A 144,179-nucleotide genomic window follows, 5' to 3' on the forward strand; every position below is an offset into this window, starting at 1 on the left:
TTGGTTTCCATTGCTTCATCTACTCCCTCTGAAATTCCGGCATTTTTGTCTGACTATTGTGATGTTTTTGAGGAGCCTAAACTTAGTTCTCTCCCCCCTCACAGGGATTGTGATTGTGCTATAGACTTGATTCCTGGCAGCAAGTTTCCCAAGGGTCGTTTGTTCAATCTGTCTGTGCCTGAGCATGCTGCTATGCGAGAGTATATTAAGGAGTCCTTGGAAAAGGGACATATCCGTCCATCCTCATCCCCTTTAGGAGCAGGTTTTTTTTTCGTGGGTAAAAAAGATGGCTCCCTGAGGCCCTGTATTGATTATCGCCTGTTGAATAAGATTACAGTCAAATACCAGTATCCTTTGCCACTATTGACTGATTTATTTGCTCGTATTAAAGGGGCAAAGTGGTTCTCTAAGATTGATCTTCGGGGTGCGTATAATTTGGTGCGGATTAAGCAGGGAGATGAGTGGAAAACTGCATTTAATACGCCCGAGGGCCATTTTGAGTATTTGGTAATGCCTTTTGGTCTTTCTAATGCTCCTTCAGTCTTTCAGTCCTTCATGCACGATATTTTCCGTAAATACCTGGATAAATTTATGATTGTGTATTTGGATGATATTTTGATTTTTTCGGATGACTGGGAGTCGCGTATTCAACAGGTTAGGAGGGTTTTTCAGGTTTTGCGGGCCAATTCTTTGTTTGAAAAGGGTTCAAAGTGTATTTTTGGGGTTCAGAAGATCTCCTTTTTGGGGTATATTTTTTCCCCTTCTTCTGTTGAGATGGATCCTGTCAAGGTTCGGGCTATTTGTGATTGGACGCAGCCTACTTCTTTGAAGAGCCTTCAGAAGTTCTTGGGCTTTGCTAATTTCTATCGTCGATTTATAACTGGGTTTTCAAGTGTTGCTAAACCTCTGACTGATTTGACTAAGAAGGGTGCTGATGTTGCCAATTGGTCCTCTGCGGCTGTGGAGGCCTTTCGGGAGCTTAAGCGCCGCTTTTCTTCCGCCCCTGTGTTGCGCCAGCCTGATGTTTCGCTCCCTTTTCAGGTCGAGGTTGATGCTTCCGAGATTGGAGCGGGGGCGGTTTTGTCGCAGAGAAGTCCCGATTGCTCAGTGATGAGACCATGTGCATTCTTCGCTCGAAAGTTTTCGCCCGCTGAGCGAAATTATGATGTCGGTAATCGGGAGCTCTTGGCTATGAAGTGGGCATTTGAGGAGTGGCGTCATTGGCTTGAGGGTGCTAGACATCAGGTGGTGGTCTTGACTGATCACAAGAATCTGATTTACCTTGAGTCTGCCAGGCGTCTGAATCCTAGACAGGCGCGCTGGTCGTTGTTTTTCTCCCGGTTTAATTTTGTGGTTTCATACTTGCCGGGTTCAAAAAATGTGAAGGCAGATGCCCTTTCTAGGAGTTTTGAGCCTGACTCCTCTGGTGATTCTGAGCCTACGGGTATCCTTAAGGATGGGGTGATTTTGTCTGCTGTCTCCCCAGACTTGCGACGTGCTTTGCAGGAGTTTCAGACTGATAGGCCTGATCGTTGTCCGCCTGGGAGACTGTTTGTTCCAGATGAGTGGACCAGTAGAGTCATCTCGGAGGTTCATTCTTCTGTGTTGGCAGGTCACCCTGGAATTTTTGGTACCAGAGATTTGGTGGCCAGGTCCTTCTGGTGGCCTTCCCTGTCTCGGGATGTGCGTGCCTTTGTACAGTCTTGTGATGTTTGTGCTCGGGCCAAGCCTTGCTGTTCTCGGGCTAGTGGATTGTTGTTGTCCTTGCCTATTCCGAAGAGGCCGTGGACGCACATCTCTATGGACTTTATTTCGGACCTCCCGGTTTCTCAGAAAATGTCCGTCATTTGGGTGGTGTGTGACCGTTTTTCTAAGATGGTTCATTTGGTACCCTTGCCCAAATTGCCTTCTTCATCTGAGTTGGTTCCTTATTTTTTCAGAATGTGGTTCGTTTACATGGTATCCCGGAAAACATCGTTTCTGACAGGGGGTCTCAATTTGTGTCTAGGTTCTGGCGAGCGTTCTGTGCCAGGATGGGCATTGATTTGTCTTTTTCGTCTGCATTCCATCCTCAGACTAATGGCCAGACGGAGCGAACTAATCAGACCTTGGAGACTTATTTGAGGTGTTTTGTGTCGGCTGATCAGGATGATTGGGTCGCCTTTTTGCCGTTGGCAGAGTTTGCCCTCAATAATCGGGCCAGTTCTGCCACTCTGGTTTCTCCTTTCTTTTGCAATTCAGGGTTTCACCCTCGTTTTTCATCTGGCCAGGTGGAATCTTCGGATTGCCCTGGAGTGGACACGGTGGTGGATAGACTGCACCGGATTTGGAGTCATGTGGTGGACAATTTGAAGTTGTCTCAGGAGAAGACTCAGCAGTTTGCTAATCGGCATCGTCGTGTGGGTCATCATCTCCGCGTTGGGGACTTGGTGTGGTTATCTTCTCGTTTTGTCCCTATGAAGGTCTCTTCTCCTAAGTTTAAACCTCGGTTCATAGGTCCTTATAAGATTTTGGAGATTCTTAATCCTGTATCTTTTCGTTTGGACCTACCAGCATCTTTCACCATTCATAATGTCTTCCATCGGTCGTTGTTGCGGAGGTACGAGGTACCGGTTGTTCCTTCTGTTGAGCCTCCTGCTCCTGTGCTGGTGGAGGGTGAGTTGGAGTATGTTGTGGAGAAGATTTTGGACTCTCGCGTTTCCAGACGGAGACTTCAATATTTGGTTAAATGGAAGGGATACGGTCAGGAGGATAATTCTTGGGTGACTGCCTCCGATGTTCATGCCTCTGATTTGGTTCGCGCCTTTCATAGGGCGCATCCAGATCGCCCTGGTGGTTCTCATGAGGGTTCGGTGCCCCCTCCTTAAGGGGGGGGGTACTGTTGTGAATTCTGTTTTTGGGCTCCCTCTGGTGGTTACTGGTGGTACTGGCTGACTCTTGTCTTGCACCTGTTTCCATCAGGAAACTGGGAGTTTCCTATTTAGTCTGGCTTCTCAGTCATTCTAGTGCCGGCAATCAATGTTACCAGAGCACCTCTGTTGCTTGCTACCTGCTCCAAGTCTGCAATTCAGCTAAGTTGGATCTTTGGCATTTTTTGTGTTTGTTTGTCCAGCATGCATTTATATTTCTCTTGCTGCTGGAAGCTCTAGTTATCTGAAATTACTACTCCTGTGTCATGAGTTGATAACGGAGTTAAAGTAATTTCAGGATGGCTGTTTAGGGTTTTGAGGTGACCGCGAAGTCCTCTTTTGTATTTTCTGCTATCTAGTCAGAGGGCCTCTCTTTGCTGAATCTATATTCATACTGCGTACGTGTTTTCCTCTTACCTAACCGTTATTATATGTGGGGGGCTACTATCACTTTTGGGGTTTCCCTGGAGGCAAGCCAGGTCTGTGTATTCCTCTACTAGGGGCAGCTAGACCTCCGGCTGGTGCGAGGTGTCTAGGGATAAAACGTAGGCACACCCCCTGGCTACTATTAGTTGCGTGTTAGGTTCAGCGTCGCGGTCATCTGAGATTCCATCATTCCTAGAGCTAGTCCGTTTTTGCCTGAGTCCCTGCCATTGGGAACCATGACAAATAACCTGGGACAACATTTCACCTTCGAGGTTAATGCATATAGGTTGCTTTTTTGGACGTGCTGACAGAAAGAGGAGAAGGGGGCCATTTGGTAACCAATACATACAGAAAGCCACGGCATCTAACTCTCTTGAGGTGGGAATCAAATCATCCGGTCCCCCTCAAGAGGTATTCCCAAAGGCCAATATCTTTGTCTACAAAGAAATTGTTCAGACCAAATGATTTTTAAGTAACAAGCTGATGACCTAACCTGGAGCGTGGTTATCCAGATAACATCCTAAAAGAGGCCTACAAAACCTCACTTGCTAGAGAGAAAGGATCTACTAACTCCAATACAAAAAAAAGTGATGATGAGGATACCATTAGGTTTATCACAAAGTATTCGAATTGAGCAAAAGATCTGAGAGAGATTATGCAACGACATTGGTCCATTTTGCATATGGACAATGACCTGATAGATGTCATCCCTACCACTCCTCATATCACATATAGAAAAGACTGCTCAATCAAGGATAGAGTTGTCCGCAGCCATTTTACCCCTCATACCTCTTCGAATGTGACATGGTTGGATAACCGGACCAAAGGGTGCTATAAATGCGGGAGCTCTAAATACTTCCGGTCCATTCTTCAAGGAAAGGAATTCAAAAGTATAGTTACAGGAAAAACATACCTCATAAATTGATTTATTAAATGTAGGATTAGAGGGATTATTTATAAAATGACATGTGAATGTAGCCTAGAATACATAGGCAAGACCAGCAGAGAACTTGAAAACAGGGTGGGTGAACACCAAGGAGATACAATCAACAAGAGGGATACCCCAGTGGCCAATCACTTTAATACGGTGCATAACGGAAATTAGAAAGCCATTAATTTTATGAGGATTGACAGAATTTACCAGTCCCAAAGAGTAGGAGACTGGCACAAGCGTATACTTCAAAGAGAAACTATGTGGATATTCCGTTTACAAACCATGAACCTTAAGGGACTTAAACAATTGACTTTCTCTTCCTTCTTGTAGATTGAGCTACTTAAAAGGGGTTGGTGCAACAGGGATAGCTGCTGTTGAGTGGGGGCGCCACTGCTCAGGTTATAGGGTGCCAACCTCCGCGATGGGTTGGGTAATGATAGATTTTTAATAGGGATAGGTGGTAGTACACCCATTTTCTATCTTTTCCTACACCTGATCCAATTGGGAGATCTTTCTTGTCCCAATTTTTACCACCCCTTTATTCTATATTTTTCAAATTAATCCTTTTTCGGTCATCAGAAAGTCCCTCTTAATGAATGTCTCCAATATGACTATTTCTAATCAGTTCCCTGTAATAGATGACCATATTTAGTAGGTTTGGATGCTCTGATAATTCATTATTATAAGGTCTAAATCCTTTGAGTGTAAAAAAGAAATTAATTTGGGTTTCAGTAAATGTCTTGTAAGGGCACTTTAAAGTTTTGCCATAACTTTTTGAGTTTATGCTTTTGTTGGATGGATTATACTGAAGTATCTATCCAGCAATCTCCTGAGGAACAAATTAAATTATGTCTGCTCCGATTATGGAGGGAGAGCTGCTTTAATGCACGTCACCGATTAATATCCAACGACCGCACCGGACGTGACGCGAGCGGTCCAGGATAGACCGACTACTTGCCAGATACAGGAAGTGACGTGAGCATTCCATGGCATAACGCTTGCATTCCAATAGCCGGAAATGATACTCCCGGCGGCCAGAAAGACACGGTAAGTAAAGGCGCGCTAGTTTATTTAAGGCAAGCAATATGATAGTTAGCACGCGACTTGCATACAGCAGGATAGATGTCACGGTTCCCCTGATGATTCAATATACGATGAAGCGCATTGGGAGACACTATTCAATATAGAAGCCACTTGGCGAAGCAATGAGCCATATACTCCGCTGAGGTTTGGACCCTTTAACTCGAATGCAGGAATCTGCATCCATTCCCTATCTTCCAGATGAGTATAACTAAGAGTTGTACATGTATGGAACTCACTATGAGGACAAACTGAATGTATGCCTTAACTGAAAGACTTCGCATGCTTTTGTTTCAAGGCCTCTAAGGAGTGAGCGAATATATGGTATTTAAGAATGGGACAAATTAATTAATAGGTCCCAGGCTGTATGTTATCTGATAAGAAGTTTGCAATAATGATACCGCCTCTAACATATGAATAACAGCCTATACTGATCTATGATATATATGGTATAAAGGGATGAATACCCTTTGAGATTGTATATACCTATGCATTTTGGATCTTTAAAGGTATAGGGTCTCTGTTTAGTTGATATGCTGCAAAATATATATTTAAAGGGAACTTGTCACCCCCAAAATCGAAGATGAGATAAGCCCCCCGGCATCAGGGGCTTATCTACAGTATTCTGTAATGCTGTAGATAAGCCCCCGATGTAACCTGAAAGAGGAGAAAAAGAGGTTATATTATACTCACCCAGGGGCGGTCCCGCTGCTGTCCGGTCCGATCCGGGACCTCCCATCTTCTTATGATGACGTCCTCTTCTTGTCTTCACGCGGCGGCTCCGCGCAGGCGGACTTTGTCTGCCCTGTTGAGGGCAGAGCAAAGTACTGCAGTGCGCAGGCGCCGGGAAAGGTCAGAAAGGCCCGGGAGTTAGGAGTCTGGATTGGATTGTGGTTTCTATACTAAATAGGTTGCTTTTCCATGATTGGTCTGCCATTATGTAGGAGGTTGATGTCCTATCAATGCATTTCTTTTTTCCTTGATATTTTCTATTGATTATACAGTATAGGATATCTATATTACATGTGATGATTATGAATTTCATTGTATATTATGTAAAAATTACACATTTTTTTTGTATTTAATTTGAGTGGGCAGTACCTTGTTGGTGATTGGTGTTCATGTGCCACCACACTATATAAGGCTGCCATTTTATGTATTCTGTATGCTTGATAAATACCAGTATTGGTCGAAATGTCGCATCAAGGCGGAGTAAAGATTGTTCTATTTTCTTTATCACCTGGACTGGATGCTGTTCCTTTTTTTTTTCTTGAATAAAATTGAAGTCAGAGCTGTGCCACCTGGGACAGGAGCAGAGGAGCTGTAATCAGCATCCTGCTCTTCTGAGAACTCTAACAGAATGCAGGCAACTTTCGGCCTGCATTCTGCTGGAGACAGCGCACGCAGGGGCCGTTGGATGGCGCGATACTGCGACATCGTGCCTTCCAGCATCCACTGCAGTACAGGAAGCAAGAGAAGACAGCAGTCGCGGTGCACAGGGAACCAGGATTAGGTGAGTATAATTTTTTTTTCTGATATTTTGTCAATGGAGGCGATAAGAAGGGCTGCCTATGGGGGAGATAAGAGGAGATGGCTATGTGGAAGATCTGAGGGGCTGGCAATGGGGGAGATAAAAGGGGCTAGTTATGGTGGAGATAAGAGGGGATGGTTATATGGGGGACAAATGAGAGGCTGGCTATGGGAGAGATAAAAGGGGCTGGCTATGGGAGAGAAGAGAGGAGCTGGCTATGGGGGACAGAGGTGCTGGACATGTGGGGCATAAGATGGGCTGGCTGTGAGGGACCTAAGTTGAACTGGTTGCGCGAGCTATCAAAGGAGAGGCTGTTGGGAACATCAAATATTAGAGACTGTGGGGGATATTTTACCTGGACTGTTGGGACATCATACAATGATATGTGGGGGGTATCATTGTATTGGGGACTGTGGTGGAAATACTGTATATTGGGGGATGTTGTGGATATCACACGGTATGGACGCCTGTGATCACCATCATATCGTTTATGGGAACAGTGTGAGAGGGGATAAAGTTTGGAGAGGACAATATGGTGGGCAGTATGAGAGCACAGAATGGATGTGGAGAGGGGTCAGCATGAAATAGTGGCATAGTATGGAGAGAGATTAGCATGGCGTGGGACACTGTGGAGATATAAAAAGTGTAAGGAAAAACTAGAGAGGGAACAGTGATGGTATAAGCCGTGGTTCATAAGGACGGAAGGTGTGGCGGTTACAGCTGATAATGGCATCCAGTGAGGTGGTTATAGGTGATAATAGCAGACAGCATGGAGGCCATATACCATAGGAGGCTTATTTATGTCGTAATATGGACAGATATTTTCAAGTAGAGGATATTTTAATAACCCTGTTACTTTTAAAGGGCAACGTGTTGGGATATACTGCAGAAGACCAGAGAAGAGGGAATATGGAGATACTAGATGTAGTTGTGAAAAGTCATCATGGCGTCTGGATAAGATGGAGACGGAAAGAAAGAAAAGAGAAGAGGTCACCCATAAGGTACCTGGATGTAAGTGTTTATTTGTTGACATTGACTTCGTCTCATCAGTACTGTGGTTCCTGTTTGGTCCGCAGTCTCATAATGACTCATAACAATGGTAAGGAGATACTGGGAGTTGCAGTGTAATAACTATAGCGGTACGCACTGGAACCCCTTGGCTTGAGACAAATAAGGCAGCAGAGCCAAAGTTCAGTGTCAAGTCTGTATTATAACACACAAAACGTAGGTGCAGCGTGAGAACACAGTTCAAATAAACACCGCAAACTGTGAAGTCAGAAGAAGCTCATGAGCTGCACTGTTGCAGGCAATGCAAATAAACATGGATGCAGCATGAGAGCAACATTTCAAATCAACATAGCAAACTAGATGAAATCAGAAGAAGTTCATAGGCAGCACTGCTGCAAATAAGTTTCATGGGCAAGGCACTCACTGGGAAATGCAGATACAAAGACAGTTCAGATCAGGGCTAGCAGTCTTAGAATCAGGCTAAGTGCACACGCTGCGGATTACTCTGCAGATTTTTCCGGACTGATTTTGGTAAATCCGCAGGTAAACCGCACGGCGGATTTCCTGCAAAATTACCACGGATTTAGCACTTTTTTTTTGCGGTTTTTGTGTGGATTCCACCTGCGGTTTTACACCTGCAGATTCCTATTATAGAGCAGGTGTAAACCGCTGCGGAATCCGCACAAAGAATTGACATGCTACGGAATAAACAACACTACATTTCCGCAAAGTTTTTCCGCAGCATGTGCACTGCCGATTTTGTTTTCCATAGGTTTACATGGTACTGTAAACACATGGAAAACTGCTGCCAATCTGCAGCGGCCAATCCGCTGCAGATCCACAGCAAAATCTGCAGCGTGTGCACATACCCTCATGGTCTGGAAACTGCAGAGTCGAGAGTCCAGAACAGTCAAATATACCGGCACTGAATATCAACAAAGTTTAGCAGAAGCGAGCCAAGCTTACGTGTCCTAACAGGTAGGCTGAAGCAGATGCAGAGAAGCACAGACACACAGTTCGTAGCAGGAGCACCACTGCAAGCTGGGAAGGTACGCTGGAAAGGCCAAGCCGGATTCACTGGAGAGGATCAGTCTTTAGGAACAATAGAGCCAAGAATTCTTAGCAGAATACACAAGCAAGGACTAGGAGGGGAACCAGGGTTATAAAGACAGGGAAGGCGGATCACATGAGCAGAAGCGAGGCAGCAGACACCATCTTGGAAAAGGGCAAAAAGCACCACAGATGAAACAGGGAATCCAGAGTCCTGACATGCAGGTTCATGAGATACAAATGTATATGGGCCTGACGTAGAAGGATTTTGCTTGTCTGTTTTAAATCACGTGATGTCATAGATCTAAAGGAAAGAATTAGCTGTGAAGAAAAGAAAATGAGCAACTGTAAGGCACACACTGCTATAATATGTTGACTGCAGGGCCGGACTGGCCATCGGGCACTTATGGCAAATGCCAGAAGGGCCGGTGCCAGGAGTGGGCCGCTGCTGCTCTTAGCAGTGCCAGGGCCGACTCCTCCCACCAGCACCGACTCACCGCCCGCCCCACATTCAACTATACCAGCATCTATGACGCCGATACAGTTGAATGCAATGATGGAGAAGAGAACATCCGCTGTCGCTCCCTCTCCCATCATTCCCCGCTCTGCCTCGCGCTGACACTGCGGGTGCGCGATGACGTCATATCATTGCATACCTGCTGTGTGGCTGGGCAGACTGCAGCTGCTGAGACCGGAGCAGGAGCAGCACAGGGCACGAGAAGAGGAGGAGAGTGTTTTTTTTTTAATATATCAGTGAGTGATAACTTTATTGTGGGGCAATTGGGGGCTGTGCTGTATTACATTCTATGGGGGGCTTTATTACATTCTATGGGGGCTGGCTGCATTACATTACTGTATTACATTCTATGGGGTTGGCTGCATTACATTCTATGGGGCCTGGTGTTAGGGTTCAATTTCCCGCCTCTGCACAGGGGGAATCTTGAGCCATCTCCGCTGCGGTCTCCTATTCTTCTGCCGCAGTGGAGCCTGCTCAGCGGAGGCGTCGGTTCCAGCGTCTCACTCAGTCTGACACTGTGCAAAGGGTTACTCCTGCCTTTCCAGCTTCTGCCATTGTAGCCAGTACTAGTCAGCGGCGAGCAGACGTCTTTGGGACTAAGTCTTACTTTTCCCCTTCTGAGCATGCCCAGGGTAAGATCTCTCATTGGAGATCAAGGGTCACATGCTCCGGTACTGCAGCAACTCCCATTGGTCCTCTAGGAAGGTCCTGAAGTTGCTCAAGTTCTGTGGCAGCCTCCCATTGGTCCTTCTGGGAAGGTCCTGTAGTTGCTGCAGCTATAAAAGGTTCGCATGACCGCACGGCCATCTGCTAACATCAATCTATGTTATGTGCTTTGCGCCAGTGTGGTCTTGTGTGTGTATGTATTCAGGGTCCCGGCTTAAATAAGCCCTAGAATACCGGCACCTCTGGTGAAGAGTTTGTGTGTGCAAAAGCCGCACCAAAAACTGCACCAAAACCATGCAAAACCCACACCAAAATCACACAAAAAAACGCACCAAAAACTGCATCAAAAAACACATCAAAACCGTGCAAAAAACACGCAAAAATGCATTAAAAACGAAGTTGCGTTTTCTGCCAGGAGATGCAGATTTTGTGCAGAAAATTCCCCTTTCACACATCAGTTTTTTGTCAGTCACAATCCATTGGCTCGACGGATCCGTCGCAGATGGTGAAAAACTGTTGCAACGGATCCGTTTTTTTGTATGGATCCGACTAGCGGATCTGGCTAATTGGATCGGAGCATGCCAAGTTAAAAAAAAAAATGGAATCCGTCACCGGATTCCGTCATTTGACGGATCCGGCGCCATAGGCTTCCATTCTAGCAAACGACAGACGGCGAGCTGTCTGTTACTTCGTCCGTTATCACAATTTTCGATGGATTCGGTGAACGACTGATGAAACGTGAGGCCATCCGTCGCAATCCATCACTAATACAAGTCTATGACAAAAAAACGGATCCGGTTGCCGGATCCGTTTTTTTCAAGATTCGACGGATTGCAAAAAACTGATGTGTGAAAGGGGCCTTACCCAATACGGTCCCCCACTCTTGCTTCTGCTCAATGGGTCTCATACAACAGTAATGGCAGTAATGCTCTGATGGCAGCCCTGAGCGCAGCTCAAACTATAATTTGTCTTTTCCTTCAAGAGTAGAGAGACAAGGAAACAAAGAAAGTTGTGATATAATCTTATGTGATAATAGGCCTCATGGTGTTATGTGAAAGAACACACGAATATATAACAAAGGTGAGTAAAGTGCAATTTATTATTGCCGATTTCTATTGTGTACATGCTTGTGTGGGTATCTAATGTCTAGGACAAAGGTGAGAACAAGTGTTAACCCCTTTACAAGCTTGGACATATCCATACGTCCAGATCGGTCGGTTCTTTGGACTGTGCGCTCTCGTTCGCTGCCAGGTGTCAGTTGATTCTGACAAATTACACCGGGGACTCAATGCCAAGAGCGGTGCCTGAACCGCTGTCAGCACTTTAACCCCCTAGATGCTGTGATCGATTTTTGATCGCAGCATTTAGAAGGCAGACAGAGGGAGAGAGCCCCCTCTGCCCTACGATCGGCACCTCTGTGACGTCATCTAACTAAATTGTGTCTGCAGGGCAGACAGCTTATAAAGCACTGCAATGCTCGTGCATTGCAATGCTTTCTAACAACGATAACACTGCAAAAAGTCAAAGTCCCATAATGGGACTAAGAATTAAAAAAAAAAAAAAAAAAGTTGTAAAAATATTTTTGACAATATAATAATTAAAAAATATATGTTGTACCCATTTTTGACAATATAATAATTTAAAAATATATGTTGTACCCATAAATAAATATTTTAATGAAAAAAAAAAACAAACTTAAAAGTACACATTCTTGGCATCGCCACTTCCAGAACAACATGACCTATAAGGATATGTGCACACGTTGCAGATTTTGTTGCAGATCCCCAGCCTTTTTGTAAGCGCGGAATTGCACAGAATCCGCAAAGTAGTGCACAATGTTAATCAACGGGAATTACAGAATTGTTGGTCACAGTGTTTTATTTTCCGCAGCATGTCAATTCTTTTTGCGATTCTGCCGTGTTTCTGTACCCATTGAATACCATTGAGTCAGTCAAATCCACAGCAAAACGCAAACTTTTTTACACCTGCGTGCCAAAAACGCTGCAGATAGGGAGGAGGAAGAGAGTGTGGGCAGAGACCATGTGTGTGTGCGGAGATGTGTGTGTCTGTCTGCGGGTCTATGTGCACCTGCGGGTCTGTGTACGCAGGCATTGTCTGATGGAATTCAGTCAGTTTTCCATTACTTACTTATATACCATTTTTTCTGACTTGGACACCCCGCCCTTCACTATGCTGTGATTTTAATTACATCATATCACACTTTGTTCCGACCTACCTATAAATATAGGCTTTACCCAAGACATTAGCCAGAGGTAAGTGGAACAAAAAAAATTTTTGGAGCGCACTTACCCAGGTAGATGAATCACCACTTTATTAGGACATTGTACAAAAAACGAACAGCAGGGAGGGATGTGAACAATTACGGACAACGGCCATTTCATGCGTCAAAGCACTTCAACGGGTCCTGGAGCTGAATGAATGCTGGGAGGACTATGTAGACCCGAATGGGTCGCAAACTCCTCCCCCCATGCAGCATATGGGTGGGGGCAACCACCATTCATCAGAATATAAAAAATACTACGCATAAAAACAACAAGTGCAATTTAAAAACAAGCTCTGTGAACATAATATAAAGCAGAAACCAATATTGACAATCAATGATGAATTATAAAAAGACCAACATGTCGATCTTTTCATTTAGACCGAACGGCCCTGCTGCGTCTGTGCGCAGGATCCATCTAGCTTCCCTGCGCAGAAGGAGGCGGTGCAGATCACCGCCCCCCTCTGGCAGGGAAACCCGTTCCAAACCAGCGAAACGCAGCACCTGAGCATTACCTGCATGGTGAGTTCTAACGTGATCTATTAACCTCGAAGCACCTTTACCTGTCTTTACGGAATTAAAGTGCTCCCTGACACGGACAAAAAGAGGCCGGATTGTCTTGCCGATGTAGAAGTTTCTGCACGGGCAAAAAAGAACGTAGACAACGTAAGTGGTTCTGCAGGATATGAAATCCCGTACCGTATGCTGTATATGGCCAACTCTGACTCTATTGCCAGTGTGGTGATACACACAAAAGTTGCACCCCCCACATTTAAAATTACCACTAGGGATGCTATCAGTCAGCCAATTACTGCGATCTGACACAAAGCGGTTACGGACCACACTATCCCTAATATTTTTGCTACGGCGACTAGCAAATAAAGGGCCTCTATCAACTATTTCCTTCAAATCACTGTCTTGGCGCAGAATCTGCCAATTCTTACGGATAGCAGCTCTAATCTGATTATCAAGCGGACCGAATTTAAAGCAAAATACAAATTTTTTCTCCTGTTTTTTTTGGGTAGAAGCCAATAAATCTGTTGCAGCAGCCCTGTTAAAGGCACCGTTGAGAACAGCATGGGGATACCCTCGTTTTCTGAATCTATCAAATAACTCCGCTGACTGCTGTGTAAACCCCGTTGGATCACTATTAATTCTCTTAACCCTGAGAAACTGACTATAGGGTAAAGAACGTTTAGTATATGAGGGATGGGCACTATCGTAATGTAGTAATGAATTTGATGCCGAAGGTTTTCGGTACACTTCTGTGCAGATACTTCTCTCTTTTATTTGTAATTTTACATCCAGAAAGACAAGGCTGGCTCCCCCAAATTGCGAGGTAAACCCCATGTTCATGGTGTTGGACGTCCCCAGGTTCCTCACGAATTCCGTGAAAGCATCCTGGTGCCCATCCCACACCATGAACATGTCATCAACATATCTATCATAGAGCTTGATATGCTTGAGAAAGGGGTTATTTGAGGAATAAATATATTCCTCTTCAAACCTGGCAAGGAAGAGGTTAGCCAGGGTACATGCGACGGGGGTACCCATAGCGGTACCCACCGTCTGTAAGTACCACTGATTGTCAAATTGAAAGGCATTGTGCTCTAGAATAAAGGAGAGACCCTCACAGATAAACTGGATAGTATCAGTCCCAGTAGGTGTATTCTCCAAAATTCTTCTGATTGTGTCAACCCCCAATTTCTGTGGAATTCTCGTATATAGACTCTCAATGTCTATAGAAGTCAGGGCATAGGTGTCGTGCCACTCAAAGTCTCTAATTATCCTCCAAAAATCCCCCGTGTCTTTTATAACATGGACGATGGAATGTCGCGCAATATGGGACGTAGCAGCCAGTCAATATAGGAGGATAACGGCTCTGTCAAGGACCCCACCCCCGACACGATGGGACGACCTGGGGGGGCTACTGCAGACTTGTGTAACTTAGGTATATGATACCAGTGGGGCTTTCTAGGAAATTCTGGTAACAACTTTTCAGCCTGTTTAAAAGAAAACACCCTTTTTTCTACATATTGTCTCAAGAGAGAGCGCAAGAGATTCTTAAATTTTGTGGTGGGGTCCCCCTTTAATTTCATATACGTTTTCTCATCTGATAGCTGCCTCAGTTTTATAATATTCCCTTGACATTAACACCACATTTCCCCCTTTGTCAGCGCCACAGATGACCGTGTCAGACCAGCCCTGTATTTCTTTTAATGCCCATTTCTCTTTCGGCTGTAGATTTTCAATGGGCCGTTCATATATTATATATTTCTCATTTGTGGACTAGCCAGAGTTAAGTGTTCACACTAGGCAGTTAGGTCAGGGACCCATCCAATCCATGAGATTACCTTGATGCTGGTGGATGGGCTCACAACTTTTGGCCAAATTTTGTGCTAAGCATCTCATGTGTTTTCTCATAAAATTTCAAAAGCCATTATGCTATTCACACTTTTCATGGATTTCACAGTGACCTTTTTAGTACAATTTAGAGCAACCTTTTTCTTTAGCACACAGGTCCTGCCTGCACACGGTGGTGCCGCCTCTGCAGGTGGACATCTTCCCACCCACTCTATAGCTGTTCACATAAAACCAACCCATGTATGCAATTTGAACTTAACCCTCAGAACAAATAGTGTGCTGAACGAAAATATTCTGGTTTCACATCACTGATGCCATTACGCGCAGTGACACATATCTCCCCTCATATCCTGTGCCAGTGACCCGGTCACTACATATATATTTTGACAGGGTCACTGGCGCCGTATGTGAAAGGAGATGTCACAAAGGTTATTATCCTGTGTTATGTGAAAGCCATAAGTTTACCTCTAGCCTGATATGTGCTGCGTATAAATCAGACATTCCCAAGGTTTGGCTTTCATGGTGAGTAGTTTAGAGATGGGAGGGACGCCTATTCACCTTATCTCCACCTCAAGGGTGTGGTTGGAGGAAGTTAAATGTTCAGTCAGTGTTTTTTTCCTGCGGTCTGTGTTTTGGAGGAAGGAAGCCTCCAGGCTGAGCTTCAGAGAGAGCAGCGGTGCATGTTTGTCACAGAAAGCGGGAGCCATACTGGGAAGGACTTTTTATTTTCATTTGTGCCGGAAAGGCTGTGTTTTGTTACTATAATAAACCACCCAGAGACTCGAAACTAAAAGAGTTCCTGCGTCTACCTCGGGGAGCAGCTAAAAGTGAACCGACCTTCCATAATGGCGTTTCACATGCGGGCAACGTTCCAGGACAGCTGTGGACAAATCATATGTCCTGGGGGAAAGGCGGCTACAGGAATGGAAGAACAGTTGGACAACATGAAGGACCTAATCAAGCACCTGATCCTGAGTCAACAGCAGCAACACCAACTGCATCGAGAGCAGCAGCGCCAAGAGCAACAATTTCATGAGCAGCAGGTACAGCAGGAGACTAAAACTCCTAATGCAGCAGATTCAACAACAGCAGAGGCAGATGGAACTCCTGGTGGGAGATGTCAGCAGCAGAGAAGCCACCCATCCCCAACATCTGACTCTTACGTCTGGAAAGCGGTAAGAAGAGCCATTCAAAAGATGACCCCAGGGGATGATATAGAGGTGTTTTTGAACGGATTGCAGAGCGGGAGAGGCTGCCCACTATCTAACTGGAGAACCCCAGAAAGCCTATTATTACTTGGCCTTACAGGATGCCTGGGAATACGCCAAGTTAAAAAATGGAGAATAACTTTTTTTGGTTGCCGCAACATTGTATTACAATGCAATAACAAGTGATCAAAAGATCGTATCTTAAAAAAATGTATCTGTACGCAAAAAAAGCCCTCCCCCAACCTGATACCATGAAAAATGGAGATGCTACGGGTATTTTATTTATTTATTTATTTTTTTTAACACAAACTTAGGTTGTTTTTTTTTTCACTGCTTAGATAAAATAAACCTTGACATGTTTGATGTCTATGAACTCATAATGACCTGGATGATCATAATGGCAAGTCAGTGTTAGCATGTAGTGCACATAGTAAAAAAGCAAAAAAAAAAATTTTGGAATTGCACTTTTTTATAATTTCACCGCACTTGAAACCTTTTCCCGTTTTCCAGTACACTATATGTTAAAATCAATGATGTTGTTCAAAAGTAAAACTTTTCCCGCAAAAAACAAGCCCTCACATAGCCATATTGATAGGGGGGGGAAAAAAAAAAAAAAAAAAAAAGTTATGGCTCTGGGAGGAAGGGGAGCAAAAAACAAATCCGATCAGGAAGGGGTTAAATAAAGCTGCCTTGTTTTTGAAACTTTCTGGCATGTTTATTTCATGGCAGTTTATTGACATATGTAGGTGCGGATTAGAAAACTCGGCATATCTGCAAGGGAAATTAACATGCTGTGTTTTTGACAAACATTTTTTAAAAACCCATCACAAGTGAGTTTACGCAGCATAGAGAAGAAGCACAGTGTGCATGAGATTTCTAGAAATACCATCCACTTTGCTGGAACTGTAAGACGCTACGGTTTTGACACATGGATAACAATTAAAGCTTATAGTGGGAACAGGGCCATAATTCCTCTTAGTAATGAGAAACAACTATTAATGTGGGCATATTTAGTACTACAGGTGATGACTAGTGATGAGCGAATATACTCGTTACTCGAGATTTCCCGAGCACGCTCGGGTGACCTCCCAGAATTTTTTAGTGCTCGGAGATTTAGTTTTCCTCCCCTCAGCTGAATGATTTACATCTCTTAGCCAGCTTGATTACATGTGGGGATTCCCTAGCAACCAGGCAACCCTTAATGTACTTATGCTGGCTAGTAGCTGTAAATCATTCTGCTGAGGCGATGAAAACTTAATCTCCGAACACTAACAAATACTCGGAGATCACCCGAGCGTGCTCGGGAAATCTCGAGTAACGAGTATATTCGCTCATCACTATTGATGACCCATAGGTCATCAATGTTACATCCCAAAATGAAAAATTCTTAAACTACAGTTGCAGGTGCCCTAATTGGAAACCAAAACAGATTAGGTTGAGGTTTTATTTAACCCCTTAACGGCGGTAGTTAAGGGTACTTAAACCACAGCGCCGGTAATTAACTGCACTGTGAAAAAAAAAACCTGTATAGCGCCCCCCGGAGTCAGATTTCCCCCCCACCGATACTTACCAGTGTCTCCCGGTGTCCCTGGGTCCTCCTGCTTCCCCCACGGCCGCTGGCGTCTTCTTCCAGTAAGAAAATGGCGGGCGCATGCGAAGGGACCGCCGAGATCTGCCAGCTGCCACCCGGCAACAATAGGAAGCTTTTTCCTATTGGTTCATTTTCGTCACTGTGATAAACCCCATCACAGTGATCAAAATGAAAAAAATGAACCTCTCTCCTTTATCTCCCCCTTAGTTAGGGATAAATAAAATAAAGAAAATATATTTATTTCCATTTTCCCATTAGGGATACAGTTGTGCGTAAAGCGAGTTGGGATAAATTTAGGGTTGGGGCTAAAGTTAAGGTTAGAGTTGGGATTAGGGGTGTGTTGAGGTTAGGGTTATGGTTAGGATTAGGGTTGTGTTGGGGTTAGGGTTTGAGTTAGAATTGGGGGGTTTACACTGTTTAGGTACATAACGCGACATGGCGCCACCATTGATTCCTGCCAATTTTGCATTCAAAAAGTCAAATGGTGCTCCCTCCCCTCTGAGCGCTGCCGTGTGCCAAAACAGTGGTTTAACCATATGGGGTATCTGCGTATTCAGGAGAAATAGCACAACAAACTTTGTGGTTCATTTTCTCTTTTTACACTTGTGAAAATAAAAAAAATATAAAAGTTGGTTCTGAAGTAAAAGGTTTGTTAAAAAAAAAAAAAAAAAAAATAATTATTCCTTCCACATTGCTTCAGTTCCTGTGAAGCATGTAAAGGGTTAATAAACTTCTTGAATGTGGTGTTGAGCACCTTGAGGGGTGCAGTTTTTAGAGTGGTGTCACTTTTGGGTATTTTCTGTCATGTACATCCCTCAAAGTGACTTTAAATGGGAGATGGTCCCTAAAAAAAAAAAAAAAGTTTTATAAATGTTGTAAAAATGAGAAATAGCTGGTCAACTTTTAACCCTTAACTTCCTAACAAAAAAAGAAATTGTGCTGATGTAAAGTAGACATATGGAAAATGTTAATTAACTTGTGTGACTTTTCTGATTTAAAATTGCATAAAAATTCAGAGTTAGAATATTTTAAATTTAAAAAAAATTGCCATATTTGTTTTTTTCATAAATAAACGCAAGTAATATCAAAGAAATTTTACCACTAACACGAAGTACAGTATGTCACGAGAAAAAAAAAAACAATCTCAGAATTTGCAGGATCCGTTAAAGCGTTCCAGAGTTATAACGTCAAAGTGACAGTGGTCAGAATTGTAAAATTTGACCTGGTCATTAAGCTGCAAATTGGCTCTGTCACTAAGGGGTTAATTAAGCACAGTAAATCAAGGTGTTAACATTCCTACATTATGCAAATTGTCTCTTCAGAGAGGACTAATACTCTAGTGCCACATATTGGAAGTAGCAATCTTACAAGTCAATGTTAACCCTTTAATGAGCCTTGTCACATGACTTAGGATAATAGCCAAAAGAGAATCTCAATTTGCAGACACTGTTTCGGGGTGCTGCCCCTCGTCAGTGCAAAGTGGAGATCTGGTTTGGCTGTGTGAGAGGCGTCCGACTGATATCCAAGAAGTATCGTTTCTCCTTGCGGAGATTCACATGCTAAGCATGCCACGATGAGGAGACTTAAAGCCGCAATGCTCCTCTGGGAAATATGCTAATTACGCAAATTGTCTCTTCAGAGATTAAGAGAACTAGAACTCTATTGCCACCTATTGGAACTAGCAATCCTACATTTGTACAACACAGATAAGACTTTCCACATATACTCTTCTCACACTCATCCCCTTAACCCCTTCATGACCCAGCCTATTTTGACATTAATGACCTGGCCGTTTTTTGCAATTCTGACCAGTGTCCCTTTATGAGGTAATAACTCAAGAACGCTTCAATGGATCCTAGCGATTCTGAGATTGCTTTTTCGTGACATATTAACCCCTTCACCCCCGGAGCTTTTTCCGTTTTTCCATTTTCGTTTTTCGCTACCCTCCTTCCCAGAGCCATAACTTTTTTATTTTTCCGTCAATTTGGCCATGTGAGGGCTTATTTTTTGCGGGACGAGTTGTACTTTTGAACGACATCATTGGTTTTAGCATGTCGTGTACTAGAAAACGGGAAAAAAATTCCAAGTGCAGTGAAATTGCAAAAAAAGTGCAATCCCACACTTGTTTTTTGCTTGCCTATTTTGCTAGGTTCACTAAATGCTAAAACTGACCTGCCATTATGATTCTCCAGGTCACTACGAGTTTATAGACACCTAACATGACTAGGTTATTTTTCACCTAAGTGGTGAAAAAAAATTCCAAACTTTGCAAAAAACAAAACAAAACAAAATTGCGCCATTTTCCGATACTCGTAGCGTCTCCATTTTTCGTGATCTGGGGTCAGGTGAGGGCTTATTTTTTGCGTGCCGAGCTGGCGTTTTTAATGATAGCATTTTGGTGTAGATACGTTCTTTTGATCGCCCGTTATTGCATTTTAATGCAATGTCGTGGCGACCAAAAAAACGTAAATCTGGCGTTTCGAATTTTTTTCTCATTACGCCATTTAGCGATCAGGTTAATGCTTTTTTTTTATTGATAGATCGGGCGATTCTGAACGCGGCGATACCAAATATGTGTAGGTTGGGTTTTTTTTTTATTGATTTATTTTGATTGGGGCGAAAGGGGGGTGATTTAAACTTTTATATTTTTTTTATTTTTTTCACATTTTTAAAAACTTTTTTTTTTTACTTTTGCCATGCTTCTATAGCCTCCATGGGAGGCTAGAAGCAGGCACAGCCCGATCGGCTCTGCTATGCAGCAGTGATCATAAGATCGCTGCTACACAGCAGATTTGCAGGTGTGCTGTGAGCGCCGACCACAGGGGGGCGCTCACAGCCACCGGCAATCAGTAACCATAGAGGTCTCAAGGACCTCTATGGTTACCTTCCTGACACATCGCCGACCCCCGATCATGTGACGGGGGTCGGCGATGCGCTCATATCCGGCCGCACGGCCGGATGCGGTAGTTAAATGCCGCTGTCTGAGTTTGACAGCGGCATTTAACTAGTTAATAGCGGCGGGTGATCGCGATTTCACCCGCCGCTATTGCGCGCACATGTCAGCTGTAAAAAACAGCTGACATGTCGCGACTTTGATGTGCGCTCACCGCCGGAGCGCACATCAAAGCGGGGGTCCCGACATGTGACGTACTATACCGTCACATGTCGGGAAGGGGTTAAGCTTCATGTTAGTGATAAATTTAGGTCGATAAATTTTGCGTTTATTTGTGAAAAAAACGGAAATTTGGCGAAAATTTAGAAAATTTTGATTCTGTTAAACCAGAGAGTTATGTGACACAAAATAGTTAATAAATAACATTTCCCACATGTCTACTTTACATCAGCACAATTTTGGAAACACATTTTTTTTTTTTTGCTAGGAAGTTATAAGGGTTAAAATTTGACCAGCGATTTCTCATTTTTACAACAAAATTTACAAAACCATTTTTTTTAGGGACCACCTCACATTTGAAGTCACTTTGAGGGGTCTATATGGCTGAAAATACCCAAAAGTGACACCATTCTAAACTGCACCCCTCAAGGTGCACAAAACCACATTCAAGAAGGTTATTAACCATTCAGGTGCTTCACAGCAGCAGAAGCAACATGGAAGGAAAAAAATGAACATTTAACTTTTTAGTCACAAAAATGAACTTTTAGCAACAATTTATTTTCCCAAGGGTAAAAGGATAAACTGGACCTCGAAAGTTGTTGTACAATTTGTCCTGAGTACGCCGATACCCCATATGTGGGGTGGAAATCACTGTTCTAGATGCATAGTGAGCACTTTCAACCCCCAGGTGCTTCACAAATTCATCTGTAAAAATGAAAAAGTACTTATTATTCACAAAAAAATTCTTTTAGCCTAAATTTTTTTGTTTTCACATGGGTAACAGGATAATATGGATCCTAAAATTTGTTGGGCAATTTCTCCTGAGTACACCGATACCTCATATGTGGGGGTAAACCACTGTTTGGGCACATGGCAAGGCTCGGAAGGGAAGGAGCGCCATTTGACTTTTTGAATGAAAAATTAGCTCCAATAGTTAGCGGTCAGCATGTCGCATTTGGAGAGCCCCTGTGTGCCTAAACATTTGAACTCCCCCACAAGTGACCCCATTTTGGAAACTAGAGCCCCCAAGGAACTAATCTAGATGTGTGGTGAGCACTTTGAACCCCCAAGTGCTTCACAGAAGTTTATAACGCAGAGCCGTGAAAATAAAAAATCATTTTTCTTTCCTCAAAAATTATTTTTTAGCCCGCAATTTTTTATTTTTACAAGGGTAGCAGGAGAAATTGGACCCCAAAAGTTGTTGTCCAGTTTGTCCTGAGTATGCCGATACCCCATATGTGGGGGTAAACCACTGTTTGGGTGCATGGCAGAGCTCGGAAGGGAAGTAGTGACTTTTTGAAATGCAGACTTTGATGGAATGGTCTGCGGGTGTCATGTTACGTTAGCAGAGCCCCTGATGTGCCTAAACAGTAGAAACCCCACACGAGTGACCCCATTTTAGAAACTGGACCCCCCAAAGGAACTTATTTAGATTTGTGGTGAGCACTTTGAACCACCAAGTGCTTTGCAGAATTTTATAACGCAGAGCCGTGAAAATAAAAAATCTTTCTTTTTTTCCCCACAAAAATAAATTTTTAGCACCCATTTTTTATTTTTCCAAGGGTAACAGGAGAAATTTTCCTTGTGGATTTACTGCGGATTTCCAGTGTTTTTTGTGCAGATTTTACCTGCAGATTCCTATTGAGGAACAGGTGTAAAACGTTGCGGAATCCGCACAAAGAATTGACATGTTGCGGAAAATACAACGCAGCGTTTCCGCACGGTATTTTCCGCACCATGGGTACAGCGGATTTGGTTTTCCATAGGTGTACATGGTACTGTAAACGTGATGGAAAGCTGCCACGAATTTGCAGCGGCCAATCCGCAGCAGCCAATCCGCTGCGGATCTGGAGCCAAATCCGCACCGTGTGCACATAGCCTAATTCTAACCCTAATTGCAACCCTAACCCTAACTCTAACCATAGCCCTAATTCTAACCCTAACCCTAGTGGAAAAATAAAATTAAATATATTTTATTAATTCATTATTTTCCCTACCTATGGGGGTGATAAGGGGGGCTTTATTTACTATTTTTTTATTGTGATCACACAGATCAAAATGTACCTGTAACGAACCTGCTGGCCAAATCGGCGTGCGCACTGCGCATGCACCCGCCATTTTGGAAGATGGGGGCGCCCATCGAAGATGCCGGATGGAACTCTCGGGACTCCAGCGGTACGGGGGGTGGGATTGGACAGCGGGGGGGGCACTAGAGGGGAGAGAAAAGCAGCGCAGGGCAGCGGAGCACCGAATGGAGGGGAGGAAAGACTGACAGCGGCGGCAGATCGCCGCTGTCAGTCGGTGGAGGGGGGGGGGGTCAGATCGCGGTCTCCAGCCATGGCCGATGATATTGCAGCATCGGCCATGGCTGGATTGTAATATTTCACCAAATTTCATAGGTGAAATATTACAAATTCCTCTATTGGCTGTTGCACTTTCAACAGCCAATCAAAGCTATCGTAGCCACGTGGGGGCAAAGCCACCCTCCCCTGGGCTAAAGTACCACTCCCCCTGTCCCTGCAGATCGGGTGAAATTGGAGTTAACCCTTTCACCCGATCTGCAGGGACACGATCCCTCCATGACGCCACATAGGCGTCACAGGTCGGATTGGCACCGACTTTCATGACACCTACGTGGCGTCACAGGTCGGGAAGGGGTTAAAAAGTGAAGTTTGGCAAAGATCTTTTTCAATAGGCCTTTTCTCCATTTTTGCATATATTGGGAGTCTCATCATAATAATTTACACTATTGCCAACAACGTTTTTATTGCTCATGAGGTTTACACTACAGGTAAATATGAAAAATCAAACATTTTAGACTTTCAATGTGCATAATGAAACCAGCAGGCAGTAAAAAACACCAACAATTTTGCATCTTTTCTGGCGAAACTGCTTTGATGAATTGGGGCTTATTTGTTGGCCCATGAAGCAGTTATGGCGTTAATACGGTTTCTATTAAACAGAGGTGTTTTCATGTATGCAGCAATCGCCGGCAGAGCCTGAAAGAAAGGGAGAAAGAAAAAAAAAAAGTTATTTTACTCACTTTATATAGGGCGATTCACTTGCTACTTTACCCAGAAAAATTGCTGTAACTTCGAAAACACAATCATACTGAAATTTTAAATGTATACACACTTGGTTCATGAGAAATGTCCATCGTTTGCATTCAACAATATGGAGCAACAGCTGCTTACATGCAAAGTAAAAAAAATAAATAAATCCACCTCCAGTGACACAAACCAATGAAGTTGTTGTAAGCAAAAAACAGGATTTTTGGTTGTTTACCATAAAATCTGTTTCTCGGAGCCTTCATTGGGGGACACAGGAAACCATGGGGTGTATGCTGCTGCCACTAGGAGGCTGACAATATGCAAATATAAAAAGTTAGCTCCTCCTCTGCAGTATACACCCCACCGACTGGAAGTAGGATATTCAGTTAGTGAGAAAGCAGTAGGAGAAGCAACGTGTAAGAGAACGAAACTCAAACGTTAACAGTATAACACAATAAACAGAGCTGTTCAACTTGGGAGGGTGCTGTGCCCCCCAATGAAGGCTCCGAGAAACAGATTTTACGGTAAGCAACCAAAAATCCTGTTTTCTCTATCGCTTCATTGGGGGACACAGAAAACCATGGGACGTCCCAAAGCAGTCCCTGGACCGGGAATAGCAGTCAACTCCAATCTAGGTTGGAGGAACTCACCACCGTCGCCTGCAAGGTCTTCCTACCTAAGCCGGCATACGCCGAAGCTAGGCATGGAAGTTTCGCAAACATGTGGAGGACCTATCATCGGTCTGAAGGGGTGCAGGGCAGAGGCCCTATATGTGCACCGCCGGGAGGTGCCCACTGCCCGGGTAGAGTGCGCCTTAAACCTGGAAAGAGGAGCTCTGCTCTGACCTGGTAATTCTAAACATTGCTGACCGGATTTAGCGGGCATACATTGACTTGGAGGTCGGAGGGCCTCTACGCCAAGCCCGTATACTGAAAAGGGGGAGGGGCAGCCTTAGCTGGATAGATGCACGTCGCCCTTACTCGGTAGTGTGATGAGAGAACGCTACGAAGGACGAGTCCGAGCAGGAAGAAAGGAAGAGAATCAAGAATGATGGACAGAGCCATGGAGAACCTCGGCAAGGTAAGGGCAGAGCACTGAACCTGTGATCCACAGAATGTACAAAACTGCTGCCACAGACTCTGGAAGTGGTTGAGAGCCTGAAGTGAAGGTATAAAATGAAAATGGACCCGCCCCTCGCAAAAATGCAGGAATGTCCGATGTCTTGAAGAAAAGCAGAACCTGGATAAAAGCTTTCATAAAATAAAGGAAAGCACATGCGGTCCCAGGAGAACAACGAGGTTTAGTCTGAGGAAGAAGAGAACTTGTCCCTCCGATGACCTTCTTAATAATTGGTTCAAGTTGGAGCCAAACTGTTGGAAACCCTCGGAAGGCAAGCTGGTGAGGGACTTCCTAGAGGATAAGTTCGCCTGCCACGCCTTAAGCAAATTGGTCCTTCGGATAGGCACGATATTGTTGGATATCCAAGCAGCACCTGCAGCGGCATCCGCGCAGATCTCTCACCTTCCTCATGATCAAGGATACCCTACAAGGTGAGATTTTGCATGGTGCCCCAGATCGATGTCGATTGACAGCCATTTTGAATTTCTTCAATTTTCTTACTATTGCACCAACAGTTGTCTCCTTCTCACTCAGTGTCTTACTTATGGTTTTGTAGCCCATTCCAGTTTTGTGCAGGTCTATGACCTTGTCCCTGACATCCTTATAAAGCTCTTTGGTCTTGCCCATGTTGTAGAGGTTAGAGTCTGACTGATTGAGTCTGTGGACAGGAATCTTTTATAAAAAGGTGACTATTAGTGATGAGCGAATACACTCGTTACTCGAGATTTCCCGAGCACGCTCAGGTGACCGAGTATTTTTTAGTGCTTAGAGATTTAGTTTTTAGCGCCGCAGCTGAATGATTTACATCTGTTAGCCATCATAAGTACATGTGGGGGTTGCCTGGTTGCCAGAGAATCCACACATACACTTATGCTGGCTAACAGGTGTAAATCATTCAGCTGCGGCAATAAAAACTAAATCTCCGAGCACTAAAAAAAAATACCCGGAGGTCACCCGATCGTGCTCAGGAAATCTCGAGTAACGAGTATATTCGCTCATCACTAGTGACTATGTAAGGCTAAGTTCACACTAGCGTTCCCAGGGTTTGCGGAGGGCTGCGTATGTCTTCCGCTAAGCCCCGCCTACTTCCGCATACGTCCTGCGTACCCATCTTTAACATTGGGTACAGAGGACATGCGGATACGTCGTTTTGACGCGCCCGCCGACCGCACGGGAACGCAATAAGTTGCGTTTTATGTGGACGGTGGGCGCGTCAAAACGACGCATCCGCATATCCTGCGTACCCAATGTTAAAGATAGGTAAGCAGAATGCATGCAGACGTATGCGGAGAAGGATTCCACCCGCGGCTGATAGGGACACATGTTCAAAACAGCTGACATGTGCCAGGAAAAACATGGGCTCAATGCTGGAGCCCACATCAAAAGGGAGGAACACGACATGCGCAGTACATGTACGGCGTATGTCGTGAAGGGGTTAAAAGCGACAAAAGACTGAATATCCACAGCAAGTCATTTTTTTTTACATTGCTATGAATCATGTTCATCCCCTGTAGTGTTTTTTAGTGTTTTCCTGATTTGTTTTATGCTGAATTCAACTGAAAGACTGTGTGCAGAAACAGTTAGGAGGTTTGAGATGACGGATCAGAAATTATATTTTTAGTCAGTGTCACCACAAAACTACAGTACAATCGCAGTAGATACAGCCAGAAACTCAAGGGACATTTCCCTTATGTTATCACACTCCTGGCAAACACATTCCAGCATTCATCCTCCATAGGTGGATTCAAACCTCAAACAGTGGCATCAAGTCTGTCTTCAAATGGGAGAAGGAAAAAAAAAAAAAAGTGAACACATGACCATCTAAGTTTTTAGACTGAAAAATGTTGCTATTGTACCTTTACCTTCTGCGGTACAATTACAAGTTGTGTGAACAGTGGATTGGACAAGTAAAAAATAATTTAAGAATACTGTGTAAAGCGGCGTGCTGTTCCTACAAATTGTTCTATGATCTCCGACTGTCACATACTTTCAAAGGAAGAAAAAATAAATGTTCCTTGCACTAAAAAGACAGACATTTGTAAACTCCATGAAGCAAATAAGATTTTGTACTTGACAAAAGTGTAAGAATTGTCCCTAGCAGAAAAAAGGATCAATGTTTGGCTGCCCGCCAGTTCTGTAATTTAGAGGCATAAATATAAAATGTACCTCAAATCTTGCATGGAAGTCCTGCAGGTTCTTGAACTTTTGCAGGCAGGTAGGATCCAATACATTGTGCTGATCCAGGACATCATACATGAGAAAGTCAACAAAAGTAATCTTTGGGATAGATGCAAATGCAGTAAATGTAAATCGTGATGTATAAATTAATCAGCAAGACAGAAGTATACACCATATAGGCATGCAATCATTTATACTACCCAAGAAATGACCTAATAGATTTACCTTGTCCCCAAGAAACCAGTGTCTTTCCCCAAAAAACTTAGAATATCTTGCCAATACAGTCGGGAGCTTTTCAAGGTATGGTCCCTTCAGCTCTTCCTGAAATATTGAAAGTCAAAGGATTATTTATACATTTTAAAATCAGCAGCCAAGCCCGTAGTCTAGGCAAAGTGATGTGTACTAAGATGCATTACTGGTTCATATTTACACCATTCATACTATAAAAGTCAGGATTTAGGCCGGGCAGGGCCGGCGTTTAGCACAGGCAGACCAGGCAGCTGCCTGGGGCCCCCGCTCCTCCAAGGGCCCCCTGCTGGTTCCATGACCACAATGGAGCTTGCTTACAATTAAAATAGCACAAGGCAGTGCTTTGCTTTGCAGAAGAGGCAGACATAAGTGCATCTGTCTCTTATCTGTTCTGCAATTGTGAGTGTTTCCTGGCGGGCGGCGGCGCTGCACTGCCTTGTCTGTGTTATCTATGTCGGCTCAGTGGCTGCAATCCCTGAGGCAGGAGCAGTCAGGCGTGTTATACTGACCTGACCTGCGTTCTGCATGTTCTCCTGTTCTTCCGCTGTGGCCGTCCATCCTCACTGTGCAGCAGGCTTCAGGTTATACTTTATACTGTGTCCTGGGCTGGCACTGCAGCTGCTGTTCAGCGGCAGGACCTTCCTATGTGACACGGTAACCTGACCACTGACGTTGTCCTGAGGCTGCACAGCATTCAGCAGCCCCTGTCAGGGACACAAAAATGCAGGAGCTGTGCTGCCACCCAGAAGACAAGTGTTCCCATATCAGAAGACACTTCACTGCTTACTGGTGAGTTTTTTTCAACTGTCTGCACTACCACACCAGTCACACAGTCTGCGCAGTCAGCAACACAACCAAAACTACAATGTAATTAACGTAAAAAAGAAATGAAAAAAAAAAGTGATATAAAAAAAATGAATGATACCTACTGTCATTTGTCAGCATCCTGCACAGGCTGCTCTGCAGTGTGCGCTGGCACGCACCAGGAGTGATGATGTCACTGATCGCTAGCCACGGGACCACTTTGTTCTGTGAGGCTATATGTGCACACTTTGCGGATTCCATTGCGGATTTTTCCGCGTGGATTCTGAAGAATCAGCAGGTAAAACCCCTGCGTTTTATCTGCAGATTCACCGCGGATTATCTGCGGATTTTATGCAGATTTTGTTTGGATTCCACCTGCGTTTTTACACCTTTGTATTCCTATTATGGAATACATGTAAAACGCTGCAGAATCCGCACAAAGAATTGACATGCTGCGGAAAATAAACCGCAGCGTTTCCGTGTGGAATTTTCCACAGCATGAGCACAGCGGATTTGGTTTTCCATAGGTTTACATAGTACTGTACATCACATGGAAAACTGCTGCGAATCCGCAGGGCCAAGTCTGCTGCAGATCCGCAGCCAAATCCACAACGTGTGCACATATCCTTATAGGGGTCGCTCACACTAGTGTATATTCTCTCATGCAAGATAATTGCGATGATTATCCTAATGACACCATATTGGGCCCCATCTCTTCTGCTCCCGGCCCCAGTGGCAGCCTGTGCAGTAACTGAACTTGCCTCTGAGACGCAGGTTCAGTTACTCTATCGCTGTTCGGGCCCGCACCATGTTTTACTCCTTGGACAGAAATTTTGTCTTTGCTATTTAGTGGCTTCTTGGGGGTTAAAGATGTTGCTACTAGTTAAAAACTCACTTCAATGCACTGAATTGACTGTAGTGTGGTTAGTGCAATGTTTCAGAATTTGGGGCCCCACTTTGAATTTTGCCTAGGGCCCCACTTTGTCTAAAACCGGCCCTGAGGCCGGGGTCAGACTACTGTATAACACGGCAAAGTGCTATGTGATAAAACATCCTATAGCACTCTGCCCAGTGTTATACTATGGGGCAGCTCAAATCTGTGATTATGTTCTCATACCGATTCCATATGAGAAAACAAGCACAGCATGCTGCAATTGTCAGCGAGGCTCTGCTCACTCGCACCCATACAAGTCTATGGAAACTTGTGAATCATCCGACTGCAATCTGATGTCATCACCGTGCTGTCCGATATATGCAGAGTCAGACCATGGAGGATTGAGAAATTACTTTCTCCATCTCCTCAGCACCTGTGCTGTGATTCGCTCATGCTAATCAGAGCACAGTAGCATGACACTCAGTTCACGCTCTTGGAGCAGGAGCCGAGGGTCATTAGCAAATCACATCCAACGCTCTCACATCGGGTGCCATACACTAGTCTGATTCCAGCGATTGGACATTTTATTTAGAAAAAGGATTTTATTTAATTTTTTTTTTTAAAGAACAGCATTGGCTCTCAGTTTAGAAAATCAGAATTTAGGAGTTTCATATAAGTGCAAATGTTAATTCATTCAGCCTTTAAAGCGAACCTGTCAGCAGATTCGGCTACTGCCTTTCAGGGCTCATCTACAGCAGACCCCCGTCTAACCTAAAAGATAACAAAATTAAGCTTTATTATACTCACCCGGGGGGGGGCACTGCAGGTCCAGGTCTGGCGCCTCCCTTCTTCTTGCGATGCCGCCCTCCTGTTGCTTCATTGCTCCCTGGCATCGTGCTCCTGCTTCTCTGCCCTGCCAGTGTGCTTCCCTGCCCTGTTGAGGGCAGAGCGAAGTACTGAAGTGCGCAGGAGCTGGGCCTCTCTGACCTTTCCCAGCACCTGCGCACTGCAGTACATTGGTCTGCCCTCAACAGGGCAGAGAAGCACACTTGCGCAGGAGAGCGATGAAGCAACAGGAGGGCGGCATCGCAAGAAGATGGGAGGCACCGGACCCGCCACACCCATCAAGCTACCCCCCCGGGAGGTGGTAGTGATTATACCATCGATTCCATAGTGCTGTACATGAGAAGGGGTTACATACAAATTACAGATATCACTTACAGTAAGCAAACTAACAAGACTGATACAGAGGGGCGAGGACCCTGCCCTTGCGAGCTTACATTCTACAGGATGGTGGGAAGGAGACAATAGGTTGAGGGTTGCAGGAGCTCCGGTGTTGGTGAAGCGGTAGCGGGGAGGAGGCAGTGGGGTCAGTGCTGTAGGCTTTCCTGAAGAAGTAGATTTTCAGGTTCCGTCTGGAGGATCCGAATGTGGTCGATAGTCGGACGTGTTGGGGCAAAGAATTCCAGAGGATGGGGGATATTCTGAAGAAGTCTTGGAGGCGGTTGGGTGAGGAGCGAATAAGTGTGGAGGAGAGAAGGTCTTGGGAGGACCAGAGATAACAGGAGGGAAGATATCGGGAGATTAGTTCAGAGATATATGGAGGGGACAGGCTATGGATGGCTTTGTAGGTCAGTGTTAGTAATTTAAACTGGATACGCTGAAGGATGCAGAGGGGGGAAGTTTAGGAGTAGCGAGGAGAGAGATGAATTAGTCAGGCAGCAGAGTTAAGGATGAATGGAGAGGTGCAAGGGTGTTAGCAGGCAGGCCACAGTAAGGGATGTTGCAGTAGTCGAGGCGGGAGATTAGGGCATGCACAAGAATTTTAGTAGATTGACAGTTGAGGAAAGAACGGATTCTGGAGATATTTTGGAGCTGGAGGCAACAGTAGGTGGAAAGAGCTTGGATGTGCGGTTTGAAGGACACGGCAGGGTCAAAGGTTACTCCGAGGCAGCGGACTTCCGGTACGGGGGAAAAGCGTGATGCGATAGATAGGTCAGGTAAGGAAGATCTATGAGATGGAGGAAAGATTATGAGTTCAGATTGGTCCACATCAAGTTTGAGGAAGTGAGAGGAGAAGGAAGATATGGCTGATAGACACTCTGGCCCAGACATCACCTCTCTGCTGTCCTGAATGCCAGAGAGGTAGATCTGAGTGTCATCAGCATAAAGGTGGTACTGGAATCCATGGGACTTTATGAGTTGTCCCAGGCCAAGTGTATAGATTGAGAAGAGTACAAGGGTCCTAAAAGAAAGCCTAGGGACTCCCAACAGAGAGGGTGGGATGAGGAGGTAGTGTGGGAGTGGGAGACGCTGAATGTGCAGTTGAAAAGGTATGAGGAGATCAAGGATAGGGCGAGGTCTTTGATGCCAAAGGAGGAGAGGATCTCTAGTAGGAGGCAGTGGTCAACTGTGTCGAAACCAGAGGACAGGTCTAGAAGGAGGAGTATAGAGTATTGTCCGTTAGCTTTGGCTGCAAGTAGGTCGTTCGTAATTTTGGTCAGGGCTGTCTCAGTTGAGTGATGGGGTGGAAACCAGATTGTAGATTGTCAAAGAGCAAGTTAGATGAGAGGTGGGAGGAAAGTTCAGCGTGGACGTGCTGCTCCAGGAGTTTGGAAGCGAATGGGAGCAGAAATATTGGGCAATAGATGGATGTAGCAGTTGGATTGATTGTTGGCTTTTTAAGGATAGGCGTTATTGTGCCATGTTTGAAAGCAGAAGGGAAAGTACCAGAAGTTAGAGATAGGTTGAAGAGGTGGGTTAGGGATGGGATAAGAGGCGGTGAGGTTGGGGAGGAGGTGGGATGGGGGTCAAGCGCACAGCTATCTTTTAGGTCAGACCGGGGCCTTAGCTACAGCATTATAGAATGCTGTAGATAAGCCCTGAAAGGCAGTGGCCTTATCTTATATTGGCGAAAACTGCTAACAGGTCCCCTGTAATGCATTTTATAGGTCATACCTGCCTGAAACAGACATTGTGTAGCAATACCCCAAGTTTATTCATGCATTGCAGGTCCTGCAAATGAGCAAGTCACCTGAATTGGGTTGCATAAATCCATGAGCTAGCTGCCCAAACAATTTCACTAACATGTATAGTGAAGACTTTAAACAGTAATCAAATAAACAATTAGTAACACTGCGGCCAAGAGAGGAAAACAACCTCACTCCCTGAGTGAATTCACTAAAACAACTAGTGACCAGTGGAATACTCCCAAAGATATGAACACCAAAAGAATAGAGTACAAGAAAGCCAAAAGAATAAAATGAAGTTAATTTTATTAGACAAATATCACAAATATAATGTACAATGAACATTATAACAAAGGGAAAAAATTGAGGAGACATGCTGGTACAGCAGAAAGGGTGGGTGACAACCAGGGTGAGCAGGATCACATATATAAAAATACAAGCACTAACATTAGCGTGCGTAATAGAAAATGCTGGTGAACAATCAAGAGATGCAAATAAACAAAGCACCAAACACCTATACCCTTAAAGGGGTAATCCTGCTTACCCATTGTAAATAAATGGTGGCGTCCATACATCCCCCTGCTGGCCCCTTTGACGTGTTTTGCGTAACAGCTTTTTCAAAAAGGGGGCACATTACGCTGTGTCTCAGTGGTTTAACCCCTTAGTGAGCCAATTTGCTGCTTAAATGACCAAGCCAATTTTTTAAATTCTGACCATTGCCACTATGTGGTTTAAACTCTACAACGCTTCAATGGATACCACTGATTCAGAGATGGTTTTAGTGACATATTGTACTTCATGTTAGTGGTAAAAAAATTTCATTATGAGTTGCGTTTATTTATGAAAAAACAGAAATAAGGCAAAATTATCCAACTTTATTTATTTTTTATGCCCTTAAATCAGAGAGTGGTCTCACACAAAATACTTAAACATTTTCCACATGTCTACTTTACATCAGCACAATTTTTGAACCCTTTTCTTTTTGTTTGGACGTTATAAGGCTGGGTTCACATAGCGTTGCAGGCGTCCGTTAGACGGACTACGTTACACCGCGGCGTAACGCAGTCCGTTAACGCCGCCATTACTTCCTATGTCGGACGCATCGCTAGCGCACGCCCACAATGGGCGTGCGCTAGCGATGTGCAGTCATTGAGTGACGGACCCTGGGACTCGGGCTGCAGCGTTTCCGGGTTTGTCACTGCTAGCGCAGATAGGGCATCTGCTAGCTCTATCTGCGCTGGCGCGATGGAATGTCGGCACTTGTGTTAACAGCAGCCCGTTAACAACAGCCCGTTCAACACATGCGTTAACGCAATGTGAACCTAGCCTAAGGGTTAAAAGTTGAACAGCGATCCCTCATTTTTCCAACAAAATTTACAAAACCTATTTTTTTTTAGGGAGCACCTCACATTTTTTGGGAGGTGGGGGGTCAATATAACAGAAAATACCCAAAAGTGACGCCATTCTAAAAACCTAATCCCTTCAGGTGCTTCACAAGAACTAAAGCAATGTGGAAGGAAATAAATAAATATGAACATTTTACTTTTTCAACCCCCCCCCCCCCCCTTCCTCACAAAAAATTAAATTTGGAACTTTTTTTCAAAAGGGTAAAATGTGTTGTGCAATTTCTCCTGAGTACGCAGATACCCCATATGTGGGGGAAAGCCACTGTTTAGTTGCACGGCGGAGCTCAGAAGGGAGGGAGCACAATTTGACTTTTTGAACGCAAAATTGGCTGGAATCAATGGTGGCGCCATGTCGTGTTTGGAGACTCCCTGATGTACCTAGACAGTGGAAACCCCCCAACCCACCCCACCCCACATCAGCCCAACTCTAACCCTAATAGAATTTTTTTTTTTTTATTTCATTATTTTTCCCCTAAGGGGGTGATAATAGGGGGTTAATTTACTTTTTTTTATTATTTTGATCACTGTGATAGTATATCACAGTGAACAAAATGAACCAATAGGAAAAATTGTCCTATTGTTGCTGGGTGGCAGATCTCGGCAGGATGTGCCCGCCATTTCCTCCCGGAAGAAGATGCCAGCAGCCTGGGTGACATCACAGAGGGAATTCCTGGACTCGAGGTACAAGGGGGAAGGGACGATCGGGGGACCCCATTTCTCTCTCTTCTGATGTGCAATCACAGAGGATAGAGAAATTAAATGGAAAAATTACTCTCTTTTTGCAGTCGTCGTTATACCGTTAACAGCAATCGCAACACCATAGTCGGTAAAATCCGACCCAAATCATGTTCTCTGGGGTCTCAGCTACCTCTGGTAGCTGAGACTCTAGAGAAATTCCGATTCTGGGTGGTGCTATACACTTTTTCCACAGTGCCGTTAAAAAGCGGCACTGTGGTTTAAGTACCCTTAATTGCCGCCGTGAAAAGGTGTATCGGCGGCCGTTAAGAGGTTAATAGAAGTGCGGCCAAGTATCCCAGCGGGATTCTTGGCCGCACTTCTATTTAAACTACTGAGACACAGCATAATGTACCCACTTTTTGAAAAAGCTGTCACACGAAACGCACATCACGGGGACGTGTGGATGCCACCATTTACAATGGGTAAGCAGGATAAACCCTTTGGGAGATGTGCTGCTCTACCTGGCCAATGGCGATACACTGCAGGAGCAATTACCTCCTGTCAGTATCACTGAGCCGCAGTGAGAGTTCACCGGAGTTAATCAGCTCCTATGCTCTCACTTACGGCATCACTGCGTGAGAACTTTCCCATGCAGTGGTGACATAAGTGCGAGCACCAGAGCTGATCAGCTGATGAACTCTGGTGAACTCACTGCGGCTCAGTGATACACTGCAGGAGCGATCACCTCCTGTCAGTGTATCACCGACGCATGGGTGAGAAGGACGTGGGACAGTCGGTATTAATGAACTACGGCAGACAGGTACACTACCGTTCAAAAGTTTAGGGTCACCCACGCAATTTTGTGCTTTCCATGAAACCTCATACTTTTCTTAATCAAATTAGTTGCCAAATGAATTGAAAATCTAGTCCAGACATTGACAAGGTTCGAAAAAAAGATTTTTATTTGAAATAATAATTTTCTCCTTCAAACTTTGCTTTAGTCAAATAATGCTCCCTTTGTAGCAGTTACAGCATTGGAGACCTTTGGCATTCTAGCAGTTAATTTGCTGAGGTAATCTGGAGAAATTTCACCCCATGCTTCCAGAAGCGCCTCCCACAAGTTGGTTTGGCTTGATGGGCACTTTTTGAGTACCATACGGTCTGGCTGCTCCCACAACAGCTCAATGTGGTTGAGATCTGGTGACTGCGCTGGCCACTCCATTACAGATAGAATACCAGCTGCCTGCTTCTTCCCTAAATAGTTCTTGCATAATCTGGAGGTGTGCTTTGGGTCATTGTCCTGTTGTAGGATGAAATTGGCTCCAATCAAGTACTATCCACAGGATATGGCATGGAGTTGCAAAATGGAGTGATGGCCTTCCTTATTCAATATCCCTTTTATCTTGTACAAATCTCCCACTTGCCCAGCACCAAAGCAACCCCAGACCATCACATTACATCCACCATGCTTGACAGATGGCGTCAGGTACTCTTCCAGCATCTTTTCAGTTCTGCATCTCACAAATGTTGTTCTGTGTGATCCAAACACCTCAAACTTGGATTCGTCTGTCCATAACACTTTTTTCCAATCTTCCTCTGTCCAGTATCTGTTTTTACCCATATTAAATCTTTTCCTTTTATTAGCCAGTCTCAGATATGACTTTTTCTTTGCCACTCTGCCCTGAAGGCCAGCATCCCAGAGTCGCCTCTTCACTGTAGACATAGACATTGGCGTTTTGCGTGCACTATTTAATGAAGCTGCCAGTTGAGGACCTGTGAGGCGTCGATTTCTCAAACTACAGACTCTAATGTACTTGTCTTGTTGCACAGTTGTGCAGCGGGGCCTCACACTTCTCTTTCTACTCTGGTTAGAGCCTGTTTGTGCTCTCCTCTGAAGAAAGTAGTGCACACCGTTGTAGGAAATCTTCAGTTTATTGGCAATTTATTGCATGGAATAGCCTTCATTTCTAAGAACAAGAAAAGACTGTCGAGTTTCACATGAAAGTTCTTTTTTTCTGGCCATTTTGAGAGTTTAATGTAACCAACAAATGTAATGCTCCAGATTCTCAACTAGCTCAAAGGAAGGTCAGGCTAAGTGTATTTGCACACGCTGCGGATTTTGCTGCGGATCCGCACCAGTTTTCCATGAGTTTACAAGTACCATGTAAACCTATGGAAAACAAAAAATCTGCAGTGCACATGCTGCAGAAAAAACAGTGCAGAAACGCAGCTTTGTTTATTCCGCAGCATGTCAATTCTTTGTGCAGATTCCGCAGCGGTTTACACCTGCTCCTCAATAGGAATCCACAGGTGTAAAACCGCAGGTGGAATCCGCACAAAAACCACGGTAATTTTGTAGTAAATCCGCAGTGCGGATTCCCTGTGGATTTACCAAAATCAGTGCGGAAAGACAGGATTTTTGGTTGCTTACCGTAAAATCTGTTTCTCGGAGCCTTCATTGGGGGACACAGGAACCATGGGGTGTATGCTGCTGCCACTAGGAGACTGACACTATGCACAAAAAAAAGTTAGCTCCTCCGCTGCAGTGTACACCCCACCGACTGGCACTATGCACTTCAGTTAGTGACAAAGAAGTAGGAGACAAAACAATAAGGTTGAAACATAACCACAAACATGAGAACTGTAAACATGAGAACAGTCAGAACACAGCAGAACAATAGAAACTGAATAACAGGGGAGGGTGCCGTGTCCCCCAATGAAGGCTCCGAGAAACAGATTTTACGGTAAGCAACCAAAATCCTGTTTTCTCTATCGCCTCTCATTGGGGGACACAGGAACCATGGGACGTACCAAAGCAGTCCCTGGGGTGGGAAAAACAGACTTCCATCAGGTCAGAGGACTCACCACTGCCGCCTGCAAGATCCTTCTGCCTAGGCTGGCGTCCGCCGAAGCGTATGGACCTTGTAAAATTTGACAAATGTGTGGATCGAAGACCAGGTTGCCGCTTCGCAAAGCTGTAGGGCGGAAGCCCTGTAGTGTACCGCCCAAGAGGCACCGACTGCCCGGGTAGAGTGAGCCTTTATCCCAGGAGGGGGCTCTCTGTTCTTGACCCGGTAAGCCTCCAAAATTGCCGTTCTGATCCAGCGAGCAATAGTCGCCTTGGAAGCCGGCAGGCCTCTACGTGTGCCATCAGGAATGATGAAAAGAGTCCGTCTTCCGGAAAACAGCCGTTCTAGCCAGGTAGATCCTCACTGCCCTGACGAGGTCCAGCTTCTTCAACGATCGCTCCAGAGGATGAGTTGGAGCTGGACAAAAGGAAGGTAGAACAATGTCCTCGTTGAGGTGGAAACCACCTTAGGAAGGAAGGAAGGCAGGCAGAGGCCTGTCTTGTCCTGGTGGATAACCAAGAAAGGAGGTCGTCAAGAAAGGCTTCTCAGGGAGGTCTCCCTGTCAGTTCTAAGGGGGGACCCCTCAGAACGTCCAGCACAAGATTTAAATCCCATGAATCCACAGGGGCCCTGTACGAAGGGACAGCATGGGCTACTCCTTGAAGGAAGGTCTTAACCTGTGGCCGAGAAGATAAAGTCTTCTGAAAAAGGATGGAGAGCGCAGAAACCTGGCCCTTTAGAGCAAGGCCCGAATCCAGTCCCGCCTGAAGTAAAGCCCAAATGGAAGGCAGGGAAAAAGGACATAGGTAAAACACGGTTGGACTCGAACCAACGGAAGTAAGCCTTCCAGGTATGATAGTTGATCCTGGAAGACGAAGGATTCCTAGCCTGGATCATAGTGAGAATCACCCGGTCCGAAAGGCCAGACGCTCTTAGAACTGCGGTCTCAACAGCCACGCCGTTAAACTGAGCGACCGAGAATTCGGGTGGCAGATCGGACCCTGAGACAGCAGATCGGGTCTGTCTGGAAGGTGCCAGGGGGCGTCCGCGAAAAGATTGACGATCTCCGCGAACCAAGATCTCCTGGGCCAATCCGGGCGATTAGAATGACCGGCACCCCTTCCGCCTTGATCTTTTTCAATGGCTTGGGAAGCAAGGGAAGGGGTGGGAACAGATAGGGGAGCATGAACTGCGACCAAGGAATGGCGAGAGCGTCAACGCCCACTGCGAGAGGGTCGCGAGACCTGGAGACGAACCGAGGAAACTTCCTTTTCATTCGGGATGCCGTGAGGTCCGCGTCCGGAGTCCCCCATCGAAGACAAATCTGATGGAAGACCTCCTGATGCATGGACCATTCCCCTGCCGCGAGACTCTCGCGGCTGAGGAAGTCGGCGGCCCAATTGTACACGCCGGGGATATGCACCGCGGATATAACCGGGACCGTTGCCTCTGCCCAGAGGAGGATCTTGGATACCTCAGCCAAGGCTCCGAGTCCCCCCCTGATGGTTGACATATGCCACCGCTGTGGCATTGTCCGTCTGTATTTGGATAGGTAGACCCCTGAGAATCCTTTCCCAGTGACGAAGGGAGAGAAAGATGGCCCGAATCTCGAGGACGTTGATCGGCAGAGCAGACTCCTGCGCCGACCAACGACCCTGAACAGTCAGGTGGCGAAACACCGCACCCCATCCGAGAAGGCTGGTGTCCGTCGTCACCACCTGCCAGTTAACTGAATGGAAGGACCTGCCCTGGGAGATGAGAGGTGACATCAGCCACCAGTTGAGTGACCGTTTAACCCGGGGAGAGAGTCGGATCGGACGATCCAGGGAGAATACAGATCTGTCCCACTGTGACAGGATGGCCTGCTGAAGAGATCGAGAGTGAAATTGGGAGAAGGGAATCGCTTCCAATGTTGCTACCATCTTCCCCAGAACCTTCATGGCCGATCGGAAGGAGGGAAAACGAGGACCCTAGAGTAAGCGTACATCCCGACGAAGAATGGACCTCTTGTCCTCGGGAAGGAAGACTTTGGTCTGACGAGTGTCGCAGAGCATGCCCAGGAAGATGAGGCACTGGGAAGGAACAAGACAGGATTTCTTCCTGTTGACAAGCCACCCGAGACGGGCTAGAGTGTCGAGGACGATGGACAGGCTCTCCTGAGCCTGAGAAAAGGACGGAGCCTTGATGAGGAGGTCGTCGAGGTACGGAAAAAGTACCACTCCCCTGACCCTCAAGATGGTTATCAGCGCCGCCATGATCTTCGTGAAAACCCTGGGAGCGGTTGCGAGACTGAACGGCAGAGCGACGAACTGAAAATGGTCCTGGAGCACCGCAAAGCGCAGGAATCGGTGATGTCCCGGGAATATCGGGACGTGGAGGTAGGCGTCGCGAATATCTATGGAACCCAGAAATTCCTGGGCCTCCATGGAAGCAATTACTGAAAGAAGGGATTCCATCCTGAAGTGTCGCAGACAAACTCTCTTGTTCAGCAATTTGAGATCCAGAATGGGACGAACTTTGCCATCTTTTTTCGGCACCACAAAAAGATTTGAATAGACTCCTATGAACCGTTCTTTTTCTGGGACGGGAACAATTACCCCGGCTTTGAGGAGAGAAGCGATGGCTGTGAAGAAACCTGGAACTAGAGCAGGGTCTCTTGGAGGTTGGGATTCGAAGAAACGATCCCGGGGTCGTGAAACGAACTCTATTTTGTATCCCGAGGATACAACTTCCCTGACCCATGCGTCCTCTACTGAGGAGATCCAGACGTCCCTGAAGAAGAGGAGATGACTGCCTAGCCTGGCAATTGGGCTGGGGTCTTGCCGTGAGTCATGCGATGTGGATCTTCCAGTCCTAGACCTGGAAGATCTACCCTGGGAGTAGCGGGAACACCAGAAAGGAGTGGGTCTAAAGGATACCGTCTTCTTCTCTTGATGTGCCTGTGGCCTCTGCTGCTGGGAAAAGGAGTTTGACGCCACGAAACGACGAAAGGGCCGAAAGGACCGAAATTGGCATCTGGGAGGGGGCGACGAGGTTTAGACTGGGGAAGAAGAGAACTTGTGCCCCCGGTAGTGTCCTTAATGATTTGGTCCAGCTTAGAACCAAAGAGATGTGAACCTTGAAAAGGCAGGCTGGTAAGGGACTTTTTAGAAGACAAATCCCCCTGCCAGGCCTTGAGCCAAACGGTCCGCTGAATGGCAACAGCATTGCTGGACTCCTGAGCCGCGGTGTCCAGGGAGGCGGAGACCAGGTATTCACCCGCATGAGAAATCTGGTTGGCAAGCTCCGCCAGCTGTCCGGGTGGAGCCCCGTCCAGAATGCCCCAACGGAGTTGTTTGCCCATTTGGATATGGATTTTGAAACCCAAGTGGAAGCAAAGGCCGGGCATAGAGTAGCTGCAGCCGCTTCAAAGGCTGACTTCGCAAAGGATTCTATGACTATCGTTAGAATCCTTTAGAGATGCTCCGCCGGACAGTGGAAGGACCGTGTTGGTGGACAGCCTGGAGAAAGGAGGGTCCACTGAGGGAGAAACAGTCCAATTGGCGGTAATTTCCAGAGAAAAAGGTTATAAAACCCAAGGCGCTTTCCCCTCTGAAAACGTCTGGTCGGATTCTCTCATTCTTTGGTCATTATCTCCTCGAATTCAGGATGAGGAGCGAAGAACTTGGAAGGTGGTTTAGACAGTCTAAACGAAACCGCCTGGTCTGCGGGTTCCGTAGAGGTATTCTTGATGCCACAGGTCTGATTTATTGCTCCAATGAGATTCTGAACCATATCCCTCATGGTAGCGATTTGGTTAGAATTCAGCTCCGAAATATCCTCCGAAGGCGCATCAGAGAATGCCTCGCCTGACTCAGGGGAGGAGGACCGGGGGGAAGCCGACTGCGGAGAAGGACCGTGTGGCAAGATGGAGAGAGAAGAGGACTCAGACCGGCATTCCAGTCTGGACTTTTTGCGGCTTATAATGGAGGGCTCGGACGGAGGCTCCTGCGGCCCGCTGGCTACTGCGGGAGTCTGCAGGGGTAATCGATCCAGCACGGACACTAGAGTTTGAGACACTCGTGTTAGATCCGCTACCGATTGTGACAGAGAGGAAGCCCAGCCTGGGGGGGGTATCACTCAAGCGGAGCGGCCGGGGGATCCTGGGCGGTGGGAACAATAGGGTTGCTAGAGGACTGACCTGAGGGAAGTTTGCAGTTACACGACAAACATGCAAAGAATTTGACTAAGGCAGAAGAATTAGAGGAAGTAAGAGGACAAGAGCGGCCTCCCTTAGAGGTAGACGTTTTGAAAGGTCCCTGAAGAAAATGCCAGAGGGTTAGGGGACAGGGGGGCAGAGGGGAGTGTCAGTCTGCAGTGAAGAGCTACTCACGGCTGAAAACGGATCCCAGGTGGCGGAAGCTGTCCGGCTTGCGGGTGGACCTCCGGGGAGAAGTAGCCCTTTAATGTGGGCTCCTGCCACAATCTAAGAAACTGCAGATGGCGACCGCTGAGAAGGACGCCAGAATGCACGCTCTGGAAGGGGCGGAGCGGCGATAGTGGCGCCAAGCAGCGGAGTAGTGGCGGAGTTGGTCGTGCACATAGGGACACTAAGATAGCGCCTGTGGGCGGAGAGTGCAGGGAAAGAGATTGTTGGGTGGGAGAAAAGCCCGCCTGATGAAACTGGAAGTGGGCGGAGTCGAGACGCCGGAAGTAGGCCCGGGCAGAAGCTGGGGCCTAAATTAGAGGCCGGCGACCGCCGGAGAGGGCCGCATCGCTCGTTCTTCAGCACAGCGGCCCTCTCCGGCGGTCGCCGGCCTCTAATTTAAGGGAAACCGCGCGGCTGCCTGCCAGACCGCCGGGCCGGACAACGGAGGAACGTGCCTGCCAGAGGAAGTAGGCAGTGGGGCTGCCTGTAGAAGCAGCCGCGCTGGAGCAGAAGACAGAGCGGCCGCCAGAATAAAAGGCAGCGCGGCTGAAAAAGTCACCGAGCCGGAAGAAGGTAGAGCGGCCCCTCAGAACAAGGAGGGGAAGCGAGGCTGCCAGCAAGGCCGCTGCCGTGCAGCGACAGTCCCTGCCTCGTGGGACCCGCCAAACAAACGGGTCAAGGTAGCCTATAACTGCAGTCCTTAGTAAAATAAAAAAGGCCCAGAGGGATCCCTCTCCTTTGATTTCCTAAGTGAGACGGGTGGGGGAAATACTCACCTCAAAACTCCCATGCCGTCCGTTACTAACCTTAGACTAAGAAAGGTGTCAGACGTCCATGGAGCTGATGATGGACGTCCTCGTCTCCTCCAACCGACAGGCTCTGGTGGGGGACGGAGCTAGGACCGGACTTCTGAGCACGCTTGTGTGCTAGGATCTTGGTCCTGCTGAGGGTTCTATGAGGATACGGGGCGGCAGTACACATAGTCCGTATTGTGGGATTACAGGTGTGACTGTTCACCCTGTATCCCTCCGGAAAACCTGAAAGAAAACGACGCGCATTGAGGTAGATAAGTGTCTAATGAAAGACCCGTATCCACCTCCTACTGACACTAAGCTAAACTGAAGTGCATAATGCCAGTCGGTGGGGTGTACACTGCAGAGGAGGAGCTAACTTTTTTGTGCATAGTGTCAGCCTCCTAGTGGCAGCAGCATTCACCCCATGGTTCCTGGGTCTCCCAATGAGAGGCGATAGAGAAAACACACACAACATGTGCACATACCCTTATAGGTTCTCTAATCAGCCAAACGGTTTTCTGCTGTGCCAACATACTTGCACAAGGGTTTTCAGGGGTATTCTAGCCATCCATTAGCTTTCTTACACAGTTAGGCTTCTTCAACCTTGCGTCGGTACGGGGCCGTCGCAAAGCGTCGGCCCGACGGACGTTGTGCAAATTCGGCACATCGTGGGCAGCGGATGCAGTTTTTCAACGCATCCGCTGCCCATTGTAAAGTCCCGGGGAGGAGGGGGCGGAGTTCCGGCTGCGCATGTGTGGTAGGAAATGGCAGACCCGACGTACGAAAAAACGTTCCCTTGAATGTTTTTTTCATGCCGACGGTCCGCCAAAACACGACGCATCCAGTGCACGACGGATGACCATCCGTCACAATCCGTCGCTAATACAAGTCTATGGGAAAATGCAGGATCCTGCAAAAAATTTTTGCAGGATCTGCATTCTCAAAAAACGACGGATTGTGACGGAAGCTGAAAAACGCAAGTGTGAAAGTAGCCTTAGCAAACGCATCGTATCATAAGAACACTGGAGTGATGGTTGTTGGAAATGGGCCTCTATACACCTATGAAGATTAGGGTGTTTCATTTTTCCGAAGTTATGATTTTCTTGTGACTTTGCTTGAATCCTTGATCTAAGTCATCTAAAAAGATCCATGTAAAAAATTTTAGCGAAATCAATTAATATTTAGAGGTTGCACACTTTGATCACTTTTATCTGAAAGTACTGAAATTCATGAAAATGTATCAACGACATCACATTAATGTGTATGTTGTGTTTCTATTATGTTTTGCGGGTAGTTTAACTGAAAAAGAGTACAAGAAAGCGAATTTGTTTACTTGAAAAGGTGCCTGGTGGTGAATTTTTGGGAGCTCGACTCCCTTCCAAGGAACACGTGCTTTTAGTTTTTATTTACCATCATAAGGAAATGAAAGAAACACTCTCGTGTGCTGCTAAATCCACAAGTATTAAACTACAGGAAGTGTGGAAGAAAGTAAGTATCCCTGTCATGACAGAGGAGAATATCCGAACTCGTATACAGAAGTTATACAAGGAATATCAACATCTGGGTCAAGAGAAATCAAGAAACATTGACAAAGTAAATATGAAGCGGCAGATTTGGAAAGGTGATCTTGTTGAGCTATTTGATGTTACTAGGCAAAATGTGATATTCATGAATAGCGTACTAGAAGACGATAAAGCATTCCTTATGTTGCAAAGAGAGGATTATATGAGTTTATCAATGAGTGGTGTAGATCAGGTTCTTGCCTCACAAATTAAAAAGAAAATAAAAACAGAAAAAAAAGGAGGCATACAAGATGAAACATAAAGAAATTGCCAAAATGAGCAAGACAGTTATAGTGGAACGCTCAATCTCATCTCCATCATCATCAATTCACGAAGATGACGAATTTTCTGCACCACTAGTGAAAAAATCTTGTGCAGGTCGTACATTAAAACCTCTTGATCACACACTCACGGCTACATGGGATCGAGAACTCCTCTCCATTCAACAAGCAAGTACTTCATTTATTGCAACTGCAAAAAGCCTTGATCACGATGTTTCATGCATTTCCATATCTACATCTACCGTTTTCTGAGCTCGGGCGATTAACAGAAGACAAATGGCTGAGAACATGGAAAAGTCACTGTTTGAAAATCCTCCACATTTAATCTTACATTGGGATAGTGAATTGTTGCCTGAGGGAGTGTCAAAGCTCTAGAAGATAGAGTTGCTGTTCTTGAAACTGGAAAAGATTTTGAGCGTTTGCTTGGTGTACCTGTGTTTTTGCTGCGGATTTGATCGACACAATGGGTGCAGAAAAACTGCAGATCAGCAAAAAAAAAAAAAAAAAAAAGTTGACATGCTGCGAAAAATAAAACGCTGCGAATAAGGACGGAAATTTCCGGATCATGTGCACAACACTTCAGGAATGTCATTTATTAACATTGCGTTTTTGGAGCATTTCTGTGTGGAAAAATGCTGGGGAAAGGCAACAAATCCACATCGTGTGCACACAGCCTTACTCTTCCAATCACATTATTCCATTATGCGCAAGCTATTGTGTACATATTGAAATTTTCATTTTTTAAATTGACATTTGGGTTAGGCATACAAATTATCAATACCTAGCCAGTCCACACTCACAAAAATCCTTAACTAAATATCAAACATTTTACTTTTCATATTGAAACTGCATGCACAGCAATTCCTTGTTCAGTATATACCGATTATCCTTATTTTACCATAGTTGCTGTGTGTTCACTCACTTTTATGCAAAAGAAGCCATATGCAAGAGCTGGACTCAGAGCCTCTGGGAAGCCAAGTCATACTTTTGACATGTTAGCAGTTTAACCCCTTTCTGACATTAGACGTACTATCAGGTCGAGGTGGGGTGGCCCCGTATGACCACCGACGGGATAGTACGTCATATATGCAATCGGCCGCACTCACGGGGGAGCGCGGCCGGGTGTCAGCTGATTATTGCAGCTGACATCCGGCACTAGGTGCCAGGAGCGGTCACGGACCGCCCCCGGCACAATAACCCCCGGCACACTGCGATCAAACATCGCGCAGGGAGGAGGCTCCCTGCGTGCTTCCCTGAGACCCCCGGAGCAACGCGATGTGATCGCGTTGCTCCGAGGGTCTCTTACCTCCTCCTCCCTGTAGCAGGCCCGGATCAAAAAAAGGCCCGCATCCGGGTCCTGCAGGGAGGTGGCTTCATAGCGCCTGCTCAGAGCAGGCGCCGGGAAGCCTCCAGGAGTGCACGTCAGATCGCTGATCTGACACAGTGCACAGCAAAGTGTCAGATCAGCGATCTTACACTATAACATGATGCCCCCCCCCCCCGGGGCAATGTTATAGTGTAAAAAAGAAAAAAAAAATTCACATGTGTAAAAAAAATAAATAAATAAAATATATATATATATATATATATATATATATATATATATATATATATATACAGTGCCTACAAGTAGTATTCAACCCCCTGCAGATTTAGCAGGTTTAATAAGATGCAAATAAGTTAGAGCCTTCAAACTTCAAACAAGAGCAGGATTTATTAACAGATGCATAAATCTTACAAACCAAAAAGTTTTGTTGCTCAGTTAAATTTTTATAAATTTTAAACATAAAAGTGTGGGTCAATTATTATTCAACCCCTAGGTTTAATATTTTGTGGAATAACCTTTGTTTGCAATTACAGCTAATAATCGTCTTTTCTAAGACCTGATCAGGCCGGCACAGGTCTCTGGAGTTATCTTGGCCCACTCCTCCATGCAGATCTTCTCCAAGTTATCTAGGTTCTTTATGTGTCTCATGTGGACTTTAATCTTGAGCTCCTTCCACAAGTTTTCAATTGGGTTAAGGTCAGGAGACTGACTAGGCCACTGCAACACCTTGATTTTTTGCCTCTTGAACCAGGCCTTGGTTTTCTTGGCTGTGTGCTTTGGGTCGTTGTCTTGTTGGAAGATGAAATGACGACCCATCTTAAGATCCTTGATGGAGGAGCGGAGGTTCTTGGCCAAAATCTCCAGGTAGGCCGTGCTATCCATTTTCCCATGGATGCGGACCAGATGGCCAGGCCCCTTGGCTGAGAAACAGCCCCACAGCATGATGCTGCCACCACCATGCTTGACTGTAGGGATGGTATTCTTGGGGTCGTATGCAGTGCCATCCAGTCTCCAAACGTCACGTGTGTGGTTGGCACCAAAGATCTCGATCTTGGTCTCATCAGACCAGAGAACCTTGAACCAGTCAGTCTCAGAGTCCTCCAAGTGATCATGAGCAAACTGTAGACGAGCCTTGACATGACGCTTTGGAAGTAAAGGTACCTTACGGGCTCGTCTGGAACGGAGACCATTGCGGTGGAGTACGTTACTTATGGTATTGACTGAAACCAATGTCCCCACTGCCATGAGATCTTCCCGGAGCTCCTTCCTTGTTGTCCTTGGGTTAGCCTTGACTCTTCGGACAAGTCTGGCCTCGGCACAGGAGGAAACTTTCAAAGGCTGTCCAGGCCGTGGAAGGCTAACAGTAGTTCCATAAGCCTTCCACTTCCGGATGATGCTCCCAACAGTGGAGACAGGTAGGTCCAACTCCTTGGAAAGGGTTTTGTACCCCTTGCCAGCCTTGTGACCCTCCACGATCTTGTCTCTGATGGCCTTGGAATGCTCCTTTGTCTTTCCCATGTTGACCATGTATGAGTGCTGTTAACAAGTTTGGGGAGGGTCTTAAATAGTCAGAAAAGGCTGGAAAAAGAGATAATTAATCCAAACATGTGAAGCTCATTGTTCTTTGTGCCTGAACTACTTCTTAATACTTTAGGGGAACTAAACAGAATTCTGGTGGGTTGAGGGGTTGAATAATAAATGACCCTCTGAAAAGACTTTTCACAATTTAAAAAAAAAATAAACAAAGAAATAACATTCTTTTTTGCTGCAGTGCATTTCACACTTCCAGGCTGATTTACAGTCCAAATGTCCCAATGCCAAGTTATTTCCAAATGTGTAAACCTGCTAAATCTGCAGGGGGTTGAATACTACTTGTAGGCACTGTATATACTGTTCCTATAAATGCATTTCTTTATCCAAATTAAAATAAAAAAACAATAAAAGTACACATATTTAGTATCGCCGCGTCCGTAACTACCCGACCTATAAAACTCTCCCACTAGTTAACCCCTTCAGTGAACACCGTAAAAAAAAAACAAAACAAAAAAAACACGAGGCAAAGAACAACGCTTTACTATCATACCGCCAAACAAAAAGTGGAATAACACGAGATCAAAAAGACGGATATAAAAAACCATGGTACCGCTGAAAACGTCATCTTGTCCCGCAAAAAACAAGCCGCCATACAACGTAAAAGAAAAAAGTTATCGTCCACAGAATAAAGCGATGCAAAAATAATTATTTTTTCTATAAAGTAGTTTTTATCATATAAAAGCGCCAAAACATAAAAAATGATATAAATGAGGTATCGCTGTAATCATACTGACCCGAAGAATAAAACTGCTTTATACATTTTACCAAACGCAGAACGGTATAAACGCCTCCCCCAAAAGAAATTCATGAATAGCTGGTCTTTGGTCATTCTGCCTCACAAAAAAATCGGAATAAAAAGCGATCAAAAAATGTCACGTGCCCGAAAATGTTACCAATAAAAACGTCAACTCGTCCCGCAAAAAACAAGACCTCACATGACTCTGGACAAAAATATGGAAAAATTATAGCTCTCAAAATGTGGTAACGCAAAAAATATTTTTTGCAATAAAAAGCGTCTTTCAGTGTGTGACGGCTGCCAGTCATAAAAATCCGCTAAAAAACCCTCTATAAAAGTAAATCAAAACCCCCTTCATCACCCCCTTAGTGAAAAATGAAAAAATTAAAAAAAAATGTATTTATTTCCATTTTTCCATTAGGGTTAGAGCTAGGGTTAGGGCTACAGTAATGGTTGGGGCTAGGGTTAAGGCTACAGTTAGGGTTGGGGCTAAAGTTAGGGTTAGGATTACATTTACGGTTGGGAATAGGGTTGGGGTTAGGGGTGTGTCAGGGTTAGGGGTGTGGTTAGGGTTACTGTTGGGATTAGGGTTAGGGATGTGTTTGGATTAGGGTTTCAGTTATAATTGGGGGGGTTTCCATTGTTTAGGCACATCAGGGGCTCTCCAAACGCGACATGGCGTCCGATCTCAATTCCAGCCAATTCTGCGCTGAAAAAGTAAAACAGGGCTCCTTCTCTTCTGAGCTCTCCCGTGCGCCCAAACAGGGGTTTACCCCAACATATGGGGTATCAGCGTACTCAGGACACATTGGATAACAACTTTTGGGGTCCAATTTCTCCTGTTACCCTTGGGAAAATACAAAACTGAGGGCTAAAAAATAATTTTTGTGGAAAAAAATTTTTTTTTATTTTCACGGCTCTGCGTTATAAACTGTAGTGAAACACTTGGGGGTTCAAAGCTCTCATAATACATCTAGATGAGTTCCTTAGGGGGTCTACTTTCCAAAATGGTGTCACTTGTGGGGGGTTTCAATGTTTAGGCACATCAGGGGCTCTCCAAACGCAACATGGCGTCCCATCTCAATTCCTGTCAAATTTGCTTTTAAAAGTCAAACGGTGCTCCATCCCTTCCGAGCTCTCCCATGCGCCCAAACAGTGGTTTACCCCCACATATGGGGTATCAGCGTGCTCAGGACAAATTGTACAACAACTTTTGGGATTCATTTTCTCCTGTTACCCTTGGTAAAATAAAACAAATTGGAGCTGAAGTAAATTTTTTGTGAAAAAAGTTAAATGTTCATTTTTATTTACACATTCCAATAATTCCTGTGAAACACCTAAAGGGTTAACAAACTTCTTGAATGTGGTTTTGAGCACCTTGAGGGGTGCAGTTTTTAGAATGGTGTCACACTTGGTTATTTTCTTTCATATAGACCCCTTCAAAATTACTTCAAATGAGATGTGGTCCCTAAAAAAAAAAAAAAAAGGTGTTGTAAAAATGAGAAATTGCTGGTCAACTTTTAACCCTTATAACTCCCTAACAAAAAAAAAATTTTGGTTCCAAAATTGTGGTGATGTAAAGTAGACATGTGGGAAATGTTACTTATTAAGTATTTTCTGTGACATATCTCTGTGATTTAATTGCATAAAAATTCAAAGTCGGAAAATTGCGAAATTTTCAAAATGTTCGCCAAATTTCCGTTTTTTTTTCACAAATAAACGCTGGTAATATCAAAGAAATTTTACCACTATCATGAAGTACAATATGTCACGAGAAAACAATGTCAGAATCACCGGGATCCATTGAAGCATTCCAGAGTTATAACCTCATAAAGGAAAAGTGGTCAGAATTGTAAAAATTGGCCTGGTCATTAACGTGCAAACCACCCTTGGGGGAAAGGGGTTAAGGCCAGACTATTTTTTTGCATGGGTGCTCCAAGCAGCCAATTCCTGATTGTAGGTTGGCTGCATCGGTATTATTTGCACCTGTGTTGTTTGCTATCTTTACTTGGGCCTGGTGCACCCTGGGTAGTGCAATTGTTGGAGGCCTTGAACAGGTAAGCATGCCTGTGTTCTGGTGTTTTTTTTGTTAAGGCCAGGTTCACATTGCGTTAAAGCAGCCCTTCAACGCATAGCGTTGACGGGCTGCGTTAACTCTATAGCATACATGCCATCGCGTTATGCTATACCGCTAGCGCAGATGATTCATCTGTGCTAGCGGTGACGGAGCCTCAGAGGCTGCAGCCCAAATCCGAGGGTCCGTCACTGAATGACGGCACATAGCTAGCACATGCCGATTATGGCATGCGTTGGCGATGCGCCTGACAATAGGGGTTAATGGCAGCGTTAACAGACTGCCATAACACATTGTGAACCCAGCCTAAGATTTCACAGACTAGGACTCCATTCCTTTACACTATCCAAAAAACCCAACACAAGATTCCACTGGCGGTTTTACTTACAAACTTGGGGTTGTACGAAATAGCAATAAGCCGCATCCGAAAATCCATGGCTTCATTTTCTAGCATTGACTCAATGTTCTTTTCACTCTCGGAATTAGCACCTGCAAGACACAGTAATCACAGATGGCTCCTACTGTGCTCAAGTGAAAGTTAATTTTATTTTTATGGTGCCAACAAATTCCACAGCACTTTACAATTTAGAGGGGACATGTAGAGACAAAGACATCACAAAGTAACACATAGCTTTTACAGTTGCACAAGATACAATCTGTTATGAAATAGGGGGAACACAATAGGTAAAAAGTGCTTGTCATGTATTGTCCAATCATCGTTCTAAATAGGATTTTTGAAATAAGCTGCATGAGCAGTCAGCCAGTATCTGCCCAAGTACAGTTACCAAGTGATATTGGGTATATGGAAGATGTGGAGACAGATGAGTAGGTTGGACCAGATTCTGAAGAAAATTTAGAAAGAAGGAAAAAGGAAAGCATTAAAAATTAGTGAAGTGAGGTGATCGGCTTGTCTAGAGATGCTTTTTTAAAAGCATGCTTAAAAAAATCTGGGGGCTAGGAAGTAGTCTGATCACCTGGAGTAGTGCATTCCAGAAAATTGGTGCAGCACAAGAGAAGTCTTTGAGACGTAGGTGCGAGGTTCGGTTTATGAAGGATGTTAGATCAGTTGCAGAACTGAGTGCACAGGTAGGGTGATAGTTGAAGGAGAAGATATAAGGTGGGGCATAACTGTGGAGGGCTTTGTGGGCAAGAGTGCAAAGTTTATATTGTGTTCTGTAGCGAATTGGAATCCAGTCTAAAAGGCATTGATGTAGCAGCTGGATAGAAATGCCGTATGATTCTGGCTGCCACATTCAGGACAGATTGGAGAGGATAAAGTTTCGTTAGAGGGGAATATAGGTACGGTAGGTTTTTAGAAGAGGGAGGGGTATTACAAGTTCAGTTTTAGTAAAAAATTGGACATGATGTTAGAGATGGCGGAAAGACAATCCCCGTATTTTGAAATATCTTCAGGAGTATGTGTATAATTGGGAGTTGACGTTATCACTGAAAGGCACCCCACATGGAGCTATCCATTATCGCATGTGACACAAGATATCAATTTATCCGGCCTCCTGATGAGCCTTTACAGGCGAAATGCGTTGAGGCGTGCACGATAAAGGGCGATGGACACAGCACAGTGGCACAGATGAGTATCTATGGCTTCAATTTGCACCTGCATATAGGAGGCTATTTATGCTACTGAGGCTGCATATGTGGACCGGATCGTCATAGGGGAGCACATGACTGGTGTGTTAGCCCATATAAGTAATTGAGTCTATGAGAAAGTGTTCGGTCCAATAGGAAGAAATCATTATCCAGTCTTTGCATTATACATATCGCCATATGTGCTCAGTCATAAATTGTTTCTTTTGGGGATCTAGGTCTTCCCTAGCTTAGCAGTACATTGTATTGTGGTACAGGATCCTCTAGTGTGTGGGTAGAGGCTACCACTAGTGGCTGTAGGGCATATTAGGGCCCATAGGGTGAGCCATCGTGGAGCGGGGGCGCCATAACGTTCCCCCCTAGGGCGTCTACCTCCGCAGCTAGGCAGGGGCATATATAGGTGCCTTAGCTAGGGCGACATAATATTTTCCCATTAGTTTCATTTAGTTTTGGTTTGAGCACATTTTGTTTTTTGTTGGTTTTTGTTGTATTTGTCACTATAGGTGGGTTTAGGTGCCTTGCTTTTAATTAATAAATATGTGGTTTTAATAATGAGGATTTTCATATGATTGTGATGTAATACACCTCGCGCCAGTTTTGTATCTCTTTGAGATTAGTATTGAGGCACCCCACATGCCAATATTATGCCATCAATTAAACAAAAATCTCTTACTGGTGGACAAACAATATACAGTATATAAAATATAACTTTTAATGTCTATCCACGTTTCGTCCTGATAGATAGATTAGATAGATAGATAGATAGATAGATAGATAGATAGATAGATAGATAGATAGATAGAGACTGGTATATAGTGAAAAAGGATGGATAGTGGATATTCAAAAGGAATTTTCAGTATAGAATGTCTCCCACATCACATTCCCACTTAAGGGGAATCGTCCTTAAATCACGAAAACGAGGGATAGGTATTGATTATAATTGCAATAAACCCTTAATTCACAAAAAGTAATCTTAAATAAATTTTATTGAGAAGTTTAAACATAGAACAATAAAAACATGTACCATAATAAGTGAAATTATGTGATAAATCCGTAAGTACATCCAAATGACCAAAGATCACGGAACAGGGCACTGCTGAGTATACAAAAATGTCTGCACAAGAGGTGTAACTATAGTATCACCATCAGGTCTGGCCGTGTATGAATAGGCTATGGTGCTTCAGCAAGATTAAAGCCAGTGCATTCCCTGCCCGTAATATTACCACCTGCCCATCAACAGCCAGACTCCAGTGTATCTAATAAATAAGTTAAATGAAATTACCCATATCAATGCAGCAGGTCCCGTTCCGGTCCCGGTAATCAACCCCAACGCGCGTTTCGCGTCTGGTAAATCCCGCTTATTTAAGATTACTTTTTGGTAATTTATGACTCACAGTTCTCCTTAGCTATACTATCATTATTTGAGTCGCCATTTGGATGTTTTTGCTGATTTATACTGATGTTCTGTTGGTATAAACCCTTAATTCAGTAGCCCCTTAATGTCTCTTTCATTAAGTCTATCACTATACGGCTGGTTTCACACGTCAGTGGCTCCGGTACGTGAGGTGACAGTTTCCTCCCGTACCGGAGACACTGACACACGTAGACCCATAAAAATCAATGCATCTGTTCAGATGTCATTGATTTTTTGCGGACCGTGTCTCCGTGTGCCAAACACGGAGACATGTCAGTGTTCGTGGGAGCGCACGTTTTACACGGACCCAATAGAGTCAATGGGTCCGCGTAAAACACGGACCTCACACGGACATTCTCCGTCTGGGGTCCGTGTGCGTGCAGGAGACAGCGCTACAGTAAGCGCTGTCCCCCCCACATGGTGCTGAAGCCGGTATTCATATCTTCTCTCCAGCAGTGTTTGCTATAGAGAAAATATGAAGAATAGTGTTAAAAATAAAGATCCATGTGTCCGCCGCCCCCCCACCCCCTGTGCGCCCCCCCGCTGGTCAGAAAATACTTACCCGCTCCCTCGCTCCTTCCTGGTCTGGCCGCGCCTCCTACTGTATGCGGTCACGTGGGGCCGATCATTTACAATCATGAATAGTCGGCTCCGCCCCTATGGGAGGTGGAGCCACATATTCATGACTGTAAATGATCGGGCCCACGTAACCGCATGCAGGAGAAGCCGCGGCCAGACCAGGAAGGAGCGAGGGAGCGGGTAAGTATTTTCTGACCAGCGGGGGGGCGCACAGGGGGTGGGGGGGCGGCGGACACCTAAATCTTTATTTTTAACACTATTCTTCATATTTTCTCTGCAGCAAACGCTACTGCAGAGAGGATATGAATCGCAGCTTCAGCAGCTTCAGCAGCTTCAGCAGCTTCAGCACCATGCAGAGTGGGTACCACACGCTCCGTGTGGTACCCACTCGCCATACGGGCGGCACACGTGTGCCGCTCGTATGGCCTCCGTGAGTTCCCAGGCACACGGACACGGATAACTCCGGTACCGATTTATTCCGGTACCGGAATTATCTGGACGTGTGGGACAGCCCTACCAAAGTGCTCGATTTATTGCACATTGCCCTCATATCCATACACACACACAAACACAATCATTGTGTATATGTTAACTATATGCACTGTAGAGCACCATATACCATATACCAGCGTCAGTAGAATAGACTAATAACGGGCTCTAAACACACAGTTAATTCCTTTTGAATATCCATTATCCATCGTTTTTACTATATACCAGTGTCTTTTCACATATTTGGTATCCACTATAAAATCTATGCCTGATTATTATCAGGACGAAATGTGGATAGTCTGTACACAAAACATGGTGGTCAATTAGCCATTTTATATTATCATTAAATGTTATTTAATTGGGAGTTATCAGCATAGAGAAGATACTGGAAACCAAATCTGTTAGTGGCTTGTCCAATAGGTGCGGTGTAGAGAGAAGAGGACTGAACCCTGAGGAACCCCAACAAAAAGGGGAAGGGGGGGGGGAGAAGTGCCAGCAAAAGATACAGTGAAGAGTAACAGTGGAGAACGGAGTCTGAGGGCGATAAGAGGGGAACATAGTGAAGAAAAGCTGGAGATCCAGTGCGTTATGTGTGACAGTTGATAAGATGCACCTGAATAGAAAATGCTCAGCTAGTGTTTTTATCACTGTTGTGCGTTTTTAAATAATAAAATTTAATAACGTTCTTCCCCTAAACAGGGAGAAAAGAAAAACCCACAAGCAAAAGATATTGAGCAAAACCAGGAACTCTGAACTTTTGCTTTTTGTTTCAAGATGTTTTAGTCTACATTTAATAAACTAGAAGTCCATACTCACACAATCCATGTTTGCGGGCAATGTAGCGCATAATAGTGTTACTCTGTGTCAGCTTAATGTCTCCATCAAAAAGGTAAGGCAGCTGCGTAATACAAAATTGGTATTAAAGCCAGCAAGGATGTAAAATACAAAATTTCTGTTACTATTCCCATGAAATAAATCCCCAATTACCAAGTTGCACTTAGAAATAATGATATTCCTTCCATAAGTTCACATACATTTGGAAAGTCCAAGCCCAGATTATCCTTCTCATCAAGCCATTGACTCTTGTCATAGTCTGGGGAAAACAGAGTATTAGCTTCAAAACAGAGACCAAAGTAGGTGGTAGATATATTGCATAAACCATGTAAGGCCAGACTATGCTTGTATCACAGCCATGTGGTCATAAAAAAAAAAAAACAACAAAAAAAAACTGTTTATACAAAAAGTGCATTCAGCCGACCAGGAATATCTGCTATAAAATCTAATGCAAGTGAATAAACCCCAATGGTGCAAACTTCAGTTTTTCAGACAAGTCCTGTCGGTAAAACCAAAAATCACAAAATAAAAGGCCAACAGCCAAAGGAAACTGCGATGTCTAAGTGGTTTCATAGAAAGAAGTACTGTAGTTCAATCTGCTTCAACAGTAGGATCTCAGTAGATCACTGGGAGCTATGGAGATTCAGTGCCAGACCGAGGCCCAAGAACATGACGTGTACATGTGTCCATTAGGCCCTTTGCACATTAAAAAGCACTCTTAAAAGGCTATGTTTGCACATTGGGATTTTGCTGCGTTTTTCTCTGCAGGCAAAGCCTGCTCTCTTGGCAGTAAAGAAGCTGTGGTTTTGGCTGCGTTTTGCAGAATCCCAAAGTTCAGCTTTCCTTCCACCGCAGAAGCAGGGCCATGGAGTCAGTAAGCCAAACCACCGACTCCAGCTCCTCAATTTCCTTGACTTCCGACTCAGACTCCACAGCACTCCCTCACTAATGAGCATGTACATAAAGTGCAGCACAGATTCATCTACTAAACACTTAGATCAGGAACAGAACATTTCATAACTTACCCAAATTAAAAAAAAAAATAAGTTCAGCACACACAGCATTGAATGAATAATATAATATACACACATATATACACACACACATACACACTTTTTTTCTTTTTTTAAAATATATAAATAGTCAGAGTTGGGCAATTTTATGCCGACTCCACAGCCCTGCACAGAAGCATGAACAATGCAAGGTTTGAAGTCACCAACGATATACATGAAACCATAACACAATTTTAGAAAAAAAATAGCAATTTGATAAAATTATTTAGTGGGGGAATAAAAATAAATAAAAAAGTGAGACTATTCTAAACAAAAAAAAGAATGCATAATTAGAAATTTAACAGGGTGGGAGTTGAATTGCTCAAAAATAAATAACCAAAGACCTTAGCAGAGCACTGACTTTGTAGGACACCGTTTACTTTACACACATCACTAATTTAATTAAACTGAACTAATCCTAATCGCTATTCTCAGGCGAGGACACCAAGATATTATGATTTAAACGTGTGCGAGGGAGGGACAAAAAAAAAAAAAAGATATAAAAATAAATGCGTTTCACAGACTGCTGTACCTGTGTTCTTAAACTAAACGTAGCAAAACATGATACCTGTGTTTTAGCACTTACTCATTGCTTTCTATGGGGGGGGGGACACACATGCCACTGAACGAGCACAGGATCAAATTGGCACGAATGCAATCATATTCTTAATTGGAGCGCCTTAATATTTTAAATTGCAAGCGTGTGAGAACCCCAATAATGCTGCCCACAATTACCGGGGCAGGAATTAAGGAGGGTCGTGGGAATTGCTGGACTACGTCAGACCTGCGTGGGGAACTTTTCTCAAATTGTTGAGTGAGAGACAGTATCTCGTTTTTATATGTATGCGGTCCTCATACACGTTAGCACGGTGTGTAATGAGACATGGCATATGTTTTGACTATACAAAACCCCATAAGTGGGAATGTGTAAATCTGTCAAACAAATAATTAATTGAAGAAATGTAAAGCAAGTTATTTTCAATGGTATGAAATATTAAAAAAAAAAAAGTTGATCCTGATTTCAATCCTTTTTTTTCAGGACAAAAACCGCAGCTCTTGGCAGAAAACGCAGGTGCGTTTTTGGTGCGTTTTGATGCGTTTTTGATGCGTTTTTTGATGCGGTTTTTAGTGCGGTTTTTTATGCAGTTTCCTCTGCAGATTGTCTGTGTTTGACACAAATAAAGCTTTAACTGCAGTGGGGGAAAAAAAAAAAAGAAATGATGTAATTTCCTTGTCCAACCCTTTTCTTCTTCCATCCTCCATTTTGGGACTAAACACCAAAATGAGTGGACGTGTTTTGAATGACAGCGCTCCGCAGATTGCTGAGCGTAGGCCAGATCACAGCCCGCGGATCCAGCTCTATCCAGCTATGCGTCATGCGCCCCTATATTTAACATGGGGGCGCATGGACATGCGTCGCACTTGCGTTTTGCGCCGCATGCGTCACTGCAGCGCACGCATCCGGGCGCAGAGGACGCAGCAAGTTGCATTTTTGCTGCGTCCAAAATCAATCAAAAAAAGGACGCATGCGGCGCAAAACGCAGCGTTGTGCATGCGTTTTGCTGCGTTTTTGTTTGCGTTGTGTGTTGCGGCGCCGACGCTGCGGCGCACAACGCAAATGTGAACATAGCCTAAGTGCCACGTATTTAAGTGCCACGCATCACGTATTTAAGTGCCACGTATTTCAGTGCCACGTATTTCAGTGCCACGTATTTCAGTGCCACGTATCACGTATTTAAGTGCCACGTATTTCAGTGCCACGTATTTAAGTGCCACGTATTTCAGTGCCACGTATTTCAGTGCCACGTATTTCAGTGCCACGTGCCACGTATTTAAGTGCCACGTATTTCAGTACCACGTATTTCAGTGCCACGTATTTCAGTGCCACGTATTTCAGTGCCACGTATTTCAGTGCCACGTATTTCAGTGCCACGTATTTCAGTGCCACGTATTTCAGTGCCACGTATCACGTATTTAAGTGCCACGTATTTCAGTGCCACGTATTTCAGTGCCACGTATTTCAGTGCCACGTATTTCAGTGCCACGTATTTCAGTGCCACGTGCCACGTATTTAAGTGCCACGTATTTCAGTACCACGTATTTCAGTGCCACGTATTTCAGTGCCACGTATTTCAGTGCCACGTGCCACGTATTTCAGTGCCACGTATTTCAGTGCCACGTATTTAAGTGCCACGTATTTCAGTGCCACGTATTTCAGTGCCACGTATTTAAGTGCCACGTATTTCAGTACCACGTATTTCAGTGCCACGTATTTCAGTGCCACGTATTTCAGTGCCACGTATTTCAGTGCCACGTGCCACGTATTTAAGTACCACGTATTTCAGTGCCACGTATTTCAGTGCCACGTGCCACGTATTTCAGTGCCACGTGCCACGTATTTCAGTGCCACGTGCCACGTATTTAAGTGACACGTATCACATATTTAAGTGACACGTATCACGTATAAGTGCCACGTGTCACGTATTTAATTGCCACGTATTTAAGTGCCACGTATCCCACGAAGATTTTCCATGGAGAACAGACACATCCAGAGACATGTCTGCTCTCCACAGCTGCAGCAACACCCTGACAGGAGCCATAGTTCCTGTCGGTGCGTCACTGCGCATGCGCGAGCGAGTTTACCGGCGGTCATTGACCCCGGCACTCTCGCTTAACGGCAGTGCTGCGTGGGAAAGTTCAACGCAGCTGTACTGCCGTTAACCGAGACGCCGGAGTCATTGAACTCCGGGACAGTACGCGATACACTGCTAGGAGCTTCGCTCCTGGCAGTGTATCGCCGGAGAGCAGCCGATCGGCGTGGGACACTCGTTTTATGGATTCTGCGGACAGGGAGTATGAATTTGATTTTTTATTTTGTGATTTTTTCCTGGAGGATCGAGGGCTTCGCCTACAAGTGTGCTGTTGGTGAGTATATACTCTGTGTTATATGTTGTATGTACTGTACTGTGTGTCATGTATGTGTATTGTGTGTAGGTGTTTTGTGTAACTTTACAATTGTGCTAAGTCGCCGGACACAGGGACAACTCTCCCATCCTAATACCGGATGGGAGTAGTAGTCCCATACGGCGACTTAGCACAATGGTGGCACTAGCGTCGCATGGGGACACACACACACGCACACACACACGCACAGACACACACACAGACACACACACATACCAAATCAATCAAACGGCCGACACGATCCCCATGCGACGGTATGCCTCCATGTCTCTCCGCCCAAGCACTTCCGCCCACGCACTTCCGGCCGCTTCCCCGCACTTCCGGCTGCAGCGGTTCTGCACCACAAACCGCAATAAAACCCGCAGATATATTTTTGATCTGCGGGTTTTACTGCGGGTTTGACCTCACAATGGAGGTCTATGGGTGCAGAACCGCTGCAGTTTCGGGCAAAGAAGTGACATGCTCCTTCTTTTTTCCCGCACCGATTCATCGCGGCTTTTTAAGGGAAATTCAGGACCGTGTGCACAGTGGTTCCTGTTTTCCATAGGGGTACATTGTAATGTACCCTGCATGGAAAACAGCCGCGGAACCGCAGCGGCAAAACCGCTGCGGTTCTGCAGTAAAAAACGCACTGTGTGAACATGGCCTTATAGAGTGACTAAGGAAGCTGCTGCTGTCATTTTTCGTGATAGTGTAGTGGAAGCTCACATTGTGACTGCAGTAATAGTGGGCTCACTGGGCTGTATCTTCTCGCATGTATCTGCTGTCACTCCTCACCTTCAGAGTGTCTGCAAATGTTGGGGATCACTGCTGTCTCCAACAAAATGGAACTGCACAATGTGTATAACTTGTGTTTTGTTTTTTCCATTTAACTCCTTAGTGACTGAGCTAACTTTGTCCAGGCCAATTTTTTTTCCCCCCTCATCTGACCATTGTCACTTTGAGGGAATTTTCAAACTTTAATTTTTTACGCCCTTAAATAAAATTATACCACACAAAATTAGAAACATTTGCCTCATGTCTACTTTACATCTGCATCATTTTTTAAACATTTTTTTCTTATGAAGTTATAAGGGTTCAAAGTTTAAAATCAGCAATTTCTCATTTTTCCCAAAAAATCTACAAAACCGGATTTCATTTTTGTTTTTAAAAAGGGACCACATTACATATGAAGTGACTTTGAAGGGACTATGACAGAAAATACCAAAAGTGGTACCATTCTAAAAACTGCACCCCTCAAAACCACATTTAAAGTTTATTAACACTTCAGGTGCTTTACAGGAATTAATGGAATATGGAAGAAACACTGGTATTACTTATCGGTAATGTGTTTTTTCGTAACCATGACGGCACCACAAGAGAGGGGATCCGACCTTCAAGGACAGGAAACCTTCAAGATAAAAAGGGCAGCTCCTCTCTCCGCATCAGTTGTTTTCAGAGCACAAGAGGAACTCCGCAGATGTGTGAACACACAAAATAATAATCATAACTATATTTAATCTTAACTATCCACACCCAAGGGAGTGTCTAATAATGAACATTCTCCAAACGAAAAAGAGTGATCAAAATAGGGAGGGAATATAAGGGTACCGTCATGGGCTACGAAAAGACAAATTACAGGTAAGTAATGCCCATGTTTTTCAGTCACCCATGACGGCACCTTGAGAGAATTTCAGAGACTTCTATTCTCAGGGAGGGACCACAGCCTGTAGAACCCTGCTCCAGAATGTGAGGTCAGAGGAGGCAGGCAGGTCCAGCCTATATAGTGTTTGAAGAAGGTAGACAGAGAGGACCATGTGGCCTCCTTACACATCTGGTCGATGGAGGCATCCGCTCTTTCCGCCCAGGACATCGCGACGGCCCTCCTGGAATGGGCCTTCAGGAATGGCCCCACCTGGACTGACGTAGGCTAGTTTTATGTCCTCCCTAACCCACCTTGTTATAGTCTGCTTAGACACTCCTCGATCCCTGAAAGGATACAAACAAGGCCCTCTGCTTTCTCCAGGGCTCTGTCACTTCTAGATACCTTAGATGCTAGGAGGTGTCTTCTGTGTTATGTGGTCTTTCCTCCTGGTTGTTTGGGTTAGGACAGAAGGATGGCAACCCAATTTCCTAAGCTCTAAAGTTTTGTAACCATCTTAGGGAGGTAAGCCGGTCTATCCTCAACACTGCATGTAAGGAGGGTACGCTGACAAAGCCTGAAATTCGCCTGTCCTATGGGCTGAAGCGAGAGCTACCAGTAGGGCTGTTTTTAATGAGATCACCTTTTCCTAGACCGAGGCTAATGGTTTGAAAGGGCTTTTTGCTAATGCTGACAACACCAAATTAAGGTCCCAAGGAGGAGGGTTAGGAGATGGAACTGAGGTGGATCTACCCACAGGCCCTAATGAACCTGGCCACCCATCTATTGCTTGCCAGGTAACAATCGTATTAGGACCCCCAAGGCTGAAACTTGTACCTTAAGGGTGCTAACTGCCAGGCCAAGCTCCAATCCCTTCTGAATGAACTCCAGTACAGTAACTAACAGGACTTCCCCTTCCCATACTGCCCCCGCAAAAGGATAGGAATTTTCTCCAGATCTCCCATAGATTCTGGTGGTCACTGGCTTTCTGCCAAGCAGGGTGGAGATTACCCGAGCCGAGAATCCCTTCTCAAAAGTGACCTCTCAAATTCTAGGCTGTTAAATGCAGCCCGGACATCTGAGGATGGAGAAAAGGCCCCTGGGATAGGAGATCCTGATCTTCCGAAAGGACCCACGGATCCGATTCGGACATCGCCTTCAGCCAGTAAAACCAAGGCCTCTTTGACCAAAACGGAGCCATCAAGATTAGTGATGAGCAAATATATTCGTTACTCGAGATTTCCCAAGCACGCTCGGGTGACCTCCGAGTATTCTTTAGCGCTCAGAGATTTAGTTTTCCTCACCTCAGCTGAATGATTTACATATCTTAGCCAGCTTGATTACATGTGGGGATTCCCTAGCAACCAGGCAACCCCCACATGTACTTATGCTGGCTAGTAGCTGTAAATCATTCAGCTGAGGCGATGAAAACTTAATCTCCGAACACTAACAAATATTCGGAGATCACCCAAGCGTGCTCGGGAAATCTCGAGTAACGAGTATATTCGCTCATCACTAATCAGGATCACTGTGGCCCCGTCCTCCCTGATCTTCCTCAAAACTGACAGGATGAGACATATCGGTGGAAAGGCATAACACAACCCTGGTGCCCATTTTATCCTGAATGCATCTTCCATATAAGGCCTGTCTGCTGGGTTAAAAGAAAAGAACTTCTGGACTTTGTTGTCCTTTGAGGCAAAGAGGTCTATCTGGGGACGCCCCCACATTGCCACAATCTGATCGAATACCGACTCCTTCAGGGACCATTCTCCCCATTTCAGCTGATAGCAGCTTAGGAAGTCTGCTCTTATGTTTTCTGTTCCTCTGATATGCAGGGCCGATAATGAGAGATGTCTTTCTGCCAATAGAAATATCTGTTTCGCTACTGCCATTAAAGGATGGGAACGAGTACCCTTCTGATTGTCAGACAGCACTCACATGGTGGCCCTGTAGATGAGGTAACAGCCCCTCTAACGCTCTTTCTACAGCCAAGAACTCCCAATTGTTTGAGGAGAGTATCCTCTCTTGCCTTGACCAGGCTCCTTGCAGCCAGAGGGCGTCTAGGTGGGCTCCCCACTCTCTGTTGCTAGAATTTGTTTTAACTACCTTGGATACCATATTCACCCAGGGTACTCTCCTGAGAGCTGAATTGATCTCTAACCACCATCTTAGGAACCGGATAACTATCTCTGGGAGTGTTAACTTCCCATCCAAGCGACCCTGCATGGCTAGTTAGTTTTCCAGAACACACCACTGAAGATCTCGTGAAGAACTGGGCCCATTTGACTGCTGGCATACGGGCAGTTAGAGACTTCAACAGTGACATTGCTCTCCTGAGAATCAGTCTTGGATTTGCCACTGATGACAAGATCAGACTTTTCCTTTCTTTTTCTTCTGGAAGGCAACATTCCTGTCTTACGGAGTCTATTATCAAGCCTAAAAAGACCCGTGTTGTCACTGGCTCTAACCTGGATTTTTGTAGGTTTAGATGCCACCCCAGAGTCTCTAAAGTGTCTGACTATCCTGACTTGTTCCTGACAGTGGAGAAGAGAATCCCCCAGAATCAGAAAATCGTCCAGATATGGTATTACTAAAATGTCCTTATCCCAGAGATGAGCAGTGACTTCCAAGATCAGCTTCGTAAATATCCAGGGTCTATTGCTAGTCCAAAGGGGAGAGCCCTGTACTGGAAGTGCCTTACTTGTGATCGTATCTATACCGCCACTCTGAGGAATCTCTGATCTTACTCGCGGATGGGAACATGATAAATAGGCGTCCTTTAGGTCCATGACTGCCATGTAACAGTGTGGGAAGAGAACCTTCACCGCCGTCCTCACTGACTCCATCTTGAATGAAGGGACCATCAAGAATTTGTTTAGGGCCTTCAAGTTTATAATGGTTCTCCATGACGCATCTGTTTCCTTTTTTTTTTCTTTTTTTTTAAATCAGAAATGGGGAGGGGGATAGAACCCCTTTTTCTTTTTCCTAGGGGAATCTCTTTCAGTACACTTTTTTTTCTTTTAGAGACAGTATCTCGTTCTCCAGGACCAGCTGTTTGTGACGAGAAAGTTGCATCGGTGTCTCTACATATCTGTGTTGGTGGAGTGTGGAATTTTAATTTTAGGTCTGATCCTACAGACTAGAGGATTCAGGCACTGGAATAAATTCTTTCCCAGGCCGAGAGGCAGTAAGAGAGCCTCCCACCCGCCTGGGAAAGAAAGTAATTGGGGGGGGGGGGGGGTTCTTGGTGTCCCGGGCAGATTTTCCAAAGTAGAAACCTCTACCCCCTCTGGACCGCTTGTCTGGCTTGTCCCGGTCTCTGTATGACTGTCTGGTGGTACTGCAACCCCTCCGAAAGGATGGACTTGGGGGCCTAGGAAACCCTTTCTTCTTATATCCCGCTTTCTCTAGGATTTCATCAAGAGCTGGACCGAACAAGAATTTTCCTTCGCAGGGGGAGAGAACAGAGTTTGACTTTGGCCTACATGTCCTCTGGACAACACTTTAGCCAGACCGCCTGGCGACCTGCATTGGCCAGTGCCACTGATCTGGCAGCCAACTTTGCCAAGTCCACCGAAGCATCTGCCAGAAATGCTGTTGCTGCCTTGATGGTGGGGACAGCCGCTAGGATGGTCTCTCTTGGGACTCGCTGTTCCAGCTGGTCCTCAAGGTTATCTAGCCAGACTTTCAAGGACCTAGCCGTGCATGTGGCTGCAATGGCTGGTGTCAAGCCTCCCACAGAGGATTCCCAAAGCTGCCTTAAGGAAACTGTCTGTTTTCCTGTCCAGTGGTTCTTTTAACGATCCCAGGTCTTCAAACGGGAGAGAAAACTTCCTTCAAAACCTTCGATATTGCCACATCCAATTTTTGGGGGGCTTTATCCCAGGAGGAGGATGCTTCCTTATCAAATGGATATTTCCTTTTAAGGGACATGAGACCTTGTGCCTTTCCCATTCCCTTTTTATGAGGCTCTGCAATTGTTCATTCACAGGAAAGGTTCTGCGTTTCTTTTTCTGTAGGACCCCAAATATAAGGTCCTGAGCAGATCTTTTACTTTTTTCATCCACTAACCCCATTGTGGACCGTACTGCCTTTATTAATTTATCAGTTCCCGCAACTGGAAAACAGTCTCTCTCCTATGAACTGCTCTTTGACGACTGTCTGATCAGGGTCTCACAGCTCAGACCCTGTAGGCTCCTCTGGTGTTGAAAGGGATGGACTGGACCTCTTTCACCATACTGCCACTAACTGCCGGGCGCCCCAGCACGCCAACCGACTTTTCGCTCTTCAGATCGTATTAAGGACCTTAGACTGGCAGAAAAACTAGGGGATTTTTCACATATTGTTAGTTCTATACAGTCCTGACAATCTTTGTCCAGGCTGTCTCAAATTGCTGTCCACAAAGGGGGCATTCCCTACTCAAATTTAGTCCTGCACTTCCCAGGGATCCCTACTCTCCATCCCGCCAATGATAGACAGACAGAGCGGAAGAGAGACAGCATAGAAAGAAAAAAAAAAACACACACACACACACACACACACTAGCGTACTGTACTTTCTCGTAGATCACTCACCACTCGGACGCTTTATACGGGTACCGGATCCAGAGACTGCATGATGTCAGTAAGGTCTCCCCCCAGAGACTATGAACTCCTCTCTCCTGGCACTGTGATGGTCTGCCCGTGTGCTGACCAAGTGGCCCCCACTGCTGCTGCAACGCGGCTGCTGGGGTTCTTGCTTCCTCCCGTCATAAGGACATGATGGGCACTTTTTGTCCTGCTTCTGGAGCAACTCCTATTGCGCTGGCTGTAGCAGCTCAGATGACAGCCTCCATTTTGCCAGCCCTTGCCTGCCAGCGATACTCTTTCAGACCCCATGGAAACCGCCAGCCAGCATGCCCAATTCCGGTACCGCCCCCTCATTCTAGATGACATCCAGCGTGCTCCTTGACCTCACGCGTCACCAGAACGTGACTCCCAGTACGCGCTCTCTGACCCTGCGCATCGTCAGAATATGACCTCCGGTACACGCGGTCACCTGACGAAGGAAACCCACTGCAGCGCCAACCCGTGAGTTCAATGCTGCTGCTCTTACCTCCCCGGCCCGCCGATGCGCCTGGGCTGGATGCCCCAATGTCCAGCCTGTAACTGCTCAGGGAGGGCAGGATAATCTGTCCTCAGTGGCACTACCGTCACCTTGGCGGCGGCTGCAGCAGACCCTCTTCGGCCAAACCCGACCGCCCCAGGCATACTCTTCCATTTCTTCCACCTGGCCACCGATGTGTTCCCGTGTGGCGTGGCATGGCAGAAAGCCTCCTCATGCTTGTAAAATGGTGATTTTTTTTTCTATCATAAACAGTGTTGATACAGTAACTGTGTTCAGCCACCGGAGGTCACCCTTGAGTAATAGACAGGATAATTACAATGTTGTTGCAGTAATTTTGTTCAGCCACCGGAGGTCACCCATGAGTTAAAGACAAGAAGATTCTGGAAACAGGACAGTTACCTCAGAGAGCGTTTCTGGGCGTTTGAGAAGAAGCAGCGCGGTGATGGAGAGTGGGGAATCCAGATCTTGAGGTATTCCTGTTTTGGGACTGTGATTTCAAGAAAGCTATTCTTGTGAGTAAACAGAGAAGTGTGACTGGTCACCGACTGTGTAGTTAGCTAGGGATAGCTAGATAGGAATCACAGCCTATTTAAGGACAGTCTTGTGTTAAGAATTGCATGATAACTAATAGACACTGTGTGGATTCCTGCGCTTCACGTTTCTGGCTGTGGGATATTCCTGGAATTATTTGTGAACTTTATCTGGATCTGCATCAGAAGATTTGGTGGCTCAAATACCTATTTAATCCGCTGCTGGACATCTGTATAACAAATTCAGTTATTTACCGTTGAAGCATATATTGTGAAAGAGTACACTCTGAGCACTCAACAATAAGACAGTGCACTGCGTATACATCGAGTATTTACTATGATATATATATATATATATATAGGAAAAAACTGGGTACTCGTGATTTATTGTAAATTAGGAGGGAGGCGGGTGTAAGTGTATTCCTGAGAGGACCATGTGTCACAGGCACAGTATAACCCCGTGTAGGCCCATTACAGTTAACCCCTTTCTGCCATTGGACGTACTATTCCGTCCATGTGGGGTGGGCCCTACTTCCCAAGGACGGAATAGTACGTCCAGTGCGATCAGCCGCACTCACGGGGAAGGAGCGCGGCCGAGTGTCAGCTGACTATCGCAGCTGACATCCGGCACTATGTGCCAGGAGCAGTCACGGACCGCCCCCGGCACATTAACCCCCGGCACACTGCGATCAAACATGATCGCAGTGTTCCGGCGGTACAGGGAAGCATCGCGCAGGGAGGGGGCTCCCTGCGTGCTTCCCTGAGACGATCGGTACAAGGTGATGTGCTCACCTTGTACCGAGCATCTCCTCCCCGCAAGCCCCAGATCCAAAATGGCCACGGGGCTGCATCCGTGTCCTGCAGGGAGGTGGCTTCACAGCGCCTGCTCAGAGCAGGCGCCAGGAAGCCTGGAGCTGTGCACTTCAGATCGCCGATCTGACACAGTGCACAGCACAGTGTCAGATCGGCGATCTGTCACTTTACTGTGATGCCCCCCCCTGGGGCAAAGTAAAAAAAAAAAATCCTAAATAAATAATAAAAAAAATATATATTGTTCCAGTAAATACATTCCTTTAGCTAAATTAAAAAAAAAAAAAAAAAAAAGTACACATATTTAGTATCGCCGCGTCCGTAATGACCCGACCTATTAAACTATCCCACTAGTTAACCCCTTCAGTGAACACCGTAAAAAAAAACGAGGCAAAAAACGCTTTATCATACCGCCGAACAAAAAGTGGAATAACATGCGATCAAAAAGACGGAAATAAATAACCATGCTACCGCTCAAAACGTCATCTTGTCCCGCAAAAAACGAGCTGCCATACAGCATCATCAGCGAAAAAATCAAAAAAGTTATAGTCCTCAGAATAAAGCGATGCAAAAATAATTATTTTTTCAATAAAATAGTTTTATCGTATAAAAGCGCCAAAACATAAAAAAATTATATAAATGAGGCATCGCTGTAAACGTACTGACCCGAAGAATAAAACTGCTTTATCCATTTTACCAAACGCGGAACGGTATAAACGCCCCCCCAAAAAGAAATTCATGAATAGCTGGTTTTTGGTCATTCTGCCTCACAAAAATCAGAATAAAAAGCGATCAAAAAATGTCACGTGCCCGAAAATGTTACCAATAAAAACGTCAACACCTCCCGCAAAAAACAAGACCTCACATGACTCTGTGGACCAAAATATGGAAAAATTATAGGTCTCAAAATGTGGTAACCCCAAAAATATTTTTTGCAATAAAAAGCGTCTTTTAGTGTGTGACGGCTGCCAATCAAAAATCCGCTAGAAAACACGCTATAAATAGTAAATCAAACCCCCCTTCATCACCCCCCCAGTTACGAAAAATAAAAATTTTTTTTTATTTATTTCCATTTTCCCATTAGGGCTAGAGTTAGGGCTAGGGTTAGGGCTAGGGTTAGGGCTACAGTTAGGGTTAGGGTTGGGGCTAAAGTTAGGGTTGGGGTTTGCATTACATTTACGGTTGGGATTAGGGGTGTGTCAGGGTTAGGGGTGTGGTTAGGGTTACTGTTGGGATTAGGGGTGTGTTTGGATTAGGGTTTCAGTTATAATTGGGGGGTTTCCACTGTTTAGGCACATCAGGGGCTCTCCAAACGCGACATGGCGTCCGATCTCAATTCCAGCCAATTCTGCGTTGAAAAAGTAAAACAGTGCTCCTTCCCTTCCGAGCTCTCCCGTGCGCCCAAACAGGGGTTTACCCTAACATATGGGGTATCAGCGTACTCAGGACACATTGGACAACAACTTTTGGGGTCCAATTTCTCCTGTTACCCATGGGAAAATACAAAACTGGGGGCTAAAAAATAATTTTTGCGGGAAAAAAATATTTTTTATTTTTACGGCTCTGCATTATCAACTTCTGTGAAGCACTTGGTGGGTCAAAGTGCACAGCACACATCTAGATAAGTTCCTTAGGGGGTCTATTTTCCAAAATGGTGTCACTTGTGGGAGGTTTCAATGTTTAGGCACATCAGGGGCTCTCCAAACGCAACATGGCGTCCCATCTCAATTCCAGTCAATTTTGCATTGAAAAGTCAAACGGCGCTCCTTCGCTTCCGAGCTCTGCCATGCACCCAAACAGTGGTTTACCCCCACATATGGGGTATCGGCGTACTCAGGACAAATTGTACAACAACTTTTGGGGTCCATTTTTTTCCTGTTACCCTTGGTAAAATAAAACAAATTGGAGCTGAAGTAAATTTTTTGTGTAAAAAAGTTAAATGTTAATTTTTATTTAAACATTCCAAAAATTCCTGTGAAACACCTGAAGGGTTAATAAACTCCTTGAATGTGGTTTTGAGCACCTTGAGGGGTGCAGTTTTTAGAATGGTGTCACACTTGGGTATTTTCTATCATATAGACCCCTCAAAATGACTTCAAATGAGATGTGGTCCCTAAAAAAAAACGGTGTTGTAAAAATGAGAAATTGCTGGTTAACTTTTAACCCTTATAACTCCCTAACAAAAAAAAAATTTTTGGTTCCAAAATTGTGCTGATGTAAAGTAAAGTAGACATGTGGGAAATGTTACTTAGGGCTCTTTCACACGTCCTGATATTTCCCGTACCGGAAAAACCGGTACCGGAGATATCCGTGTCCGTATGTCCGTGTGCTCAAGTGGCACATACGTGCGGCATCCGTTTGCCGCCCGCGTGCCCCCTGAGGACCACACGGACCGTGCAGGAGAGACAGCGCTACACTAAGCGCTGTCCCCCCCGCATGTGGTGCTGAAGACAGAATTCATCTCTTCTCCCCCGCCGGAGAGAACAGATTAAAGATCAAGTTTTTTGGGTTTTTTTGTGAACAATAAAGTTTGCATGTCCCCCCCCCCAGTGCGCCGCCTGCCCCCTTGCCGCAGAAATACTCACCTAGCTCCCGCGATGTCTCCTCTGTCCTCTCCGCACTGGCCCCTTCTCCTGTGTGAGCGGTCACGTGGTGCCGCTCATTACAGTCAGTGAATATTCCCTGACTGTAATGAGCGGTCCCACGTGACCGCTCACACAGGAGAAGCGGCCAGCGCGGAGAGGACAGAGGAGACATCGCGGGAGCTAGGTGAGTATTTCTGCGGCAAGGGGGCAGGCGGCGCACTGGGGGGGGGGGGGGGACGCGGACGCACATGCAAACTTTATTGTTCACAAAAAAAAAAAAAAAACTTGATCTTTCATCTGTTCTCTCCGGCGGGGGAGAAGAGATGAATGCCGCCTTCAGCACCACAGCGGGGGGGACAGCGCTTACTGTAGCGCTGTCTCTCCTGCGGGCGGTACGTGCACACGGAGGAGAGTGCACACTGTTCTCCGTGTGCACGTGTGCTGTCCGTATTGTGGTCCGTGCTGCCGGTAGAAAACGGACATGTCGACGTGTTTTCAGCACGGACATACGGTCCGTGTGAAAACACGCACATGTGCATAGACCCATTCATTTAAATGGGTCTACGTGTGTCAGTGTCTCCGGTACGTGAGAAAACTGTCACTACACGTACCGGAGACACTGACGTGTGAAAGAGGCCTTATTAAGTATTTTGTGTGACATATCTCTGTGATTTAATTGTATAAAAATTCAAAAGTTGGAAAATTGTGAAATTTTCGCCAAATTTCCGTTTTTTTCACAAATAAACGCAGGTAATATCAAAGAAATTTTACCACTAACATGAAGTACAATATGTCACGAGAAAACAATGTCAGAATCACCGGGATCCGTTGAAGCGTTCCAGAATTATAACCTCATAAAGGGACAGTGGTCAGAATTGTAAAAATTGGCCCGGTCATTAACGTGCAAACCACCCTTGCGGGTAAAGGGGTTAAGGGAGGGAGTGGGTAGTCCGATTCCTGTCTGTGAAGCTGGCACTTGGGGTCTCTAAGGCTGCATAACTTGTATTCTGTGAGTTGTGGCTGTTGTGGCCCATATTGTGTTGGGAGAGAAAATTCTGTCATTTTTTGCCTAAGTAATAAAGAAAAGTTTGTTTAATATCATATTGTGCTCTGAGTCATTCATAGCAGTGCCGTATTCTGTTCTTGAGCAGCGACCGGCATAACAGTCGTTACATGCTCACTCAGGGAGGGCACGCAATTGTGGCCTCCTAGGTGCTACCGGCACCTGGTGATGGCCGCAGCAGACCCATGTATGCCAATCCACATCCAGCCTAGGCATCCTCCTCCATCTTCTTATCCTGAGGGTTCCCCATCAAGGACAGGAAACCAAATGATGTGGAGAGAGGAGCCGCCCTTTTCATCTTGAAGGTTTCCTGTCCTTGAAGGGCAGATCCGCTCTCATGGTGATCTCATGGGTGACTGAAAAAAAAAATTACATTTTACTCCACACACACAGAAACTTTTACTTTAGCCCCATTTTTTTTTTTAATTTTCACAAGTGTAACAGGAGAAAATTAACCCCAAAATCTGTAGTGCAATTTCTCATGAGTGCGCAGATACACCATATGTGGGGAAAACGACTGTTTGAGCACACGGCAGGGCTTGGAAGGGAAGGAGCACCTTTTCACTTTTTTGAATGCAAAAATGGCTGGAATTGAGAGCGGACACCATGTCGTGTTTGGAGGCCCTCTGATGTGCTTAAACAGAGAAAACCATCCACAAGTAACTGCATTTTGGAAACTAAACCCCCTCAAAGAATGTATCTAGATGTGTAGAGAGCAAATTAAACCTCCGGGTGCTTCACAGATGTTTATAACGTTGAGCTGTGGAGAAAAAAGAAAAAAAAAACGCACAACAACAACACATTTTTCCCCACAAAACTTATTTTAGATTTTGCATTTTCACAAGCGTTAACAGGAGAAAAATGTACAATTCAATTTATTGTGCAATTTTCCTGAGTTCACCAATACCCCATATGTGGTCAAAAACTAACTTTTGAGGTACAGTGCAAAGCTCAGAAAGGAAGGAGAACTATATTGGAGTTCAAATTTTGCTGGAGTGGTTTGAGGGTGCCATGTCACATTGGCAGAGCTCCCAAGATGCCAGAACAGCAGAAACTCCTGTAAGTGACATCATTTCACAAACTACAACTCTCCATGAGTTAATTTAGGGGTGCAGTGAGCATATTGACATCACATGTGCCTCACAGCAAATTTATTATTTCCTCACTGCCCAATGGTGTAATTACATTTTCACCGCTAAAATGTTGTTTTAGCCCAAAGTTTTAAATTTTTATGAGAGCCAACAGCAAAAAATAAAATAAATAAAATAATGGACTGCTCAGTTTTGTTGCGCAATTTCTCATGATTGGTCAGTACCCTGCATGTAATAGGGAACTACGTTTGAGGCACAGTGCAAAGCTCAGAAGGGAAGGAGCGCCATATTATTATACAGATTTTAGTGTTATGGTTTGTGGGTGCCATGACCCACTGGGAGAATGGACTTTGGGGAGTTTACAATATATAGATCCCTCAAAGTGATAAAAACCGCATCCCTCAAATACTTCAAAACTGTTGTCGGAAATATTTTAACCCTTCAAGTTGCACACTACTATGACAACCCCTTGTCACACCTCATGCTTGGCCCCAATAAAATAAAAGTTTATACTCACATCCCCAGTGTTGGCACTTGCTCTCCTTGGGACTCTCGTGCAGTTGTTGCAACACATGACTCCAGTGTCCAATCGCCACAGGCGTCACTGTCCCACCTTTAGATGAATTGAACATGGATAGGAAATCTGGACTGCAGTGCATGTCCGACTTCCTATTCATGTTCAATTTATCCAAAGACGAACAGGTTATGTAGCTTGGCATTAAAGGGGTTGTCCCACTACTTGGATAACCCATTCTCAATCATATTGAGATAGATGGAAACTAAGCAAGTGTATTTAAACTAAAAACACTGGAGTAGTTTAGTTTTCTTTCTTTCACCAATGGAGTGGTGCTTTAAATGCAAGTTCCCTGTCACCAGTCATATACTAACCCTCGAGCGTCTCAATTTTTTCGCCACTATCTTGTGAGCACAGCTTCTGAAGTCAGAAGCTACAGCACAATCTCTCCATGCAAGTCTAAGAGCCAGAAAGAGGCTCTCAGACTTACATTGATTAATGCCCTCCGGCGCACTCCATGAAGCACTAGAGCAGCCAGCAGTTCACAAACTGCAGGAGACGGACAGAAACAGATGAAAACGCCAGAAATTGAGTATCAGAGAGGGGACTTTTCAACACTACTCCAGCTGTGAAATAAGAAAAATGCTGAGTAGTGCTTTAAATTATTGGCTCCACCTTGAAGAGCCGAAATTTGTTTGAAGTTTCATTAGAGTCCCTTTAAGGCAGAAAGGCCCACAAACAACTGAAATCAGCTGCAGTAAAGGTCTAGTTAGGAATCACAAAGAAAACCAGAGTTTAGTGATGTCCACGGCTTCCAGACATCAGTCAGCCACTGCCTGCAAAGGATTCTCTACAAAGTATTAAAAATGAACATCTTATTTATGGTAAAGTTAAAGAGGTTGTCTCATGAACAAAGTTGAATTTAACAGATTTTAGAAAAATAGTTTCCACAATTGGATGTGTTTTAAAAAAAAAAAAAAAAAAAACCATGCTCCTGTGCTGAGATAACCTTATATATGTGCCCCTGCTGTGTACTGTGTAATGGCCGTGCAAGGACATGGTCTGATCATGCTACATCTCCTATGCAGGAAGGGGGGGGGGGGCATAAGAGAATATACAGATAGCTGATTATTTTTGTGAGAAAATATTTCCCTGCCTGTTTTTTTTTTTTCTTTAAAGGATATATGTGCACACGTTCAGGATTTTGCGTTTTCGGCCTTTTTCAGAGGAAAAACCGCTTAAAAAAACGCATACATAAGCATTCCATCATTTTTAATGCATTCTGCAATTTTTGTGCACATGATGTCTAAGGGGTAACGTTTCTCCTTATGGAAAGTAACATACCAGCTTGCTTGTCAAGGTAAGGAGGCTTATTCGCCGTGCAATGCTCCTCTGGGAAATTAAATATGCAAATTGCCTCTTCTGAGAAAAAGAGGACTTAAACTATCGCGCCACCTGTTGGAAGTAGCGATCCTACAAGTCACAATCAACCCTTTAACGAGTCATGCAATATGACTTAGGGTATGTGTGCACGTTCAGGACAGCCAGCGCTTTGGACGGAGCGGAAAACTCGCTCCGCCCATAGCACCGCCCCCTTCTGTAGACGAGTTGATGCCGGATGTGTTCATTGCACACATCCAGAATCATCGCACCCCACACATAGGGCCCTGTGTTTTTACTTAACTTAATTGAGATACCGCGTGACCTAATTATATAAATAGCATATGGCACTATGTTAGTGTGCACACCCATAAGTGAAGGGAGAGAATGTACGGGTGCCGTCATGGGCTCAGAGAAATACCGTTATCGGTAAGAACTATATTTTTCTCTGACGCCCATGACAGCACCACGGAGAGATTTGCATAGATTGTACATTCAGGGAGGGACCACCGCTTTCAGAACCCTTTTACCGAAGGTAAGGTCTGAAGAGGAGATAAGATCCAATCTATAGTGCCTATAGAATGTAGAAGGTGATGACCAGGTAGCAGCTCTACATATCTGGTCAATCTAAGCTCATGCCTTCTCTGCCCAAGAAGTTGCTACTGCTCTCGTTGAGTGAGCCTTGACATCTCCCGGGACGGACATTCCACTTGATGAGTATGACAGGCTGATGGCATCCGTGATACATCTCGCCAAAGTGGCTTTGGAGGCTTTTTTCCCCTTCCGGGGACCCTGAAAGCACACAAAAAGAGGCATCCTCCCTACTCTCTCTGGTGGCTTCTATGTACTGCATGAGGCATCTCCTGACATCTAGTGTATGTAATGATTCTTCCTCATTTTTAGGGTTGCTTGCTGCGGCTGCCGCGGCTGTGCTGTGTTACTCCCACTGAAGCAGCTAAGCAGGGCACCTTTTTATGTGGCGGTAATTCCCGCTGCCTGATTTAATCCTGCGCAGTAGCGCTCTGTTTGCCGGTGCATGCGCAATGGCCCGTTATCGAGGTAATCCCAGCCAAATCCTGCGAAGTCGGCTTGAAGATGGCGCCGCGCATAGCACACATGGGACGCTGCACACCGGAACCCCCGGATTTTTATTTTTTTGCAGCTTGCAGCTGATTTTCGGGAGGGAGAGCGCCAATCTCCCTGCAGCCACAGAGGGAACCCTCTGGATTGCTGCAGCATCTTACCCGAGGAGGTGGCCGCAGACTCCCTGCCACCTCCCCCATACACCCTAGAGGCCCACTAGCCCCAGCAGTGGCGCTTCGGGTCACCACACCAGCCGAGGCAGGGGGACCCCCGCTGCCTGAGTCGGACTGATTGGCCCCGGAATCCAACGACGTCTTCTTGCGTTAAGCTGTAGGTCTCCCATCAAGGACAGGAAACCAACTGATGCAGGGGAGTGGTACCGCCTTTTTATCTGTAGGTTTCCTGTCCTTGGTGGGCGGATCCCCTCTCTCCGTGGTGCCGTCATGGGCGTCAGAGAAATTAGCTCCAATCGTTAGCAGACACCATGTCGCGTTTGGAGAGCCCCTGTGTGCCTAAACATTGGAGCTCCCCCACAAGTGACCCCATTTTGGAAACTAGAACCCCCAAGGAACTTAGCCTCAATTTTCTCATTTTAACATGGGCAACAGGATAAAATGGATCATGGATTGGGCAATTTCTCCTGAGTACAGCGATACCTCACATGTGGGGGTAAACCACTGTTTGTGCACATGGCAAGGCTCGGAAGGGAAGGAGCGCCATTTGACTTTTGAATGAAAAATTAGCTCCAATCGTTAGCGGACACCATGTCGCGTTTGGAGAGCCCCTGTGTGCCTAAACATTGGAGCTCCCCCACAAGTGACCCCATTTTGGAAACTAAACCCCCCCAAGGAACTTATCTAGATGTGTAGTGAGCACTTTGAACCCCCAAGTGCTTCACAGAAGTTTATAACGCAGAGCCGTGAAAATAAAAAAAATTTCTTTTCCTCAAAATTGATTTTTTTTAGTCCGCAATTGCTTATTTTCACAAGGGTAACAGGAGAAATTGGACCCCAAAAGTTGTTTACCCCTGACGAAGCCACCAGATGGTGGCGACACGCGTTGGGCATCCGCGCTGCCTGCACTAGACTCTGTTAGGTTGTATATTGCTCTTTGGCATCACACATGGTTGGTCATATGGATGGGTCCATTTTCTGAGGCCTATATGTGGCCTGGACATCTGTCTCAGTATTTAGACCTATTTTGGTGTGCTGTGGATTATACATTATGTGTTATGCGTCAGCTTAACAAATAGTTTTTCCTCCTTATGACTGGCTGCACCTTGGACTATTATTGTTTAGTCTCTCTTACTATCTGAGGGTCAGTCATTGCTTTGTGTTGCACTACCAGCATACTTGTCCGGTCAGAGGACTATTAGATCATCAGGGCCCCACTACTTCATTATACCTATAAGTCTTTGGGGTTTTTACATGTATTATGGTTTTGTTAATTACATTCTGGCAATGCTGTCTATATAGGTACCCTTGTGTAAGCCATTCTTTTATTGTGCCCAAGAGTCATGTGAGGGTTGTAGCCTTATTATTGGCCTATGTATAGGGCACATATATGTTCCCTTTTTTAAAATGTTAGTGTTCTGTTATTATTTGTATATATATATTCTTTCCAAATAAAGCGGTGTTCATTTTTTTTGCCATATCCTCATGTGTGGTGATCCCCGTTTATATGACCTATCCTGCTTCTTTGTTCTTTACTATTGGTCTTTTTGTAGGTCTTGGTGTGTATCCCATTGACCGTGGTGCCCCCTCAATTGGTATATACACTATTTGACTTTTTGAACGCAAGATTGGCTGGACTCAATGGTGGCGCCATGTCGCGTTTGGGACCCCGTGATGTGCCTAAACAGTGGAAACCCCTCAATTCTAACTCCAACACTAACCCCAACACACCCCTAACCCTAATCCCAACCCTAACCATAACCCTAATCACAACACAACCCTAACTCTAATCCCTAACCACAAGCCTAACCCTAACCCCAACACACCCCTAACCCTAATCTTAACCCTAATCTCAACCCTAACTAATTCCAACCCTAACCCTAAGGCTATGTGCCCACGTTGCGGATTTGTGTGCGGATTTTTTGAAAAAAACGCAGGTAAAAACACACTGCATTTTACCTGCGGATTTCCTGCGGTTTTACATCTGCGGATTCCTATTGAGCAGCAGGTGTAAAATGCTGCGGAATCCACAAAAGCATTGACATGCTGTGGAAAATACAACTCAGAGTTTCCGCGTGGTATTTTCTGCACCATGGGGACAGCAGATTTGGTTTTCCATAGGTTTACATGGTACTGTACAACGCATGGAAAACTACTGCGAATCCGCAGCAGCCAATCCGCTGCGGATCCGCAGCCAAATCCGCACCGTGTGCACATACCCTAATTCCAACCCTTACCCTAATTCTAACCCTAATTCTAACCCTAAGGGTATGTGTGTGTACTTCCGGCCGCACGGCCGGCAGGGCTTGTTAAATGCCACTGTCAGAGTTTGACAGCAGCATTTAACTAGTTAATGGGCACGGGCGGATCGCGATTCCGCTCGCGCCCATTGCGGGCACATGTCAGCTGTTGAAAACAGCTGACATGTCGCGGCTTTGAGGTGGGTTCACCGCAGGAGCCCACCTCAAAGCGGGGGATACTGCCAGCTGACATACTATTCCGTCAGCTGGCAGAAAGGGGTTAAAATTCTTTTTTTTTGGATTATGCACTTTTCCCCAAAAAAAATTATGGGGAAAGTGGGGGTATGTCTAAGGCTATGTGCCCATGTTGCAGAAAAGCTGCGGAAATGTCCGCAGCATTTCCGCAACTCCCTGCCGCGGGTAAAATGCATGCATTTTCCCGCAAAACACAAGCGTTTTTAGCTTGCAGAATGCTTGCGCTTTTCCAAGCATCACTTGGAAAAAGTAATTGACAGGTTGGTTACACTTGCCAAGCATAGTGCTTGACAAGTGTGAACAACTTTTCACTACTGATGCTGCCTATGTAAAAAAAAAAAAAAAAAGTTATTATCGCCTTCTGACAGCCCCCAAGCTCCTCAGCGGCGCTCCCGGTACGTTCCGTTCCCAGAGATGCTTCGCACGAAGGACCTTTGTGACGTCACGGTCGCGTGACCGCGACGTCATCTCAGGTGATTCGCGAAATGCATCCCTGGGAACGGAAGACGCCGCATGCACCGCTGAGAGGCGGAAGGACTCCGGGAGTCATCAGAAGGTAAGTATATCCCTATTTTTTATTTATTTTTTTTTTAAACAGGAATCTCCTCCAGACCCGGGTACCATCCGCACATGAAGCGCTCACTTTACGCATGGTGGGCATAGCCATATGCGTAAAGTGAGCGTTTCAATGCAATCTTATGGAGGCGGAATCGCCACGATTCCGCAGAAATAATGAACATGCTGCGGATTTTACCTCTATTCGATTCCACAGCGGGAAAATCTGCAGCATGGGCACAGCAACTGCGGAATCACATAGGATTGCATGGGAATGCGTTATTTTAAGCGTTTCCGCTGTGGCAAAAATGCATTAAAAAAAACGCAACATGGGCACGCAGACTTATAATTCAAATCTACCTTACCGGCTGCAATGGAGCGGGGTCCCAGGGTCACTACTGGAGAGCAAAAAAGAACACCCTTAAAATATCTTTAATTGACCATATTCAAAATAAGCTATATAAATAGTAACCAACACCAAAAACCAATATCAGAGCGGGGTATTAGTACAGCAAGAATTTACGCCAGGAAGACCTAGTAGGGGAAGGTAGTCCTGACTTTATCCCTAATATCTTCCTAAGGCCTCTTTCACACTTAAGTCTGAAACCGTCATTTTCCTCATTTTTTTTTTTGGCGGATCCGCTATTTTCCCATAGACATGCATTAGCGACGGATTGTGGAGGATGGTCGTCCGTTCCATCCGCCATGCAACGGATCCGTCAAAATTTGGCGGACGTTGTCTAGACATTGACGGACATTATAACGCTTTTTGTCTGCGCCGAAATGGCGGTTCGCGACGTATCTGTCGCGTCCGCCATTCCATAGAATGGCCGCCTATGGGTGACGGATCCGTCGCGACCGTCATTTCGGCGGATCCGTCGCCCCAATCCGCTTTTTCAATTGCGCATGCTCCAAAAAGTAGATACTTTTCCCAGACAACCCCCAAGTAACTGATCCGTAAAAAAAACGGATCCGTTAGAACCGTTTTCTCAACAACTGTGACGGATCCGTCACTATGTCGGAGCAGACTGACGCCAAACAACTGAAGTGTGAAAGAAGCCTAATAAACTGTACCTTCCTGGCAGTGGAGGTTGGCACCCCAAGTTCGACATGGCGCCCCCACTCCGCGTCGGCTGGCCCTTCTGGCCCTAGTTGGACCCTACCAACTACCCACGCCCAAATCCCAACACCATACACACAGCCACAAACACTTGGTCAGGCTAAAAAAGACTAATTGCAATAAATGTTGCACAAGATAAAGTGTAGCACTACTATGGTGCCACTATGGCTTGCTCCTAAACGTGGTCCCCTAATGAGCCCCATTATTAGAAGGGGGCGAAACGCGTAGGGACGAAGACACTGGACAAATCATGTCATTATCCAGATAAGTAACTGATTATGGTTCTTTTAGCATGCTTGTGGATCTATGGCGGTAACATGTGTAATACGATAATATGTTGTGCCGTGGCCATGAGAGACCAGTGAAACTAATAGAGAAGCTTGAGAAAGGCTCATTTAGAGCCGAAACGTCGGACAGACATGTGGGTGTAATTAAACACTGCACGATGAACTAAGAAACAATGGAGTGCTGCCTGGTTTTTGCTTGAATCTATGGACTTTGGATAGCAGGTGGACGGGCTTCCTGAAGGCTTTGCACCCAGAAGATAAGTTTAAAAGTGTTGTGCTGTTCCCTTTTTTGTACGATATATATATATATATATATATATATATATATATATATATATATATATATATATATATATCCTGATAGGGTGTTGTTCTTTTTTGGTTTATAGATTGAATATACCCCTATATTATTCGTTTTTGTTTTTTTGTCACTACTGGACAGGGCAAGAGTGGGGAGATACTGCAGGCTTCTGCCAACATTTTGTGAAAGCCCGGAGCCCTCACACTTTCAGTTTACGTTGCGGAGGACTCCAGGAAAAATGGCTGCCGGGGCAGCAGATGCACAGATGGAGATCTCAGCCTCAAGATCTTGTCGTGGAGATCTCCATCTGAGCATGCATCACCCCTTGCAGACATTTTCCCGGAGTCCAATGCAATATAAACCATGGAAGTGGGGGGACTCCGGGCTTTCACAAAATGTCGGCACCACTTAACACCCCTTACTTCCAGCCTAGGGTCCTCAGCATCGCCCCAATCCAGCCTTCACCAGGGCCACCCTGGGACCCCACTCCACTGCAGCTGCCACTTCCGGTAAGCAATAAGGGTATGTGCAGACGATCTGGAACTGGTAGGGCTTTGGACACAGCGATGCCATCTATTGAACGCAGGTCAATCCATTATGTGTTCACTGAACCGTGTGAATTCACCGGGTCCAACACATTCTATGGGTGAAATTTCTCTTGCGGAAAGACACAGCATGTACGTCTCTACAGGTGATCCACGGGCATCTGTGGATGTAGAGGACATGGGATTTCCATTATGCTGTAATATCTGGACACTGCGGGTTTGACGCTGTACAAGTACGCAACCCGCAGCGTTTACAGATTGTGTACCCCAAGCAGCACAGATAAGACGCACCACCATTTTACTAAAAAAAAACAAAAAAAAACAACACATTTTTCTCTAAAAAATTCACGGTGTCTTATAAACCGCAAAACACGCTGTTTGTGGGAAAGCCCCTTTAATTTGTCAAATCATTTTTTAATAAAATGAATTAAAGTGATATTTTATAATATTAACCCAACATGGCCAATTTCCATTTCATCTCCTTTTCCCAAGAGTTAACTTTTTTCTCTGTCCACACATACATAGTATGGCTTATTTTTTGAGGGGCGGATTGTACATTTGAATGACACCTTTCATTTAATCTCACAATGTACTGGAAAACATGGGCGGGTGGGCTAAGATTAAAGGGAACCTGTCACCCCCAAAATGGAAGTTGAGCTAAGCCTACCGCCATCAGGGGCTTATCTACAGCATTTTGGAATGCTGTAGATTAAGCCCCCAATGTATCCTGAAAGATGAGAAAAAGATTTAAGATTATACTCACCCAGGGGCGTTCCTGCTGCGGTCCGATCTGATGGGCGTCGTGGTCTCGTCCAGGGCCTCCCATCTTCTTACGATGACGTCCTCTTCTTGTCTTCATGCTGCGGCTCTGGCGCAGGCGTACTTTGTCTGCCCTGCTGAGGGCAGAGCAAAGTACTGCAGTGCGCAGGCGCTGGGCCTCTCTGACCTTTCCCGGCGCCTGCGCACTGCAGTACTTTGCTCTGCCCTCAACAAGGCAGACAAAGTATGCCTGCGCCGAAGCGTGAAGACAAGAGAGGATGTCATCGTAAGAAGATGGGAGGCCCCAGACCGGACCACGACGCCCATCGGATCGGACCGCCTGGTTGAGTATAATATAACCTCTTTTTCTCATCTTTCAGGTTACATCGGGGGCTTATCTACAGCATTACAGAATGCTGTAGATAAGCCCCTGATGCCGGTGGGCTTAGCTCAACTTCCATTTTGGGGGTGACAGGTTCCTTTTAAAGGGAACCTGTCAGCAGATTTTGCCGCTATAAGATGCGGCCACTGCCTTTCAGGGCTTATATAAGTACTAGATGGCAGCCCGATTCTAAAGAATCGGGAGTCTAGAATCCATATATACTTTATTTATTCAAATGTAAGAATAATACAATTAATAAATAATAGTAAGAAAGAACAAAAAATGGCTGCACTCACCAGCTCTTGACAATTCTTGTTATTTAAGGTACAGTTACACAGGATCCATGAACATGCTTATGAGGGGAGTGATGAAAGACATCAGACAACAACTTTGCGTGTTGTGGCAAATGCCACAACAACGGTTCTTTGCTTAAGAACAATAATGTAAATAATAAATAATATGTATCAATAACTATGTATATTGGTATGTTCTTTCTTGGCACAAATTGCAGGAAGTAGTATTCTAGGCAATTATATATTAGATGGGCATTTCCTGAAGGAAATACATGGTGCTTGAACAGCGCTACCAGCTTTACAGCAGCACTTTTCACACACGGGACTGGGGGGCGCGCTTACTTTTGCACCCGGGGCCGGGGGCGCGCTTACTTTTGCACCCGGGGGCGCACTTACTTTTGGGGCCGCACTTACATTTGGTGAGCGGGGCCCCCCGGCCTCCGATGTGGTGGGCGGGGCCCCTCGGCCTCCGATGTGGTGGGCGGGGCCCCTCGGCCTCCGATGTGGTGGGCGGGGCCCCTCGGCCTCCGATGTGGTGGGCGGGGACCCCCGGCCTCCGATGTGGTGGGCGGGGACCCCCGGCCTCCGATGTGGTGGGCGGGGACCCCCGGCCTCCGATGTGGTGGGCGGGGGCCCCTCGGCCTCCGATGTGGTGGGCGGGGGCCCCTCGGCCTCCGATGTGGTGGGCGGAGGCCCCTCGGCCTCCGATGTGGTGGGCGGGGGCCCCTCGGCCTCCGATGTGGTGGGCGGGGGCCCCTCGGCCTCCGATGTGGTGGGCGGGGCCCCTCGGCCTCCGATGTGGTGGGCGGGGCCCCTCGGCCTCCGATGTGGTGGGCGGGGCCCCTCGGCCTCCGATGTGGTGGGCGGGGCCCCTCGGCCTCCGATTTGGTGTGTGCTCTGCCTGGGGCCACTGTGCTCTGCCTGGGGCCCCATATGCTGCCTGGGGCCCCTGTGCTCTGCCTGGGGCCCCATGTTCTGCCTGGGGCCCCTGTGCTCTGCCTGGGGCCACTGTGCTCTGCCTGGGGCCCCATAAGCTGCCTGGGGCCCCTGTGCTCTGCCTGGGACCACTGTGCTCTGCCTGGGGCCCCATATGCTGCCTGGGGCCCCTGTGCTCTGCCTGGGGCCACTGTGCTCTGCCTGGGGCCCCATATGCTGCCTGGGGCCACTGTGCTCTGCCTGGGGCCCCATATGCTGCCTGGGGCCCCTGTGCTCTGCCTGGGGCCCCATATGCTGCCTGGGGCCCCTGTGCTCTGCCTGGGGCCCCTGTGCTCTGCCTGGGTCCGTCAGGTCCTGCGCAAGAAGGATGCGACAGGACTACAAGGGTCCCTGGAAGGTGAGTATGTTTATTTTTTTTAACCTGTGACATATGTGGCTGGGCAATATACTACGTAGCTGGACAATATACTACGTCACTGGGCAATATACTATGTGGCTCTGTGCTGTATACTACGTCGCTGTGCAATATACTACGTGGCTCTGTGCTGTATACTACGTCACTGGGCAATATACTACGTAACTGGGCAATATACTACGTGGCTGGGCAATATACTACGTGGCTGGGCAATATACTACGTGGCTCTGTGCTGTATACTACATTGCTGTGCAATATACTACGTGGTTGGGCAATATACTATGTGACTGGCCAATATACTACGTGGCTCTGTGCTGTATACTAAGTCACTGGGCAATATACTACGTTGACATGCATATTCTAGAATACCCGAAACGTTAGAATCGGGCCCCCATCTAATAAAATTATATATATATATATATATATATATATATATATATATATATATATATATATAGCGCATCGTTAATCCCGCCCTCTGCACAGTAGCTCCGCCCCCCACATCACCACACATAATCCCGCCCCCCACATCACCACACATAATCCCGCCCCCCCACATCACCACACATAATCCCGCCCCCCCACATCACCACACATAATCCCGCCCCCCCACATCACCACACATAATCCCGCCCCCCCACATCACCACACATAATCCCGCCCCCCCACATCACCACACATAATCCCGCCCCCCCACATCACCACACATAATCCCGCCCCCCCCATCACCACACATAATCCCGCCCCCCCATCACCACACATAATCCCGCCCCCCCCACATCACCACACATAATCCCGCCCCCCCCACATCACCACACATAATCCCGCCCCCCCCACATCACCACACATAATCCCGCCCCCCCCACATCACCACACATAATCCCGCCCCCCCCACATCACCACACATAATCCCGCCCCCCCCACATCACCACACATAATCCCGCCCCCCCACATCACCACACATAATCCCGCCCCCCCACCAACACATAATCCCGCCCCCCCCACCAACACATAATCCCGCCCCCCCCACCAACACATCAGCACTACACATAATCCCGCCCCCAACACATCAGCACTACACATAATCCCGCCCCCAACACATCAGCACTACACATAATCCCGCCCCCAACACATCAGCACACTATTGTTATTAACTTCATTTTATGTTAATTTACCACCTGCGTAAGCGCTATTGAATGTTGTCATTATTTACTTTAGTTTAATCACCAGCAGCGTTAATTAGATAGCAATGAGCGTGCCGAGCGTTAGCTGGCTGGAAACATCTATCTCAATTTTGCAGTTTAGAATTTTTTTCTGCTTACAAGTCAGTTTAATTTATATTTTGACAGATCAAACTTCTGTAGATGCAGTGATACCGAATGTGTATTTATATTATCTTTAGCAGAGGAGGGAAGGGATGATTTAAACTGTTTATGACTATTCTTTTGGGACATGAACCTGCGATCTTCTGATTGCTCTATATAATACAAGCAATACCACAGTATTACTGTATATAGCAAAAATTATTTTCTGCTTTGAAGCCCCACAATGATAGGCATGGTGGCATTTAACAGACCCCCTGGCTGTAACACTTCAGTACCCCTATGGAGGATCACCCCATCAGCCCGCTCCCATCTTGCACTGTACATGGATGGTGGATGTCGGGAAGGTGTTAGTTTTGATACTGTTCCAATATCTGCCATACAAAAAAGTTAAAATCCCTTTTGAAGGTGAAATGCGGAATCTAACATTTATTTTTCTCATAAAGCAACAGAGAAATTATTCCCAGATAGACCATGTAAACCTAGTTGGCAGTTTCTACCTAAGGGCTCATTTCCACTGGCGAGAGACAAATCGGTCCGTAATCTGGACCGAAAAAACGGATGTAACGTATGCGATTGTCATGCGAGTGCAATGCGATTTTTAATCGCATCATCCGTATGACATCCGTATTACTGTCCGATTTGTACGCACCGGTGTCCTTTGAAAAGCCTGCAAATCAGTGCTGTGTACAGTAAAATCACACTGACAGGTTGGAATAGAGTAGATATATACATAGAATATATATATATATATATATATATATATATATATATATGTCAGTGAGACACCTATATATGTATATTTATATTTAATGCAGCGCAAGATAGCATTAAAGCCCCTAATTCAATTGCCGGCTTTTTCTTTCTCCTTCCCAAACCCACCAGGGGGCGCATCACCGCGACTGAAGGTAACTATAGGTCATTGACCTACATTTCCTTCATTCCCTGGGGCTTACAAGCACAGCTGCATTATAGCAGGGCTCCTGCTTGTAAAATATTTTAACCCCTTCAGATGGATTACCTTGTGGGACATGACAGTTCATCAGAGAGGGTATGTAAATTGTTGGTTTATTATTTTTCCAAGCGAGGGTCATCACATGGATTGAGAGAGCAATAAAATATTAAAACAACCTGTGTGTTTATTTCATTAAAATACTTTTTAATCATGTGTGTGTTTTTTTAACCCTTTCATACAATTGGATTAATAATAAAGGTGTCATAATTGACGCATCTCCATTATTAATCTGGCTTAATGTCACCTTACAATAGGAAGGTGGCATTAACCCTTCATTACCCCCATATCCCACCGCTACACGGGAGTGGGAAGTGAGTGGCCAAGTGCCAAAATAGGCGCATCTTCCAGATGTGCCTTTTCTGGGGTGGCTGGGGGCAGATGTTTTTAGCCACGGGGGGGGGCAATAACCATGGACCCTCTCTAGGCTATTAATATCTGCCCTCAGTCACTGGCTTTACTACTCTGGCGGAGAAAATTGTGCGGGAGCCCACGCCAATTTTTTCCGCGATTTAACCCTTAAATTTAATAGCTACAGCGCCGAAATTTTGCACATACACACTACTAACATTAGTAGTGTGGAATATGCAAAAAAAAAAGGGATATGAGATGGTTTACTGCATGTAAACCATGTCTCATATCATGTCGGGTTTGTGAAGGAGAAAGAAAAAGCCGGCAATTGAATTAGGGGCTTTAATGCTATCTTGCGCTGCATTATATATATATATATATATATATATATATATATATATATATATATATATATATATATATATATATATATATATATATATATATATATATATATATATATATATAGGTGTCTTACTGACATATATATATGTATATATACCTATTCTATGTGTATATATCTACTCTATTCTAACTCTATTCTAACCTGTCAGTGTGATTTTACTGTACACCGCGCTGAATTGCCGGCTTTTCAAAGGACACCGGTGCGTAAAAATTGGACAGAACTCACATGGTGCGAGTGCTGTGCGATTTTTTTCTCGCACCCATTGACTTACATTGGCGAGTCTCGTCCGAGAATCGCAGCAATACGCAGTATGCTGCGATTTTTTTCTCAGTCCGATTTCGGCTGAGAAAAAAAAATCGCAAATGAAAAGACACCTATTGAATAACATTGGTCCGAGTGCAATCCGATTTTTTATTGGATTGCACTCGTCCGTTTTCCTCGCCAGTGGAAATGAGCCCTAAAACACACAAAAATCAAATAAAAAATTATAGCTGACTATGGTTCAGTTGCTGTGTGACCCATCTCAGGACACCATATACCCAGCATAGAAAACCAAAACTGCGCCCCAAATAATGGAACAAATCCGTGTACTGATCTGTGGCTGCAGCCCCAGCCTTGATTCAGTGTGAACAGGTCAGGAGCCCTGACAAACTCACCATCCCCAAACACATAGCGCTTCTCCTCATAGGGCGTCGCCGTGTATTCCAGCAGCAGGCGGATCGGATGGCCAATCTACAGGCATAAAGGAAATATGGAGTGTGAGCGGCGTCCTAGCGCAGGGCAGCAGCCATTAGGCTAAGGCTAAGTTCACACTAGCGTTGTGCGCCGCTGCGTCGGCGACGCAACGCACAACGCACGCAAAAACGCTGCGTTTTGCGACGCATGCGTCGGTTTTTGCCGAAAATCGGACGCAAGAAAAATGCAACTTGTTGCGTTTTCTTGGTCCGACGCTTGCGGCAAAAAAGACGCATGTGTGGCACAACGCAACAAAAAAAAACGCATGCGTCCCCCATGTTAAGTATAGGGGGCGCATGACGCATGCGTCGCCGCTGCGTCGCCGACGCAAACCCGACGCACATTAGCTTAACGCTAATGTGATGTCCCAGTAGCCGAGAATCATCATCTTCCCAGTAACGTCCGTCACCTCAGCCGCTCACTAAACTCTGAACCAGTTCCAACTTCCTCTCACAGACTGAGTCCAGAGCTGGCTCACTAACTATTCACATGACCGCAGCTGGAATTCCAGCCAGTCACATTGCAGCTCTACACCCTTCCCTGCCAGAAGAATAGATTCGTTTTGGCTGTAACCGCTGCTGTCCACTTCACTACCTGTACAGTGTAATGTTCGCTACTCACATACAGAGCTGCGTTATGCGGGACGGGACGGGAGCTCAGGGTGGTGACATAAGACCAGGACACCGGTTGTGTCGTTTTTTCCTCCCCTTCTTCATTAATAGGAGGGGGAAGTGATAAAATGTCAGGAGGCGCAGCATATTATTTGGTTAGTTGCCCGTGGATTCAAAAATGCAGTTTCGTAAATTGCTTTCAAATGTCGCAATTATTGCCGTTTACTATCATTTTTGCCAAAATGGGTGAAGCTGGGGCATAGCGCCATGTCTCGTCTAATTTATCATGAGCTGTGTGCCAGAAATCGTACTCCAGGCTATGGTTTTATAGGCACAGGCCACTTATCAGATGGTCCTGCTTCATGAAGAGGCATGTGCCTATTGAATCAGGTGCCTCGGACTAGAAGGGTATGTGTCCACGTTCAGGAAACGCTGCATGTTTGACGCTGCGCAGAGCTGCAGCGTCAAACACGCAGCGTCCAGATGTTACAGCATAGTGGAGGGGATTTTATGAAATCCCGTCTCCACTGTATGTGGTAACATGCATCCGTCGGCCCTGCGATTCCAGACATGTGGCACGTCTTTTAAGATCGCAGCATGTCTGTGTACCTTGCGGCGACGCTGCGCCGCAAGGTAAATCACAGGGCCCTATGTATGGGGTGCGATGATGCCGGATGTATGCAATGAACACATCCGGCATCATCGCGTCACAGAAGGGGGTGGAGCGGGTTTGCCGCACCGTCCAAACCACTGGCCATCCTGAAGGTGGACACATACCCTAAGGCTATGTGCACACGTTGCGGATTAGCCTTATGAATTTCTGGTGCGGATTCTGCCTCTCCTGGCAGAAAACGCACCTGCGGATTTGTCGCGTTTTTTGTGCATTTTTGCTGCGGTTTTTTACTCCTGCAGATTTCTATAATGGAATGGGTACAAAAACGCTGCAGATTCGCAAAAAAGAAGTGACATGCTACTTCTTTTAAACCGCAGCGTTTCCGCAGCGGATTTTCCACAAAGTGTGCACAGCTTTTTTTTTCTCATTGATTTACATTGTACTGTAAATCAATGGCGGATCTGCAGCGTTTCTGCACCGCAAAAAACGCTGCGGATCCGCATAGAATCAGCAACGTGTGCACATAGCCTTAGGCCATAGTCACACGTTCAGTACTTGGTCAGGATTTTACCTCAGTATGTGTAAGCCAAAACCAGGCGTGGAACAGTCAGAAGAAAAGTATAATAAATAATCTTTATATAGTGCCAACATATTCCGCAGCACGTTACAGTTTAACAAGTATACTGTATATAATCACTCGCTCCTGGTTTTGGCTTATAAAATACTGAGGTCAAATACTGACCAAATGCTGAACGTGTGAATGTGGCCTAATAACATGTCGCCTCATCGAGACCAGTGAAGAGATATCACCAGCATTGATAAACCAGGGCCAGTGTTTTTTGAGTGGTTCAAAAGCATACGTTTTTGAAGCAGAAATTGCTCCAGGAAACGCTCCTTTTTTGGAGTTCTGTTTTTTTTTAAATTTCCTGGTGATTCCGAGTGATTTTTGAGCAGTTTTAGGCTGTGTGCACACAGTGTGTTTTTTAATGCCTTTTTGTGGCAATTGTTTCGCACGAAAATGGGCCAAAAACACTATGGAATCCTTATGCAAGCTAATTCAATGACAATCCTGAAGTGTTGTACACATGATCACTAAATTTCCTTTGAGTATTTGCTGTGCTTTTTTTCTGCAGCATGTCAATTGTTTGTGCGTTTCTGCAGCAGTTTTCACCCATTGACTTCCATTGAGTCTGTCAAATCCGCAGCAAAAATGTAGGTTTAACCCCTTAACGACCACCGATACGCCTTTTAACGGCGGCCGCTAAGGGTACTTAAACCACAGCGCCGTTAATTAACGGCGCTGTGGAAAAAGTGAATAGCGCCCCCCAGAGTCGGATTTTCTCTGGGGTCTCGGTTGCCGAGGGTAGCCGAGACCCCAGAGAACATGATTCGGGGGTTTTTTACCAACCCCCGAGTTGCGATCGCCGGTAATTAACCGTTTACCGGCGGTCGCAACAAAAAAAAAAAAAACGCGATTTGCCATTTAATTTCTCTGTCCTCCGATGTGATCGCACATCGGAGGACAGAGAAATGTGGTCCCCGATAGCCCCCCAATACTCACCTACCTCCCCCGGTGCTCCTCGTGGCTCCCGATGGGCGCCGACATCTTTTTCCGGGGAAATAATGGCGGGCGCATGCGCAGTGCGCCCGCCGCCCGGCACCCGGATGTTCTTTGGGGTCTCGGCTGCCGGGGGTAGCCGAGACCCCAAAGAACATGATCGGGGTCGGTTTTTACCGACCCCTGTTTTGCGATCGCCTGTAATTAACTGTTTACCGGCAACCGCAAAAAAAAAAAAAAGCGATGTCATTTCTCTGTCCTCTGATGTGATCGCACATCAGAGGTCAGAGAAATAGGGGGATTCGGGGACCCTGTTGTACTTACCGGTGTCCCTGGGTCCTCCTGCTTCTTCTGCTGGCCGCCGGCTTCTTGCTCCGGTAAGAAAATGGCGGGCGCATGCGCAGTACGCCCGCCATGATCTGCCGGCCGGCAGAAGAAAATTCTTCCTCTTTTTTTATTTTGGTCACTGTGAGATCCTATCACAGTGATCAAAATAAAAAAAATAGTAAATAACCCCCCCCCCTTTATCACCCCCTTAGTAAGAAAAAAATAATAAAATAAAAAAAATGTATGAATTTCTATTTTCCAAATAGGGGTAGGGTTAGGGGTAGGGGTAGGATATGTGCACACATAGAATGTTTCTCTGCGGATTTTTCCGCAGCGGATTTGATAAATCCGCAGGACCAAAACGCTGCGTTTTTCCTGCGGATTTATCGCGGATGTACCGCGGTTTTTGTGCGGATTCCACTGCGGTTTTACACCTGCGGTTTTCTATTATGGAGCAGGTGTAAAACCGCTGCGGAATCAGCAGAAAGAATTGACATGCTGCGGAATGTAAACCGCTGCGTTTCCGTGTGTTTTTTTCCGCAGCATGGGCACAGCGTTTTATGTTTCCCATAGGTTTACATTGTACTGTAAACTCATGGGAAACTGCTGCGGACCCACAGCTGCAGAAACGCTGCGGATCCGCAGCAAAATCCGCAACATGTGCACATAGCCTTAGGGTTAGGGTTAGGGCTTGGATTAGGGTTAGAGCTAGGGTTGGGGCTAAAGTTAGGGTTAGGGTTGGGGCTAGGTTTAGGGCTAAAGTTAGGGTTTGGGCTAAAGTTAGGGTTAGGGCTAGGGTTGTGTTGTGGTTTTAAGTACCTTGAGGGGTGCAGTTTTTAGAATGGTGTCACACTTGGTTATTTTCTATCATATAGACCCCTCAAAATGACTTCAAATGTGATGTGGTCCCTAAAAAAAAATGGTGTTGTAAAAATGAGAAATTGCTGGTCAAATTTTAACCCTTATAACTCCCTAACAAAAAAAAATTTTGTTTCCAAAATTGTGCTGATGTAAAGTAGACATGTCGGAAATGTTATTTATTAACTATTTTGTGTGACATATCTCTCTGATTTAAGGGCATAAAAATACAACATTTGAAAATTGCAAAATTTAAAAAATTTTCACCATATTTCCATTTTTTTCATAAATAATCGCAAGTAATATCGAAGAAATGTTACCACTAGCATGAAGTACAACATGTCACGAAAAAACAACCTCAGAATCAGCAGGATCCGTTAAAGCGTTCCAGAGTTATAACCTCATAAAGTGACAGTGGTCAGAATTGTAAAAATTGGCTCGTTCATTAAGTACCAAATTGGCTCTGTCACTAAGGGGTTAAAAATGTTTGTGTATTTGCTTAGTTTTTGTTTTCGTTTTTACCGGCTTCCAATGGTGTTTCCCACCCTGTCATCTGTGTGACAGTGTGGGAAAACATCGGCACGGAGATTCTCGGTGGTAACGCTATCGCCGGTAAGATCATCGGTCAGAGCACTGTGGGGTCATGCTGTCAGATGTCATCGTGACCTGCGGTAAAAAGCTTACCTTTGGTAAGTGTTCACATTTGGACAGGGAGGTCAGGGACCCATCAGTTTTATGAGACCACCTTGACGTTGGTTGATGGGCTCACACTATTGGATTATATCAAATTCTGTGCAAAGCATCTCTTAAATATTTTCCTAATGTTCAAAAGCCATTTTGCTATTCATATTTCATGTATTTCATATTAGACATGCTTTGGCACGATAGAGTGCAACCTTTTTTGTATATTTATGTATGGAGGTAGCTGCTCCTGGTATGCACCTATTCACACTAGTTTGGATGTGCCAGTCTTTTTTCTGTCATTTCTACAGTACCATGTAACCCATGGAAAACAAAATCCGCAGTGCACATTGTCATGTCCCACGACTTGGGAAATCATTCAATGTTTTGCATTGTTTGTGTTCCATCCTTTCTTTCTAGGCAGAAGTTTGCCTTTCCCTTTATTTTGTCCCAACTCTCTCACTGTAGTCCTGTGATGTATGTTTGTTCACGCCCTTATTCTCCATTTTGTCATCATCCCCATATCTGTATGCATCCTATTACATGTCCTCTGTTGAATATTCCTTTTTACCTGCTGCTTTCATCATAATACAAGAATTTCGGTTAAAGCAATCCTCTTTTCCTGGAGTCTTCTTACATGAGATCGTGGCTGAGTTAAGCTATCTGATAAATCGGTATGAACGTGAGTACAGGTCAATACGGAAGCGCCCAAAAGAATAGGTCTATCCAGGCACCACTGCGTTCTACATACCCATGAGTCAGAATAGTAAAAAGGAATAGCCTGCCTTCAGAGACAGTAACTCAAGGTCTGTGCTGAACCTCAGTGGAAAAGGACATTTCCCAGATACACAGTAACCCAGTTCCCAGCCAGACCCCAGTGTGCATAGAAGCACACACTGCAGATAAACAGTGAGAAGTATAACCCTCATCATCCACTCTTCCTGCCTGCAAGCAAATCATGTCTGAAGCAAGGAATACAATGTCCCTACCAGACTTACAAACACAGGACAAAGACCTAGATCCCCATCCACCAGCTAGTGAAAGAGGAAAACGTACAGTTAAACCTACATGGAAAGTCATGGAGAATTTAGAGACTGAAAAATGTGTTGTATATAGTGATGTGTCTTCACTGTGGGAGAAAGTGCTGAGTCACATAGACACTGTATCAAGGCCTGCTTCTCATGAGTTACCACTAGAGGGAGTCCTAGAACAATTATGCACAGCATACCAAAGGTATATGGAGAAGACTGACCAATACATTATTCTCCTGAAGAAACTGAATCTGCCAGAGACTTTAAAAGAATTGCAAAGTTTCCAGCAGCTTAATTCTGAAAGGGACTGCACCGTACGTGACATTAAAACCAAGATAGAGGCTAAAATTGCACGGACACCAGATGCATCATCTCGCTCATCCAAATCGTCTAAGCACTCAAAACGCTCATCTAGGTCAAGTTCATCAAAATATTCCACTCTCAGCCAGCAGCTTATAAGGGCACGTGCTAAGGCAGAAACGTCTAAGATACAAGCAACCTTTGCGCAAAGGAGAGCAGAAATGGATGCAGCCACAGCACAAAAGAGAGCAGAAATGGATGCAGCCACAGCACAAAAGAGAGCAGAAATAGAAGCAGCCACAGCACAAAAGAGAGCAGAAATGGATGCGGATGCAGCACGCAAGGAAGCTCTGGAGAAGGAATGTGAGCACGCAACAGCCATGGCGGAGTTAAGGATCCTGGAGCGAGCTATCAGTGGGAGTCAAAGAGACAGCATCAGTTTGTGTGAAGTGGAGGCGGAGGACCCTATTGAACGCACAAGAGACTACGTGCTAAGCCAAAATGGCGAACCGCAGATCATCACTAACACTTCTGGTGGCGTTCATGCTTCTCCAGGACACCAGGATGCCGATCCACTTACAGAACCCTACACTCAAGGTCAGTACAATGCTCCCAAACTTGAACTTCCTTCGTATTCCAGTATGCGCCAAGACCCTGCATCTCATCAAACTCCACAGGCTATTATCTACACGCAACCCAATATACCGGCAGGTCATTATACTCTCGACAACCGCACAGTGCCAGCTCCGCATGTAGCAGAGACTATACCCACCAAACCGGTTGCTGGACTAAATGCATATGCCACTCCATACTTACCCACGTTTCAAGTCCAAGACGTCTCCACTCCTATGTACAACACCGCTCAGCCCACATTCGTGCATCCTAAGTCAGAAAGAACAGACATGTCCGACTTCGCAAGGTACATGATTCGCCGCGAACTTACTAAAACCGGTCTCACAAGGTTTGACGACCAACCTGAAAATTACAGAGGTTGGAAAAATGCCTTTAGAACCGTAACTAGTGACCTCGGCATCACTGCTGCCGAAGAGCTGGACCTGCTAATCAGATGGCTAGGACCACAATCCACCGAGCGTGTCAAGAGACTCAGGTCTGTACATATCAGTAATCCAATGGCTGGTCTCATGGCTGCATGGGAAAGACTAGAGAAAAACTTTGGCAGTCCAGAAGCCATAGAGGATGCACTGTTCAAGCGTCTACAGAGTTTTCCAAAGATATCAAGCAAAGACAGTTCAAAGTTCCTGGAGCTCAGTGACTTGCTGTTAGAGCTCCATCTGGCCAAGGCAGACACCCACCTACCTGGCCTCAGCTATCTGGACACTGCTCGTGGAGTAAATCCCATTATCTCCAAGCTACCGTACAACGTGCAAGAAAAGTGGACTACACTAGGGTCAAAATACAAGAAAGACCATCAAGTGTCATTTCCTCCGTTCTCCTACTTCTGTGAGTTTATAAAAGATGTGGCAGAGCGCAAGAACGACCCAAGCTTTTCCTACGAAGAATACAGTGGCTCAGCTTCACCTCCTTCTAAATACGTCAGCGCACGCTCGAACGACAGAAACCGCAGGGGTCCAGTGTCAGTGAAGAAGACGGATATTCTTCCCTTACCAACACCAGCCCCAGACAAGAGTAACAAAGGTGAAAAGATAGAGAACCCAAATCGTGAATGTCCCATCCACAAGAAGCCACATCCCTTAAAAAAGTGCATCGGCTTCAGGAAGAAACCGCTCCAGGAACGCAAGGAGCTTCTAAAGAGGTTCGGGGTATGCTACAGATGTTGTGCTTCTACTGAACACCTTGCTAAAGACTGTAAAACTACAATTAAGTGCATGGAGTGTGACAGTGAGGACCACGTACAAGCACTCCACCCATTCCGTCCTGACTCTACACTTACTCCTTCCCCCACCACGAGCCATGGCGGGGAGGACGCAGCTCAAACTGCAAGCCATACCACAATATCTTCTTCATGCACAGAAGTCTGCGGAGAAGACCTCTGGGACAAGTCCTGTGCGAAGATTTGCCTGGTGAACGTATATCCCAACGGTCACCCAGAGAAAGCCGTGAAGGTGTACATCCTTCTGGATGATCAGAGCAACCGATCACTTGCAAGGTCAGAACTCTTTGATATGTTTAACTTAAAGGGAAATGCCTACCCTTACACCTTAGGTACCTGCAGTGGTGTTACAGAGGTTTATGGGAGAAGGGCCAGTGGTCTTACAGCGACATCTCTCGAGAACACCGTCGAGATACCGTTACCTACACTGGTCGAGTGCAACCAGATTCCATCCAATCGAGAAGAGATCCCAACGCCAGAGGCTGCTCTTCATCACCAACATCTCAAGGGGATAGCAAACAAGATACCAGCCCTCAACAACAGTGCAGATATCCTGATTCTGCTAGGCAGAGACATCCTCCGGCTGCACAAGGTGCGTCAGCAAATTAATGGACCACACGATGCACCATTTGCCCAACGCTTAGATCTAGGCTGGGTAATCATAGGCAATGTTTGCATACACAAGATGAAGAGACCTAACAACATCTCCTCTTACAAGACACACATTTTGTCAAATGGTCGCAGCACCCATTTCCAACCATGCCCACATCACTACTGGGTGAAAGAGAAAGTGAGCAACACCAAGTGGCAACAGGAATCCTTCAACAACATGAACACACTCCAGTCCTGGGAAGAAAACCTCGGGTCATCAGTGTTCGATTCCACAAGTAATGACAACAAGTTGGCACCCACAAGGGAAGATAAAGAATTTATAAAGGTTATGGATAAAGAATTTGTTCAAGACGACTCCAACAGTTGGGTAGCTCCTTTACCCTTTCGTTTCCCAAGAGTGAGGTTGCCGAACAACCTGCAGCAAGCAACTGCAAGGTTCTCATCCTTAAAACGTACCCTAAAGAGGAAACCAGAGATGGAGAAGCATTTCATTGACTTTATGCAGAACATCTTTGACAGAAATCATGCTGAACCTGCGCCACCACTGAGGGAGGGAGAAGAATGTTGGTATCTTCCATCCTTTGGTGTCTATCACCCTCGCAAGCCTAATCAGATCAGAGTGGTGTTTGACTCCAGTGCTCAGTTTGAAGGCCTCTCTCTCAATAACCTGCTCCTAACTGGGCCCAACCTGAACAACAGCCTCCTTGGAGTATTGATCCGCTTCAGACAAGAACCTGTTGCCATAATGGCCGACATTCAGCAGATGTTTCATTGCTTCATTGTGAAAGAAGACAACAGAAACTATCTTAGGTTCCTATGGCACAAGGACAACAACGTCAACAATCAGGTCATAGACTACCGGATGAAGGTCCATGTCTTCGGCAACAGTCCCTCACCTGCTGTGGCGATCTATGGACTGAGACGGACAGCCCAGGAAGGTGAGAGAGAGTACGGTTCCGATGCTCGGCAATTTATAGAGAAGAACTTCTACGTGGACGATGGGCTCAAGTCCTTGCCCACAAGCGAAGATGCAATTGACCTACTCTCCAGAACACAGGAAATGCTATCCACATCAAACCTCAGACTCCACAAGATTATCTCTAACAGTCAAGAGGTAATGAACGCGTTTCCATCTGAGGACCATGCCACAAACCTAAAGGACCTCAACTTGGGTTCCGATGTTCCTCCAACACAGCGCAGCCTTGGTCTACTGTGGGATATCAAACGGGACACCTTCACTTTCCAAGTGTCACCCTATGACAAACCCTTTACCAAACGAGGAGTCCTATCTGTCATAAATAGCATCTATGATCCTCTCGGGTTTGTAGCACCCATCACTATTCAAGGCAAGATACTGTTAAGACAGCTTACGGCCGAGAACACGGATTGGGAAACCCCGCTCCCAACTCAGAAACAGCAAAGGTGGGAGGCGTGGAAGAAGTCTCTGAAGTTCTTAGCGCAACTCCAAGTCCCACGTTGTTATTCTCCAAGATCACCTTTGACTGCAATCAGAAGAGAAGTCCATATTTTCTCTGACGCATCTACAGAAGCCATAGCCGCAGTAGCTTATCTGATGACCTTAGGAGCTAACAAGGTACACTGTGGTTTCATCCTGGGTAAAGCCAAATTAACTCCAAAGCCTGCACACTCTGTACCCAGACTCGAGCTTTGCGCTGCGGTATTGGCAGTAGAAATTGCTGAAGTTGTACAAGACGTAATGAACGCGTTTCCATCTGAGGACCACGCCACAAACCTAAAGGACCTCAACTTGGGTTCTGATATTTCTCCAGCCACACTTCTCACACAGAAGATTGGAGCTGCTACAGTTCCACCTGGGAACTTCGATAACAAGGACATTTACAGACGTCAGTGGAGGCAAGTACAACACCTGGCTAACGTGTTTTGGCATCGATGGAAGACCAAATATTTACACTTGCTTCAAAACCGTCACAAATGGCAGACGCCCAGTCCCAATATCCAAGAAGAAGACCTTGTTCTCTTAAAGGACAAAGAGGTTCATCGTAATGACTGGCCAATGGGACTTATCACCAAAGTCCTACCCGGTGAGGACGGAAAGACTCGTAAGGTAGAAGTTAAGGTGACAAAAGGGGGCTCTACCCGAACCTTCTTCCGCCCGGTCACTGAACTCGTGCTGCTTCTACGAAAGGAGGACATCACATGAACTGAACATGCTCCTGGACGTTGTTCACGGCGGGGAGCATTCCTCCTCATTCCCCAGTTTATTGAATGTTGACATTTTCCATTGGATTGAACCCTTAACATTCCCATTGGATTCTGGGTTGGTGGAAGAGTTTGCATGTTTGCGGCTTCCCCAATCTGAAGATGGGTTTTATATACTTGAACTTATCTTTCGGTGTGATCTACGGGTCAACAACAACGAGTTGGACTTAAAAATCTTTTATGTTTATTATTGCATGCATGTTTTCTTCCTCTTGTTTTTTCAGGTTCGAACGACTTCGAAGAATTACGGACATCGTGAAATCCAAGGATTTCAGACGGGGAGTGTCATGTCCCACGACTTGGGAAATCATTCAATGTTTTGCATTGTTTGTGTTCCATCCTTTCTTTCTAGGCAGAAGTTTGCCTTTCCCTTTATTTTGTCCCAACTCTCTCACTGTAGTCCTGTGATGTATGTTTGTTCACGCCCTTATTCTCCATTTTGTCATCATCCCCATATCTGTATGCATCCTATTACATGTCCTCTGTTGAATATTCCTTTTTACCTGCTGCTTTCATCATAATACAAGAATTTCGGTTAAAGCAATCCTCTTTTCCTGGAGTCTTCTTACATGAGATCGTGGCTGAGTTAAGCTATCTGATAAATCGGTATGAACGTGAGTACAGGTCAATACGGAAGCGCCCAAAAGAATAGGTCTATCCAGGCACCACTGCGTTCTACATACCCATGAGTCAGAATACACATGCTGCTGAAAAAACAAGCGGAAGCGTAGCGTTGTTTATTCCGCAGCATGTCAATTCTTTGTGTGGATTCCGCAGCGGTTTACATCTGCTCCATAATAGGAATCCGCAGGTGTAAAAACGCAGGTGAAATCCACACAAAAACCGCAAAAAAAAACCCAAATCAGTCCAGAAAAATCTGCAGAGTAATACGCAGCGTGTGCACATAGCCTTACTCTCCGAACGCTAACAAATACTCGGAGGTCACCCGAGCAACGAGTACACTCGCTCATCACTAATACTCACCTTTCCGCCGTAGTCCACGAGGGAGAGATATTCCAGAATGGAAAAATGTATGATTTCTGTAAAAACTGGATCCGGTCGCCAGATTCAGCCATTTCTATCTGCATTTCATACGTTTTTGGCCGGATCAGTCGCTGTGCGGTTTTCCGCCGGACAGAAAAAACGTTCCTCTGGACGTTTTCTCCGTCCGCCGGAAAAATAATTTTTGACGGATCCGGAAAAAAAAACGGATGAAACGTTGGGACATCAGGCGCAATCCGGCGCTAATACAGCTCTATGAGAAAAAAACGGATCAGTTTTTTTTTAAAATTCGCTGGATTCTGTCTGACGCAAAAAAAACCTGATGTGTGAAAGTAGCCTAAGATCGGGGTTACACTTGCATGTGTAATGTGAGAAACTCGCATCAATACCTGGCACTGCCACCGGCACTCGGGACCGGAGCGTGCGGCTCCATGTATTTCTATGCAGCCGCATACTCCGGTCTCGAGTGCCGGCGGCAGTGCCGGGTATTGATGCAAGAGACTTGTTTCTCGCATTACACACAAGTGTGACCCCGACCTACTCCCAAGTGCCCACAGCAATCTCCCGTATAGAACAGTCACATCTGGAGATGTGACTGCTCTAACCAGCTGCCAGCGATACACTGACAGAAGGTAATCGCTCCCGCAGTGTATCAGTGAGCTTCCTTGAGAGAGTTCACCGGAGTTCATCAGTTGATCAGCTCCTTTGCTTTCACTTAAGGCTCATACTTACTTGCACGAGACTTGGATGAGTCTCGCACGGCAATACCCGGCACTGCACCCGGAACAGAGGAGCGGAGCGTGCGGCTGCATGTATTCCTATGCTGCCGAACGCTCCGATCTGAGTGCCAGTAGCAGCGCCGGGTATTGCCGTGCGAGACTCAGCCGAGTCTCGCGCAAGTGAGTATGAGCCCTTACGGCACCACTGTGTGAGAACTTTCTCATAGCAGCTCAGTGCTATATACTGCGGGAGCTTACTTCCTGTGTCAGTGTATAGCCGGCTGTCTTTTGAGAGCAGTCTTGTATATTGTAAGATTGCGCTTACTAAGTGTATTGGGGGACACTCACTTGGCAGGGGATTCAACCACACGGGCATGGTTTTTCACACAAAACAGTCCATGCGGTTTATTAAAGTGTCATAAACCGGGTTATGCACAGTTCATATTATACATTTCATAGAACACAATAGGCACCAACTGGTGATATCAACTTGCAGCTTTATCTTAGACACTTCGTATACGGCTTTGTCTCACAGACACTAAACAAGCTGGACCTCTTACTTCATCCAGTTACCATGGGTGTACGTACGCCGAATAGTTCGCCAATGTCCCTAGTCATATAGCGCACATGACATTGGGACGCAGTCTCTAAACACGCTGAACCTCACTTCGTTCAGTTACCGTGGGAGACCACAAAGTTCATAGACTATCAAAAGCACCAACAGTCAATGGTACCTTATGGGAGCTCCTGCTCCACCTGCTGACTCCTCGTCAGACCTCTCTCCTGGGGAAACTGCCTTACAGGGTTCACCAACTTGCCTGGCCGACACACATCAGTCATTCCAGAGCCACCGAAGGACAGTAGCTTCCCCAACACAGACCATCCAGAACCATAGTCTTGCTGTGTGCTATTCAGGACGTCCATCCCACATGGGACTGTCCAACACACAGGCATGTGACCTGTCCGGGTGCTATTCAGGACGTTAGTCCAACACCCCAGGCCACCAAGTTCAAAGCCCCACCATGTGCTGTTCAGGAATCCTGCTCCCAGGACTTCCAACACAGGCTTCCAGGACCTTGCACTTGGACCATTCAGATCCAAACACTGGAACCACACAGGACCCATGTGACCCACACCCTGGTCACATTATATACCTATAACCACTCCCCTGGGTGGGAGTGTGTGGGTGTGACTAGTTAGACCCGCCCATCTCTCATAACTAGCCTAGTAAGTCTCCCTTCATAACTATACAAACTCTTGAGGGACTACAGGTCCCAGAACAACAACATTACATCAGACGTACCACGCAGACTCCCTCTGCGACACATATCGGACACTCACAATTCTGCCAGTCACTGTTTCACCATTATAACAACAGATACACCTCCATGCATATCCCGAGGAGCACACACAGCGCCTCCTAGCTGCCACAGGGGTCACTGCTAGGGACCAGCATGGGACATTACTACAAGATGGGGACCAGCATGGGGCATTACTACAAGATGGGGACCAGCATGGGGCATTACTAAAAGATGGGGACCAGCATGGGGCATTACTACAAGATAGCGACCAGCATGGGGCATTACTACAAGATAGGGACCAGCATGGGGCACATTACTACAAGATGGGGACCAGCATGGGACATTACTACAAGATTGGGACCAGCATCGGGCATTACTACAAGATAGGGACCAGCATGGGGCATTACTACAAGATAGGGACCAGCATGGGGCACATTACTACAAGATGAGGACCAGCATAGGGCATTACAAGATAGGAACCAGCGTGGGGCACATTACTATAAGATGGGGACCAGCATGGGGCATTACTATAAGATGGGGACCAGCACGGGGCATTACTACAAGATGGGGACCAGCATGGGGCATTACTACAAAATGGGGACCAGCATGGGGCATTACTACAAGATGGGGACCAGCATGGGGCATTACTACAAGATGGGGACCAGTATGGAGCACATTACTACAACATAGGGACCAGTATGGGGCACATTACTACAAGATAGGGACCAGTTCAAAAAGTGTATAGAGAAAAAAATGGTCTCACTAAAAATATCATTTTGTCATGCAAATAATGCGGCCCCCGAAATTAAATGATTTTCTGTGTGCGGCCCATATACCCAGCCGAGTTTGAGACCCCTGATATAGACACACTGCACTGATGAAACCATAGTCTTTGGCTGCTGTATCAAGCTGCAAGATGAATCTTGACATAGACAGCTTCTATGAAGATCTGGATTTACAATTGAAATTGGCTGCTGCCTTTGCTTTTGCTTGTCAAGAACAAAGAAGAAGAGAAAGACGGAGAAGACGTCGTCGATATTGGCAACATCCCATCCTTGAACTCCGAGAGAGCCGTAGAGCATACCACTCCTTGTACGCAGAGCTGCGGTAAAACCTTCCGAAGTTTTTACACTATACGAGGATGACAGAACAGAGCTTTGATGACTTGTTGCAACATGTCCAAGGATCAATCGCTAGGCAGGACACACAGCTCTTCGAGCAATTCCTGCTGAGGAATGGCTGTTGGTCACCCTGAGGTACGAAATTTTGAAAAACAAACACCTGTCATAAGTATTATGTCATTAGTATTATTGTAATAAAAGCCATGTACTGATTTTTTTTCCCTTCTTTTTTAAGTCTTTTTTTTCCCCAGTTTTTTTTTTTTTTTAAAAGCCATGTACTGACTTTTTTTTCTCATTTTCTGTTCCGCAGATTCCTGGCTACTGGAGAGACCTTATCATCCCTCCATTTTCAATTCAGGATTGTAGTCTCCACACTGTCTGGGATTATTGGAGACACCTACCATGCTTTAGGTGAAGTTCTGCGTCCAGAATTCCTCCCCCAACCCACAACTGAAATCTGGTTGGAAAATGCTGCAAAATTCCAGGAAATGTATAATTTTCCTAACTGCTTGGGTGCTGTGGATGGCAAACACATTAGGATTATGAAACCTTCTGGTAGTGGAACTGAGTACTTCAATGATAAAAAATACTTTTCCATTGTTCTAATGGCGATTGCCAATGCTCAGTGTAGATATGTCACCATAGACATTGGCTCATTTGGATGGGGAAATGACTCACAAACTTTCAAAAACTCATACATGGGCCAGCGATTGTATGATAATGATTTTAATTTCCCTCCAACCTCTTCCCAACACTGAAGGACCACCCATACCGTTTGTTGTGCTTGGGGATGAGGCCTTCCAAATGTGTGCCAACCTCCTAAGACTGTATTTAAGTCGGGACTTAAATCACACAAAAAAAATGTAAACTACCGACTGACAAGGGCACGAAGAACTGTGGAGTGTGCCTTTGGATTGCTGGTATGTAAATGGTGCCTTTTGGGAACATCTATTAATCTTAAAATTGAAACTATTGATGAGGTTGTGAAAGTATGTGTTCTTCTACACGACTACATCATGGCAAAAGAGCGGCCCAACTTAGAAACTGAGGAACCTGTTACATTGCATGATTACCAAAGTCACTCTCTGCGGACTACTGTGGAAGTTGCCCAGATTAGAGAGAAGTTTGCTGATTACTTTGTGTCTGAAAATGGAATGGCAAGAAACAATGGTTTAAAGGGAACCTGTCACCCCCAAAATCGAAGGTGAGCTAAGCCCACCAGCACCAGGGGCTTATGTACTGCATTCTGTAATGCTGTAGATAAGCCCCGATGTATCCTGAAAGATGAGAAAAAGAGGTTAGATTATACCCACCCAGGGGTGGTCCTGGTCCAATTCTGGTCCGATGGCGTCGTGGTCTGGCCTGGGGCCTCCTAGCTTCTTACGATGACGTCCTCTTCTTGTATTCACACTGCGGCTCCGGTGCAGGCATACTTTGTCTGCCCCGTTGAGGGCAGAGCAAAGTACTGCAGTGCGCAGGCGCCAGGCCTCTCTGACCTTTCCCGGCACCTGCGCACTGCAGTGACAGGTTCCCTTTAACCCCTTCCCGCCGCAGCCCTTTTTCATTTTTCCGTTTTCGTTTTTCACTCTCCTCCTTCCCAGAGCCATAACTTTTTTATTTTTCCGTCAATATAGTCCTGTGAGGGCTTATTTTTTGCGGGACGAGTTGTACTTTTGAACGACACCATTGGTTTTACCATGTCTTGTACTAGAAAACGGGAAAAAAATTCCAAGTGTGGTGAAATTGCAAAAAAAGTGCAATCCCACACTTGTTTTTTGTTTGGCTTTTTTTCTACCTTCACTAAATGCTAAAATTGACCTGATATTATGATTATCCAGGTCATTTCGAGTTCATAGACACCAAATATGTCTAGGTTATTTTTTTTATCTAAGATGTGAAAAAAAATTCAAAACTTTGCTAAAAAAAAAAAAGCGCCATTTTCCGATACCCGTAGCGTCTTCATTTTTCGTGATCTGGGGTTGGGTGAGGACTTTTTTGCGTGCCGAGCTGACGTTTCTAATGATACCACCTTTGTGCAGATACGTTCTTTTGATCGCCCGTTATTGCATTTTAATGCAATGTCGCGGCGACCAAACAAACGTAATTCTGGCGTTTCAAATTTTTTTCTCGCTACGCTGTTTAGCGATCAGGTTAATGCTTTTTTTTTATTGATCGGGCAATTCTGAACGCGGGGATACCAAATATGTGTAGGTTTGATTTTTTTTTGTATTGTTTTATTTAGGATGGGGCGAAAGGGGGATGATTTAAACTTTTGTATATTTTTTTTTTTCATATTTTTAAAAACATTTTTTTTAACTTGTGCAATGCTTCAATAGCCTCCATAGGAGGCTAGAAGCTGGCACCACTGGATCGGCTCGCTACATAGCAGCGATCATAAGATCGCTGCTATGTAGCTGAAATGCAGGCTTGCTATGAGTGCCGACCACAGGGTGGCGCTCACAGCAGGCCGGCATCAGTAACCATAGAGGTCTCAAGGACCTCTATGGTTACTTTCCCCGTCACATGATCAGGGGTCGGCGATGCGCTAATTTCCAGCTGCGCGGCCGGAAGCGCTAGTTAAATGCCACTGTCAGCGGCAATTAACAGGTTAATAGCGGCGGGTGAATTTCACCGGCCGCTATTGCGCGCACATGTCAGCTGTATAAAACAGCTGACATGCCGCGACTGATGTGGGCTCACCGCCGGAGCCCACATCAAAGGGGGAGACATGACATGCGCAGTACTAGTACGGTGCATCTAAGTAAAATTTAACTGTAATTGTAAAATATATCTGTAATTTTCAAGTGTACATGTAATGTTAAAATGTACATGTAATGTTAAAATGTACATGTTATGTTAAAATGTGTTCCATTAAAACTTACAAGTTCCCTCAAAAATACATTAGACACATGTATGTTTTTTGCGGCGGTGCAGCAATCAAAGAAAACAATATATTTTTGAAAAAAAAAAATACAAATTTTATTAACAATAATAACAAAAAAAGGGTGGTAAGGTTCGGGGTGGTGATTGGGTTTAGGGTCGGGGTGGACCTTGGGGGTGTGGAGCTGTGAGGATTGGGTGGTAGTTGAGGAAGGGGTTACAGGGGAAGGAGAACAAATTGAAGGATTGGATCAGGAATGGGAGTGGACACATTCGGGAAGCAAGATAGGTAAACATTTGTAAGTGAGGATGGAGGTGGTGGGTCCAGTTTTGGGAGGGATTTCTGTCTCTGGGTCTTCGTCCTGGTCCTAAGATGATGTGGTTTTTGTCCTCTTTTTTGTTGGCCCAATGGGAGTGGTTGCTTCTGTTGAAGTCATTGGCCATGGTGCTGGAGTGGGTAGGGGTGCTGGAGTGGGCAGCATGGTGGATCGGTGAACTGGAGACAATGGTGGTGGTGGAGGTGAATAGTTCGGTGCTGTGGAAGTTGGAAAGATGATCGGCTGCTGGTAATATCCTCCAGCCTATGAATAGAAGCTTTGGGACTGCTGCTGCTGAAATGCATAGCTGTAAGCAGCCTGGCAGGACTGCATGATGTCCAGCTGGAGGTGAGGCGTAAGTGCGGCGCCCCAGGGTCCTGGTCGTCGCAGTGGTATTGCTTTCCTCTCAGGGAGAGAGATGCTACGTTTGGAGGCAAAGAAGGATAACTGCATCCAGGTACCACAAACATGCAACACAGTTTACACTCCCAGTGACTCCCAACACCACTGATCTTCCGATGGGACTCTCCGAGAGCCAGGTTGAACAGGTTCATAGGAGAGGCCCAAAAGGGAGGAGCCTATATCGGAGCCCTCACCTGGGAGGAATATAGACAATGCCTGATCTTACAGTGGAAAGAAAGAAAGGAACAAGAAGCCCAACGTAAAGCGCAGAACCATAAAACCAAACAATGTAACAGGAGTCCAGCGAAGCGGGGAATAGTAGTAGCCTTTCACCCGAGTAGGGTTTGGGGATTCATTTAGGAACCGGGACTGCTGGCAGAAGACTATGTCACCAGCCGTGATGTGGAATCCCATCTTCGGGAAGGACATCCTGAGATTTGTGCCGAGAGGATCATGTGACCTACACCCGCCACTGGAGCGAGAAAGGCTGGTACGCTAGGAACGTTAAACGGTGTGCACCTGAAGGGGCGCCACCTGGTGCCAAAACTAAGAACACCAGCGCTATCCCTCCAGTCTCTGAAACAGCAACTCCTCAAACCCACACTACTACAACTGTGTGCATAATCACCACCACTGAAACTGCCGCTGTGGCAAGTGCTATAGCTGACATCCGTACTCAGGCAGCTAATGACTTGACCATACATGAGAGGCGAACCGATGACGTTGATATAGCATCAGATGAGGACTCGGATACAAACCTTCCCAGGCCAGGAAGTGTTCGTTACCGGCTGATGCCCTGTCTACTGCTATAATAGAACAGAACAAACTAGTTAATTCTTCATCCTTTTGCTGCTAAAGTTCACTAAACCCTACCAGGGTTTCCATTTAAAGGGGTCCTCAGTTCCAGGAGGATCCTATGTTTTTGCACGAGTTGCTCTAAAGAATATTGGAATCACGGACGGTGAATGATTCACAAACGTTGCTGTATATAGTTTGCACCTTCTTAAGGGTGCTTCATACTGGTTTTACAAAAGGAGCTTTTTGAAGAGACTGCTTCGTGAAAGTTATTATTGCTGCTGTTTTTAAAGTTAAAAATTGACTAGAGTATTGTTTGCACTACCTCAGTACCAAAGGTCAAATCCCAGCTCGTTTCAGGGATTAAAAATGTCAACAATTGCTGTTACATGTTTGAATTGCTTGCTTATCTTTGTTACAGGCTTAAAAATGGACATTGCGGTAAAGGACAATGCTTACCCAAAGACTTTTCTTGAAAATAGTTTAGCACCTCTAAGGTGCACCCTGGCTCTGTCCACGTTGCCGGCATGGGTAGGACCTTATTTGCTTCATCTGACCAAAAAGACAATAACAGATGTACTTTTTATACACATGTTTTGCAACGTTCAAGAGTCCTCACCTCCCATAAAGGGAAGCAACAGTTCATATTAATTTGTTTTATAGCTGTCATGTCAGACGCTATTCACACTAGGGCGTCCGACAGACAGCGGTAATTCCACATTCGTCCACTATACGCTCAGTGGCGTCGGCTAGACTTTATCCAGGTTGTCTGGGGTTAATCTAGCTGGTAATCGGGTTGGAGGCTGGGTCACGCCCATGGCCTTTAAATAGTCATTCTGGACTTTGGGCGTCGCCGATTATAGCTTGTGTCTTGTGCCTGGTGATCTCGGTCTGGAGTGGTGGTCTAGGAGAAGAAATATCGTATCTGGTAGTGTATTATCCTTTGTCATATTTCTCCTTCCTATATTTGTATTTGTTTTGCCCTGTGCACATTATAGTGTTTTCCTGTGTGTCTGCGGTGTGGTGCGTTTTTAGTTTTCCCTGTCTGTGCTTTCTGTAGGGGTTGGTGTGTGGTCTTATCACTGGGTGGCGGGTGGAGGTTTCAGCATAGGACTGAAACAGGAGTCAGGGTCAGGCCTGGCGGCCCAGACAAGCCCACCATCAGTGTAAATTCTGGGAGAGGGACAGACAGGGTTTTCCCTAGTCTGAGGGATATCGCAGGGGCCTGGGTAATCAGCTGTAGTCTACCCAGTACCCCCATGACATTTTAATCAGCCTAAATAAATTTTGGATGCCATGGATCCCATGACTTCCATAACTCGCCAGTTGGAGGCGCTGTCCTTACAGGTCACTGAGTTGAAGGGGGCAGTTCAGCAACAGGGTCTTGTAGTATCTAATGTGCAAGCTGAAACTGCAGGTAGAGTTGCAGAGCCAAAGATTCCTTTACCTGAGAAGTTTGCTGGGGAACGCAGTAAATTTGTTGTTTTTCGTGAAGCTTGCAAATTATATTTTCGTATGCGCCCGGTTTCCTCAGGTAATGAGGCTCAGCGTGTGGGCCTGGTATTGTCATTACTGAACGGAGACCCCCAAGCATGGGCAATTTCATTACCATCTGATTCAGCTGCATTTAACTCATTGGAGATTGTTTTTTTCTGCTCTTGGGCTCATATATGATGATCCTGACAGATTGGCTCTAGCAGAATCTAAAATACGCGCTCTCCGCCAGGGGGAGCGAATGGCGGAGGATTACTGTTCTGAATTTCGCGGTTGGGTGGTGGACACACAATGGAATGACACAGCGCTGCGGAGTCAGTTTGTACATGGGGTTTCGAGAAGGGTTAAACAAGCCCTCCTGATGTATGAGACTCCTGCTTCTCTAGAGTCTGCCATGAGTCTTGTTGTCCGCATTGATCGCGGTTTGCGTCAGGGGGTGCAAGAGACGCCGCTTATGGGGGAGGGCATAGGTGCACGTGAGGTTGCTGCAGGTGAGCCCACGGAGCCTATGTAAATCGCAGGGGTGTCACATCATCGAGCCCCCTCACTCAGGAAGCAGGGAGCCTGTTTTTGCTGTGGTAAAAAAGGGCATTATGTTAATGCTTGTCCTCTTTTCTAAGAAAAGCGCAACAGCTGAAAACTACTAAGCTCAGAGGATGTGGAGGAGGCCAATCTGAGCTTATGCATATCCTCCATGGTGGTCTCTCAATGTATGCTTCCTGCCAGAGTTATGGTCGCTGGCAGAGAGCTGCCAATCACTGTTTTTGTGGATAGTGGGTCGGCCACTAATCTCATTGATGAGGAGTAGTGTTGAGCATTCCGATACCGCAAGTATCGGGTATCGGCCGATATTTGCGGGTATCGGAATTCCGATACCGAGATCCGATACTTTTGTGGTATCGGGTATCGGTATCGAAACAACATTAATGTGTAAAATACAACATTAATGTGTAAAATAAAGAATTAAAATAAAAAATATTGCTATACTCACCTCTCCGACGCAGCCTGGACCTCACCGAGGGAACCGGCAGCGTTCTTTGCTTAAAATGCGCGCTTTTCCTTCCTTCCGTGACGTCACGGCTTCTGATTGGTCGTGTGCCGCCCATGTGGCCGCGACGCGACCAATCACAGCAAGCCGTGATGTAATTTTCAGGTCCTTCTAGGCATTCAGTATTTTAAAATTACGTTCCGGCTTTGTGATTGGTCGCGTCGCGGTCACATGGGCGACGCGACCAATCACAAGCCGTGACGTAATTTTAAAAATGCGCACGTCTCCTGCCTCCCGTGACGTCACGGCTTGTGATTGGTCGCGTCGCCCATGTGACCGCGACGCGACCAATCACAAAGCCGGAACGTAATTTTAAAATACTGAATGCCTAGAAGGACCTGAAAATTACGTAACGGCTTGCTGTGATTGGTCGCGTCGCGGCCACATGGGCGGCACGTGACCAATCACAAGCCGTGACGTCACGGAAGGAAGGAAAAGCGCGCATTTTAAGCAAAGAACGCTGCCGGTTCCCTCGGTGAGGTCCAGGCTGCGTCGGAGAGGTGAGTATAGCAATATTTTTTATTTTAATTCTTTATTTTACACATTAATATGGTTCCCAGGGCCTGAAGGAGAGTTTCCTCTCCTTCAGACCCTGGGAACCATCAGGGATACCGTCCGATACTTGAGTCCCATTGACTTGTATTGGTATCGGGTATCGGTATCGGATTAGATCCGATACTTTGCCGGTATCGGCCGATACTTTCCGATACCGATACTTTCAAGTATCGGACGGTATCGCTCAACACTAATGAGGAGTTTGCGCGCACGGCCGGGTTCACGGTCGAAAAACTGCCTCATCCTATCCGGGTGGTCACCATCAATGCTACTCCACTCCCACAGGGGGAGATTACTGAGTTTGTGGCTGAGGTTAAACTCCACATTGGGGTCCTACATTCTGAGCAAGTTACATGTAGGGTGCTCAGTAATCTTCCTGCACAAATTGTTCTGGGTTTTCCATGGTTGTCTATGCACAACCCGGTGATTGACTGGAAAACTCAGGACATAATTCAGTGGAGTGGATTCTGCCAGGAGAATTGCCTGGCCACATGTGTTTCCGCTGTGACTCCTAGCATTCCTGAGTCACTGCAGGATTTCGCAGATGTGTTCTCTGAGAAGGGTTGCTCAGAATTGCCACCACATCGATCCTATGACTGTACTATTAGGTTTAAACCAGGGGCCAAATTGCCAAAAGCTAGGATGTTTAACATCTCTGGTCCTGAGAGGCAAGCTTTAAAAGGCTACATTGCTGAGAGTTTGTGCAGCGCCCCAGAGTCCTGGTCGTTGCAGTAATGTCGCTTTGCCGCTAAGGGGAGCGATGGTACGTCTGATTGCACTAAAAGAGTTCACCTAACCAGGTATCACAGTCACACATTACACTTCACACTCCGGCCACCAGGGGGAGCAAAGGGTTCTATGTATTAGGCCACTCCTCACACTCTGGTAAAACTGAGGGTTGGATAGGAAGTTAGGCAGAAGCTGACTGGGTTGTGCCCAGGTAACATCTAGAGAGAGGAGAGCGTTACTTGGGAAGATTCAGGGGGGTCCCTGTCAGGGGTGGGATCATGACAGAGGCCTAGCGAAAAGACAGATCGTTACGGAGCCGTGCCTGCACCTCATTGCGGCAGCATCTTAAGAAAGGACATGAAGCGAGGTGTATTGTGGAGAAGTGAGAAACGAGATCACAGCACAAAGGCGAAAGAACCAGAAAGAGTCGTGCCCCGAGATCGGCAACATCCTTCTGGGGCGCGTAGCCGGCAGCCGGAACGCCGAGGAAGTAATATGCTCTATGCATTACTTTGAACTACGGCAGGGCAGTTAACTTTAGGTTGGCTGTCTAACCTTTTACACCTAATGAAGACAACGGAGGCAATTGTGGGAGAGGGGCGTCTCTAGGGTCCCTATAAAATAACTCCAGGCCTACCCCGTCATACGGGTGCGTCCTATCCATATCATCTGGGGGACGGAGAGAAAGAACAGAAACATACACGACAGTTGTGAGGACTATCCCGTGGTGCTCAGCAGGGAAGTACTACAACACCCAGGCGCTAGTAGGCAGGCTACTGATTTCCACCTGCAAAGGGAACTCTGGATGTGCCTTCGGACCGGCCGGTCTCAGCCAGCCCTGTTAGCAGTGCTCTGGATTGCGGATGCCGAAGCCTTCAGTAAAGAGGTAAAGAGACTGCAACCCTGTGTCCTTGTCATTTACTGCAACCTACACCATCACCTACACCTTTTATTGGGCGCCCCTTAGCAGGGCCACGGACCGGGTCGGGCCGCCGTGACATTCCCAGAACCGAGAGACCCGGTACCGAGTACCCCGCTGCCCTGCGTTTGGGGGCCGCTCCATTTGAGCAAAGGGCACATCAGGCCTTCGTCCTCGCCGGTGGCAGCGGGGTTCTTCTTCGTTAAGAAGAAAGATGGCGGACTACGCCCGTGTCTGGATTTCAGGGAGTTAAACCAGATTACGGTCCGTGATCCATACCCTATGCCACTGATACCTGATTTGTTCAACCAGGTGGCTGGTGCTAAGTGGTTTTCCAAGCTTGACCTGAGGGGGGCGTACAACCTCATAAGAGTCCATCAAGGTGATGAGTGGAAGACGGCTTTTAATACTCCTGAGGGTCATTTTGAAAATTTGGTGATGCCTATTGAGTTGACAAACGCGCCTGCTGTATTTCAACATTTCATAAATGATGTGTTCTCGCATGTACTGGGGAAATTCGTTATTGTGTACCTAGATGACATTCTCATTTATTCATGCGACCGTGATACTCATTAGAGCATGTGAGGCTGCTGTTACAGCTACTCAGAGAAAATAAGCTCTATACAAAACTGGAGAAATGTGTTTTTTCGGTTCAGGAGTTGCCTTTCTTGGGTTATATTGTGTCTGCTTCAGGGTTTAAAATGGACGCCGCTAAGGTGCAAGCGGTGCTGCATTGGGAACGGCCTGATAACCTAAAAGCACTCCAGCGGTTCCTTGGATTTTCTAATTATTATAGAACATTTATCAAAGATTTTTCTACCATTGCTTAACCGCTTACTGACATGACGAAAAAGGGTACCAATTTCTCCGCCTGGCCTGAGGCTGCTGTGCGCGCGTTCGAATTTTTGAAGAATAGTTTTGCTTCGGCCCCCATTCTGGTGCAACCAGACGTATCAAAACCATTTACCGTGGAAGTCGATGCGTCTGAGGTTAGAGTGGGGGCGGTGCTGTCACAAGGCTCATCCTTGGGCGAGTTGCGTCCATGCGCCTACTTTTCCAAGAAGCTGTCGCCCGCCAAACGTAACTACGATATCGGCAACAGGGAGTTGTTGGCTTTTGAAGAATGGCGACACTTCTTGGAGGGGTCGGTCCACCAGATTACAGTTATCACCGACCATAAAAATCTGCTTTATTTAGAGTCAGCCAAGTGTCTGTCCCCCAGTCAGGCTCGCTGGGCATTGTTTTTCACGCGATTCAACTTTTTTGTTACGTACCGACCGGGGTCTAAGAACACTAAGACAGATGCTTTATCTAGGTGTTTTCTGGGGGGAGAACCTCGGGAAGATCCGGTACCCATCCTCCAAAAGGGTGTAGTGGTCTCGGCTCTCACGACAGAGGTTGAGGCTGAGATTGCCGAGGCTCAGGAGGAAGTACCACCAGAGCTTCCCATTAACAAATCATTTGTACCGCTTCATTTTTGCCTAAAGGTGTTGGGTGAGCATCATGATGCTGTTCTGGCTGGCCATCCAGGGGTTAGGGGTACCTTGGAGTTGGTGTCATGTCGGTTTTGGTGGCCAAAAATCCGACAGGACGTGGTCTCGTACGTATCAGCATGTACCACGTGTGCTAAGGCTAAGACGCCTCGCTCCCGTCCTGCTGGCACATTACATCCTCTAGGGGTACCCAGTAGGCCATGGACGGAGATCTCCATGTATTTTATTACAGACCTGCCCTCCTCAGCTGGGAACACGGTCATCTTGGTGGTTGTTGATCGGTTCTCAAAGATGTCGCACTTTGTGTCCTTGCCTTCGTTGCCTAACGCGAAGACTCTGGCTCAGGTTTTTGTGCAGGAGGTGGTCAGACTTCACGGGGTCCCGTCTGACATAGTGTCGGATAGGGGTACTCAGTTTGTGGCAAAGTTTTGGAAAGCATTTTGCTCACGGCTGGGAATCAAGTTGTCGCATTCTTCGGCGTTTCATCCTCAGTCAAATGGTCAGACCGAGCGTATGAACCAAAATTTGGAGCAGTACTTACGCTGCTTTGTTTCTGACAACCAGGAGGAGTAGTCGACGTTCCTTCCTTTGGCTGAGTTTGCATTAATAATCACCGCCAGGAATAATCTGGGGAGTCCCCGGTCTTTTGTGTTTACGGGTACCATCCTCAATTTTGTACTCTGCGTCAGGGTGGCTCTGCTGGCGTTCCGGAGGAGGACCAGCTAGGAGCACAACTGTCATACGTTTGGAGGAGAGTGAAACAGCGTTTGCTGAGCGTGGGTGCAAGGTACAAACGAGTGGCTGACAGTAGACGTGTGCCAGGTCCGGACCTGAGTATGGGTGATTGGGTGTGGTTGTCCACAAAGAACATAAAACTCAAAGTACCATCCCTGAAATTGGGTCCAAGGTTTATTGGTTCATTTAGGGTCGCCGCCATCATTAATCCGGTAGCCTACCGATTGGAGCTTCCTACGGTATATAAAATACACATGTTTCACAGATCTCTTTTAAAGAAGGTGGTGGGTTCCGTGGATGCGGCGCCGATGCCACCTCCAGTCTTGGTGGATGGCAATTTGGAGTTTGAAGTCCCCAAGGTGGTTGACTCTCGTATAGTGCATCGCACATTACAGTACCTGGTACACTGGTGTGGTTATGGGCCGGAGGAGAGGTCTTGGGTACCAGCTTCGGACATACATGCGGACCGGCTGGTCAGTATGTTTCACCGCCGCCATCCGGACAAGCCGGGTCCTATAAGTCGTGAGGGCCCTGGGGTCCCTCGTAGAAGGCGGGGTACTGTCGTGTCGGACGCTATTCACACTAGGGCGTCCAACAGACAGCGGTAATTCCACATTCGTCCACTATACGCTCAGTGGCGTCGGCTAGACTTTATCCAGGTTGTCCGGGGTTAATCTAGCTGGTAATCGGGTTGGAGGCTCGGTCACGCCCATGGCCTTTAAATAGTCATTCTGGACTTTGGGCGTCGCCGATTATAGCTTGTGTCTTGTGCCTGGTGATCTCGGTCTGGAGTGGTGGTCTAGGAGAAGAAATATCGTATCTGGTGGTGTATTATCCTTTGTCATATTTCTCCTTCCTATATTTGTATTTGTTTTGCCCTGTGCACATTATAGTGTTTTCCTGTGTGTCTGCGGCGTGGTGCGTTTTTAGTTTTCCCTGTCTGTGCTTTCTGTAGGGGTTGGTGTGTGGTCTTATCACTGGATGGCGGGTGGAGGTTTCAGCATAGGACTGAAACAGGAGCCAGGGTCAAGCCTGGCGGCCCAGACAAGCACACCATCAGTGTAAATTCTGGGAGAGGGACAGACAGGGTTTTCCCTAGTCTGAGGGATATCGCAGGGGCCCGGGTAATCAGCTGTAGTCTACCCAGTACCCCCGTGACAATAGCATTTCAAAAATTTGTATGTCTTTTGCTAACCTGTAACTGTTGTTTTCTTTTCCCAGTCCGGGAGTACTGGATTTAACGGGGGGGAGTGCGGCGCTCCAGGGTCCTGGTCATCGCAGTGGTATTGCTTTCCTCTCGGGGAGAGTGATGCTACTTTTGGAGGCAAAGAAGGATAACTGCATCCAGGTACCACAAACATGCAACACAGTTTACACTCCAGGCCACCAGGGGGAGCTTCTGCTCCTATTTATTAGGTCACTCTATATATATATATATATATATATATATATATATATATATATATATATATATATATATATATATATACACTCACCGGCCACTTTATTAGGTACACCATGCTAGTAACGGGTTGGACCCCCTTTTGCCTTCAGAACTGCCTCAATTCTTCGTGGCATAGATTCAACAAGGTGCTGGAAGCATTCCTCAGAGATTTTGGTCCATATTGACATGATGGCATCACACAGTTGCCGCAGATTTGTCGGCTGCACATCCCAAAGATGCTCCATACAAGGCAGGATGGATCCATGCTTTCATGTTGTTTACGCCAAATTCTGACCCTACCATCCGAATGTCGCAGCAGAAATCGAGACTCATCAGACCAAGCAACGTTTTTCCAATCTTCTACTGTCCAATTTCGATGAGCTTGTACAAATTGTAGCCTCAGTTTCCTGTTCTTAGCTGAAAGGAGTGGTACCCGGTGTGGTCTTCTGCTGCTGTAGCCCATCTGCCTCAAAGTTCGACGCACTGTGCGTTCAGAGATGCTCTTAGGCCTACCTTGGTTGTAACGGGTGGCGATTTGAGTCACTGTTGCCTTTCTATCAGCTCGAACCAGTCTGCCCATTCTCCTCTGACCTCTGGCATCAACAAGGCATTTCCGCCCACAGAACTGCCGCTCACTGGATTTTTTTTCTTTTTCGGACCATTCTCTGTAAACCCTAGAGATGGTTGTGCGTGAAAATCCCAGTAGATCAGCAGTTTCTGAAATACTCAGACCAGCCCTTCTGGCACCAACAACCATGCCACGTTCAAAGGCACTCAAATCACCTTTCTTCCCCATACTGATGCTCGGTTTGAACTGCAGGAGATTGTCTTGACCATGTCTACATGCCTAAATGCACTGAGTTGCCGCCATGTGATTGGCTGATTAGAAATTAAGTGTTAACAAGAAGTTGGACAGGTGTACCTAATAAAGTGGCCGGTGAGTGTATATATATATATATATATATATATATATATATATATATAAACTGGTAGTCTGTAGGGAAAGTTAGTTCGTTCCAGACCAGAGTCTGAGGAGGATGGAGGGTTAAAGGAGCTGTGCATGTCCTGAGAGCTGCAGCTCCCAGAAAGACATTGAAAGCAGAATTGTATTGCAGCGAGCCTGTAAGGACAGGAAGCAAAGGAGAGGATACCAGACGGGGACCAGCCCTGCACAGGCTGCCTCCTTCTGAGGCTCAGGATCCCGGTAGCCGGAACACCGAGGGAGTAAGGACCTTTATGCTTTGCTCCAGAGACCGGCAGGACAGCTAATTTAACGTTACCTGTCCGCCCCTACACCCAGGAGGCACGGTGGCACCCCTTAGAGGCTGTGGCATGATAGAGTCCCTATAAACCGCCTCAAGCCACCAGTCATACGGATTTATCCTATCCTATCCGGGGGACAGAGAAATACAGAACATCTACAACAGTTGTGAGGACCTTATGAGAAGCTTAGCCGTAAGGGACTACAACACAACGGCGCTAGAGGAAGGCTTTTATTTCCACCTGGACAAGGGGACTCTGGACTTGCCACCAAACCGGCCAGACGCTGCCTGCCCTGTGATCTGGTGCCCTGGACTGTGGATGCTGAAGTCTTCAGTAAAGAGACTGCAACCCTGTGTCCTCGTTCTTCAATGCGCCATTCATCATTCACCATCTACACACCGGGAAGCCCTGGGGATACACTTCACTTATGGGAAGGCATACCATCTAGCTGCAATAACATCACCCCAGTGGACCCCTTAAAGCAGCGTCGGTCACCCTGACCGAATACCACAGGTGGCGTCACGAACATAAACTCTATCCCTTTAAAGACCTTTCCCTTTTACACGAACGTCCTAGGGCCACGGACCGGGTCAGCCACCGTGACATCCCCTGTGAACCGCAGGACCCGGTACCGAGTACCCCACGGCCCCATGGGGGCAATCCATAAGGTTTTCCGACACGCTCCGCTCATAGGCTGAAAAAAAAATCAAGGTCGGCTTCCAGGCGGTCAAGGCATTTGTTGACATCCTGTAAAAGTGTGTTCACATGGGTGAACCCACTCTTCAGTCTATCACCAAGCATCCTAATCTCATCCCGGAAGACTGAGCTTAAGTACATTAACTCGGGCATGCCTACCCTCTCCCAAGCCCTCTGCCGCTGACGAGAAGACACAGCAGAGGAAGAGGGCTGGGAGAGGGGAAAACCAGATGGACCGGCTGCCTCTTCCCCAGCCTGTGAAGCCTACCAGGTTGCTCCATCGCTGGTGGATGATTGGGACTGCGACTGTTCGGTGGGTGGTCGATGAGGGGCTGCTTCAACAGAGGATGATCCAGGTTGTGTTGTGTTGTGCTGCTCCAGGTTTTGTGTGGAAAAGAAAATCAAACATTTAAAAAAATATATATATATACTTACGTTCGCGTAGCAGGCCTCAGGAAAGCAAGGTTCTTGTGGTATTTGTATTTTCTAAACCTTGGTGCAGCACCACTTTTAGCCCAATTCTCCTCTCTCATGTCCTTGTTGAAGCGGTCCTTCATTGAACGCTAGCGGATTTTGATTTTCTTCACTGTGAAGGAAAAAATTCATTGTAAAAAAAAATACATTAACATTTTTACTGCCGCATCAGACCACATTGCAATACTTACCAAAATCATTTCTGGCACATGGCATGGCACAGTCCCAATCAGCCAGCAGCGATGTTGCCAATTCTTCCCATAGTCATCGAATCACCACATTGTCGGAGTGCTGACGGTCACGGGTGTCCCACAATGGTACTCACTCTTGGACAAGGTTGATGAGTTTCTCATTGTCAATATCTTGATTGGCTTCTTCCCGTTGTGGAACCTATAGCTCAAATAGAACAAAAATTTTTTAAGTAAAACTGAAAACAAATTCTATTACATCTCTGCTGAAAAGAATACTTATGTTATGCCCCAGGGTCCTGGTCATCCGAGCGGCATTGCTCTACTCACGGGGAGGGTGATGTCCCGCTTGGAAGCGCGCGAGGATCTTCTTTATCAGGTAACTACAAGCACACACTCCAGGCCAGAAGGGGGAGCTCTCATCCAGCCTGTGGGTGGTATATATATATATATATATATATATATATATATATATATATATATATATATATATATATATATATCCAAACAAGAGCAGAAAAAATGAATGAACGGCACCAGGGTAATATACACTCAATCAGATCCATATGAACACCGACATACAGCTTCACAAAATCACGGGTAACAGGTGCTCAGCATATATATATATATATATATATATATATATATATATATATATATATAGCAAAAAGCATAAACTATTATATAGAGAAATGCGGCACTCACCCCTTTGTAGTGAAATCGTGGTCTTTATTGAACCAAAAAAGTTTCAATAAACAATGTCCATGATAGTGGCATGTGGTCAGAGGGGTGCGGGGAAGAAGTGGACGACAGCCGTTTCGCACAGAATGCGCCTGGACCCGTTGAAGGGCATTCTGCGCGAAACGGCCATCATCCACTTCTTCTTCCCCGCACCCCTCTGAACACCTGCTGCTATCATGGATATTGTTTGTTGAAACTTTTTAGTTTCAATAAAGAATCCAGCGTATGAAGAGCAAGAAAAGTTCATTCTAATATACACCTGTACATTACTAACTCCAGGTGTTGATGCCAACTGTATTTTCTAACATATTATAGCTGTCATCAACTATAACAATGATTGCCACTACACCAGAGCGATCAGGAAGACACAACCAAAGTGGCACAATTGGAGCATGCAATCTGATTTACCAATTCTGTGGTGGCTACAGGGTCTTATTTTTATACTGCGAAGGGCACAATAATCAGAGACCTTCCCAGCCTGATAATATAAGTCCTCAGCTTTACCTGACACAACAATAAGGTTTTTTTTATAAAAATTAATACAGTAATCTACACACTCAAGACCCAAATGATCTATCTCATGCAGTAGCATAGCTACCGAGGGAGCCATCGCCCCGGGCCCCGCTCTCTGAGGGGCCCACCCGGAGCTATGCTACTGTAACTGTATCGGCGTGTGCAACGCCAATTTCCCTGCTCTGCCCCTGACCGCTATGGGGCCCCGGAGCAGGCAGGGGGGCCCGATATCAGCAGTGGGCCCCCCCGCCTGTCATCGCAGGTTCAGCTATATCAGCTACATGCAGATGCAGCTGACTGCATTGATGAGAGAAGGAGCGCTACGCTCCTTCTCCCATCATCCCCCTGTCAGCGTCTGATGTCACCAATGCCAACACCGACAGCGGGCGTGATGATGTCACTACCCGGCGCCCACGGTCTGGAGATGAGTGGGCGCTCAAAGCAGCGGAGGAACCAGGAGGAAGAGAGATGAGTATTTGTTGTTTTTTATGGGGGCTGCCTTATATTACAGGGTCTGCCTATGGGGGTCTGCCTTATACTACAGGGTCTGCCTATGGGGTGTTGTCTTATACTACAGGGTCTGCCTACGGGGTGCTGTATTATACTACAGGGTCTGCCTATGGGGTGCTGTCTTATACTACAGGGTCTGTCTATGGGTGATCTGCCTTATACTACAGGGTCTGCCTATGGGGTGCTGTCTTGTACTACAGAGTTTGCCTATGGGGTGCTGTGTTATATTACAGAGTCTGCCTATGGGGTGCTGTCTTATATTACAGAGTCTGCCTATGGAGTGCTGTCTTATACTATAGGGTCTGCCTATGGGGACTGCCTTGTACTACAGAGTCTGCCTATGGGGGCTGCTTTGTGCTATAGGGTCTGCCTATGGGGTGCATTATACAATATAGAGTGGGCCTATGGGGAGTGCATTATACTAAATGGAGGCTTATGGGGAGTGCATTATGCTATATTGAGTACTATCTGGTGCATTATACCATATGGAGGTTATCTAGGGGGCCACCATACAAGTGTGGAGATTACAGTGAGGGGGCCATCATACAGTGTTGGAGCCATCAAACAGTTTGGGGCGCTACTAAGGGGTCAGTATACTGTGTGCGTGGTACTATACAGTGAGGGGGGCATTATACTGTGTATAAGAGAGCATCATACTTTGTATAGGGGAGCTGTACAGAAGGGGGAGACTCGGGACATTATGAAATGTAAAGTGCATACTTATTGTTGTAGGGGAGCTCAGGTTACTCTGACTATCAAAGGGGCACACAGAGGGCATTATTACTTTCTAGGTGGCAAAATATGGGCTCTTTTTTTCTAGGTCATTTTTTCTAGGGCAGTTGCACCCAGCATTACTATATTATAGAGGGTTGTTTTAGAATTTAGAAGGCACAGTGAACCACACAGCAGGTGCAGTAATAGGGATACATACGGCAGCAGCGGCTCAGTATTGGGATATCAGCAGGATGAGGAGTTTCTGTGGGTTGGGAATAGATGGTGAAGGGGCTGGAATATTAGAAGTGAAACGTGTCTTTGTTGTATTCTCTGCAGACGAGTCCTGGCTGGAAGAAGTTGTCATGTCTGTCTGTGCCAGATGGAAAAGACGGGAAAAATGAACGATTCCATCAGAAATTACGTCAGCGGTAAGTAATTATTTGTAACTGTGCTGTGATCTCTTATATGTTCTATAGGGCTGGTATCTACCACTGACCATATGGCGGTAATATCCATGCTGGTCTTTTAAAAGAGATTATTTTCAGCAACATCGCTGTCATCTGCTGAGGTTCTCCTCCACTATTAGGGTGTGTCACCGAGTTGTAATCAAGGTTAGAGGCCCACTGGGAAGTTTTGCCCCCCTGAACCAAAACCCTAGCTACGCCTCTGATCTCACGGATATCTACATCTATCACCAAAACATCTGTTATTTCTCTTCTGCATTCATTTTGACTGCATCACACATGGATATTGCACACGGATGGAACACAAGTACACACAGATGGCAGACAGATGACACACATGAACAAAAATGACACCAGCTGTTTTTTTCGAGTACCAGAAACATCAGAGCATGTGAAGGAGGCCTTAGTTCAGATAGGCCACTACCTTTATGGAAAATGTAAGATTTATCGATGGAAGAAGCCTTTTCCAATTTTTTTTAGATGCCTTTTCATTCTTTATTAATTTTATTATTTTTTTTTTACAATATTTTTACAGAAATGCCTGGCTGCTTTGTTAGGGCTGTCCCACACGTCCAGATAATTCCGGTACCGGAATAAATCGGTACCGGAGTTATCCGTGTCCGTGTGCCTAGGAACTCACGGAGGCCATACGTGCGGCACACGTGTGCCGCCCGTATGGCGAGTGGGTACCACACGGAGCGTGTGGTACCCACTCTGCATGGTGCTGAAGCTGCGATTCATATCTTCCCTGCAGCAACGTTTGCTGTAGAGAGAATATGAAGAATAGTGTTTAAAATAAAGATCTATGTGTCCGCCGCCCCCCCACCCCCTGTGCGCCCCCCCGCTGGTCAGAAAATACTTACCCGCTCCCTCGCTCCTTCCTGGTCTGGCCGCGGCTTCTCCTGCATGCGGTCACGTGGGCCCGATCATTTACAGTCATGAATATGTGGCTCCACCTCCCATAGGGGCGGAGCCGACTATTCATGATTGTAAATGATCGGCCCCACGTGACCGCATACAGTAGGAGGCGCGGCCAGACCAGGAAGGAGCGAGGGAGCGGGTAAGTATTTTCTGACCAGCGGGGGGGCGCACAGGGGGTGGGGGGGCGGCGGACACATGGATCTTTATTTTTAACACTATTCTTCATATTTTCTCTATAGCAAACGCTGCTACAGGGAAGATATGAATACCGGCTTCAGCACCATGTGGGGGGGACAGCGCTTACTGTAGCGCTGTCTCCTGCACGCACACGGACCCCAGACGGAGAATGTCCGTGTGAGGTCCGTGTTTTACGCGGACCCATTGACTCTATTGGGTCCGTGTAAAACGTGCGCTCCCATGAACACTGACATGTCTCCGTGTTTGGCACACGGAGACACGGTCCGCAAAAAATCAATGACATCTGCACAGATGCATTGATTTTTATGGGTCTACGTGTGTCAGTGTCTCCGGTACGTGAGGAAACTGTCACCTCACGTACCGGAGCCACTGACGTGTGAAACCGGCCTTAGAGAATGTGGTAGTCGTACCAACAAGAAGACTTTTTCAGAAGTAATAATAATGCATGTGTTTCCATGCTCTATGGAAAAAATAAAATGGTGGCTACAGTAGACAGGATAATTTAACAACATGGATCAAGTTGCTGAAAGAATCATGGCTGGAAAGAAAAACGACAAGTTCAGAATTTGTTGAAGCTAATTGTTACATTTCCAAATGAGAAGAAAAAACAGCGTTGCCTGAAGGATTCAACAGTGCAAACCATTTTTCCTAGTAAAAATGCAATCCCACCACCGGCAAAAGTATGTCGAAGAACATAACTATTTTCGTGTAAGTGAAGGTATGAGAAGTGATCCAACTTGTTCTACCACAATAAAAAGTACGCTGATTATTAGAAGAACACAAATATTTTCCTGTATGCGAAGGTATGAGAAGTGATCCAACTTGTTTTACATCTTCAGAGGGAAACAGCGAGCCTGAAAAAAAACAAATTTTGAAGAACATTTTTGTTTATCTACAACAAGTACTAGCTTTGGATCGGTCAAGCGTGTAAATGTTGGAGTAGACAACAAAGTACTTAAAATGAATGCTGCAACTAATACAATGCCTTGTATGGTTCAACATCGTGGTTCAAATACAAAAATAAGGACTACGGATGCATCCACAAACACCAATATTTTCAATATGGACACTGGATGTAACAGAAATTTTTAGTCAGGACAGTGGTTGTCAGTTTCCTGAACCAAATTATGTATTGGAACACAGGGCTGGAATTCAATTGGATCATTTCTATCCACTGCGATTTTCTATACCCAGAAAAAGACTACTCTTTAGAAATAAGAAAAATTTCATCTTTGGATGTCACTGAAAACAATGATCCAGACTGTGACCCCGACAGCGAAAGTACATTGTTAGATTCTGTAAATGATGAAACTAACAGATTGTAATGAAGAGAGCTTAGTAGTGGAGAAAAAATATATAGTGCTTAAATCCTGTTTGGATGTCATGTTATGGAAAGTCCATTGTTTCTGTGGTAAAAATATGGTGAACGCTGAAAAAATAACAAAAGGAACAAATCCGTCAGTACATGCCACTAATGGCTATGAGTTTGAACGACATAGTCAGCCCATCTGGAACTGTTTACCTGCTGGAAATTTGCTATGTGTGGCATCTATACTATTTACAGGGGGTCATTTCACAAAAATTGCCAATTTTTTTTCCATCACTGGAATTCAATTCTTCTTCAAAACCAGCTACTTACGATATCAAAGACAATTTCTATTTCCTGTGATAGATATTCACTGGCAGAATGAAAAAAATCAAATGGTACAACCCATGAAGCACAAAACTATATGTTTGATTGGTGACGGACAATGTGATAGTCTAAGGTACAATGCAAAGTACTGTGTGTACACTTTAATGGATTCCAAGCCACACAAAATTTTGGACTTTGAATCTATTCAAGTAACGCAAACTGGTTCCTCTGTTGCAATGGAAAAACTGACTTTCCAAACATATCTAAATAGAGTTTTGGAGGATGGTCCGTGGTATTGCTACAGATCGTCATGTAGGGATCCGAAAAGTGATGAGAGAAGAATATTCTGATATAGTGCATGAGATTGAAGTATGGCGCTATCCGAAGTCTATTAAAAAAAATGTTTGCAACAAGCAAAAAACTAAGTTGTGGAGATATAGTTACATGGTTTTCTGCCATAAAAAAAATCATTTTTGGTACTGCTTTTGTACAGCAACAGGAAATGTGGATCCTATGCGTGATAAATGGCCCCTCGTTGCTGTATCACATTCAAAATACACATGTGTTTGAAGGTGATTAGCTAACAGAATGTGATCCCAGAGTTATAAATGATGATGAGGCCAATCAACACCTTTGGTTTGTCACCGTCATCTTCAGCGTTTCAAGAGATTGCCAAGATTATCACGGACCAAAAATTACTCAATGATTTTAATCATTTGGCCCTACACTGCCATACAGGAATATTAGATGTTTTCCACAGTTGTATTTTAAATGACCGAACTAAAAGGATTCACTTTGGCACGGATGGAATGGAGGTGAGAGCAAAACTGGCTATTATGGAACATAACAATAATCAAGATCGTTCCCAATCTACAGTTACAAAAGTTATTCCAAATTCAGATACGCACCGATCAAATAGACACAGTTTGTACTATTCTAAGCTAAGCAAGAAATGGCAAGTGAAAATAGTGTACACCACAATGTGTTATAGACATTTGTTCCTGTTGTTCGTTGATGTTCTAAAAATGTGTAAAAACGGACTGGTGGACAACTGGCATTCACGATCACAGATGCAGCCGAGAAATATTGCAAAAGAGCAACGTCCTGTGAAAACATTAAAAGTGAATGCTCACATTTCAAGTTTTAAAAAATAGTATATTTTAAAGGGAAGGTGCCGCAATTTTGTTTTTGTATTAAAAACGATTGTTTATATAAACAATTATTTTTAATACAAAATAAATTTTTTTAACTTGCAGGATGCATTTTTTCTCCATAGACTACCATTAGTGACGCATTGCGACGCATTGCCACACGTCGCAACCGTCGTGCGACGGTTGCGTCGTGTTGCGTCGGACAGTCGGCACAAAAAAAGTTGCATGTAACGTTTTTTGGTGCGTCGTGTCCAGCATTTCCGAACCGCGCATGCGCGGCTGGAACTCCGCCCCCTCCTCCCCGGAGCTCACAATGGGGCAGCGGATGCGTGGAAAAACTGCATCCGCTGCCCCCGTTGTGCGGCGCTTTCACAGTATGCATCGGTATGTCGCCACGTCGCATTGCCAAGTGCGTTGTACGACGCTAGTGTGAAAGTAGCCTAACACTCTGCAAATACGGCAGCACTGGGCATAGGAGGCTGCGGTCGGGAGCCGACCCCATACCTATCATTGAGCTGCTCCCTGCTCTGATGTGGCCACGCCCCCTGGGCTGTCTCCACATCACAGCAGAGGCAGGAGGTCGGCACCATCTTTCTTCAGCCCACAGTGGAGTGTACCTGTGAGCTCCACTGTGACTTGAGAGCTGTCAGAGCTGTGCTGTTGGAGGGGCAGCTGTCTCCCCTTCACACTGTCAGTGGCCGTTCCCTGTCCTCTTCTCTGCTGCCTAGTGTGTGATCTCTAGAATCCCTAGAGATAATGAAGTGCTGTGGTCTGATGTCCTTATCATGCAGAGAGGTAACACGGGGGAGGGGAAGAGTCTCTCTGTGCTGCTCCCGCTCTGCCTCTCACTGCAGCCACTGATCAAGGACATCAGACCGTGTATCTATTACTATGCTGTGTGATACTGACTGCTGAACCATGCATCTAATCCTATCCTGTGTGATACTGACTGCTCTGCTGTGCATCTAATCCTATCCTGTGTGATACTGTGCTGAGCTGTGTATCTAATCCTATCCCGTGTAATACTGTCTGCTGAGTCGTGCATCTAATCCTATCCTGTGTGATACTGACTGCTGAGCCATGTATCTAATCCGATCCCGTGTGATACTGTCTGCTGAGTCGTGCATCTAATCTTATCCTGTGTGATACTGACTGCCGCCCTGTGTATCTAATTCTCTCCTGTGTGATACTGACTGCTGAGCCGTGCATCTAATCCTATCCTGTGTGATACTGACTGCCGCCCTGTGTATCTAATCCTCTACTGTGTGATACTGACTGCTATGCTGTGCATCTAATCCTATCCCGTGTGATACTGACTGCCGCCCTGTGTATCTAATCTTCTCCTGTGTGATACTGACTCCTGAGCCGTGTATCTAATCCTATCCCGTGTGATACTGACTGCTATGCTGTGTATCTAATCCTATCCTGTGTGATACTGTCTGCTGAGCTGTGTATCTAATCCTCTCCTATGCACTCCTCTCCCCCCTGCATGTCTTTCCCCATTGCACACACAGCTCAGTGCATGCGATAACAGGAGCTGCGGGGGTCATGCTGTATTATGGCATTATGTGTGATTTATATGACTGTATTATATGTGATCTATATGGCGGTATTATGCTTGATCAGTATTGTGGAATGATGTAAAAGCTATATGACGGTATTATATGAGAACTATATTGTGGGATTATGTGTGATACGTGGCAGTATTATGTGAAAATTATATGGTGATATTGTGTGAGACGGATGTGGCGGTATTATGTGAGACGTATGTGGTGGTATGTGTGATGTATATGGCGGTATTATGTGAGATGTATGAGGCAGCATTATGTGTGATCTATATGGCGGCATTATGTGAGATCTATATGGCGGTATTATGTGAGAACACTATGGCAGTATTATCTTCAAAAGGGGACCCATTCTAGAGTGGTTCTGGCTGTGCACCTGCACACAGGTCTGGGGTAATAGAGGGGGCAGCATGACCTCCAGTTAGGTGCAGTCAGGGGAAGGCTGCTGAGGCAGCTGAAGAGAGGGGTCTCATTTTTATTGTTACTATATGGCTACATTTCCCCCCAGCATCACCCCGTACTGCGCCTGTTGCCTCGCTTTCACACATCGCCAGGACAGGATCTGAGGAGGGGAACAGGGTCTTTGTATGCAAAGTCTGGATCAGAACAGGCCATCAATCCACAGAAATGTTTCCTGGATTTCTGTGGAGCAGACGGTCCATCCATGTGTATAAAAGACAGCGCTTCATATTTTACTAAATTATAAACAAATGATAATATTTTTTAAGAAAATGTAAACATTAATTCTTTCCATTTTTTCAATTGCTGTAAAAAAAATTTTTTTTGATGGCACCTTCCCTTTAAATGTAAATGTTATAAATGTGTCAATACAAATGTTTAAATATTCAGCTTGTCTTGCAATTTAAATAATTTTTGTTACATTTCTATTTTCACTTTCATATTAAAAATTTTTGGTTTCATGAAAATCATTGTTCATTTGGACTATTTTACTAATACAGTAATTACTAACGACTGACACCCAAAGCCAACAGACTATTATCAATACTCCTCCTTCTACACATGTCCATAAAAGATATATTGTTGAAATTCCAAAGTACAAACAAATAAACAAATTTATTGTACTTTTTATAAATTTTGTGTATAAGATTGTCTCAACTGGAGTATAAAAACAACTATAAACATATTTTGTAGTTAGCTATCTGTCATATTGGAAGCACAATAATCAAACTTCAGGGAAAACTTGTCTGATCCTTTTAACTGCACAGGACGGAATTGGTCTTCATCTCTTCGGACCCAGATAATCGTGCACCCACAAAAAAACATTCTGTAAGCAGCATTCTTGTAATTTCTGGAAAAGATTTAGATGTTTAGTATATAGATATAAAATATAAATGGTGGATTGACAGGATGCATATACTGTTCTGACCTATTGACCAGTGGAACCAAACGATCATTACCAAAGTTTCGATACATTTCACGTATTTTTAACTGTTCATGGTTGAGACATATTTCAGAAAACATTATGTGTTCTGTGATGCATGACAATTTTGGCTCCTCTTCTATTTTCAAAGTTGTATTATGAATTTCTTTACAGCAAACACACTCCTGCAGTTGGCAATTGAATAAATTGTACACAGGTACACTATTTCTCTACCTCTGGAACAACCTCAGCTTCCATTTGCTGTTCTTCATTTTTTGGGGGGCTGGAGAGACAATATGTGATTTGGTATAGAAAATGTTCAGCACAGCCTCACGGGGGGGGGGGGGGGGGGGGAGGTGTATAGAAATAGGTTCCCAAACCTTAATACGTGAGATATAACAAACTAGCACACTCCAATAGTTGTGATGCAAAGGGGGGTTTGTTTAATATACATACAATAGTCACAAACGTTTCGGTCTGCAATGGACCTTCATCAGTGTGCTAGACAAGTAGCGAAAATGGTATAAATGACGGAACCCCAGTAGAGATTGATTAATTTGCATCAAAATTGTAGCAAGTAGTGTTGAGCATTCCGATACTGCAAATATCGGGTATTGGCCGATATTCGCTGTATCGGAATTCCGATACCGAGTTCCGATATTTTTGTGATATCGGAAATCGGAATCGGAAGTTCATATAAGTACCCAGTCATCTTCGGCGTGTGCGGTGCGTATGGTTCCCAGGGTCTGGAGGAGAGGAGACTCTCCTTCAGGCCCTGGGATCCATATTCATGTAAAAAATAAAGAAGAAAAATAAAAAATATGGATATACTCACCCCTCCGAAGGCCCCTGGCTCTCAGCGGTGCAACCGGCAGCCTCCGTTCTTAAGAATGCAGTGAGTGTAGGACCTGCGATGACGTCACGGTCTTGTGACTGGTCGCGTGACCGGCGCGTGACCGCGACGTCATCGCAGGTCCTTCACTCACTGCATTCTTAGGAACGGAGGCAGACGCTTGCACCGCTGAGGTCCAGGGTCCGTCGGAGGGGTGAGTATATCCATATTTTTTTTTTTATTCTTTATTTTTTACATGAATATGGATCCCAGGGCCTGAAGGAGAGTTTCCTCTCCTTCAGACCCTGGGAACCATCCAGGATCGCTTCCGATATTTGTGTCCCATTGACTTGTATTGGTATCGGGTATCGGTATCGGCGATATCCGATATTTTTTGGATATCGGCCGATCCAATCCGATACCGATACTTTTGAATATCGGAAGGTATCGCTCAACACTAGTAGCGAGTTAAAAGAAGGCTATACATATACAGGTCCTTCTCAAAAAATTAGCATATAGTGTTAAATTTCATTATTTACCATAATGTAATGATTACAATTAAACTTTCATATATTATAGATTCATTATCCACCAACTGAAATTTGTCAGGTCTTTTATTGTTTTAATACTGATGATTTTGGCATACAACTCCTGAAAACCCAAAAAACCTGTCTCAATAAATTAGCATATTTCACCCGTCCAATCAAATAAAAGTGTTTTTTAATAACAAACAAAAAAACCATCAAATAATAATGTTCAGTTATGCACTCAATACTTGGTCGGGAATCCTTTGGCAGAAATGACTGCTTCAATGCGGCGTGGCATGGAGGCAATCAGCCTGTGACACTGCTGAGATGTTATGGAGGCCCAGGATGCTTTAATAGCGGCCTTAAGCTCATCCAGAGTGTTGGGTCTTGCGTCTCTCAACTTTCTCTTCACAATATCCCACAGATTCTCTATGGGGTTAAGGTCAGGAGAGTTGGCAGGCCAATTGAGCACAGTAATACCATGGTCAGTAAACCATTTACCAGTGGTTTTGGCACTGTGAGCAGGTGCCAGGAAGCATGAAGTGCTCCAAAATCTCCTGATAGCTAGCTGCATTGACCCTGCCCTTGATGAAACACAGTGGACCAACACCAGCAGCTGACATGGCACCCCACACCACTGACTGTGGGTACTTGACACTGGACTTCAGGCATTTTGGCATTTCCTTCTCCCCAGTCTTCCTCCAGACTCTGGCACCTTGATTTCCGAATGACATGCAAAATTTGCTTTCATCAGAAAAAAGTACTTGGGACCACTTAGCAACAGTCCAGTGCTCCTTCTCTGTAGCCCAGGTCAGGCGCTTCTGCCGCTGTTTATGGTTCAAAAGTGGCTTTACCTGGGGATTGCGGCACCTGTAGCCCATTTCCTGCACACGCCTGTGCACGGTGGCTCTGGATGTTTCCACACCAGACTCAGTCCACTGCTTCCTCAGGTTCCCCAAGGTCTGGAATCGGTCCTTCTCCACAATCTTCCTCAGGGTCCGGTCACCTCTTCTCGTTGTACAGCGTTTTCTGCCACATTGTTTCCTTCCAACAGACTTACCATTGAGGTGCCTTGATACAGCACTCTGGGAACAGCCTATTTGTTGAGAAATTTCTTTCTGGGTCTTACCCTCTTGCTTGAGGGTGTCAATGATGGCCTTCTTGACATCTGTCAGGTCGCTAGTCTTACCCATGATGGGGGTTTTGAGTAATGAACCAGGCAGGGAGTTTTTAAAAGCCTCAGGTATGTTTTGCATGTGTTTAGAGTTAATTAGTTGATTCAGAAGATTAGGGTAATAGGTCGTTTAGAGAACCTTTTCTTGATATGCTAATTTATTGAGACAGGTTTTTTGGGTTATCAGGAGTTGTAGGCCAAAATCATCAGTATTAAAACAATAAAAGACCTGACAAATTTCAGTTGGTGGATAATGAATCTATAATATATGAAAGTTTAATTGTAATCATTACATTATGGTAAATAATGAAATTTAACACTATATGCTAATTTTTTGAGAAGGACCTGTATGTACATGTATAGAAGCCAGTGTTGGATGGCAGGTCAGTCCAGTGGTAGGGAGAAAAGGAGACACGAGCACTACGCGGTATCCATTATAATGTTATTTATAGCAAAAATATAATAGTAAAAAAAAATTATCAAGGGTTGTCCCATTTTAAAAATTACTTCATTATCTTCGGGGTATAAAAAAAAAAGGTAAAAAACTGAGTTTTAGGCTGTGTGATCACGTTGAGTTCTTTATACATTTCTGCCACATTTTTGCTGCAGCGGAACCACTTAAAAAACGCATTCCCATGCAATCCTATGGGATTCCGCAGTTGTTGTGCCCATGCTGCGGATTTTCCCGCTGCGGAATCACATAGCGCTAAAATCCGCAGCATGTTCATTATTTCTGCGGAATCGCAGTGATTCCGCCACCAGAGGATTGCACTGAAATGCTCACTTTACGCATGTGACTATGCCCACCATGCGTAAAGTGAGCGCTTCATGTGCAGATGGTACCCGGGTCTGGAGGACAGGAGACTCTCCTCCAGGCCCTGGGTACTATATTCATGTTAAAAAAAAAAAAAAAATTAAAATAAAAAATAGGGATATACTTATCTTCTGATGGCCTCCGGAGTCCTCCCGCCTCTCAGCGGTGCACGCGGCGGCTTCCGTTCCCAGGGATGCATTGTGCGAATCACCTGGGATGACGTTGTGGTCACGCGACCATGACATCACAAAGGTCCTTCACGCAAAGCATGCCTAGGAACAGAATGTAGTGGGAGCGCCACTGAGGAGATCAGGGGGCCGTCGGAAGGTGAGAATAACCATATTTTTTAATTTTTTTAAATTATTTTTAGCATTCTATCTTTTACTATGCACTATGCTTGACAAGTGTGACCAACCTGTCAATCACTTTTCCAAGCAATGCTTCCAATCGCTTGGAAAAGCGCAAACATTCTGCAAGCTAAAAACGCTTGGAAAACGCTTGTATTTTGTGGGAAAACGGCTGGGAGTTGCGGAAATGCTGCGGACATTTCCGCAGCATTTCTGCAACGTGGGCGCATAGCCTAACTTATTAGCTTTGTTGATTGGGTGCAGTTGTGAAGTTGTTTGCAGCGCTGAGGTCAATCACTGAACTCAGTGTCTGATGAAGATGTCACAATCCACTGAGTTCGGTGATAGATTACAGCACAGTAGACATGAGTCTCATCAAAGGTGAGAACAGTGGAAAGAGGCCTCGCTGGACACCGATAGTGACCTTATGTACACACGGTATCTTTTTCAGGATTACCGGTAGTTTGTTTGGAAAACACCTGAAAAAATGATAAAAAAATAAAATAAAATGATCCACAGTGTAAAAATGACTTGTACATAAGTTCACTCTTTTCAGCTTCTTCTAACAGCTTTAGGTTTTCAAAGATGAAAAAATGGCTGAAAGAAGGCAGCAAGAAGCTCACTATTAATGCAGCGCCCCAGAGTCCTGGTCGTTGCAGTGCTGATGCTCTGCCGCTAAGGGGAGTGTTGGTACGTCTGATGGCACTGAAGGAGTTCACCTGACCAGGTATCACAGACACCAATACACTTCACAGTCTGGCCTCCAGGGGGAGCTAAGGGTGCTATGTATTAGGCCACTCCTCACAATCTGGTAAAACTGGGGGTTAGATAGGAAGTTAGACAGAAAGCTGACTGGGTTGGAACCAGGCAACATCCTGTGGCAGAGGGTGTTGCAGGGGAAGATTCAGGGGGGTCCCTGTCAGGGGTGGGATCCTGACAGAGGCCTAGCGAACAGAGAGAACGTTACGGGACCGCGCCTGCACTTCATTGCGGCGGTACCCCAAGAAAGGACAAGAAGCGAGGTTTATTGTGAAGAGTGAGAAACGAGATCAACGCAACAAGGAGATAACACCAGTAGGAGTTGTGCTGTAAGACCGAGGCAACATCCTACTGAGGCGCATAGCCGGTGGCCGGAAACGCCGAGGAAGTATTGAGCTCCAGGCCTTACTTCAAACCTACGGCAGGACAGTCAGTTATAGGCGGGCTGTCTCACCCAAATCACCTAAGCAGACATAGGGGGCAACAGTTGGAGAGGGGCGACTCTAGGGTCCCGGAAGAACTCCAGGCCTACCCGTCATAGGGGTGCGTCCTAGCCATATCATCTGGGGGATGGAGAAGAACATCAGAATCAGTTGTGAGGGAACTTCAGAAACAGACACAACAGTTGTGGGGACTATCCCGTGGTGCTAAGCAGGGAAGGACTACAACACACAAGTGCTAGAAGGTAGGCACAGATTTCCACCTGCAAAGGGAACTCTGGAAGTGCCATCGGACCGGCCGGTCTCAGACAGCCCTGTTAACCGTACTCCGGATTGAGGATCCTGAAGCCTTCAGTAAAGAGGTAAAGAGACTGCAATCTGGTGTCCTCGTTATTCATCGCGACCTGCACCACACCACATCATTCTCAACTTTCACTCGACGCCCCTCAGCAGGGTCACGGACCGGGTCTAGCCACCATGACAATCCCAGAACCGAGACAGAGAGGCCCGGCACCGGGTACCCCTCGGCCCTGCGGCAGTGGGGGGCGCTCCATTAACACTCATAATAATAATAAGAATAATAATGCCTGTTAAAAAAAGAAAATCTTAAAGGGAACCTGTCACCCCAAAAATCGAAGGTGAGCTAAGCCCACCAGCATCAGGGACTTATATACAGCATTCTGGAATGCATTCTGGAATGCTGTAGATAAGCCCCCGATGTATCCTGAAAGTTGAGAAAAAGAGGTTAGATTATACTCACCCAGGGCCGGTCCCGGTCCGGTCCGGCGCCTCCTATCTTCATCAGATGTCGTACTCTTCTTGTCTTCACGCTGCGGCTCCGGCGCAGGCATACTGTCTGCCCTGTTGAGGGCAGAGCAAAGTACTGCAGTGCGCAGGCGCTGGGCCTCTCTGTCCTTTCCCGCCACCTGCGCACTGCAGTACTTTGCATTCCAGAATGCTGTAGATAAGCCCCTGATGCTGGTGGGCTTAGCTTACCTTCATTTTGAGGGTGTCAGGTTCCCTTTAAGGCTGTGTGCACACGTTGCATTTTTTTCGCTTTTTTTGCTCTAAAAATGAGCTAAAAATGCATAAAAACGCATACATATGCATCCCATCAATTATAACGCATTCTGCAATTTTTGTGCACATGATGCGGTTTTTTTCCGCGAAAAAAATGCATTGCGGTAAAAAACGTAGCATGTTCATTAATTTTGCGGATTTTTTGCGTTTTTCCCGCTATTTAATGCATTGGGAAAAAACGCAAAAAAAAGCAAAAAAAACACATGCGGATTTCTTGCAGAAATTGTCTGGTTTTCTTCAGGATTGTTTAGCAAGAAATCCTGACATGTGCACATACCCTAAAAGATGCTTCAGGAAAAACAGCTATGTTGTGTTCCTGAAAACACTTCCTAGAACAAAATCAAAGTGTGCAAGCTGGCGTCTAAAAGACATGTGCACAACCTAGGAGCTCATTTTTTTTTGTTTTGTTTTTGTGTTCCTAAGCTTACAGAGTAATAATCTTTTATATGGGACCACCCGTTTAAATGATATGCATCCTCTGTTGACAGCATTGTCAAAATCAAGCCCTTATACAAACTTAAAAATAAAAAAGATTGATCTCTGCGAAACTAAAAAATATACTAAATCTTGACGGCTTAAAAGTGAACGGGTGTAGCTAAATACATGCCCAGCGCCTGCACTCTGCCAACATTACTCGCCTGATGTAAGTTCACGTGCAGTGCGCATGCTGCATGCCCGAGAAATGTTGGCAGAGTGCAGGAGCTGGGCATGTATTTTGAACACAGGAGGCGGCGCACAGACGCAAGAGGGAGATGATTGACGTCTCGGAGGCGGTTGACACCGCTGTAGAAGACATACCTCCGGGACTCAATACAGGTATGGCGCAAAATTTATAAAATTGATATTTCAGCATTCCTAGGGATACTAAGCATAAGAGCCACCTTCACAGAATGCAGCCTTAGTGCTGCTGAAGGTGGCTCTTTTACTTAAAGACGCCCTGGGGGGGTGACAGGTTCCCTTTAAATACAGTGATCAGGTCTTTGCTGTTTTCGTTAGAGTGTCTATCTTTTTAGCGAAGAAAAATGTGCAGCATGTTGTACCTGTTCTTCTAATGAATATAATGAAACTTACTACTGAGTCTCCTAACAAATACTACAAAACAAAGGTGTACCTAGCCTGAGCATTGAAATTTAGAGTGGGCCCCTGGAGTCAGTACCATTGGTGGGCCCTAGGCACCCCAGTCCGACACTGGTTGTAGGCACGTCCCAACCCGCCAGCTCATCCTTAATTCTTCCTGAAACACCTACCCATTGTTCCAGGATAATTCAGACGGTACTGCAGAACCGCACTGCATACTGAGCCACAGTAAAAGCCTCCTGGCGTAGTCGAAGAAGAACTGAAGCTGTCGACGTAGCACGACCAAGTTCGTCAAAGGTCCTGAGGAATGCCTCTAGAAAAGACTGAAGAGTAACCAGAGGATCCATTCTCTCTCACAGCGGATTCAGCCAGGCAAGAGCCTCTCCGTCAAGGTGAGACATGATGAAGCCCACCTTGGCCCGATCAGAAGCAAACATATGCCCCAGGAGTTCAAAGTGCAGAGTGCACTGGTTAATGAACCCCCGACGCCGAACGGGGTCGCCACGGAAGCGGGTGGGAGCCGCCAAGCGAGGACCTCTACTTGCTGTGCAGATAGATACCTGGATGCCAGTGGCAGAGTTGGGTGCAGGCGAAGAGACCAGGATGCAAAAAAAATCGTGAGCTTGTGCTGTTGACTCCTCAGACCGGTAACTTCCTGACATAGCTCCATGGCCGGTGGTGCCTGGGATCCAGCGGGTTCCATGGTCGGACCAATCTGTAACGAATGGAAACGGAGGCACAGGTGGTAAAGTTCATATTCATTTTTATTGTAATTGAACGTGGAACCTCTGGACCACGGTCCGGGGGGCTCCAAAGGGGCGTGACTACGTGAGCCCCAGACACCCGTAGTAAGACCCCTCAAACAGGGTCAGAATGGGATATCTGGGGGACATGGGTGCTACCTCCAGTTAGACCCCGGACTCGTGGTAGCTGACCCAGGGTTAGCGGGTGACGTAGAGCTAACCGTTGGATACCGGGGGTAAGGGTAGATGCTGGTTCCAGCGGTACTGACGTTGTCCTGAGGTTCAGGAGACTGAATGGCGGGATGAGATGGAACTGGAGTAAGCAGGTGGGAGATCGTCCAGAAAAGCCAGGTAACGGGTAGCAGATAGTCTGTGGAGACAAACAGTGTAAGTGAAGCACTGACAGAGACTTCAGAGCAGAAGCACATGCTAGCAGGAACCGGAAGTAGCAACTGAGGATACTTGATGCTCCGGCACCCTCCCTATGGTGGAGGGACTAGAAATAGCAATCATTCACATGCCATTGGTCAGAAGCACCTTTTGGAAAATGTACGCTGTCTCTTTAAGAGACCGGGAGCATGCGTGCGACCTAAGCACACACTGCAAGGACCTGCTGGCTGCATGCCAGGAAACAGAGGAGAGAGGAGAAGCAGAGGTCCCATCCGGACAGCATGGAGCAGGAACAGAGCGGGAGTCCCGACAGGGACCCTGCGAAGGTACAGGAACTAGACCGGTTGTAACACATGACCGGGGATGCGGCTTTTGAGATGGTGTACATACTTCATTGCGAGATGGGCAGACATTGATGTAATGACCCGTAAGACCACAGTAGAAACATACTCCCATCCCATGGCAAACCGCAGGCAACCCTGTTTGCGGAGAGACTCCTTCCACCTGCATGGGTTCATCCATCTGCACCAGTGTCCTCCTTCCTAGAAAGAACAACAGGGGGCAGATTCAGTGTATGTCTCTCCCTGAGGCATCTATCTACCTGGATAGCAAGGGCCATGGCGGCTTCCAACAACCCAGGAGTAGCATACTGCACCAGAGTATCCTGTAGCCTAGCTGACAGACCCTGACAGAAATGACTCCTAAGAGCCCAGTCATTCCACTGTGTGTCAGTGGCCCATCTCCTAAATTCTGAGCAGTACTCCTCAGGCGGCTGACCCCCCTGCTTGATTTTTTGGAGTCTAGACTCAGCCAGGGAGACGCCATCAGGATCCCCATACACCAGCACCAATGCCGCAAGAAACTTGTCCACCGACTACAGAGATGGTACATCAGTGGGCAGGGAGAAGGCCCAGGATTGGGGATCACTCTTGAAAAGGCAGACTATAATCCCCACACGCTGTTCTTCACTCTCTGAATAACGAGGGCGGAGCCTGAAATATAGTTTACAGGCCTCCTTAAATACCAAAAATGTATCTCTCCTTCCAGAACACCTGTCAAGGAGTGAAATCATGGGTTACGGTTGAGCTCGCACATGAGCCGAGAGCCAGAACCCCGACATCTGCTGGAGCTGCTGCACAACCTTACACCGCAGCTCCTTAACCTCATCAGTGAGGGTCTGGATCAGCTGGGCAAAAGCCTGGGCTTGAGCCATAGGTTAACCGGAAAAAATATGGGTTGGTGATAATGTCAAAATGTGACAAAACCCAATGGGGTCGGTCAGCAGACGGAGAAACACACACACAATGGGATGGAAATGGGGAGAGGAAGGCACTACTGATAGGGAAATGGGGGATGGTCACCACCTGAGCTCAAACCTGAGCCTGTCCCTGCACTCCCCTAACACCCTAAGTGGGTCCTTCCCCCAACCGCCATCAAGAACCTCGTCCCTCACTGTCACCTACCACTGCCCTGGCTAATGCACTGGCCGGCAACGGGAGCTATCCTCACCACTGCAGATAGTATCACACAGGGGACAATGACAAACACAAAAGGGACAAGGAGAAAACACGACACTTAGCTTTCAGACTCTGCTGCCAAGCTCCACACCGCAGATGACACAGAAGACGAAACTTCAGAAACTCCAAACTTCGGAAACAGCAGATACTAGGGAGCTGCCACTGCATGGCTGGTCTCCATAGAGAAACTCTATCACCAACAGTCAGCTGATGCATCAGATGACCATTTAAAGGGTGGTGGAAGTGGTCACCACCCATATCAGCTCACCCAGCAACTCTGCAACTGCACTAGATTGCCAGCGAGGGAAACACTGACATTAACCCCCACTGGTCCTGAAAGGAAAAAAACTACATTTAAAACAGAGTGGAAGCAGAGCTGCCACGAATCCAAAAATGGATCGTGACAGTAGCCTTACATTGTATTCCAACCAACCCCAATAGAAAATATTAAAGCTCTTTCTAAATCGTCTTGCACACCTGATAGGAAAAAATCTATCCCTATTTCATTCATATGAACCCCATCCTTTCTAGGTACATCCTTGTAATCCCCTTCTAACTCCCTATGTCTTACTACTACATCAACCAAAGCCTGATCATGCTCAGAAATCCTAACATTAAGTACCGTATTTTTCGGACTACAAGAAGCACTTTTTCCCCAAAAAATTGTGAGGAAAATGGAGGGTGCATCTCATAATTTGAACGCAGGCTTACCGGATGGTTGCAGCAGTGGTGTGGCGTGGCGGCGGCAGAGGTGCGGCGATTGAGATCTCAGCTTCATGAAAATGGCCCCTGCGATCTCCATCTGCGAGTGCGCTGCCTCCCGCGGCCATTTTCCTGAAGCCCCGTGAAGCAGAGTACTCAATCTGCGCACGCACAGCCGACACCAGACCGGACTTATCCTGAGGAAGGGATGATGCCTCCTGTGACCCTGCTGTACCACCGCCTGCCCTCAGGTAAGATACCTTAAATTCGAACAATAAGATGGACCCCCATCTTATAAAAATCTTTTTTTCTGCTATTTTCACCCCAAAATTTGGGGTGCGTCTTATGGTCAGGTGCGTCTTATAGTCCGAAAAATACAGTAATCTTCTAACTCTTTCCACCCCAGCTATGCTTCTGGCCTCCCTAGACCACTTATTGCCGAACACTGCCGCAAAACCGTCACTTCCAGCCGCATAAGTAAAAAGGCTAAGGTCATCACTAGCCACCGTTTTCTCTTGAACTAATGTCCTGCCATTGAAAGTGTCTAAGAATTCTTTCCTAATCAATAGATCATTCCTCATGTTCTGTGTCACCCAGATGAAAATGTGCGGTTGTGAAATACCTCTGGTTGCTAAAGATAATCTCCTTGTGAAAACTCTACCCATGGGTATCACTTTGCACGCAAACATCAACAAACCCAACAAAACCTGTAACTGATGTAATGAGTAGTGATGAGGGAATACATTCGGCACTATTCGTTACTCGGCAAGTAATTAGGTATTCGCCTCAGTATATGCGAGTGACCCGCCCAGCATGTTTGGCGCTTTCTTTGCAGCCAATGAACATGCTGGGCTGGCGTGCCAATCACAGTAATGTCGGCACCATCTTTGGTGTGGCATTACTATGATTGGCTGGCCTTCCAGCATCATAGGTACTATTTAAAGGTTGCTGGTGCCATCTTGCGCACATTGCAGCCAGAAACAGTATGGAGAGTGAAAGGAGCATACAGTGAGTGATAGGAGGTTGTAGTGAGCGTTATTTATTCCAAAAAGCTCTTTTAAGGCTAAGCGCACACATTGCGGAATTGACGCGGAAATTTCCGCGGCAATTCTACAAACAACTCTTGCCGTGGTTATATCGCATGTGGAATTGGCATGCATATTCCCGCTAAACACTAGCGCTTTGCAAGCGTAATTAGCCTGCAGAATCCTAGCGTTTTCCAAGCGATCTGTAGCATTGCTTGGAAAACTGATTGACAGGTCGGTCACGCTTGTCAAACATAGTGTTTGACAAGTGAGACCAACTTTTTACTATTGATGCTGCCTATGCAGCATCAGTAGTAAAAAGATCTAATGTTAAAAATAATTAAAAAAATTAAAAAATAGTTATTCTCACCTTCCGACGTCACCCGATCTCTTCAGCGGTGCACGTGGCAGCTGGGATGCTGTGTGCGAAGGACCTGGGATGACGTCACGGTCACGTGACCACGATGTCATCGCAGGTCCTTCGCACACAGCATCCCTGCCCCCGCGTGCACCTCTGAGAGGCGGGAGGACTCCGGGGGCCATCGTAAGGTGAGTATATGACTATTTTTTATTTTAATTCTTTTATTTTAACAATTATATGGTGCCCAGTCTGTGGAGGAGAGTCTCCTCTCATCCACCCTGGGTACCATCCGCACATGATCCGCTTACTTCTCGCATGGTGGGCATAGCCCCATGCAGGAAGTAAGTGGATCAATGCATTCCTATGTGTGCGGAATCCCTGCGATTCCGCAAATTAATGAACATGCTGCGTTTTTTTCTGGAATGCGATTCCGCTCAGGAAAAAAATGCAGCATATGCATACAAAATGCGGATTGCATTCTTTTAATAGGATGCTTAATGTGAGCATTTTTTTTGCATTTTTATAGTGAAAAAAAAGCGAAAAAAAGCGAAAACTCCGAAACGTGTGCACACAGCCTAAGAGCTGAAGATTGTGAAGAGATTACTTGTTTGTTAGGTTGGGATTTAAGTAGGGAGAGATTTAGTAGGCAGGAGGGTGAAAGGCAAGCACTTGGGAATTCTCATCATTGCAAGGTACATGCTGCAGATCTCTGCTATTTTCCACTGTGTTGTATAGTAGTTAGTATTAGGGCTCATTTCCACATGCGAGGCACACGTCCGTATCTCGCATGTGGAAACCAAGCTGTGGAGCCGGCACTCCAGAGCGGAGCGTGCGGCCGCATAGGAACACATGTAGCTGCACAGCTCCGCTCCAAAGTGCCGGCGCCAGAGCTTGGTTTCCACATGCGAGATACGGACGTGTGCCTCGCATGTGGAAATGAGCCCTTAGATACAGACTTGTGGGGTTAGGGAGAAATAGGGAGGGTTTATCCACTGCAAAAAAAATAAAAATCAGCTATTAATAGAGGTAAATAATATTAGGTAGTAACAGCATATACAAAACCATTTTTGGGAGCTACATAAGGTTCCTGTGTAGCAGCCTATCATTTTTTTTACAGCAAAATAACATTGCTCAGAGGCAGCATATAGTAACATCAATTTTAAAATCTAATTGCTAAATAATATTCCTCATCTATTGCTTAAAATACCTAATATTTGTCTAGCAGTTGTGTGACTGGCGCAATCCGGGTACAAATAATCTTACGTGACAATTTAGCAGGAGCAATAATCTTCTTTACTCAGCATTTGGAGTGTATAAGCAAGGCAATTGAAAAAAATCATAATTTTCCATAGGTTTAAAAAATACAGCATCTTTATCTAGCAGTTGTGAGACTGGCACAACGGGTACAGATAATCTTACGTGACAATTTAGCAGGGCAATAATCTTCATTATTCCGCATTTGGAGTGTGTCAGCAAGGTGATATAAAAAATAATTTATTTTTCTATTGATTTAATAAATAGTATACAGCTCTGGCAAAAATTAAGAGACCACCATATCAAAACCCTGTCATGGGCAGGCCATTCTTCAGACCTGAACCCCATTGAAAACCTCTGGATTGTAATCAAGAGGATGATGGATAGTCACAAGCCATCAAACAAAGAAGAACTGCTTACATTTTTTGGCGCCAGAAGCAGTGTGAAAGACTGGTGGCATGCATGTAAGCTGTTTTTCAAAATCATGGCTATTCCACAAAATACTGGTTTCTGAACTCTTCCTGAGTTAAAACATTAGTATTGTTGTTTCTAAATTATTATGAACTTGTTTTCTTTGCATTGTTTGAGGTCTGAATTTTTTTTTAAATTTTGACCATTTCTGCTTTTCAGAAAAAACAAACAAAATTTATTGCTTGGAAATTCGGAGACATGTTGTCAGAAGTTTGTAGATTAAAAGAACAATTTACATTTTATTCAAAAATATACCTATAAAGAGAAAAATCAGACAAACTGAACATTTGAAAGTCATCTCTTAATTTTTGCCAGAGCTGTATCTTTGTCTAGCAGTTGTGTGACTGACGCAATCCGGGTACAGATAATCTTACGTGACAGTTTAGCAGGGGCAATAATCTTCATTACTCCACATTTGAAGTGTGTCAGTAAGGCGATTGAAAAAAAATCATAATTTTCTATTGTTTTAAAAAATAGCATTTCTTTATCTAGCAGTTGTGCAACTGGCGCAATCTGGGTAGAAGTAATCTTACGTGACAATTTAGCAGGGGCAATAATCTTCATTACGCCACATTTGGAGTGTGTCAGCAAAGCGATTGAAAAAAAATGATAATTTTCTGTTGTTTTAAAAAATAGCGTTTGTTTATGTAGCAGTTGTGCGACTGGCGCAAAGCCTACAGAGATATGCAAACGTGACTATTTACCTGTAATTAACGTCAGTCTGCTGTTGCTGTGTATAGTCAAGCTGCAATCTCTAAAAAATTAGCCACACATTGCTAGATACAGTGAATTTGTACATAAGACCTTTGTAAGGCTACTTGTGAAAAATGAAGACAGTATTTTTTTGTTTCATAAGCATAACACATTCAAGATGAGAAAGGGTGACATGGATGTGGTGGTGCCCACCAAGGCTGTGTGACAAATCAGAAGGTGACTGTATCTCATTCTAGGTTCCTGTCAAAATTTGGTCAGCGCACTACACCACTAAAGTACCCAGTCGAGTGCGAGGATGTTGTGAGTTGGATGGGCTCCAGTGTATTGATGCAGCGCCCCAGAGTCCTGGTCGTTGCAGTACTGTGGCTCCGCCACTATGGGGAGCCATGGTGCGTCCGATGGCACTGAAGGAGTTCATCTGATCAGGTATCACAGACACCAATACATTTCACAGCCGGGCCTCCGGGGGGAGCTAAGGGTTCTATTCATTAGGCCACTCCCCACCATAGTGGGTAAACTGGGGGTCAGGCAGGAAGTTAGATTAGAAAGCTGACTGGATTGGACGAAGCAACACCTAGTGGCAGAGGGTGTTGTGGAGGAAGAGACAGTAGGGTCTCTGTCAGGGGTGGGATCCTGACAGAGGCTTGGCATTGGAAAGAACGTAACGGGTCCGCGCCAGCTCCGGGAAGCGGCGGGGCCCAAGAAAGGACTAGAAGCGAGATAGATTGTGCTGAGTGAGAAACGAGATCAAGCGATAGGAGAATTCCAGTAGGGGTCGTGCTGTAAGACCGGAGCAACACCCTACTGAGGCGCACTACCGGTGGCCGGAACGCCGAGGGAGTATTATAACATTCAGCTTCAAGCAATACTCTAAACAGCGGCAGGACAGTCAGTTTAAGGCGGGCTGTCTAACACATATCACCTATGAAGTCTTGGGAGGCAATTGCGGGAGAGGGGCGTCTCTAGGGTCCCGGAAGAACTCCAGGCCTATCCGACAAACGGGTGCCGTTCTAACTGTAACATCAGGAAGGGACGGAAGATTAGAAGAACATCATTTAATCGAGTTGTGAGGGAACTTAAGAAACAGACACAACGGTTGTGGGGTACTTTCCGTAAGCACAGCAGGGGAGGACTACAACACATAGCGCTAAGAAGGAAGGCACCGATTTCCACCTGTGAAGTGAACTCTGGAGGTGCCATTGGACCGGCCGGACTTGCGCAGCCTGGTGAACCGTATTCTGGACTGAGGACTCAGAGATCTCCAGTAAAGAGGTAAAGAGACTGCAACCTGGTGTCCTCGTTATTTACCGCGACCTGCACCCCACAACTGCACCGTTACAACACCACTTATTGCACTGGACGTCCCCCACTGACAGACAGGGCCACGGACCGGGTCTAGCCACCGTGACAACCCCAGAACTGAGACTCAGAGGCCCGGCTCCGGGTACCCCTCGGCCCTGCGGCGGTGTGGGGGCGCTCCATTGACATGCAGCACCACAAAGTCTTCTACCTGGTCCAGTCTCAGTAGCCAAGAGGCTGGGCCTCTGAATCCTCAACCTGGTCTTTCTTCCATCAAGAGTCCCAGGACACATATGACCCCAAAGCTGGCCACTCTGAGGAACTGTTTACGTTCCCTTGTAATTTGTCAGGCCTCTCAACATGCACCATTAACCCCTTAGTGACAGAGCCAATTTGGTACTTAACCCCTTTCTGCCAGCTGACGGAATAGTACGTCAGCTGGCTGATCCCCCGATTTGAGGTGGGCTCCGGCGGTGAACCCACCTCAAAGCCGCGACATGTCAGCTGTTTTGTACAGCTGACATGTGCGCGCAATGAGCGCGAGCGGAATCGCGATCCGCCCGCGCCCATTAATTAGTTAAATGCTGCCATCAATCGCTGACAGCGGCATTTAACTAGCGCTCCCGGCCGCGCGTCCGGAAGTGCTCGCACCGCTGACCCCCGTCACATGATCGGGGGTCAGCGGTGCATTGCCATAACAACCAGAGGTCTCCTTGAGACCTCTATGGTTGTTGATGGCCGATTGCTTTGAGCGCCACCCTGTGGTCAGCGTTCAAAGTACACCACCATTTCTACTACATAGAGGTGATCTGTACTTCACCTCTATGTAGCAGAGCCGATCGTGTTGTGTATGCTTCTAGCCTCCTATGGAGGCTATTGAAGCATGCCAAAATTAAAAAAAAAAAGTGTTTAAAAATATAAAAAAAATAAAAAAATATAAAAGTTAAAATCACCCCCCTTTCGCCCCAATCAAAATAAAACAATAAAAAAAAAATCAAACCTACACATATTTGGTATTGCCGCTTTCAGAATCGCCCGATCTATCAATAAAAACAAAGGATAAACCTGATCGCTAAATGGCGTAGCGAGAAAAAAAATCAAAACGCCAAAATTATGTTTTTTTGGCCGCAGCGACATTGCATTAAAATGCAATAACGGGCGATCAAAAAAACGTATCTGCACCAAAATGGTATCAATAAAAACGCCAGCTTGGCATGCAAAAAATAAGCCCTCACCTGACCCCAGATCACGAAAATTGGAGACGCTACGGGGATCGGAAAATAATGCAATTTTTATTTTTTTTTTAGCAAAGTTTGGAATTTTTTTCACCACTTAGATAAAAAATAACCTAGACATGTTAGGTGTCTATGAACTCATAATGACCTGGAGAATCATAATGGCAGGTTAGTTTTAGCATTTGGTGAACCTAGCAAAAAAGCCAAACAAAAAACAAGTGTGAGATTGCACTTTTTTTGCAATTTCATCACACTTGGAATTTTTTTCCCGTTTTCTGTTACACGGCATGGTAAAACCAATGGTATCGTTCAAAAGTACATCTCGTCCCGCAAAAAATAAGCCATCACATGGCCATATTGACGGAAAAATAAAAAGTTATGGCTCTGGGAAGGAGGGGAGCAAAAACCGAAAACGAAAAAAACGGAAAAAGCTCCGGGGGCGAAGGGGTTAATGACCAAGCCAATTTTTACAATTCTGACCACTGTCACTTTATAAGTATATAACTCTGGAACGCTTTAACGGATCCCGCTGATTCTGAGATTGTTTTTTCATGACATATTGTACTTCATGTTAGTGGTAACATTTCTTCAATATTACTTGTGATTATTTATGAAAAAATGGAAATATGGCGAAAATTTTTAACATTTTGCAATTTTCAAACTTTGTATTTTTATGCCCTTAAATCAGAGAGATATGTCACACAAAATAGTTAATAAATAACATTTCCCACATGTCTACTTTACATCAGCACAATTTTGGAACCACATTTTTTTTTTGTTAGGGAATTATAAGGGTTAAAAGTTGACCAGCAATTTCTCATTTTTACAACACCATTTTTTTTTAGGGACCACATCACATTTGAAGTCATTTTAAGGGGTCTATATGATAGAAAATAACCAAGTGTGACACCATTCTAAAAACTGCACCTCTCA

At 45.7% G+C, this 144,179-nt stretch overlaps 1 protein-coding gene across 1 annotated transcript; it reads right to left on the reverse strand.

The window, feature by feature from the left end:
- Positions 1–23,426: 23,426 nt before the first annotated feature.
- On the reverse strand, positions 23,427–87,315 carry LOC143817667 (glutathione S-transferase Mu 4-like). The gene is made up of 9 exons (XM_077299159.1): positions 87,273–87,315; positions 87,057–87,145; positions 86,357–86,432; positions 54,750–54,808; positions 54,532–54,613; positions 50,017–50,117; positions 27,250–27,345; positions 27,013–27,123; positions 23,427–23,676 (listed from the first exon to the last, which is right to left on the reverse strand). Exons 1-9 carry the CDS (start codon positions 87,313–87,315, stop codon positions 23,587–23,589), a joined length of 747 nt encoding a protein of 248 aa, XP_077155274.1. The 3' UTR covers positions 23,427–23,586.
- Between the last annotated feature and the right edge of the window lie 56,864 nt (positions 87,316–144,179).

This window comes from Ranitomeya variabilis, chromosome 3, assembly GCF_051348905.1.
Source record: "Ranitomeya variabilis isolate aRanVar5 chromosome 3, aRanVar5.hap1, whole genome shotgun sequence".
NCBI classification, from domain to species: domain Eukaryota; kingdom Metazoa; phylum Chordata; class Amphibia; order Anura; family Dendrobatidae; genus Ranitomeya; species Ranitomeya variabilis.

Bases quoted from the DNA above. Each gene is read 5' to 3' on its own strand.
- LOC143817667 (XM_077299159.1), bottom strand. From the start codon at position 87,315: ATGGCGCTATGCCCCAGCTTCACCCATTTTGGCAAAAATGATA. The intron at 54,809-86,356 runs GTGAGTTTGTCA...TGTTTTCCCCAG, and splicing joins GCGCTATGTGTTTGGGGATG to ACTATGACAAGAGTCAATGG. The intron at 27,124-27,249 runs GTAAATCTATTA...TCTATCCCAAAG, and splicing joins ACTGGTTTCTTGGGGACAAG to ATTACTTTTGTTGACTTTCT.